This window comes from Pseudorca crassidens, chromosome 17, assembly GCF_039906515.1.
Source record: "Pseudorca crassidens isolate mPseCra1 chromosome 17, mPseCra1.hap1, whole genome shotgun sequence".
Lineage (NCBI taxonomy): Eukaryota > Metazoa > Chordata > Mammalia > Artiodactyla > Delphinidae > Pseudorca > Pseudorca crassidens.
This window is the reverse complement of record NC_090312.1, coordinates 3,069,020-3,206,538: the sequence shown is the minus strand read 5'-3', so window position 1 is coordinate 3,206,538 and position 137,519 is coordinate 3,069,020. Positions and strand designations below refer to the sequence as shown.

The window sequence follows — 137,519 nt, the reverse complement described above, 5'->3', positions numbered from 1 at the left end:
CCGCTTTCTACACCACCATCTCTTCCCCTTTGCTCTCTGCTGAGTCTGGCTGTCTCTGTCTGTATGATAAGACCCCCGCCACCCCAACCTGCTTATGCCGGCCCCAGCACACCCTCACCTCTCACGGTGATAACACACTGACCTGATTGTCACTGGCCGCTCTCTGGGGGCATCTACTCACGATCCCTTTTGTTTCGCAAGATGAGGAGCTCAAACCGTGAGACCCTGGGCCCTGTGGAGGTGGGCTTGCTGATGGCCTCGGGGATCCACAGTCCAGGGCGCTCGGCTCTCTGGGGCCGGGGAGGCACTGGGCTGGGAGTGTCTGGACTGAGCTGCCTCCACCCCACATGGCCTCAGGGCAGACACTCCTTCACTGGGCCTCGGTTTCCCCCGTGGTCTCCACCGCCTCAGCTCTTGGTCCTCCTTGAGGCTCCACGGGATGGACCGCTCCACCCCCTGAATCTGCTTTGGTCAAGCGCGAGGGCTGCCGCGGGCCCCCCCGAGCCCTGAGCAGAGCGCCCCCCTTCCATGCTCTCAGCACTAGCCCTGCCCTCCGTGGTCCCGCCGGTCCTCCGGTCTGGGGCTGACTCGCCCTCGCGTCCACCATGTCCGCTTCTCCCTCTGTCCACACCCAGGACCCCATACCCCCATCTGCCGGCCCGGGCTGGGCCTGTCCACACTCCCGTGGGAAGATGGGGCTCAGTGTGGTGTGGGATGTCACAGCTGGTGATGGCTGGGGGTGGTGGGCATTGCGGGGAGCACTTGACCAGTAAGAGTAACCAGTGGAGGTGCGCGCTGGGGGCTGGCCCCCGCTCATGAGGGGTCACCCAGGTGTTGACTAACCTCTCTGAGCCTCAGCGTCCCTGCCTGCAAAGTGACGTAACAACAGCACCTTCTTTCTGCAGTTTCTGAGCGGGTTCATGGCATCGGTTCCCTTGCAGATCCAGGCACTGGTGATGGTAACTCCTTACCCACCTGGCTCCTGGCCTCCTCCACTCACTCAGAGGAAACTGAGGCTCTGGAAGGGACAGGCCAGGGCTCAAACCTGGGTCTGCCTAGTGCGAGCCCACAGCTGGGTCCTTGGGCCTGAGGGAGGGCGGGCACCCAGGCAACGGTCCCCTCCTCTAGCAGGTGCACGGTGGGCACCCACTGCCCACCTGCCTTCCACCCTGCTCCACTCTAAATGTAGCCTGGAATGAGGGGAAAGGAGAGAAGCCTCTGCTCTTCTGTGGGGATAGCCTGACGCTGGCCCTCACACCCAGGCTGAGTGGGGAGGCACAGACCTGGCCCTTGGATGGGCCCCAGGTGGTGAGCAAGCAGAAGCGTCCCAGACATCTGGGCTCGAGCCCAGCCCTGCCGCTCCCTCGACCCTGGACCTTGGCCAGTCAGTGAGCCTTCTTCTCCTCATCTGCTAGATGGGGTCACTAGTGCTTTCCACAGCCTGAGGAAGCCAGTCTGAGGGTGGAGGCATGGCCCTGTCCCCTCCTCGTTCCTGGCAGGTGCCCTAGTCCTGGCTGAGGTGCAGCGAAGCCTGCAGCTGGGGTCAGCTGGCTGGATCCCAGTGGGCAGGGGCCACGTCCTCGTAGTGCCTAGCACCGTGCCGGGCTCAAGGTCTGGAAACTGCCTCAGGGCAACTGACCCAGGCTGGGAGCCTTCACACATCTACCAGCCACTACCCTGGCCTGCTCCGCCCACCCATGCTCAGGCCCTTCCCTGGGCAAGGCGGAGGGCACGCGGACCTGCTCTCTGGGGGCTCAGGGTCAGAGGAAGAGACACACAGTGGGTTGGGGGGACTGGAGCATAGCCACTAAGAGTCTCGACTCTGGCCTGGATGCCCCACCCAAAGCCTGGCTCCATCTCAGAACCGGCTTGTGACCTTAAAGTCTCTGAGCCTCAGTTTCCTCAACTGTAAAGTGGGCAGAATTGGGATCCCTCTCTGAGGCTGTACCGACACATTGTCAACACGTGGCCCTGGAAGGGTCCTGAGAGGATTTCAGCTGGTGAGGGGATGGGAGATGGGCCGAGTATAAACTAAGGTGAGGGTTAGGGAAGGGAGGTGCCCTGTGGAGAACGGCAGCAGGAGGACGGCAGGGCGGGCAGGCAGGCCTTGCAGAGTGGACGCTGCACAGCCCCAGGCCCCAAGGGCGAGTGCTGGTCCTGGGTGGACTGAACAGCTGGAGTGCAGCTGTGCGGGTGGGGCCCAGGGCTTCAGGCCCCTGGGGGCCTCCCTCCTCCTGCACCTCTCTTCCTTCCTTTTTCCCCTCCCGCCCATCTCAGAGGAAACTAGGGTCTTGGGAGGAAGGGTCAGGAATTCCTCCACTGCCCAGGCTGCCCAGGTCTCAGTCTCCCCATCTACGCAATGGGCAGGTGGCTCTGAGGGTACTTCCAGCTCGGAAGCACTTCAAGGCTTGAACATGCCTGCACCTTTGGGAACGTCTTGGCTGCAAGACTGCTCTGGAGGGCTCTTTCAGGGAGCAGGGCAGAGGGATGGTCGTGGGATCCCGGCGGCTTGGGGACTGGGGCGAGATGCAGGCCCAGTGCTTCCCAGGTTAGGAGGAGCCCTTGGGACCCGTGGGCAGGAGGTCTCAGCCTCCCTCCACCATGTGTGGGATAAAGTCCTTCAGTGGCTTGGCGCTGCTCAGCTCCTAGCCTTAGACATGGGCTCCTGTAACACGGAACCCCAGGCTACAGTGCTTGGTCACAGGTGGCCTCATGACCCCAGCCCAGCCAGTCGCTACCGGCCCTGGGACTTTTGCTGGCAGCTCTCTTCCCTGGGGTTGCCACTCTAGCTGGTTATGAGACTCAAGCTGCTGATGGCCGTATTCCTCTAGAGGAAACCCACCAGGAGGAGAGACTAAGTCCTGACAGGATGGTTCAAGCGCCTGGATCCAGCCCTTCCTGAAGCCAGTCGTCTGGGACTTGGTTATCTCCCCCTTCGGCTTAAGTTACTTTGGAGTTTCTGTCACTTGTGACTAAAATAATTCTGACGATACCCTCTTATTCACCTGTCAGCTTTCTTCAGTTCGGATGCCGCTTCCTTCAGAGAGCCCCCCTGATTGCTTCCGGTAGATCTGCTGCCCCTTCTGGGCCCTCACTGTACCCGAGGCTCTGTCGTTGCCTGGCCACGTGTCCAGTTTCCCCACCAGCCTGTGAATTTTTGGAGGAGTGGCCTGCGCATTCACATTCCGTATATGTCAAGTGGGTGAGTGAATGAACGTGCAAAAGCTCAGCTTGTGGGGCATCCCCGGCGGCGCAGCGGTTAAGAGTCCGCCTGCCAGTGCAGGGGACACGGGTTCGAGCCCTGGCCCGGGAAGATCCCACATGCTGTGGAGCAAATAAACCCGTGTGCCACAACTACTGAGCCTGCGCTCTAGAGCCTGCGAGCCACAAATACTGAGCCCACGTGCCACAACTACTGAAGCCCGTGTGCCTAGAGCCCGTGCTCCACAACAAGAGAAGCCACCCCAGTGGGAAGCCTGTGCACCGCAACGAAGAGTAGCCCCCGCTCGCCACAACTAGAGAAAGCCTGCGCACAGCAACAAAGACCCAACACAGCGGAAAAAAAAAAAAAGCTCAGCTTGCACTCCTCCGAGGACGGGGAACTCACTACCTACCAGGTTAGCCCACTGTAATGCAAAACTCTCTGAAAATAAGAAAGGTCTTTCTATATTGTAGCATAAATTAACTTTCTCTGACCCAAGCCTACAGCCTCTGGCCTCCCTAGAAATACGTCTGCTTTCTCTGCCCCCTACCCATGGGGCCCTGGCGAGAGACATCTGGATTCCTCCTATCATCGTGGAGGGGGCACAATCCATGTTTTATCAACGAGGATGCAGGATGCAGAGACAGGGAGCTTCAGCAACTAGCCTGGGGTCCCCCAGCTGGGCCCTGGGGCTTCTGGCCATAGGTAACCTTGTGGGCCTCCCTCCCATTGCCCCACCTGACCTTGGAGTGAGGGTTCTGACCCTGCAGGGGTTCTCGCTGAGCCTCAGTCTCCACTTGTGTGGAGTGGGGCTGGCACAGCTGTATTATACTGCTCCTCCGGGATGCTGCGGGCCTCAGCTGATTCAGAGCACCTGGTGCAGGTGTGGAGAGGTGCCGGAGAGTGCGGTGGGAGTGCACTGCTGCCACCTGGTGCCTGGTAAGGGGGGCACGTCTCCCCTTGCCCCCCCAGATCTGCAGACCTGGAGCTCCAAGACCCTCTAGGGGAGGCATGTGGGGGGTGAAGGATGTCTTCCCCCCCCAATATGCTCTCCTCACAGGCATCTGGTCACAACCAGGCTTCGGAGCTGGGATTGCTGGGCAGGGGTCCTCCCCGGGAAAAGCCTCAGGTTCTGAGCAAGGCTAGGGGAGCCCCCTCCCCAGTCTCCTCGCGCCCCAACTGAATGACGACGCCCCAGGCACCCTCCAACCTCCGTGCCTTTGCCCAAGCTGCTTCTCGTCCCGCACTGCAGTATTCCTGCCCGCTTTCAGGGCTTCCTCTTGACCTCAGCTCCTCAGGAAGCCTTGTCTTTCCACCATGGTTGGCCCAGTACCTCTCCCGGATGCTCCTGCCCCAGCACCGTCCAGCCCAGCACCGTCCCACGGTGCCTCCCCGTTGGACCGTGAGCACCTCGGGGTGGGCCTGGCGGCTTCGGGGCTGGGGCAGTGCTCCTGTCTGCTCCTCCAGCACACCCAGAACAGCCGGGCGCAGAGCAGCACCCATCTTTCTCTTTGGCTGAGTGAACCGCTGAGCGAGCCCAGCAGGGCCTGCAGGGCGAGGCCCGTTTCTCACCCAGGCATCCGGTGCCCTCCCCGCCTGGCCCAGCCCCTCTACAGCCCACCCAGTGTCCCAGGGCCCCCGCCCTCGGCTCCACCCTCACTACCCACCGGTCTTTCCAGCTGAGCAGGTTTAACACCTCCTCCAGGAAACCCACCCGGTCACCCTGACCATCGTCGGGGGTCCCTCGGTCCCCATTGTCCTCCCCCTCCCCCTCCCCTTGGTGCTCAGCAGAGGTGTTTGGTTCAAGTCTCAGAGCCTCAGTTCCTTCACCTGTGATGCTGCGATTGCTATTTGTTGAATGGACAAGTGAGCAAACCAACAAGTGAAATCGGCAGGACAGTTGGGGGTATTGGGTGGCCAAACGGCCGCAGGTGCCCCCCCAAAGAAGGTGTATAATGACAACAGCAGCAGTGCTAGAGACCCCTGTTTTCCCACCTGAACGGAGGCCTGCCTGGGCCCGCCTGCCCATTTTGGGGAGAGGCCCGGGTCACACCGGGTGCTCAGTGCAGGACTTCTCAGAGCCTTTGTGAAGCTCTCAAACCCGGGGAATGAGCATCTTTCCCCAAGTCACTTGACCCTGTCCCCTCCTGGGCTCCCTCTCCATCCAGCCTGAGGGCCGCACCAGCTCCCCACTGAACACCGATGGGGGATCATGCCCCGCTGCCTCCACCTACAGCTTTCGGGTCCTTGTGTGCCCAGAGACACAGGCCAGGACCCAGAGGCTCAGGGTGCCAGCACCTGCCCACAGGCTGCGAGGGGGACCCGGGCCACACTGACCTCCCCTCCTCGGCAGGTGGGGGGTGCATCCTGACCTCTCCTTGGCTTCTCTTGAAACCACCTTGCTATCCCTGTGTGTCCTCTGTGTCCGCCCAGCTGCCTAGCAGACCCCAAGCCCGCAGCCTGGCTGCCTCCTGTCCTGCCGTGTACAGGACCGGGGCAGCCAGGGGGCCTGGCCTCAGCCCCGGGCAACAGGTACCTGCCTGGAAGTGTGGCCCGAGATCCCATGTTCTGCTTGCATCGGGAGCCGGGAGGGACAGGCATGGAGGACAGGCCCAGCCTTTTTCCTGACCAAGGTGCCTGGAGCGTCTGCTGTGAACCAGCCGCCATGCCAGACACTCTGCGTCCACACGGCAGTCGTGGGTTTTATAGACAAGGAAGTGGAGGTCCAGAAGGGGGAGTGGCAGGCCCTAGGACACACAGCGTGAAATTGACGGAGCCGGGACTCAAACCTAGGTCCACTGGCTCCTGGCCCAGGCAGGGGTGGGACCAGGGAGGGGTGAGCATCTCTGGCCCTGGGGTTTGTGGGCAATCAGATTCTGGGTACACAGCGTACCTGCATGTGCCTGTGCCCCTGTTGGGGTGACCCTCACAGCCTTCCAAGGCCAAAATAGCCATTATCGGGGGACCATCTGCCTGATTATTTTCCTGATTATTCGTGGTTCCATGGCATCTGCTTTAGAACATTGCCTGCTGTTTTTGGCTAGTCTGAGTCTCTGCTTGTTCCATCCAGGGACAGCTGGGCCCTTACTGAGGCCCCCAAGGGGGCCGGTCTGGCCCGTGGTCACCCAGCAGGTCCCAGGTGGCACCAGCTGGCATCAAGCTCCCCATCCTGGCCAGGGCGCCCTCCACCCAGCTCAGGGAGAGGGGTCACTCGTGGGTGTGGGTGGAGTGCCGGGCACCTGGGCTCCCCTTCCACCGTCTGAGAGCCCTTGCTGAGATCTGGGCTCTGATGGAAATGCAGGCTCCTCTGGGAGGGGCCGCCTCAGGCGTCGCCGCACCTGGGGGTCCTGCCGGGGGTCAGACAGCCCTCCCTGCCACCCTGGCTCATCCCTCACCTCGTCCTGATGGTTGCAGCTGCTGCAGCACCTGACCGTTTCCCTGACCCAGCCTCCCCAGGGGCACAGGTCATGGATCTGCGGCTGCCCCTGCCAGGTCTCTGCCCGTTCCCTCGGCCCGGCATGTCACTTCTGCCTGCGTCACCTGCTGAAGGCCCCCAGCACCAACAGTGCCCACGCCCACAGTCCTCCCTGGGCGCCTGGACACCCCTCCACTGGGGCAGAGCCCTAATCCCACACTTCATAGCTTGCATCCGAGATGACCCCTCCCAGGGTCTCATGACCCCTCCCAAGATGCCCCACATTGGTGCTGCCTGTGAGGAAACTGAGGTACAGAGAGGTTAAGTGGCCTGTCTGGGGTCACCCAGCTGGGGGCGGAGGAGCTGGGATTTGAACCCTGCTCTGTGGACCCTCCTGCCTGTACCATGCCAGTGAAAGTTTACCACGTCCCACCGTACAGGGGAGGACTCAGAGGTCCAGGGCACGCAGCCCAGTGGCAAGGTCAGAGGAACAATGAGGACCCCATATGCTTTGGCGGCAGCAGACCTGGCCTTGAGGCCGGTGCTGGGGGCACAGAGGGTCTCAGGCAGATCTGGCTCTAGCTTGTGGAGCTCGCAGTCAGGGGCAGGGTGGGGGGAGAGGGCTAGAAAGTGGCTGGGGGGACCACTTTGGCCGCTCAGGAGCAGGAGGGGCCTCAGGAGGACCTGGGGGAACAGTGCTCCAGGCAGTGGGACGAGCACAGCAAGTGCAAAGGTCCTGAGGTGGGAACTGGCTTCTGTGTTCAGAGCACCGTGAGGGGTCTGAGGGGCAGCCTGGGTGTGGTGATAGCCAGCAGGGCAGAGCAGGGTTGGGGTCCACCAGTGCTCTTCAGGCCCGAGGGCTGCCTCCTCTGGGAGGCCCTCCCGGATCACCCAGCTCCCCGCACACCTTCACCTCCACCTGCTTTTTTTGCCTTGCAGCCCTCCCACCACCTGACAGCTTCGTATTTATTTGTTTCTTGTTTTTCCCCTACTGGACTGGCAGTGCCGTGAGGGCCAAGGCCTGGGCTGTGGCTAAATGAACAAATGAATGATTTGGAGAGCCCCCTCTGGCCTCTTCAAGCCTTAGTTTCCTCACCTATAAAGTGGGTGTGCTGAGACCCACCTCATCACATCAGGTTACCGCAGGACAAAAGGAGACCAGCCCGCAGGCTCCCAGGAGGTGCCCAGGAAACGTCCAATCCCCTCCCCCACACGCCAGGGCTGTAGAAGCAGCAGACTTTGCTTTTTCTGAGGCTCAGAGACACGCAGCAACTTGTCCATGGCCACACAGCCATGAGGGGAGGTGGTGCCCTGGTAACCCTCTGGCTGGGAGCGACCATAGGTTGGCAGAAGAATATGGGGGCCACTGGTAGGGCCAGCCGCCTGTCCGAGGGCTGTGAGCTGCTGCCACCATGCCTCCAGTCCCTTCCGTTCCCAGTCCTGCCCCAGGACGCACAGCTGCTCCTCGTCTGCCCTGCCCAGCACCCTGGCCACAGGCCAGTTCCCAACTGGCCGTCCCCCCCTCGGGACCCTGTTCCTGCTGCCTTCTCAGGGCCGGCACCACCAGAGAGCCAGGCGGGGGCAGTGCCAGCCGCGAGGTCTACGTAGGGGGCTGGGTGGGCCCTGGGCCTCAGTTTCTCCAACCCTACAAGGGTGGGGAAGGGCCGGGCTGGGGCCTAGGACCTGAGCTGTGGGATGTCAGGAGGCGTGCCCTGGTCGGAGCCTGTCCCCACAAATCCCTCACCCCCTGGCCCTGCCCCAGCCTGGGGGATGGTGGTGGCCAAGGTCCCAGAGCTCAAGTGCCTCTCGGGTACCGCAACCCTTTCCCTGACCTCTGGGGCCGCCCAGACGGGGAAATCGAGGCACCCAGCAGATGACCAGTGAGAGTGCTGAATGAATGAAGGAAGGAAGGAAGTCCAGAGGAGGGGGCTTGGGAGCCCTGCAGCACAGGTGGGGCTGGGCACAGCAGGGATGTCCCCGCGAGCCCTGGGGAGCTCTCCCTCCCCTATCCCTCACTTGGCCTGGTCAGCTGTAGCTGCCCTCATCCTCGCCCTCAGTTTTCCCATCTGTACAATGGCTCCCTGCAGGGTGGGACCGCAAAGCCACATTTGGGCTCTGAGTTCTCTCCAGCCCGGGTCTTTCTCTGCCCCTGCCCCCTGCCTGCCTGCCTGCCTGCCTGCACGGGGCGTGAGGACCCCGGCACCCACCATCTCATCTCAGAGAGGGGAGGCCCGGCCGGCCCGAGGGGGACTCACCTCACCTTCGCCCGCGTGGAGAGGAGACGGCCGCGGCTGTGGCTCTGTGGGCCACTTACTGCAGCTTCCCTACGGACCTCGCCTTCCTGGGGGCTGACGTCAGGCCCGCGCTCGGGGCTCCTTTTGGGCAAAGGCAGCGGGGGCGGGGTGGGGCGGGGCGGGCGTCTTCCCCGCCCCCGCCGGCCCCCTGAGGAGCGTGGTTCAGGGCCCTGGGGGAGGGAGCCTGGGGCAGCGGAGTCCACAGGCCCGGCCAGGCAGAGGAGGAAACTGAGGCACGGAGGGCAGAGCCGAAGCTGCACCACCCAGGAAGGGGAAGGGGTACAGCGGCTCCAGCCTGGCTCTCTGTCCCCCACAGTGTCCTCTCTGGGAAGGCTCCCTGGGCCTGGAGAGCTCAGCTGGCACTCACGTGTGCTCTAGGAGCTGGGGACACACGCAGATCGGTTTTCTGCCTGGGAGGGGACAAAGGCATCCCGGGCTGCCTCTGGCCATCCTGGCTGCCCCATGCAGGTCTGGGTTGCCGCGCTGCTCTCCAGTTCCGTTTGCCTGTTCTGGCCCTGGGGTGTCTGTGCCCGTGACCAAGGTCTCGAACGTGTGTTGTCTGGGTCTCTGCGTCCACTCGTGTGTGTCCCTGGGGCAGATGTGGCCTCACAGGGGCACACGCATGCCTGACGCCGTGCACCGGCCTGGCGCCACGTGTGACCCAGCATAACCTCTGTGAGTGCTGGTGGCTCTGTGGGAACACGTAGCGGCTGAGAGGGACATCCCTCCCCAGACAGACACCCTGACCAGGGTGGTGGCTTGTGGCCAGGCTGGGGGGTCAGGGTTTTGGGGTCGAGGTCAGGCAGGGCTCAGGGCCAAGTCTGTGACATGCCGCTTCCTGCGCCTGAGTGCCACCTCTGCTCTCCTGTCTCTGTGCTCCTGCCCACTCATGCGGTTGAACCACGCTAGACCCCTCGACGAAGCACCTACTGGCCTGGGGCTGGGCACTGAGGACACAGGCCAGAGACAGGCCCCTGGCCGCCACGCTCTGAGTCTGGTGGGGGACACGGCTTCAGTGCACCAGCGAGAGGGAGCGGGGTGCCGCAGGGCACTGGCCAGGAGGGCAGCACAGCCGGGCAGAGGCAGGGGTGACAGGAGGTAGGCAGCCTTGGTGGGCTGAGGGAGGGGAGGTCCTCGGGCAGCGGGAACTGCATGCCAGGGTCCCCGTGAGTGGAAGGCAGGAATGAGCAGGGCACTTCCACACGGAGTTATAGCTGCCCCTGTGGGGACCAGAATGGGACACTTGACCCGAGGGCAGTGGGGAGCCATTGAAGATTCTGGGGGAGGGTGGTCCTTGCAGCAACCTCGCTGCCCCCCTCAACGGGCTCCCTACTAATGCAGGGCTGAGCCCACAGGCTGCCGTTGTCTCCTTAGAACGCTGTCGTATCTGTCCCAGAAGGGGAAACTGAGGCCCAGAGTGGTGCAGGAGCCCCTGGCCCATCCAGGTCCCTGACCCGGGCTGGCACTGGCTCCTGTCTGGCAAGGCAGGGGCAGCCAGGGTCTTGCTGGGGGAGTGTGGATCCAGCGTTGTTTGTGTGCGGGGCAGGGGTAGGGGCAGACTGGAGGCAGCCAAGACGTGGGAGGTGCCGGAGGGCTGAGCCGTCTGAGGGTCAGGTTTTATGAGCTGGAGGCAGCCCGCGGCCGCTGAGTCACTGGCAGGGCCTGCCAGGCCTCGTACTCTCTCTGAGGGCCGCGGGGCTCTGGGCTGGCACAGGAAGGCTGGTTCCCAAAGAAACCTCGGGGAGGTTCTCTGGAACGCAGCAGATGCCGTGTACTGCCGGGGAGCACCTCTCACTCTAGGGCGCTCTTCTCTGTAGGACCGAGGGGGTCTGGGGTGGGTGCCGGAGCCCACAAGGCTCGGGGTGACCAACCCCAACAGCGGAGACAGGGGCACCGGGACAGTCTCAGCCTTGTCACGTCCACAGGCTGGGTCGGGCCGGGCTGTCTGTGTCTGGGGTCAGGGGTCAGATGTTGGCTGGCTCAGGGGTCAGACCCCTTCTGGTGGGTCTGACGCGAGCAGTTTGGGGTGGGGCTGCCCCTCCTGGAGCCAGCCTGGCAGAGAGCCCGCTGAGCTGCAGAAGCCCCCCACGCTCACGGCGGGGCTGTGAGGCTCCACAGTCGTGTCTCGGGACGCCCCTCCCCTGCGGCCCGCCACCCTGAGGGACTAAGCCACAGAAGCCACAGAGCAGCCCGGGGGGCCGAGGGCAGGCGGGGGACACGCGGCAACAGCCAGGCCGCTGCTCTCACCACCCTGGTGCCTGCAGCGCCAGACCTCATCCATCCTCCCTCATCCCGGTGCTACCGGGGGATGTAAACAGCGCTGGGACCCAGGCCACACAGTCTGCCCCGGGTGAGGTGGGGCGAGGGGCGCTGCGGGGGAGGGGACGCAGGCCAGCTGGGTGGTGGGGGAAGACTCGCCCCCAGAAGGGGTGATCCCGGCAAGACAGGTGGTAGCGGGGCTGGGTGGGTGGCTCAATGGCCATGCACCCCCTCCTGTGCTCTGGACTCCCTGGAAGGGCCCGGCAGCCACAGGGGAGGCCCGGGTAGGCTGTCGGGGTACCATGTGAGTGTGTTGTGTGTCTGGGTTGGGGGGCCCTTGGGCAGCCCTGTGTTCGAGACCGGTTGGACCCCTCGCTCGTGTGCTCTGACCCTCAGCGTCTCCCCATAAAGTGGGGACAGCGTGGCCGGTGAAAGGCCCCAGGCCAAGTCCCTCTCCTCTCAGGAAGCACCGAGTCCTGCCACTGCACGTGGGACGTTTCACAGGAACGCTCATCCCCAGCAGATGTGGGGAAACGGGCCGCAGGTGGGGACTCACCCTAGGTGCACAGCCGCCGGTGGGAGAGCTGGAGAAACTGGGCCGGCTCTCTGGAGGGTGAATGAGGCTGAGGTGGGGCACAGATGCCCACCCTTCCCCCACCCCTGTGTCCTTAAATGCACGGAGCTCGTTTGGGCGGGCCAGCTAGAGCTGAAACGTGCATTGTGGGGAAATGCCCAGGGCACTGAGGATGGGCCTGGAGCACAGTTATGGTGGGAGCTTGCTCTGAAGCTCGCGGGACCACCACCCCTGGGCTTTGTCTCCTCAGTTCCCTGAGCCACTCTTCCAGGTCTCATTTGTTACCCAGAAGCCCCTCAGAGCTCATCTTGTGCCACCTTCAACTTTTACAGGCGGAGAATTTGAGGCCCAGAGACGGACAGAGACCTGCTTAAAGCCACACAGCAAATGGATCGCTGCAGAGGCTGGCGGGAACCAGGCCTGGGCTTCCTAACTTTTGGGCTGCCTGAGTGACCGGAGCAGGGTTGTTTAATCATTCGTTCAACGCAGCGTCTGGGACTGTGAGAGCAGCCGTCCTCATGGGTCTGCTGAGACTGTGGACCTGACCCTGGGTGAGCCCAGGGTGAGATGGAGGGGGGCTTTTGGTGCTGCTGAAGGGGGGCCTGGGGACTTGGCAGAGGTCCCGAGGCCCCACGGAGTGAGGGGAGGGGCCCCTGTGGGAATGGCAGGGAGGTACGGGGGCGGGGCTGGGCTCATCCCTGAGGAAGTCGAGGGAAGCCCTAGGTCTTTGAAGGGTGGGTCCAACCCAGGAGGGCTTGCAGGAGGAGGAGGCCTTGTCAGCAGCCTTTGCAGGCCTGGAGGAGCCATGGTTCCAGGCAGCAGGTCTCAGGGAAAGAAAGTCAGAGAATCATTCACAGAGGGAACTGTGGCCCCAGCAGGGTCTCACCCTGAGCTCTTGCTCTACCCCCCGCCAGGGGCTGTTTCAGGGCTTCCATGTGCATCACCTCATTTTCACAACAGCCCTGAAAGGCAGGTGCAGTTATGATCCCACTTTACAGATGTGGGGATTGCCGCCCAGAGCTAGGCCACTGACCAAGTCCCCAGCCGGAGAGGAGCTGGCTGACCTCTCAACCCCACAGCACATTTTCTGCACATCCCAGCCCTGAAATACAAGTGTCCACTTTCATCCCATCCCTACGGCACACACAGACCCTGAGGCCAGCCCTGCTCCGGCCCTTACATGCTTTTATATGCACTTGTGTGTATGCACACGTATGCATGCATGACACACACAGATGCATGCACACAGACCAACACACACACCCCTACACACTGCGATGCACACACACACATACCTGCATGTATACACACGGGCACAAGATGCACACTCACGTACACTCCCGCACACACACGGACGTGCACGCACACGCATGACACACGCCTCTCCCCAGCTTCCTGGTTAGCGTCAAGTCCTCTTGGGAGGCGTGTGTGCAACCCCCTCGCATGTATCCCGGCTGGGCTGTGGCGGCCGGAGGAGGAATTTCCAAACAGGAAGAGCTCGCTTGGTGGCACCGTCTTCCCTGTGTCAGACATCCCAGCCTGGCCTGGCTGAGGGACAGGAGCCTGTCACCGCTCCCACCGGCCCTCCCGGGATTCGCACCGGCTCTGCCCAGCTTGGCTGTGGAGCCCACCTGCCCAGGTGGCCCGATCTCTTACAGGTAAGCGAACTGAGGCCAGGAGTGGGGCTCGGCTCTCCAAACTCAGCTGCTGCTCAGCCCCCTCTGACCTCCCCAAGGTCTGGGCAGGTGCTCCCCCGACGGCTCACCTGTGACTGGCCAGGTCGGGCAGGGGTGCACTTCGGTGTTCTCCACACGGCCCTCTATGGGGGCACCCTTGTAACCATCGTGGTCTGATGGAGGGGAAGCAAGGCCAGAGGTCACGCAGCTGGGAAGGGGTGGAGTTGGGGGTTGAACCCAGGCAGCAGCGCGGGGCCTGCAGAGCACTGAAACTGCCCTGCTGAGCGGGTCTGCTTCCTCTGAGGAAATTTCAGGAACCCATCCGCCAGGCACGGTGGAGAGCTCCCCACATCCTGGAAGCCCCGCACCCGGGGCGGGGAGTGCTGGTTCCAGGCCTCTCCCAGGTCGAGGGCCCTGTCCGCAGGCAGCCTTGTGCCCAAGCCCTGGAGGCCCAGGCCGGCCGCCAAGAGCTGCCCCAGCCTGGCCTGGGCTGTGACTCCCTTGGCAGTGCCAGACTGGCCCACTCAGGTCACGGGCTGCCGCATCCCCTGCAGGGCCTTCCTGGGGACCTGCTTTCTATTTTAGCCTTTCCTGGCCTCTGCAAGGCACCATGGGACCGGAATAGCTCTGTCTGTCTCTGTCTGCTCAGCAGGACTTGGCGGGTGGCTCCGGACGCCTGGGCTCTATTTGCTGACCCTGGAGTGAGAGTGGGACCGGCAAGGGGGCAGCGGCCACGCAGGGACACTGTCACAGCAGCCGCTGTTCTCTACACAGCCCTGTCTACCTTCCCTCCCAGAAGACGGTGAGCTCCCCGTCACTGTAAGTGGCCAAAATAGAGCCCGGATGGGCACATTCCAGAGCTGCTGAGTGGGTATCAGCATTGGGCGGCCAGGAAGACTGATGACCTCTGAGGAGTGGGACGCAGAGACCCCAGACTCTAAACATCACTGATTCTGGGATTCTGCGATTCCAAACCGCTAAGATGTTGTCACTTCTAAGAGTCTGGGGTTAAAGCTTCCGGGACAGGCTCTCCCCAGGCTCCAAGCCCCACCCCCCCCGCCGGAGACAGAGATGCCACCCTGAGGCCTCTCCCCACCGTCTCTGGGGGAGGCTGAGTTCCTTGCCATAACCACACCTTTGCCCCCACTGTTCTCGCCACTTCTCTCCAGATCCAAATCCACCCTAGCTTTGAGGCCACCTCTTCCATGAGGCCTGCCTTGATTGACTTCTCTAAGCCCCGGATTCTGAGGGCAGTTTGGGCCCTGGTCGCTCGTCTGGATCTCCCAGGCCAACGCTGTCTCTAACTGGATGTTTAGGCCCCCCAGACAGGGCCAGAATTTTACTTGTCTCTCCCTGGTGCTCAGTGTGTGAGGGTGTGCGGTAGGAGCTCAAGGAGTGCAAGCGCCGTCTCATATTTTTTGGCCGCGCTGCACGGCTTGCGGGATCTCAGTTCCCCGACCAGGCGTCGGACCCGGGCCACGGCCGTGAGAGCGCGAGTCCTCGCCGCTAGGCCACTAGGGAATGCCCAAACCCATCATTAAAAAAAATTATTTGTTCTGGCTGCGCCAGGTCTTCATGGTGGCATGCGGGGTCTTCTAGTTGCGGCATGTGGACTCTTAGTTGAGGCATGCATGCAGGATCTAGTTCCCTGACCAGGGAGCGAACCGGGCCCCTGCATTGGGAGCGCGGAGTCTTCGCCCCTGGACCACCAGGGAAGTCCTTGCCCAGTCATTTTTAAAGTGGGCAGGCAGCCTGGCATGGCCCCGTCGCAGGCACTCGGACCCCTTTCCTGCCTTTCCAGGTTTCCCCAGCGTGCTTCCTACCCCTCTCACAAACAGGTCGCTCTTCCTGGTGGCCGACCTCCTCTGCTCCTGCTGCAGCTTCCTCTCATGCTTGCTGAGTTGTAGGGCCGCTCACCCTGCCCTCTCCTCCGGGGGCCAGGCAGCCACCTCTTGTTGGTGAAGGGGACGGGGTGGGTGGCATGCACCATCAGTACTATCCCTCCCTCTTACAGGCAAGGAAACAGACTCAGAGAGGGCAGGGGCCCGAGGCCACCCAGCTAACGGGCAGTGGAGGGAGGATTTGAAACAGGCACTTGGGGATGTGATCCCCACGTTTCTCCAGCTGATGGGGTGCGGTGGGTGGTGGGAGCCTGGGTTGGCCCCTGCCTCCCGAGGGTGCCCTGGACACGTCCCAGCCTGTCTCCTCCCTGACTTGGTCTGTCCATCTGGGCAGCAGGGGCAAAGCCCAGATCAGGGTGCTGGGAGGATGTCCGGGTCCCTGTCCATGGAGCCCCACCCCCTGCCCACTGCCCTGAGGAGCGGGCAGCTGGTGGGAACGGGAGGAAGGCTGCTGTTTCTTTTGGCTAGGACAGTGGCTTTCTGGAAAGCTGGTGCCAGTTCTCTGGGTTGGTGGGTAGGGAGGGCACTGGGGTGGGGCACCAGGGAGTGGGCAGGCACCGGCCAACGGAAAGCCACACAGAGGTGCAGGCTGCATAGTCCCCAGAGTCCCCACTCAAAGTCCTGAAGACCAAACTGCTCTGAGATGGGAAAGCAGCAGGTGAGGTACAGCTGAAGGGGCTCAAACCCCCTCGGCCGTAACCAGCCAGAGGGTATTGGGATCTTATGGGTTCCGCTCAGAGTGAACTTGATACTTCCCGCTGCAGAACGATCGGTGTTTGGTGGAAGGGGCAGCCCCGGACCCCACTGGGGCGACGTGTAATAGACAGTGTATACGTTTAGTGTCTTTCTCAAGTTGGAACCAGAAACGCATGCAGCCCCGGAAGGTTCACAGGGACAGCTGTGTGTCTGCCAGCCTCCTCCATTTTACAGAGAGCTGACCCCGGGTGGGTGGGGTCTACGCTGGGGCTGGGACGTCTGCTCCCTGCCAGAGCTGACCCCTGGCTTTGCTGATGGGGTGCGGTGTGAGGTCATCTCCCACTAAGGAAGCACCTTCCCCCCAGATCGGACTCTTCTGTCCTGTGCTGTCTTCTCAGAGGCCTCCGGGGGAGCTTGGCCCCCAGCCCCACCGGGTCTTGCCCTCTGTCAGCGCTGGGCTGGGCACAGACCTGCTCTGCCCCTGGCCTCAGGGCACTTGCCCAGGAGAAGTGCATGTGACCCTCCCAGGGACCTGGTCATGTCCTCAGGAGCTTTATTTGGTGGGAGGTGACAGTGCTAGACTCAGAGTCCAAGGCCCGGGCTCGGGTCCAGCTGCGGGAGCCAAGGCTGGGGCTTCACGGCTCGAGCCTCAGCGTGCTCACCTGCAGCAAGGACCAGTGAGCCCTCCGCCTCCCAGCTCACAGCCGAGGGGTCGGGGCTCAGCGTGGGACCAGGGGCGGGGCTCAGTGTGGGAGCAGGGCTCATCTGCTGGCTGGGGTCAGTAGTAGGGCACCCAGCCTGGGTACATGCCATCCCACCATCTGACCCTGGCATCTCTAAAGAAAGGTCTTCACGCATTACAAATGACCCTGTGGCCTCTGTGCCCTGCCCTGTCCCTGCCCCAGGGAGGTCTCTCTTTCGATGGGGAATCGGGGCGCTTGCTGGGTCCTATGGGAGGCCCTTCCCAAGCCTTCCTCTTTCTCCCGATGGAGCTGGTGGTGTCTGGGATCCGCCTGGGAGGGCCTGCTGGCTACTTCCTGCTTACAAGTCATGTCAGGAGGACAGAGGCCAGACCTAGAAGGTGTTTAGATGGGTGGGAGGGGTTGGGCGTGGGTTAAATTTGGGGTAGGAGTGAGGGAGCCAGGGCGGGGGCCAAGGCCTGTTTTCAGGCTGTCAGGATGGCTGCCCATGGTCAAGGGCGTTTTCTGGTGGCTGAGAATCTGGTTCCCATCTCCAGCTGGGTGACCTTGGGCAAGTCAGTGGAGGGAATGAGGGTGGGGCTGAATGTTTGGGCCCCAGCCTGCTTTCCCTCCAACGAGGGGGACTCTGGGCTCGGGCCCCTCCCTCACCTGCTCTCAGGCCATGAGCCCAGTGTCCATACTGGGCACTTGTCCCAGGCCCTGCACCTCAGGCTCTCCTCTGTGGGGAGGTGGGAGAGCACTGGGTCTGGCAGGGACACTGGTCATCAGAGCCACAGACACAGATGGACACGATGGTGATGGTGATGATGGCAACGGCATTAAGATGACCGTTAAGGTGGTGACCGAGCGGCAGCAGCTGGAGTTTGTTGGGCACGGGTTGGAGCCGGGGTGTGGTCCGGCCCCTCTCTGCAGTGGGGGAGGCGGCCCCCGCGGTCACACTGAGAGTTGGAGGGTCAGAGCCAGGACAGGCTGGGGGAGCTGCTGGGGAGGGGCCTCTGCCCCGACGCTCTGGACCCCGTTCTGGGGCTCATTTCTCTCCCCAGGAGGTTGGAGAGACTGGGATGTGTCCTCAGCTGAGGTGATGGGGACATATTGTGATGACAGGTTTAGGCTGTCATCCTAGCCCTGCTGCCTCCTACCTGAGTCACTGAGCCTGCCCGTGCCTCAGTTTCCCCATCTGCACGAGGAGGACAGCAGCGTTTGGCACTAGAGTGAGAGCAGCAGATGAGATAACAGATGTGCTTTGGGGTCCGTCTCATGGTCGTGCAGGGTTGAGTGTGTGGGCTGAGAGTCGCCTGGGGGTTTGGATCCGATACAGAGGCCCAGGCCAGGCCCTGGGGAGGCTGGCCTCAGTGGTCTGGGTGGGAGCCTGGGCATCAGTATTTGAAAAGGCTCCCCCAGTGATTCTGGTGTGCAGCCAGGGGTGACTATCACTGGGCCAAGCTTGGCTCCTGCCAGCACACTGAGATGTTGGTCAGAGTGGACGCTGGGCTGCCGGCCCTCTCAGCTCCCAGTTTTCAGCCTAGACCCTGCCTGATGGTTACTACCTGAGGTTAGTCTCAGGTAGGTATGATCTCTTTCCATCCATCCATCCACCCGCCCACCCTCCCCTCCATCCCTGCATCCGTCCATCCATTCAGGAACAGACTGTGTCTGAGGCCTTGTGGATAATTATTTTTTCCTTTTTATAAATCAGATCCTGTTATAAATCAAGGCCCCGCTGCCGGCTGGCCTGCTCCTCGTCTCCGGTCTGCCGAGCAGGTTTGTTTAAGGCCGGCTGACACTTCTTCTCCCGGGCCTCCCTGTGTTTACGCTGGGGCTGTCAGCGGAAACTCCAGGTGCAGGAGGGAGGCCGCAAGCTTATTCTGGTCGGAGACAGGGCGGGGGCCGCAGGGGGCTTCAGGGCACCCTCCACTCAGTGACCTAGCTCTGTCACCATCCCCACTTCACAGGTGAGTCCTCAGAGACTCACCCAGCAGGCCCGAGTCACACCTGAGTCCTGGCCCCAGGCTACCAGGTCCCTACTCTCTCAGAAGTAGAGCCCAGGAAGGCTTTCGGAGGAGGTGACATCTGAATTGGTTGTCTGGGAAAACTGAGGAGGGGCACACTGGTAGGCGGTGGAGGGGAAGGCATCAGTAGCAGAGACAGGAGGCTGGGCTGTGGCCGTCCAAGGGAGGCGTGGCCAGAAAGCAGGCAGTGTGGGAAGGGTGGGAAGCTCTGGGCCAGCTGCCTGGGTGTGAATCCTGCCTCCACCAGTTACTTACCTGCTCTGTGGCCTTGGGCACATTACCTAACCTCTCTGTGCCTCAGTTTCTTCACCTCTAGAGGGAAGGGAATAGTTGTATGGACTTTGCAGAGTCATTGTAGGGAAGCAATAATCTAGGAACACGGGTGGGAGCCACGCTCATGAGCTTGGGCTCTGCCCTGCAGGCGATGGGGAGCCGTGGCAGGTGGCTGGGCAGTACCAGAGCTGCATGGATTCTCGAGGCTCTGGCCAGGCTTCCAGACAGTGCGTGGATCTGAGCTCCCAGGGCTTTTCTGTGTGGCTGGGTTGAGGGTTTTACAGTGCAACCCTCTGACCAATCACAGATCATCTGCCCTCCCTCCTAGCCAGGGATTGGTTCTGGGGTGGGCAAGTCTAGGCTGATTTAGGCCAGTGAAAGGTGACCAGGAGCGGCCTCGTGGGTTCTGTGCTTTCTTCTGTCCCTGGATAAACAGGCAGCCTTTTTGTGACCGTGAACGGAGCCCACCCGAGAATGAAGGTGGGGAAGAATCTCAGAGCAGCACAGCCAGAGCCTGACGGATCTGTGTCTAGAGCCCACATTCCCTTTGTGGTTCCTGTTATGTGAGATAACTTTCCTTCCTGGGGAAGGCCATGTAGTCCTGGTTTCCATTACTTGTTGCTCAAAGTGCCCATTTCCACAGGGCCCAGAGCATCTTCCTAGAGCTTAAATCCAACCTTGTAATTCCCTGCTTAAAATGGCTTGGGGGCTCCCGTCCCTTTACAGTGACAGCCTATGCTTCCTGGAGGCCCCAAAGGCCCCACGCCCCACGGGCTCTGGCCTCCCACTGTGGCCTCTGGGCTCCACCCATGACTGTCCTTGACCACACTGGGCACCCATCTGCCTCAGGGCCTTTGCTATGGTTGTTCCCTCAGGTTCCCCGCACTGTCTCACCCCTATAGCCTCATTGAGGGCCCTGCTCAGATGTCACCTGTCCAGAGTGGGTGAGAGGTCAGTATAGCAACACACAGCCCTGACTCCCAGGGGCCCAGACAGTGAAGATATGTTTCTCACTCACACCACGTGTCCATTGCAGGTCAGGGGAGTGGGGGTGGGGCTCCTGCTCCCTGGTGGCCTGGGGACCCTAGTGACAGAGACTCCACCATCACACAAAGCCTCTGCGGTCCCAGCATGAGGCTTCAGGACCCACCGCCATTGGAGGCTCTTAGATGCTTTGGCCTGGAAGTGCCCCTGTGGCTTTGCTCCTGTTCCCAAGGGCTGACGTCGGTGGCATGGCCACGCCTCACATCAGGGGGTGGGACAGTGACCCCCCGAGCGTGGGAGGGAGGAGACGCACAGCAGTGACCTCTGCCTCGGGGCTCCCAGGCCACTTGGTCTCCCCAAGAGACCCTGTCACTCTGCGTTTATTCAGGAAAAATTCACATAACATAAAATTAACCCTGTTAAAGTGTACAATTCCGTTCAGTGGTATTTGGTACACTCACAGTGTCGTGCAACCATCACCTTTATCTAGTTCCAGAACGTTTCCACCACCAAAAGGTTTACACATGGAAGGCCTGAACCTGTTAAACAGTCACTCCCCTTCCTCCCCCCAGCCCCTGGCAACCACTCATGTTCCCCTTCCTCTGCCCCAGCCCCTGGCAACCACTCATGTACTGTCTGTCTCTGTGGCTTTGAGTGTTCTGGAGACGGTAGGTAAAAGGACTCGCAGAGCACGTAGTCCTTCGTATCCGACTTCTCTCACTGAGCGTGATGTTTTCAAGGTTCATGCCCATTGTAGCCTGTGTCAGGTCTCACTCCTTCCTATGGCTGGAGAATACTCCACTGCAGGGTGGACCGAGCTGTGCTCATCCTGTGACCAGATGATGAACATCTGGGCGGCTTCCACCTTTGGCTTCCTGAGCGGACTCGCAGCACAGTCTCGAGCAGGTTTGGTCTGAGCCCCTGCGCTCGGTCTTTGGGGCACGTACCTGGGCGTCACTCCAGAGTTCCTTCATCACACTGATTCTTCTCTGTGGTCACTTCCTGTCTGAGACCTTGGGATGGTCACAATCCCCACCTCCCCAGGGCGTGTCCGAGCCGAGACGCGTTTTGCTTTTTGCGTGGGGGGACCGCCCTCGCTCGTGCCCACCGAGCTGCCTGGCATTCTCCTGTCGCTGTCTCCTCCTGGCACAGGCCTGGCACGCAGCAGGTGTCCTACTGAAGCTCGTTGAATCACGAATAAATTCAGAACGATAACTTGGGCTTCCTGGGGAGTTTTGTTTGCAAAAAGAAATCCGCTGCTGAAGAAGTGATGAGCCCCACACTGTACTGGTCTGTTTCCTCTGCCATCGCCGCCCAGACGCCCCCAGCACCCGGGCTGGGGGTGGGGTCCATCTACTGGCGGGCAGCCCCGCCTCCTGGGCCAAGAGCCAAGTGAGGGCGCCCACTGCCAAACGCCGTGTTTGGGCACAGGCGAGGTGGGGCTGGGTGGTGCCTGGTCCCTCCTGTGCCTCATAAATTGCTCTGAAGAAAATTCCCCAAAAGGAGTTTCAGATGCTGCTGTGCCCGGGACAGCAGGCTGGTCTCCCCCCCAACTGGGGGCGTCTCCTCCCCCATCTGCTGCCGGAGGAGCCTCCAGTGGGTCACCTCAGTGCCTCGCCAAGCGTGGGGTCCACTTTTGACTGTTCTTGTCTAAGTCCTAGAGGAACGTGTGAGTCTCCCCAGCCCAGCATCCTGTTATGAACCCATTCTGTTCCTCACTGCCTTGGGCCATTGCCCTAGCTCTCTCCCCCATCTCTCACAGGGTGCCCCCCCCCAGTTTGTCTTCAACACCCAAGTGTGTCTTCAGCAGGTGGGTGGCTGAGAGCATCGGCAGTGGGGGTCTGGGTTGCCTTGCCTCCTCCACTGCTGCACGCACTCCTGCTGTTCTCTGAGGCTTGGTTTTCTCCTCTGTTAAATGGGGAGAAGCAGATGCAGCAGGAAACGTGCTTGGCCAGGGCCTGGCACATGAAGAGTACTCGCTAGATGCCAGCTGCAGCCCTAACCATGCCTACTGAGCCCCGGCCGAGCCCAGGAAGGACGTCCTGCTCCGCAGAGCAAAGCCCAGGCATGTCGCGTGGCATCTGAGACCCTCTGCCGTCTGGGCGCACCTGACCGTGTGCCCCAGTCCTGGTGCTGCCAGCTGCCTTCGTGCTGCCAACCTGCCACGTGCTTCTGCACCTCTGCGCCTTTGCGTGTGCCATTCCTCTGCCTGTGCTGCCCCGCCCACCCCGGGGGCCTGCAGCATCCTCCTAATGTCACCCAGACCGTGAACGTCTGTCTGCTGCCCCTGGAGGGCAGGGCCTATGGCATCACCCGCAGAACCTGCAGATGGTGGGGTGGGGGTACAGACTGGGGCCCCAGCCGAGGGCGGCCACTCCTTCAGCCCAGGGATCCGTAGCCAGTACCCTGGTAAGTGATGGTACCGGGTGCAAACTCTTTTTCTTTTTTAAATTAATTAGTTAATTAATTTTTGGCTGCGTTGGGTCTTCATTGCTGCGCGTGGGCTTTCTCTAGTTGCGTCGAGCGGGGGCTACTCTTCATTGCGATGCGTGGGCTTCTTATTGCGGTGGCTTCTCTTGTTGTGGAGCACGGGGTCTAGGTGCGCGGGCTCGGCAGTTGTGGCACACGGGCTTAGCTGCTCCGCAGAATGTGGGGTCTTCCTGGACCAGGGCTCAAACCCGTGTCCCCTGCATTGGCAGGCGGATTCTTAACCACTGTGCCACCAGGGAAGTCCCTTTTTAAAAATTTTTTATTGGAGTATCGTTGCTTTACAGTGTTGTTAGTTTCAGGTGTACAGCAAAGTACATTAGTTATACATATACATAAACCACTCTTTTCTAGATTCTTTTTGCATATAGCCCATTACAGAGTGTTGAGTAGAGTTCCCTGGGCTATACGGTAGGTTCTTGTTAGTTATCTATTTTATATATAGTAGTGTGTATATGTCAATCCCAATCTCCTAATTTATCCCTCCCCCTTTCCCTCCTGGTAACTATAAATTTGTTTTCTACATCCGTGACTCTATTTGTGTTTTGTAAATAAGTTCATTTGTATGCTTTTTTAAAGATTCCACATATAAGAGATATTGTATGATATTTGTTTTTCTGTGGGGTGCAGACTCTTGAGCCATGGGCAGCTCCAATGTACTCTGCAGTTTGCACCCTCTAGCTCAGAGCATTGTAGAGGTTCAGCACGTGGTCTATATTCGGACACTCCTGTGATAGGGAGCTCACTACATTGTTAGGCCATATTTTCAGCACTGGCAGCTTCCTGGGAACGAGGGCTCAGTCTCCCCACAAAGTCTCCCGTGCGGCGGTCAGCAGCCCGAGATGGTGTGTGTGATGAGTCGTGGGGTCTCTCTCCCACCACCTCCTGGGGCTCTCCGGCAGGGAGCTCAGGCTACAGAGAGTTGTGCTGCCCCCTGGTGGCTGCGGTTCACAGGGGCCGAAGCTCTCCTGTCCACAGGGCTCCTGTCCTTGAGTGCCCGCCACTAAGGAGGCAGGGGACAAGGCAGCAAGTGGATCACAGACCCCTGGAGAAGACAGACACATACATAAATGTGGAGGACGTGGCATCTTCAGGCTCGGGGAGGCCTGACGGTAGCCTCCCACCGTCCCTGGATCCATGTGGGCCTTGTCCTGCGGATGGGAGGGTTAGGGACGCTCAGACCCATTAGGTTTGCTTGGCCTGGACCCGCTATCTCCTGGGAAGTGTCACTGTTGGGGGCCCCATGACCTTGGCATGGGTCACCTGTTCCGAGGCTGCCCTCTGTCCCCTACAGGCTCCCCAAGAGGGGACTCACTATGCAGGGTCAGAACATGCCAGACTTGGGGAGACCTGGCTGGACAGCCCGCACTGCCCTGGGGCCACCACACAGCTCTTACCCAATCCTGGATGCCTGGATGGCCAGCCAGCTGCCCCTGCCGTCTGCTGGGTCTACTGGGGTCTCCTTGGACCCTCTCTGTACCATCCCACCCTCCCCAGCAGTCAGCCCTGCTGTTCCGCAGACCGTCAGCAGCTCCCACCTTTGAGCCCCGTGCTGAGGGCAGGGGACTGGGGGGGACCTACACTGGGGGTGAGCTTGCTGAGACACGGCTGGTGGTCCTGCTGCAGGACCCTCACCTGTCACTCCCGTCTTGCTGGTGTCCTGCTGTCCCTCCTTCCCCTGGGCCTTTGAATCCCCCATCCCGATTGGGACAAACCCTAACCCCGCTCCCACTGCAGGGCCCAGTGGCGATGTTTCCTTCCCCAGGAAGCCTCCTGGCCTAGTCCCAGGAGAGACTGCCCTCCGGCCTTCCGCAAGTACCGTACCCCCGTCTCCTGGGTGCAAACTTCGGTGAGGGGTGCAATGACCCTTTCGGTGCCCGCCGAGGCCCCCTGACCGTGGACTGCACCCGGGAGGGCTCCCAGCTTTATCTGCTCTGGGCCTCGGTTGCTGAGGGGGGCAATGCACTGAAACAAGCTCTCCTCGTGGTGTCGGGGTGAAAGGACAGACCCTCTTCTGGGGCTTTGTGGGGCAGGGGTTCTGACACTCAGAGGCCTCGTGCAGGACCACAGTCTCGGTGGGTGGAAGTACCAGGGTGGCTGCAGGTGGTTCCGTGAGAACCTGAGCCTCCTGCTGCCCCTTTTGGGCAACCCCGGCCCTGGAGCACCAAGACCCTGCTCCTGGGGCACAGTTTTGGCCCCTGTCCCCAGTGCCTATACCGAGGAGACCGAGCAGGAGGGACCCTGTCCTCCATGGGCCCAGGAGGTGGGGACAGACTCAGATATACTGGGGACCCCAGAGGGCTGAGATAAGAGACCTACGCCAGGGCTGTGCAGAAGCGCAGTGGGGCTGCCAGCGGGCTCTGGCGGCGGTGGCACGCCCTGCTCTTCCCGTCGCAGTCCCTTCCTTTCTCCCTTCCCCGGGGGGTCCCTGGAGGGGTTACGGGCCATCCCCTGGATGTGTGGCTCGCCCCCCTGCGCCTTATTCTGAACTGAGTGTTGGGGCTCCAACTCCCACACTTCCCTGTTGCCATCTCCCTGGCAACCCAGGTCACTGGGGCTGGGTGGAGGGCCAGGCAGGACCGGCTACGTAATTCCTGGGCCCAGTGTGAAGCCAAACTGTGGGCCGCTTGTTTCATAAGCGCTGCCCGATGGGGACACTAGAGCATCGCGCCCGTGGCTGACCTCAGGCCTGTGACCGCCCAGGTCTCACTCCCGAGCAGCTGGCCCTTCTCACAGTCACCACGAGGCGGCGCTCGCGAAGCGTGCCCGATGCCTGTTCCGGGCTGGCGCCTGGAGGTGTCCACCTCAAGCCTTCTGGTCCTAACCATCCCAGGAGGTGTCGGGAATGCAGGCTGCGTCGGTGTCCAGGCCTCCTCACTGGTGGGTCCTCTGGCTGCTAGTTCTCTGCTGCAGCATTCCGGGTGGACGGCACCGCTTGTGCAAAGGCCGGGAGGTGGGCTTGATCTGACGCCCTGGGGGCTCCAGGGATGGAGCTGGAGCTCGCCAAGAGCAGCACTGGGTGTAGATGGACCCAGGGGTCAGCAGGGCTGGGTGGGAGACACAGCCGGCCATGGCTGTCCTCAGGGAGGCCTTGGCACACACTGGAGCACTCTTCCTGAGCTGCTTGTCTAATGGCTGCCTGGCCTGCAGGCCCGCCGCATGTGCTGATGCCTGGAACGCACCCTCTCAATTCCCAGGCCCAGCAGCCTCCCCACGTGCTCCTGACCACTGTAACTGGGGAGCTGCCTGGGTGGGCTCTCCCACGCCAGTCTGCAGCATCCCCAGGACAGCCTGGCACAGCACTCAACACGTGGTTGTCAGAGCCAGCAATCGGTGAAAGGGCTGGAACTTCCAGGCTTAGCTGGGGACCCTCCGCTCCACTGGTTCTCCAGCTCCAATGGCCCCCAGGGCTCCCACACCCACCCCATTGGCAGTCTCAGAAGTCTGGGCTTAAGAACTGCCCCTCCGGACTTCCCTGGCGGTGCAGTGGTTAAGAATCTGCCTGCCGATGCAGAGGACACGGGTTCAAGCCCTGGTCCAGAAAGATCCCACATGCCACAGAGCAACTAAGCCCGTGTGCCACAACTACTGAAGGCCGAGAGAAGCCAATGCAATGAGAAGCCTGCTCACCGCAACGAAGAGTAGCCCCTGCTTGCCGCAACTAGAGAAAGCCTGCGCGCAGCAATGAAGACCCAATGCAGCCAAATATATAAATAAAATAAGTAAGTAAGTAAATAAAAAAAGAAAACCGCCCCTCCTCCATGCTGGCACTGGGAGGGAGGACCCCCGCCTCCCCTGCGGGGACCAGAGCTCATTCTGTTGCTGCCTTTGCCTCCTGAACAGATTGCAGGCCCATGAACGGGCCCTGTCCTTCCCACACTGACTGCACGGCTGGCCTGTGGTGGATGGACAATGGTGGGGAGGGGCACGAGCGACCCCTGAGGCTGGGTTACAAATGCATGGCAGCTTCTCTCTGCGGTCGCTGACTTGGGGGACGCCAGTCGCTGTCTGGTGAGGACGCCCCCCCGGGAGACCTGCTCTCAAGAGCAGGGATGGGCCTCGGCCAACAGCCTGCACAACTGACCAGCTGGGGCGGTGAGCCAGCTTGGAGCGGGTCCTCCCGCCCCAGGTGGGCCTTCAGATGATGCAGCCAGGCCACCACTGCAGCTGCCACGAGAGCCTGAGCCAGAACTGCCCAGCTAAGCGTCGGAACTCCTGCCCCACAGGTGCCCGGAGAGGACAGATGGTCATTGCTGTTTCAAGGTACTAAGTTTGAGGTGACTGTTTCGCAGCATAGCGAGCGCACATAAAATCATCGTTTAAGCAACTTGACTGTGTTATTGGAAATTTGGGAATGAGAGTGATGAACCCCCAAGGCCTTGTTCTCCAAGTCCAGTTTCCTCTTCATATTTGGAACACAGTTGTGTGTTCGGCTCCCCGATAGCAGAGCCTGAGATCGGGACTTGGGTGCAGGGGGTTTACTCAGGTGATCCCAGGTGAGGGTGGGAAAGCCAACACACGGGGGCATTGTGGAGATCTCTCGATGCTTCCAGGGCCTCTGGAGGTGTTCCAGACACCCTCTGTCTGCAGGAGGGAGGCTGGGTGGGTACACAGGTGAGGGCTGTCCTGGTTCACACATTCGGGGCCCGGTGCACCCTGGGGGTGGGGCACTGTCGGGGGGAGGAGGGTCCCACCGGGCTCAGGACGGACCTTTGCTTCTGCAGCTGAGATGGGTGTGACGTGGCCACCAGGAGTCAGTCCCCGAGGTTCCTCTTCTCGTCCTATACCTCGCACCCAGCTTTTGCGTTTACCTGACTTAACGTTCAACCAGAAGCTCTTTGGGAATTCACTGGTGGTCCAGTGGTTGGGACTCTGAACTTCCACTGCAGGGGGCATGGGTTTGACCCCTGGTCAGGGAACTAAGATCCCACATGCCGCGCGACACAGCCAAAAAAAACCCCAAAAGACAACCAGAAGTTCTTTTTCCCTTTGCTCATGTATGACGCTGGGACCTGAGGATGATTCTGGAAGGAAAGTCCTAAGAACGTCTACTGGGCACCTGTTCAGCGACAGGTGGAACAAAGCCGGTGTCAAGTCTCATCTCCCAAGGCTGGAGCTGTCACCCTGACCCCGTTATGGATGACGAGACTGAGGCAGGGAGAGGTGAAGGCGTGCAGCTGCCCGCTGGCCGCGGCCGGCTCTGGCCCCCACCTGTGGTCCTGCCGCCGCTGGCCCAGGCCGCTTTCTGGAAATCCACTTAGCACTGACCTCGCCTTTGTCCTCCTTGGAGCTAATCTGCTAATCCTGTCACACCGGCGGGCGCTCCCCAGTCCGGTCCTCCTAACCCACCTCCCCCTGCAGGCCCTCTTCCCCAGCTGGGGGCCTCCTCTCAGCCATGGTGGGGGGTGGTGGGCAGGTCCAGTGACTGGGGGTAGATTGGGTGGGGCCCTCAACCCCAGGGAGGATCTGGGCATCTGGAATTCAGGTCTGGATCCTGACTGTCCTTCCCTTACTCAGCCATCAGCTCTGTGGCCCCGTTTCCCGGGTAAAGGAGATAAGTTCTGAGCCAACCCTTCCTGCTATGAGATCACCACTCAGCTCACCCCTTCTTGCCCCGCCCATTCCACTCACAGCAGGGGTGCCAGCTCTGGCCTCCCCAGACCTCGGTTCGAATCCCAGCTCTGCCTTAACTGAGCCTCAGCTTCCTTATCTGCAAAATGGGGGTGGTGGCCCCTCCTCTGCAGGGCACAGTGCAGACTTGGTGGGACAGTGGGTGTAAGTGTCTGGTACGAGGCTGGAGTTCAGTGAATGTTTAGGGAGTGGAACTCTTGGACCCTCCTCCTCGGGTCCCCATACTGATGCCAAGAATGTGGAGGTGAAAGGGACCGCAGCCCATGAGGAAGGCCACATCCATGGGGGAAACCTCTCCAAGATTTGGGGCAGGCGAGGAGGAAGAGTATGAAAATTAGGGAGGCAGGTGCTGTTCTTCGAGGTCAAGCTCAACATTGAAAAAATAAAGATCGGTAATTAAAATGGACCCGGGACTTCCCTGGTGGTACGGTGGTTAAGAATCCACCTGCCAGTGCAGGGAACACTGGTTCGAGCCCTGGTCCAGGAAGACTGCACATGCTGCAGAACAACTAAGCCCGTGAGCCACAACTACCGAGCCTGCGCTCTAGAGCCCACGAGCCACAACTATTGAAGCCCGCGCACCTACAGCCCATGCTGCGCAACAAGAGAAGCCACTGCAAAGAGAAGCCCGCGCACCGCAACTAGAGAAAGCCTGCACGCAGTAACAAAGACCCAACATGGCGAAAAATAAATACATGTATATATATAAAAAAAAAGTTAAAAAAAAAAAGGACCTGGAAATGGGCTGCCTCAGTGGGTGCCCAGCTCCCATTTCAGTGGAGGCGTCCTAGGCCCTCAAAGCTGGAATGCATGCCAGATGTTGCCTCTTCCAACAGCACAGCCTTCCCACTCTTCCCTGCTTGAAGGCACGGAGGACAGGGAAGCCCAGCTTTGTGGTTCAGCGAGGGAGGCCTGGACCAGCTCTACTCCCGACTTGAAGTGTGATCTTTGGAAGTTGCTTAATCTCTCTGTGTCTTCATCTACAAGATAGAGAGAACAATTGTCCTTACCTCATGGGGCTGTGCAGGCATTAAATGAGCTGGCGAACTGAGATTTGAACCCAGATCGGCAAGGCTCTGCCCTCTGAGCCCCTGATGCCTCTTAGGGAGGAATCGGGGGTCTCTGGGGACCATCCGACCACCCCCACCCCCCCATCCATGACTGAGTGTACTTTTGGTGTGCCAGATGTAGGTCTGTGCGCTGGAGACACAGATGGGGATACGGGTGAGGTCCTCACCCAGACCACGATCAGTGTTATGTGTCACTGCCTGTGACTTTCTGGCAGAACTTGGTGCACAGCTCTGGGGCTGAGTGAGGAGATGGTTAGCGGAGATTGAGTTCTCAGAGGAGACAACAACTGAGAGGGACCACACGTGAAGGACGGCACCACAGGGATAGTCTGGGGCAAGACTTTCTAGGCAGAAGGAACAGTAAGTGCAAAGGCCCTTAGGTGGGATGGACCCTGACTATTGGAGGAACTGCACGCAGGTGCATGAGACAGTGGCAGTGAGGTGGCAGGTGGAGGGCACCTGGAGGAGTGAGCCTGGGCCTGCTCAGGTGGCCTGGGGACAGTGAGGTGGGGCCCTGCAGGATTCCGCACAGAGGAGGATGGGCTCACTCTTGCCTTCCAGGGGTCCAGGTGGGTGGGTGGTCGGAGGGCATCCTCTCCGAGAAATGGAGGCAGGTCCAGAGTCTGGAAGGAGAGGCTGGGCACTTGGCTGGGCTGGGGGTCCACGGACTGGTGTGGGGGACAGGGTAGGGTGAGTGAGGCGCCCGGGACACCCTGGCCAGGCTCCATGCGCCCTCTGTCCTGGGTTTCCTCCATATGTCACCACTGGCCGAGCCATGAGCTCCCTAGGATGGGCTGATCCATAAGGGGCCCTCCTCACCAGTCCCCAAGGGGGCACCTTAAGATCTCCCAGGGCCCCAGCATCCGCTCCCCGAAAGCCACCTTCCGCCCCATGTATCATGGGCGGCCTGGGGGCCTCGAGGCCCGGTCTGACCCCAAGCACCGGGACAGGTGTCTGCTTTCCGTAACCCATCCTCACGGCAACGCGCCGTGCGCGTGGGGCTCAGCCCCAGTCGACACAAGATGAAGTCCAGGACTCCAAAAGTTTCCTGAAATCCCTGGACCCCGGACACCATCCCTCAGCCTCGGCGCACCCTGCCCTCTTCACCCGCATTCGGGGTCAAGCCGCCCCCCAACCGCCCCGGCTTCCCGCAGCAGCCGCCTTGCTAGGGATACTGGACCACAGTCCGAGCCCACGGACACGCCCCTTCCCACCTGGGCGGGGCTCCGGTGCGCGCGCGCGCGCCCGCGTCTCTCCGGTGTGGAGAGCGCTCCCATTGGGCCGCGCCGTCCACGTGACGCGGCGGGCCCTGCCCGCGCGCCCGGAGCGGGGCCGCGCACGCGCCCCGGGCCCGCGTGCACGCGCACGCGCCCCGAGCCCTCCGCCTGTGGAGCCGGCGTCCGGACCGCCAGGTCAGTTTCCTCGTGCCCGCTCGGGCGGGGGCGCGCGCGTGGTGCGGGCGCGTGGCGGGGCGCGCGCGGGCCGAGGGCGGGCCGACTACCCAAGTCCAGGGACCCTGCTCCCGGCGGCCGCTGCGGCGCGAGCGCGGGCCTGGAGGCTGCCACGTGCAACTCTCAGCCCGGGGGGCCGGCTCGGGACTCCGCCCGCCGCTTCCCCCTGCGGCGACGGGACGCCCGGGCTGGGAGGCGTGACCCCCTCCCCCCGCCCCCGAATACCTCTTCCCCAAGGGCCGGTAGGGTGTCGGGTGCTGCCTCCCATCCCCTGGCTCAGTTTCCTCCTCCGCACAGTTTGGGGGGAGTTGGTCCCTAGCGCTCCTGCCCGCCACAACCCCACCGGATTCCCTGCGTCGTGATGGCGGGGGGTGCCGGCGAACGTCAACGAGGTTGAGCTCCAAGTCCCGGTACAGGTCCGCGCCCCGGCTTTCAGACCACTCTGGGGCTGGTAGCCCGGCGGTGCCTCATTTGTCCAAGCAGTCCCCCAGCTTAGAGCAGGTCCCAGCCTTGTCCCAGGCGGCTCGTGATGCGCTCCTGTGTTCTCCCGGGCAGCTAGCTGGTGGCCGGTTGAGTTGGGGTGGGTGGCGTGTCAGCTCCAGGCCAGTAGAGCAGCTGTCGCCCTGGTCTGGCCTTCCTGGGTGGAGCATGGTGACCCCACAGGCCGGACCCTGACAGTGGGTCTGAGGATGGGTAGAGTCCAGGCCAGCTGGTCACAGTGTGCCGGGCACTCCGGCCCTGGCAGGTGGGCATGCGGTGTGCCTCCTCTCCTGGCTGGCCAGCCCTGCATGTGATGGTGGGTGCCTGGGAGCTGGGCACCAGAGGTGTGTGGACTCCGGGGGGCCAGCTCCTAGGCCGGAGCAGTGTGGGGCTGTGGACCAGAGAGGGTCGGCGGACACAGGGTGCCTATGGCCTTGCCCAAATGGAGACCCCTTTGCAGCTCTGTGCAGGCGCCTTGCCTCACTGACCTCAAATCCTCCCATGAAGTTCTTAACCCCACTTCTCAGATGAGGAGACTGAGGCCCAGAGAGGTGGAGTCATGTCCAGCCCCTCAGCCTGCAGACCTCACCAGAGCCTTGGTTTTCCCACCTGTGAAGTGGGTGCTGGTTGACCTTCCTGGCAGGCTGCTGTGAGGAGTAAATGGGCCCTGAGGCAGGCATGGGGGGGTCTCCCCACGGCCACCCAGGCCTCCCTTGCTGCAGGTATTCAGGAGAAGAGGCTGCCCCCCAGACGTCCCCCTGGGGAGCTGGCCACCCCACAACACCCCCATAGTGCTTGCCACGCACTGTGTGCCAGGCCCGGTGCTGGACTGAGGGGTGGACGATGGCAGGTCCCGCCTCAGGCCGTGGCGCTATGCCTCCTCGAGTCTTTGTCGTCCGGGTGGCGGTCCTCCCTGAGCAGTCTGGCTCTGAGCAGCCCGTCAGGCATTCCTTTCTCACTGAGTCACCAAAACTTGAGCACCTACTGTGTGCCAGGCCCTGATAAGCTGTTATCGAGGCTGACCTGGGCCCTGGCCCTGGGAGATGGCAGTCAGGTGGAGGCGTCCACACACACAGGTGGCTGTGCCGTCTTGGGCGTGTCCCCGCCGAACCTCACAACACCCTTCTCTCACTTGGGACGGTGACGCCGCGTGACGGGTGGGGCTGTGTGTGCCCACTGATGCATGTGGCCAGGGTCCACTCTGCCAGGTGGGGCTCCGGGCACTGAGGACCAGGGAACAGAACAGGTGTGACCCTGCTCTCCTGGACCCTGCCTTCAGTGCTGGGGGTTCTGGCGGGTGGGGAGGTGGGCTGCCGGGCTGGCCGGAGGGCCCAGGGCTTGGCCAATGCACCCTGCCGTTTTCCTGGCCAGGAAGCCGGGCCTGGAGGGACTCTGCAGGCTGGAGGGAACGAGGGCAGGTCCGTTCGTGTGGAGCAGGGCTCTGTCCACGTCCCCAGGGTCACAGCGTCTCCTGCCGCTGGGGCTCTGGGAGAGGGGTGGTGGCTTCCCTTCCAGGTGGGGAAGCAGAGGCTCAGAGAAGGTAGCCACCAGGTGTGCTGGGTGCCTGCTGAGTGCCGGGCCCCTCCCCCATCCTGGTCTGTCCCCCAGTAACTGGGGTCATTGTCTACCTGTCCTGCAGCGAGAGGCCAAAGTTCAGTGAGGCTCCTCACTTCCCGAGGTCACGGGGGCTCTGGGCAGTGACGGCTCAGGGAGGAGGCCCCTCTGTCCCACCCCGCCTCTGGCCCAGTGCCCCGAGTCCCCCGGGCGGGCTGGGAATTGTTCCTGTTGGGACTCTGGAAGGCCGCCCAGGTCAGGGGTGTGTGGAAGCCCCAGCCAGGCCCAGTTCCCGCCACAGTGACCGTTCTGCTGCCTGGGGTCTGTCCCCTCCTCCGCCCAGGCCTCAGTTGGGAGTGTGTGTCCTCTGCGAGCCGTCGCAAGGCAGGTGGTTTTTTGTTTTTTGTTTTTTTTTAATATTTGTTTATTTATTTGGCTGTGCTGGGTCTTAGCTGTGGCATGCAGGATCTTCGTTGCTGCGTCCAGGATCTTTTAGTTGCGGCATGCAGACTCTTAGTTGCGGCATGCGGGATCTAGTTCCCCCACCAGCGATTGAACCCGGACCCCCTGCATTGGGAGCGTGGAGTCTTAACTGCTGGACCACCCGTGAAGTCCCTGGTGTGTACATTTGGATGTGAGGACCTAAGCCTCAGTGCCCGAGGGTCTCAGAGGGCAAGGTGGTGGCTTGAGCCTTGTGGAGACCAGTGTTCTCATCTCTAGAAGGTGACGATCCCCCAGGATGGCTGGAGTGGGGTTCCGCTGTCCTCGGCCATCACTGCCAGAAGGGAGTTGAGGAGAAACTGGTCCGGCAATGAGACCTGAGCCCCGCGCGGCTCCTCCCGCTGCCCCAGCTTCTCAGGCCTCTGTGCCACGAATGCCCTCTATCCTGGATATTCCCGGCCGCCACCTTTATTGTGCACCTACTGTGTGCCTGGCCAGAGCCTGGCTGAGTCCTGGATGGGTCCAGGGGTGGGTGTCACCACCCTGGGTCTCCACTCTGTACCAGCAAATGAGGGGCTGGATCAGACCCAAGGTTGTCAATGGGGGAGGTGCTCCCAGATGCTTGGTGCTTTCTGAGGTGCGCCCACACGTCCCCCAGGAGATTCTGATGACCCCGGGAAGGAAGCACCCATGGCTGATGTGGGCAGATGGAAGGTTGGGAGCCGCAGACTGTCGTGCCGCGGTTCTGTTTCCTGACTCAGATTCTGAGGGAAGGGGCGGCAGGAGCCATGGAGTGTTCTAGAGCAGGGTGGAGGGGTGGTCTCTGGTGCGTGGCTGGGGGCTGATGTGCTGGAAGAGGACTCAGCCAGGACGTCCGTGGGTGCTGCTGTGGGTCTCCCCAGATCCCGGCCTGGCTGCCCAGAGCCCCCTTAGGCAATGAAAGGCCATTAGCCGTCTGCCTTTGGGCCAGCTTTTCTCCTCTGGGGTCTCAGTTTCCCCTTCTGCAGAAGGGGGGCTCTGACCTGCTGTCACCAGCTCCTCCTTCCCCCCAGTCCCTCCTGGGAGCTGCAGGAGCCTGTTCCCATGGCCTCACTCGCCACAAAGACCCCGAAGCAAGGGCTGGCCCAGCTGGAGGAGGCGGGCGGGCAGGCAGCCCTGCCCTGTCCCCTTCCCATGGGAGTGGTGCTCCCGGCCCCTCTCCTGGCCCCGGGGCCCCCCTTGTGACTCAGGCTTCCTGGAAGAGGCGCGGGAGAGCTACGGGGATTCCCCGCCACCCCACCCAGAGTTCCCGCAGCGACCGCCTGTGTGTCCCGTCACCGCCCCACCGCTACCTATGGTGGGCTCCACGTGCTGTCTGCTCTGTGCCCCAGCGGGCACCCCTTCCTGCTACTTCCGCTGGCACCCTCCGGGCATCGTCTGTTGGTGCTGGGACAGGCCCCTCCTCCTCCTTTGCCTGGACCAGGCCCTGCCAAGCCAAACATTTCCTCCCCTTTCATCTCCCCATGGACTCAGCGCTGGGCCCTCTCCTGGCCTTCACTCCTCTCTGGCTGGCTGCCCAGCGGCCCATCTGCTGGGAATTGCCATGCGGAGCTCAGGGGGTGCCCGGGGGTGCCCGGGGCTCCCCATGGTGACCTCGCAGTCCCCTCCGCATAGCCCTAGGGAGCCCAGAGCCGTGGCCCCAGCTCTGCCAGGCCTCTCTGGGTGACCCTGGGCTGGCCCCTGCTCTTACTGGGCCTCAGTTTTCTCGTCTAGAGAATGGAGAGCTTGGAGCAGACCTTGGGCCCCACAGCAGACTGGGTGGGGGGTCAGGACAAAGCTGGTAGTCTTGGCGGTTAAGCCCAAGCCACCTGGGCCAGGCGACCTGCTTGCAGCCCTGCGTCTGCCCATTGTGACCGGCCCGGCAGACTTGCCGTTTACAGTCTCTGAAGCCTGCAACCTCGGGAAGGGCCGTCCGTGGGTGTCTCAGTTCCCCTGTCTGTCAAGTTGTGCTCTTGGGCCAGACCCTGTGCAGGGAGTGGGCAGAGAGGGCCTGGGGCCCTGCTGTGACGGTACCTCCTGGGCGCAGGAACTCACGTTGGGGCCGGGGACCATCCAAACAGTGCTCCGTGTTGCTCAGTACAGATTCAGTGATGACAGTCAGACAGCCCCGGAAATTCACAGCTGCTCTGGGCTCTGGGCTGCGGGGCACATGCTGGATCTCACGGGGACAGGCTGCCCACGTGCAGCGTGATGTATCTCACTTGAAATTTCCCTCACCGCTGACTGTGGGCCTCTCTCCTAATGGCGCTTGGGGGCCCGGGGCCCGGGTCTGGATGGACCCTGTTAATGAATCAGTACCCTCGTGACAGCCGCTCCTAAACAGGGCCCTGCCTCCCTCTCGCCCCCATCACCACCAGCTTGGCCGCTGTGTAGCGGGGCTGGGGAGGCAGCCTACTGGCTTGGTCTGGCTCCTGCCTTCCTGTGCCTCTTGAGGGGCCACCAGGCCTGCACTGGCCCCTGCGGGGGATGGGAGAGGGCGGAGGAAGGTGGTCCTGACCCCGGGAGGGATCGTGGGTGAACAGGACCTGCAGGAGACGACTGTCACCTTCCTGGAGCGTGTGTCCCCAAGATTTTGCGGTCGTGTTGGAGCAGGAAGTCAAGGTAGCCTTCTGAGAGGAGGTGGTGTCTGGCTGGGGCTTGAAGGATGTGGGCATCACAGGAGCTGGCGGGAGGGGCTCCAGGAAGGGAGAGCTGGGCGGAGGCAGCTCCGGGGAGCTCGGGGCCTGAGTTCAGAGCACCCCTCAGGGGCGCTGGCGTGGTCTCACTCTAGGCCGGAGTGGAGCTGGTCCAGGGCACGGCATTCGTCCTCACGGCCAGCTGTGCGGCAGTGGCTGTCACTGCCCCGTCTCCCAGGCCACGTACCCTGCCCAGGGTGGCAGGCGTGTCTGGCTGGTGCCCCTTGAGTCGGGGCTGTGCGGTCCTTGTAGAACGGCCTGGAGCCAGACTGTCGTCCCCTCGTTTACAGATGAGGGGCCTTCAGGTGTGTGTGGGACCGGGGTGGAGTGGATCTCACCCCAGTACAGCCACCGGCTCATCTGGCCCGGGAGACCCTCCCCTCTCTAGCCTCAGCTTTCCCTGTTTCTCACACGGGGCTGGGAGGACCTGCCTGCACGGTGGGTGGCAGTCTGATAAGGAGGGGGCACCTGGTGAGCGGGAGGCCCTGCTTCTGGCCTGGCGTTAACGTGCCGGTCCGTGCCTCGGTTTCCCCCTCTGTAAATGGAGGTGTGCACCCCTTTCGTGGGCATGTTGGGAGGTGTAAAAGGGGGCACCGCGCGGTGAGCAGAAGGTGGTCTGCTGAGGGTGCAGCCCTTCCCTGCTCCTGTTCCATCCTCCGTGGCCTCGAGGGCTGGGCCGTTCCCACGGTCGCCGGGCAGCCGCAGGAAGCCATCTGGAGGCCTTGTTTACCCCTCCTCCCAGCTTCCCTGGCAGGAAGTCACCGGAAGGGCCGTCCCGAGGGGCCCCCAGGCCTGTGAGGACAGCCAGAGGCTGGGGGTCCCGGGGTGGAGCGTAGGGGGCAGGGAACGTGGAGGACAGGGCCAGGCAGAGCCCGCTGGGCGTGTGGGCTGGAGTGTAGATTGAACCATTCATCAAGGGTGTCCGTCTGTCCGTCCACCTCGTCAGCTGCCCCTGCCCCCCACAGGCCCCCGATGAGGCCCAGCATGGCCACAGCCCACGAAGTCACGGTCTGCAGACAGAAGTGAGGCCACCGCAGCCTCGGCCCTGGGTGGACTGTGTGACATCAGGGGAGGTGTGGGGTCCAGGGAGCCGGGGGAGGAGCCCCAGCCCCCGGGGAGGGGTCAGAGGAAGCTGAGGGTCAAGGAGGAGGCGTCTAGGGGAAGGGCTGGGGGGAGAGCGCTGCAGGTGGAAGGGGGCAGCCTCTGGGGCGTTGGAGGTGGGCGGGGTCTGGGGGCGTGGATGGTGACGGTAGGGGTCATCATGCCCCACAGACCTCTTTCTCTCCTCCCCTCCCCCAGCCCTCCCGCCCCTCCCCCAGGACCCCCACGAGACCCCCAGATCAGCCTGCAGGTCTCGGCGTGGTTGGAGCAGGGTCAGGGCCTGGGCCTCCGCCCCTCGGGACGTGCCCAGCTGCCCCGGCATTTGCTGTAGCCCCGATGCCCACTGACTGGCCTGAGTGTGGCCGGCCAGGCCTGGGGACTGTTCCCACAGACACTGCCAGCTGGGCCTGCCCAGCGCTAGGAGGGACGCTGACCCCTCAGGGCCTCACGTCCTGTCTACTTGGCTGCCTTGTGCCTGCCTGGGCCTCCTGTCTTCAGAAGGAGCCTGGTGGGCTCAGGGGTCAGACAGCCCTGCCCAGCCAGCCCTGGGGAGGCCAAGGAGCGCCCCACCTTGGTTTCCTCCCCTCCGTCCCCCTCCCCCTCCTCCCCTCCCTCCCCCTCCTCCCCTCCCTCCCCCTCCCCCCCTCCCCTCCCCCCTCCTCCTCCCTCCCCTTCCCCCTCCTCCTCCTCTCCTCCCCCTGCCCCTCCCCTCCCCTCCCCCTCCTCCCCTCCCCTCCTCCCCTCCCCCTCATCTCCTCCCCCTCCCCCTCCCCTCCCCCTCCCTCCCCTCCCCCTCCCCCCTCCCCTCCCTCCCCTCCCCCCCCCCCCCCCCCCCCCCCGCTTTGGAAGGCTCTGGCACAGGTTCTTATGGGCAAAGCCTCCCAGAGAGTGAGCTGGGGTTTTGGGGCCAGGGTGAGTTTACGGTACCCCACCCCGGGGAAGTGAGTGTGAGAACCAGGGCTTCGGGCGGATCCGGGATTCAGGAGCATGCTGCCGGGAGGCGTGTCCACCGGCCAGTCCTGGGTGAGACTGGATGGTCCAGGGGCATCCGTGGGCCGAGGACAGACACCCGTGAGCCTGTCCCAGGAGGGTCAGTGACCCTTCCCAAGCCTGCTGCTTGTGCTGCTTGCACTGACCCAGCCTCACCCACCGTGGGTTGTGGGTTCCCCACTTGTGGAGGATTGGCTACCTCCTGGTGGTAGAGGGCAGCTGACCCCAGGTCTGAGAAGTGTCGGCCTCGCTCTGCTGCCTTGTAATGAAATGCTAAGTCCAGCGAAACGTGGAAGCAGAGGGAAGGGTGCTCTCTTAGGAGACGCTGGCTGTGTGCGTGAGCGGGAGTGGGGGAGGCAGCAGGAGGCTGAGGCTGGGCTCCCTGGTGCTTGCTGGGATGCTGCTGAAATGGGAGAAGCCTTGGGGGGTGTTAGGGGAGCCCTGCGCCAAGAGCCCAGAATCTGGGGAGGCTGGGGAGGAGACTGGCCGAGGGATGGTGGCTAGCCTCAGCCCTCAGACCATTTCTTCCTGGGCGCTGCGTGCTCCGTTGATGGTACGTGACAAGACAGTGCTCTCCACGCCCCTCCCCTTCTGCCAGGGCGTCTGGGTGGAAAGTCGGTTGAGATGGGAGCTTCTCAGTGCGTCGGGAGTCCAGCCGGGGCAGGGGCTCCTCGGCAGCCCAGGGCCTCTCTTCTTCTCTTGCTGCTGCTGGGGCCGTGGTCTGGGGGCACCTGGCCCTCAGGGTCACCACCTGGCTGCCATGGCCAGATTGGCCGTCTTGCTAGGAACTGAGCTTTTCTTCCGGAGAGCTCCTTTGGACCTAGAGCATAGCCAGGGCATTCAGGAGGTGCTCAGTAAGTGTTTGTGGTCTGGCGAGCCGGCCTCCAAGGAGGTGGGGTCTGGACAGGCACAGGAGAGCCAGGAGGGAGTCCTGGGTAGGTGGTGCCCATAGGCAAAGGCCTGGTGGCTGTGTGGGATGGTGCAGGGCAGAGAGCTGGCGGAGGGCACAGTACGTGCAAAGGGCCGGAGGCAGGATCCCAGAGGCAAGTTTCAGGAACAGCAGGACGGCAGGTGAGGCTGGAGCCGAGGAAGGGAGTGGGGGGAGGAGGTCAGGGGGGCAGGGCCTTCTTTCAGGCCTAAGGACAAGCACAGGCTTTCCTTCTTTGCCATGTGGGTGCCATGGGAGGGTTTCAGCCGAGGAGGACAGGATGGACTCAGCTGTCACCACGTAGGGAGTGGGGGGCAGGGTTGGGGGGACCTGCGATGCCAGCGGGGGCCTGGTTCTGGGCCGATGCTCCTCAGGTTCCTGGTCACCCCAGGTGGCTCCAGGCTCCTGGGCCCAGGTGTTGCTGTCTCACCACCCATGGCAGCCGTCTTGCCCCCCGCTGAGGATTGTGGGAAGTTCCCACTTCCCTACCTTGAGCTTGATTCTGTGACACGCCTGGATTTGGGACTCTGAGGACCGGTGCCCCGCAAGCCCGCCTGCCCTGGGGACCAGCTCCCTGTGGTTCCCCTGAAGGCTGGGTCACCTTTCTGCTCCCTGCCCTTTCCTGCCTTGTGGCCTTTGCTCAGGCCGTGCCCTCCACCCAGACACCTACCCCATTCACCCAGTTGGATCTTTTAAGGCAAAAGGGGGGCGGCGTGTCCTTCTGTGACTACTGGGTGCCGTCCAGCAGGCCGCCTGGGCAACGCAGCTCTCGAGGGGATGTCCGTACCTGCTTCTGATTGAGTGGGGCCTGGATTCGGGGGGGTCGCATGAATGTGCGGTTTCGTCTGGTGGAGGAGGTTGCCTCCCTGGGGCCCCATCGAACACCGCTGGTCTCTTCTCCCCTCTCGCATTTTAGTGCTCAGAATCCGCGGGCTGAAAGCACTCAGTGCCGTGAATTCTCTGAGCCAGCGTTGCCCCCCGCCAGCTCCATCACAGATGATTGACTAGACCTCAGACTCGTGCTCACTTTACGTGTGATAGTTGTGTTTTTAACTTCTAAAAAGGCTTTGACAAACCTTTCCCATCCTTGAAGGCCAGCAGTGTCCCGCCTGGAACCCTGGAGGGCCCCTCCCCCTCCGTCTGGCTGCTGGGGCCTCTGTCCCTTCCAGACATGCCCAGTGCCCTCGGCAGCCTGGTGCAGCCCTGACGGGCTGGGAAGGGGCTGACCAGGTGCCCCCAGGTGTGGACCTGGATCCTCTCTGCCCACCCCACCCTGTGTCACCTGGATCCCCCTGTCCAGCATCGCTCCCCTGGTACGTGCTGCAGCTCAGTCCCTGTGGGTGAAATAAAAACAGACCTGGAAACGACCCAAACGTCCGTCCGCTGAAGAGCAGGTAACGCAAGTGCGGTCTCTCCACACAGCGGACTCGTGGTCAGCGCCCTGATCTACCCTACAGCACAGGTGACGCTGGGAAGGATTATCCTGCATGAAGGGCGCCGGACGCAAAGACCACACAGTGGTGACTCCATTTGTGGAAAGTGTCCAGGACAGGCAAATCCACAGAGACAGAGAGCAGGTTCCCGGTGGCCAGGGGCTGGGCTGGGGGTTGGGGAGTGACTGCTAACAGTTGTGGGTTTCTTTAGGGGGCGATGGAAGTGTTCTGGAATTGGTGGTGGTGACGATTACACGACACTGTGAATGTACTAAAAAAACACCGAAGTGCACACTTTGAAATAGCAAAATGGCGAACGTCACGTTAGGTGAATTTTATCTCCAGTAAAAAAAAATGTCAACGGCCCCCCTGCCCCACACAGCCTGGCTTGAGCAGGCTCACAGTCAGTCTGCAAAATAGGGTGTAACCCAGCTCTGTCCCAGGGTTCGAGCAGGCAGGGGCCTGGTTCGCTTGCAAGAGAAAGTGAAGCAGCCCCTGTTCGCTGCTTGGGACGTGGGGTGCTCCGCGGGTGTGGGAGGACAGGTGGGCCATCCTTCCTCCCTGGCCTGAGTTTTGCTGAGTGAATGGAGGAGTGAGGCTTAGGGGCAGGTAGACGTCTGTGTGCAAAGTCCCCGCCCTCCCCTGCCCCGTGACCCTCATCACCCTTATGCGTGGGGCCTGTGTTCTTCTTTGTCTGGGATCTGTCTCCGGTCTCTCCCCTGCTTCAATCCCCTGAGCCCGGGCAGCAGGGTGCACCTGGGGGTGCGGGCACAGAGCAGCCCCTGCCCTGCCCTGCACCCCAGGTCTGTGCCCCGCGCGGAGCTCACAGAATCACCGAGGGGTCAGATGAAGCCAAGAGGGCGCCCGCTTGGTCGCCTCTGAAGTGTGCCCCGCAACCCGTTCTGTCCCTGCATACGTTTCTTTTTATGTTGGCCTTGCTGGGCCTGGCGAGTAGGGCTGCCGGGCCTGTGCACCCACCTGGCTATGGGCATTTTTTTTTTTTTTCAATTGAAGTATAATTGATTTACGGTGTTAATTTCTGCTGTGCAGCAAAGTGATTCATGTATGTATACGTGCGTGTGTATATACACGCAGACATTGCTTTTCATGTTCTTTTCCATTACGGCTTATCACAGGATGTTGACAGCAGTTCCCTGTGCTCTGCAGCAGGACCTTGTTGTTCGGCTCTGGGCGTTTCTGCCCAGTCTGAAGGTGCAGCCAGGGGCCTCCTGGTCCCCGAGGGGCTGACCCGCGCCTGCCCCCCAGAGTCCTGGCCCAGCTCTGCTGGAGGAGGCCTGCGAGCTGCTGTGTCCTGACCGTGGGAATGGCCCGCGTGATGCTGCCAGGTGGAGCCTTTCCTGTGCCCTGGGGGCCACCCTCAGGCCAGCTCATCCAGCCCTCAGCCCGCAGCCCCTCCCGGGAGGCTGTCGTGCTGTGCTGTGCAGCCCAGGGAGAGGCGCTGAAGTTGGCCCCCGGGCAGGGAGGGGTGGAGGGGCTGGCGCAGGTCTGCCCTCTGGCCCGCAGCAATGCCCAGAGCCTCCCAGGGAGCCAGGGCCAGTGCAGACCCCAGGCTGGAAGGCGCCTCAGCCCCTCACAAAGCTCAGGCCCGGGAGAGGAGGGGTTTCCCTCGGCTCATCCAGTCTGATGGTTCCCTGCTTCCTCCCCTGGGAGCTGGGCAGGTGCTTAAGGCGGGTGGTGTAGGCAGCCCGGGTCCTGATGCCCAGCTCCCCAGGATGCGCTGTGCCCGGCCCTCTGCTGCCTTCTGTCTGGGAAGGCAGCTCTGCTGGCATTGGCGGGGCTGCTGAGGGGGCGGCAGGGGCCGTGGGGAGGGTGGCATGGCTGGGCGCTTGGCGGGCACTGGGCTCCCTGTGGCTGGGCCCTTCCCACTGCCTGCTTGGGCTGGGCATCCAGCCTCGGCCGTTCTCAGGGCAGGGGATGCCTGCATCCAGGAGCTAATCCTGCCACCCTTAGGTCATTGTCGCCACGGCATGGCCAAGGTGGGGACACAGGGGAAGCAGGGAGGGGTGTGGTCTGCCCCCACCCCTGCTGTGACGTTCACACAGTGACCACCAGCATGGCCCGCCTGCAACACTCCTCACAGCCGGGAGCCTTCATGGTCCTTCTTCACAGATGGCGCCCAGGTTCAGAGAGATGGTCCCAGACACACAGGCGAGCAGGAGTCGGGGGGCCAGGCCAGGAGGCTCTCCGACCCTCACAGCTGGGAGGCTGGGGCCCAGGGTGCCCTAGCCTGGCGTTGCCCAAGTAGGGTTCTGTGAGGTGCCTCATTGCTAGGGCCTGGCTTCAAAAACATTCTGGAGGGACTTCCCTGGCGGTCCAGTGGTTAGGGCTCCGCGCTTCCACTGCAGAGGGCACGGGTTCGATCCCTGGTCAGGGAACTAAGATCCCAAATGCTGTGTGGTGCAGCCCAAAAAACCCCCCGCATTCTGGAAACGTGCCGCCGGCTGCCCTTCAGATCTTCAGGTCCCCGTGTCTGTAGGGACAGCCTGCGGGCAAGAGGTCCCCTTGAGTGTCCCAAGGAACCCACTGGGACAATCATGAACCTGAACGTGGACCCTCCTGGGGGTCCCAGAGTCCTGTCAGAGCCCCCGTGGGTGTCCGGCACGGTGGGAACATTCGGGGGACGCAGGCAAGGCCGCTTGGGAGGGGAGGGTCCTTCTAGACCCGGGAGAAGAGCCAACGGCAGCTCCGCGAAGGATGAGCTTCCAGCGAACCTGTTTTACCGATGAGCAAACTGAGGCACAGGGAAGTTGAGGGGTGTGCCCGGCGTCACATGGCTGGCAGGGGGGAGCCAGGATGGGAGCCAGGCCAGGCTCCCGAGCTCGTGATCTGCTGGGAAGGGCAGACTGTGGGCAGGGACAGCTTGAACGAGGCTGTGGGGCAGAAGCCTGGGCCTGGGGTGACAAGAGGGGACTGTCCCCTCCCCCTCGGCCCCCAGAGAACCTGCCTGGCCCGGCGGTGTGAGTGGGGCTGCACCTCAGGGTCTTCTGCTGTCTCTGGGCCTCATTGGCCCAGAGGCCAGAGGTTCCCATGGGCCACATGGTCATTGGTGCCCACAAAGTTATGGGGGTGGTGGTGACCCACATGGGGCAGGAGGAGCCCCAGGCTGGAGGCTGTGTGTAGTAGGGTGCAGTGCTGGCATCTCCGGGGGTGTGGCCCGGCAGGGCAGGGGGTGCCCGTGTGGGCACGGGGGGTCCCTGCCACGGTCAAAGCCTCCTGCGGCCCTGTGCGCTTAGGGTCGGAGCCAGTGGAGAGCGGAGAGCAGAGCCCCTGCTTGTTTCAGGGGTCGGATGTGGTTCTCTGTCCGGCCAAGGGCCCAGCATAGAGCTTGGTGGCCGAGAAGGCCCTTAACTGCCAGTGGGACCCACGTGACCCTGACACACTAATGGTGCCGATGGGCTTTTTTTTTTTTTTTTTTCGGTACGCGGGCCTCTCACTGCTGTGGCCTCTCCCGTTGCGGAGCACAGGCTCCGGACGCGCAGGCTCAGCGGCCATGACTCACGGGCCCAGCCGCTCCGCGGCATGTGGGATCTTCCCGGACCGGAGCACGAACCCGCGTCCCCTGCACTGGCAGGCGGACTCCCAAACACTGCGCCACCAGGGAAGCCCCCAATGGGGTTTTTGGAAGGGAGCCAGCTCAGAGAGAACAGGCAGCAGCGTGGGGTCCCCCAGCAGACCCTCGGCCACAGGTAGAGACCCCGCGTCCTGGGGCTGGGGCCTGCCTCGACCGCCCCTCTTGCGCCGGCTCTTTGGGGCGCTGGGGGGCTGCGTCTTGCTGCCAGGCTGGCCCAGAAATAGCTGTGACCTTCCGCGCCCAGCTTGGCAGCGTCTGGGGCCGAGAGGCCTACGTGCGCCCGGCTGAGTCCTTGCAGGGCGGTGGGGCTGGTTATTTTGGACGTGGCCTGCCGAGGCCAGGTCAGAGCTCTTTCCCGCGGCTCCTGCAGGCCCCTCTGACGTGCATCCACCAGGGCCTTGGCCAGCGGCCCCGGCCACCTCTGTGATCTCGTGCCCCCTTCCTGCCCGCCTGACCATCAGTGGCCCTGTGCTCTGGGCGCAGCAGGGGAGGGGGGCCCCGGGGACTGGGGCAGGCGCCGGGTGATAGGGCCGCCTCCTGGAGCCCTGACATCTGTGGGAGGCTGGGCCTCAGTTTCCCTCCAGGGGCTGTTTGAAGGAGAATGTACACAGAAAGTGCCCCCCCTGGGCTGGCTGGGAATCCTGGCTTGGGGCCTCAGGCAAGTCACTGATTGCGTGGTCTGAGCCTTGGTTTCCTCATCCGTAGAATGGGGCGGTGGGTGTCTTCCAGTGCGGCTTTGGGGATGGATGTGGGGAGCGGCCTGTGACGAGGGCACGGCACGGAGCCATTGCACGGAGGGGTCCTTGGGCCTTCTCCCACTTCAGGGGGCTGGACGCTGGGCCCAGGGACGGGACCTACATGGGAGGTAAGAGGAGGGCTGAGCTGGGCGGTGGCTGCGTGTGTCCTGAGGCTGCTGGGTGGCCCGTGGGCCTGGCTTCAGCTGGGCTGCAGCCTCCTCTCTTGTGACCTGGGCAGACTGTGCTTCTCTCCCGCTCTGGCCAGGCTCCTGGGCATGGTGGTGAGCAGAAGTGGCCACCACATCCTGATGCCGCAAGGTCCACTCGCTCCTGGGGCCCACAAGCTCCCCGGGCACTGTGCTAACAGGGTCCAGCCGTGGAGGACAGGCCAGTTCTGCTTCCCACCTCCCTGGTGGGTGCAGAGTGTTTGGGTGGGCACAGGGGACTGGCTGCCCTGTCTGGGGGCAGAACCTCCCCGCCGAGGGTGCTGGGGTGGGAGCCGACCCTGCTCCCCGTTGGGATTGGGGTGCCCAGGAGCGGCGGGCAGGGGCCGCATCACTTGCGGGGTGCTGGCTGCGGCTCACAGCCCTTCTCCTCCTCTGTCCCTCCCCGCCCTCGGGGAGCCGTCCCCGCACCGGCCAGGGGTCCCAAGGAGTTAGCCATAGCCACTCCTCCGTGAAGAGGGCTTTGGGGCCGTGGCCCAGTTTGATCAGGCTTCATTCTGCAAGGTGGGCTTCACTGGAACCTGCGTGTGCACCCCACCTGCTGCCCTGCAGGCCATGTGAAAACTCCGTGGGCCCCTACGGGGTACAGTTCTGTTTTCTTATCTTTCAACGGGCCTGTTACTCCTGCTTTGTGCTGGTGACTCAGAAGGCCCAGAGAGGTGAGGCGATGGGCCCAGGGCACAAAGCAGCCGGGGAGGACTTTCTCAGCCGCCGTGGGCATCCCAGTGCTCCTTGCGGGCCTTGTCCCCTTGCCAGCTGAGCATCCTCTGGGGTCTCCAGCTGATCCTGGTGGGTGAGGATTTGGTGGGCAGCCTCCTCCCGGCCAGTGAGAAGGCCTGTTAGGCCACACGGACCCTCTGTGAGGGCCCCGGCACCCACCGCCCCCTGTTCTCTGAGGCCCCAGCCCGGGAGCCCAGTTTAAGCCCGGGGTTCCCTCTGCCTGTTGAGGGTCCCGTGTATGCGCTCATGGAACAAGAGGGGTTGGGGCTCTGCCTGGGGAGCACTTAGCTCTCGGGGAGGCCAGGATCGGGGGCCTCCTGGGGGCCTTCACTTGAGCAGGGGGGCCTGGGGGGTGCGAGCGCCTCACAGGGGCCATTAGCTTCAAGTGGATCCGTGAAACTCCATGCCCTGCTGGGACGCCACGCCCGTTCTGGACACCGGCCTTTAGGGGCCTCGGAGACGGGGCGGCATGGGGCCAGGAGTTGGTACCAGCCCCACGGGGCCCAGGAGGAACGCGCCGGGGACTGTGGGCGCCGGTCCAAGTCCGAGGGCGGGGCAGGTCAGAGCTCTGCTCCCCCTGGCTAGAATCCCAACCCAGCGCCCCACACTGCAGAGTGATGGGCTCTGCCTCTCAGACAACCAGACCCCTGGGACTGGGGGCTCTACAAGCAGGGAGCCGGGGGCGCGGCAGGGCCTACAGAACACTGCTCCCAACTGCCCGGGTCAGCCCAGCTGCGCGTGTGAATACAGATGCCGGGGCCCCGAAGGGGGTGGTGAGGCCTGGGCCTCAGAAAGGTGGGCAACCCGTCTCTGTGTTGAGGTCCCTGGTATTGTGAGGCTGGAGGGCTGGGTGGCTGGGGAGGGCTTTGGGGACTGGCCGAGGCACCGGGTGCCATGACGGGCTGAGCCTGGGTGATGGGCCCTTAGGAGGGGCCTCCGTCTGGGGGTGGCAGCCGGTGGGAACCAGTGGGGACCTGTGGATGTGGCAGGATGTGGGGAGGTTATGGGGTAGCCGTCTGGGTGGCATGGGGTAGAGGCCCCTCCTACAGCTAGGAAATGCCCCCATTGCTCACCTGGCAGGGAGCAGGCATAGCGTGGACTTCTTGGTGGCCTCCCTCTGCCCCCTAGAAGTACAGCCCTGGGGGCTGGGTGGGCCTGAGATACCCCCCCCATGGGCTCCACCCCTCCTGATGTCACCGTGACTGGGGCAGCATCCTGGTGGGGGAGGGGCAAGTGACCCTGATCTGGGAAGCAGGAACAGCCCCTCCCCCATGGTGGGGTTCCCACTTCCTCAGTGCTTTTGTAGGGCCGAGGATCCCAGGCCTGGGCCGGGTGGGCTAACTCGCTTCTTCGCTGGCTTCCTTGCGGAGGAAACAGGAGGAATTGAGCGCCGGGCTCAGTGGGGCTCTGGGCAAACCTGGCTGCCCCCCTGAGCAGGCTGGGGAGGGCACCAGGGGGCTGCTTAGGTTGAGGGCGGGCTGCAGAGGGCTGGGCTGTTTCTCTGGGGGTGGATGGGGGTGCGGTGGGCTCCCCATCCCCGCGAGGGAAGGGCCCTGGACCCCCTTTCCAGCCCACAGCAGGCAGTGCGGAGACGCGCCAGAGACCCGGGAAGCCTCCAGGCTGTCGCTCCGGTCCCCCACCCTCCCAGCTGCAGGGCCTGGGCTCTGGTGCCTCTGACCCCTCCCCGCTATCTCTGAGCTGGCCCCGCCTGCCCCTGCTGCCCCCGTCAGCTCTGGCTGCCAGCAGTTACAGGGCCCTGGGGACTGTCCTGCCCCTGCGGGCCCCAGAGCCCGGCCCAGCAGGGGAGGGGGGCTCTCCTGCCCTCTTCCCGGGACCAGGATGCCCGCCGTGACCACAGACTTGTGCCCCAGCCCCCCTGCTCAGCTGCCGGGGCTGCCCTGGGAGACGGGATCCTTCCGGGGCTGCCCCTGCCTGAGCCCCCGCCTCCCGGGCAGGCGGGTGGTTCCAGGGCCTTTGACGTGGGGAGGGCGGGAGGCCCGGAGGCTGGGAGGGAGGCCAGGCCGGGGATAAAGCTGGGCTGGGGGCCGGCCTCTGCGGACTCCAGGACTGAGGACGGAGGGTGAGTGTCCGCGGGCTCGTGGCAGGCTCGGGTGGGGTGGGGACCGGGAAGTGGGCAGACCCCAAGAGAGGGCGGGGCCCGGGGGTCCCCAGGCCTTCCTGTTCATGCTCGCAGCTCAGCTGGGAGCCTCAGTGGTTTCCTCCGTCAAATGGGGCGAGGGGTCCTTTTCCTTCCAGAGCCCAGACTGGCCCACGTGGGAATGTACACCCTCCTCCCAGGCTCTGTGACGTTGTGCAGCCCGGGCCTCCGGGTTCTGGTGCCCTGTGCCTCGGGGTACAGGGGGAGGGTGACCAGCGGTCCTGGTCACACGGTCAGAGGTGGGACGGGGTCACAGTGCAGAGAAGGGACTCAGGCCCCGCCGGGGTCCAGCCTGGTTCTTCTGCCCCTTGGGTAGTGACCAAGCCTCCTCTGCACCCGTGTCCTGGTGTTAAACGAGGGTCATGATGCAGTGACCACACGGGTGATCACGTATCATCACGTTGGGGAGTGAAAGGAGGAGGTGCTGTGAATAACCACTCCTCGCCAGCTGGCGTGAAGGGAGCCAGGGCCACCTGGCCAGCAGGTGCCCTTGGAGGTGCTGCGGGGGCTGGAGAGGGCCCAGCCCCCAGGCAGTCTGTGGTTCGTGTGGCCATCAAAGCAGATTCGGAGTTTGAGCCTCACAGCAACCTGTCGTACAAAATGAATCCGTGGAGCTTCCAGGGACGCAGAAGCCCGGCCGATGAACAGAGGACTCACCATCTGTTTGACCCTAACAGTCTTTAGGCTGTGTCAGAAAGCAGGTTCTCGCAGGTGGTAACTGCCGCCATTAATATTTATTGTTAGTAAGTGGTAGCTTAGATTGTCATCCATTGTTGTCTTGGGTTTTAATAACCCCCTGAGGGGGTTGGAAGTATCCCGCTTTCTAGGTCGAAGCAAGAGGCGCTGGGCTCTGAGCTGAGGGCCGGGAGCCTGGTGGCGGATGCTTGTGGCTGGGCCTCCTGGCATCCGTTCCCGCTGCTCTGAAGGCCTGGTCTGTATTAACACTCCCCCGGGCCCGGGCTCTGAATGGATGACGTTTGCATTGATTCATTGGGGGGAAGAGAAGGAACCCTGGGCTTCGAACCGGAAAACCGGGTTTCGGTGGCTCTGCTCCGCCTCTCTGTCTGGCTTCCGTGTGGAACGGGGCTCATAAGTCTTTGGCCTCTGATGGGGGTGTGTGTAGCAGTGAGGGTGACGGAGACAGCGGGGGTGGAAGGGGTCCTGCGCTGGCGAGCAGTGCTGGACGGGGCACGCTGTTCTCGCGGAGCGCACGGGGAGTCTGATGTGTCCCTGCTCGGGGGCCCCTGCCGTGGGTGTGGGTCCTGAGTCTCTGCCCAGAAGCCCCCTCCTCAGAGAGGCCTCCACGTCTACCCCCTTACCCCCCAGTCAATGTCCTTTCTGTCGACCTCAATCCACCGCCTGGTTGTGTGTCCCCCCACCGACCCCCACCCTGCCCTGAGGGTAGGGTCGTGAGGGTTCACTTACCCCTGACCCCCAGTGCCCACACGGATGCTGGGTAGGTACACATAGGAATGAAAACCCAGGCCTGGAGGGCACCGAGGGCTTCCTGGAGGAGGAGGGCACCTTCACCCCGTCTTGTGGGTGAGGAGTGTCTGGGGGCATTTTGGGTCCCAGAAAGAAAAGGGAGATTGGAGGCATGAATCCTATAGCCCCCTCCTTCCCTCCGCCTACTGAGGGTAGAGGGGCAGGGCTGAAAATTCAGAACTTAGTTTCCTAGGCTATAGGGAGCCGTGGATGCTGTGTGGGCAGCAGCAGGGTGGCGCCACCATACCATCTCCAGCCCCAGGCCAGGCTTCGCTGTGGCGACCACTCACTGGGGGTGGGGGTGGGGGTGGGGGAATGACATGGGGCCTTGATCCCGGGTCTAGTCTGGGGCTGGAGACCTCATCAAACCTGTGTTGAGCCTCCCTCTGAGATAAGAACACACGTGTCTCTGGCTACCCACCCTGGTGGGGAGGGTGGGCCAGCTGGTTGGATGGAGGTGGAAGAGAGAGAAGGGAGGGGTGGGGGGCTGGAGGTCCCTGCGATTCCCCTCCCCTGATGGGGGGCAGGGTGGGCGGGCCTCCTTTGAGGACAGCTCTGTGTCCCGAGTTTGGGTCTCAGGTGGGGTCCTGAGCTGCCTGGGGGTGCTGGGGTGGAAGGGGCATAGCAGCACGGGGGAGGGACCCGGGGAGGCAAGGCCCTGACATGGGGGATGGGGTCAAGGGCTCTGCGTCCAGCCTTGGAGGAGGCGGAGGCGGGTGGCCATGCTGAGACTGGAGGAGGGGGCGGTGTCTGCGCTCCGGGGTGAGGGTACCACAGGCAGTGCTGACGGCCGGGCTGTGGTGGTGCTCCGTGCCAGCCCCTGTCAGGCAGTTGCGGTCGTTTCCCTCTTTGCAGATGAGGAAACTGAGAAACAGAGAGTAACCACGGAGGTCACCTGGTCAGTAAAGATTCTTGGAGGAGATGGTGTTTGATCTGGAGCTGGGGGAGGGGTGCTGCAGGGGAACCCGGCGTGGTCCCAGGGAAAGAGGCTTGCGGTCAAGTGCCTGGAATTCCATGGGGGCGATGCTCCCCCTGCAGGAGCCAGGGGAGGGGAGGCTGGGCCGCTGGCAGGTGTGGCCCAGGTGGGACCTGGGTAGCCCAGCGACAGGTGGCGCTGCGAAAATGCTCCGTTCTAACCCTGTGAGTGACAGCGCGGGAAGCTGAGGCACAGGGTGGAGGGAGGTCTCTGCGAGGAACCCAAGGGGCTTGGCTCCAGGGGCGAGGTGACCCCTGGCTCAGTAATGCTGCCTGCATGGGGGGCACCTCCACCCCCTCCTGGGGCAGCCGCAGTGTTGTAATTAGCCGGCCCGCGCATGCCCGTGGGAGGTGGCTTCTCAGGGTGGGGGTGGGTGGAGGGCGGTCAGCAGTCCCGTTTGGGGGTGGGCCGGCGTTATGCCTGTTCCGGTGACTTCTTCCCCTGTGTCCCCCAAGCTTAGCCCAGCACCCGGCACTGGAAGATGCTCAATGAACATTCGTAAGTTGGATGAATGAATGAATGAACGAACGGACGCTGGCTCCTCTGTCCCCCTTGGAGGGAGTCCTGAGCTCTGGGCGGGGAGCAGGGGAGGCCGCAGGGAGGACCCCGGTGGCAGAATGGGCTCAGAGCCAGTGCTGAGGCCTGGGTAGGGGGGAGTGTGGGAGTGGGGCGTCTTGGGCAGTGATGGGTGGACAGTGGAGCTTCAAGCAGAGGCAGGCAGCCCCAGGGGTGCAGTCCCCCACGTACCTGGACACCTGCGTGAGCTGCGGCCAGTGTGTCCCTGTGTGATGTCACAGGCGGCCTGGCCAGCAGTAGCCACACCTTCCAAGCCATCTGTGCCCCCAGCTGTAAGCCCCCGGCAGGAAGCTGGGTCTGGGAGGGAGGGGTGCTGTCTCTGACACCCAGGCGGGGGACCTCCCCCCAGCGGGGTGGAGGAAGGGGCACCTGCAGGGCACCTGGCAGTCCTGCTTTCCCTGTTGCACCTCAGTTTCCTCGTCTGAGCGGCTGCATGGTGGCCACAGAGGCCCCGTTTTCCAGCCGTCAGTGCCTGTCCCTTTGTCCCCTCGACACCCCAGCAAGGCAAGGCTTGTCATACCTTTTGGTGAGGAGCCGGGGCTCCGAGGGGCAGGTGGTCACAGACAGCTTTGGGTTCAACCCCAGACCCACGAGCCCAGAGCCACGAGCCCAGAGCTCTGCAGGCAGATCGGCCCTTGCCCTCCTGTCACTCCTCTGCTCAGTCCCCCTCCTCTGGCCCTACTCCTTTCCTCTCGTGCCAGGTCCCTTCAGGGGAGTGTCCAGGCCCAGCAGGGTGTGGCCAGGCCAGCTGAGGCCAAGGCGGGGAGGCCCAAGCCCTCGCCAGGACTGGGGCAAGGGCAGCCTGCAGAGTGGTAGCAGGCAGCCTTCACCACGTGGGTGCTGGCCAGGTGGGTACCATCGAGGCCAGGGATGCTTAGCGTGGGCCTGGCGGGCTTGGCGTGCCCATGGGGTTCAGGAGACCCAGGGTGCCTGATGGCAGCCAGGGTGGAGCACAGCGGCCTTGGCCACACTCACGACTGACCACGGAGGTGGCAGTTCTGGCTCCTGGGTCTGCAATGGAGCTGCGGCCGGCCCGGTCAGTGCTGGCGGCTGATGGCACGTGCGGGGGGGCCACTTGGGTTGGCAAGTGGGTACCACGCCCCACGAGGCACCATCAAAGCCACGGTGTGGTGAGGGCGGCCCATGCAGCGCCCGGGGGCAGTGGTGGAGCTCCAGGGAGTGTGTTCGCAGCCCTCTTCCCCATCTCCAGATCCCGGAGGGTAGAACAGGTGCCTTCCCTGGGTGGAAACTCAAGCCTGCTCCCAACAGCTCTGCTTCCAGGTCACAGCCTGGGCGCCCCATGACCGGCTTGGAGCGGGCCCCATCGGAAGGTGTCTTCGCTTCCTGGCAGTGTCACCATTTATACAGGAGGCCTCAAGCCCCAGAGAGAGCAAGCATTGGCCCCGGGTTACATAGGGAGTCAGGGCAGCTGGTCAAGCCCTGATGATGAGGTTCCAGACACGAGGAGCATGCCTGTTCCCCTCGCCGGCCAGCTCCTCCAGGAAGCCTTCCCTGACCACCTGATCCTCCAGTTCTGCCCTTCACAGTGCCTGCTGTGCTGGCTTATTCGGCCCCAAAACTTTCCTGCCGCTGGTCCCCATCCCAGCAGGGGGCACTGAGGAGGCCCTGGAGGGAGGGATTCATAACTCGGGGAGCTGCCCGAGGGTGGAAGGTGCTGCCCAGGAGCAGTGAGCACCCTGTCACCGGAGGTGTGCAGGCTGGCGATCAGATGGCGTAGTGACCTTTGAGTTTCCTCTGGACTTCAGGGGCTCGGATCCTGTGATGGGTTCTGGATGGCTTCCGGATCTGGACCTCTGCCCAGAACGTTGGGTCACTTGTTCCTTCCACAACAAGTACGGAGCCCTCCTGGTGCCAGGCCTTGTGCTGGAGGTGGGTGGAGTGGACAGCCTCTGAACCCCTCCTCCTTCAGGACACACCTACCCTGGGGCCAGGACTCTCTGCTCCGAAGGGTGTGTGGCTGCAGGGAGGTGGGGTGGGTGGGAGAGGAGGCGGTGGAGCTTGGTCAGCGATAGGGCTGGACCCTTGGTGCCACGGGTCCAGAGGCAGGAGGGTTCTGGGAAGGTTTCTTGGGGGATCAGCATGGACTCGGCCTGTGGGGTCTCCCCTCCCGGCCCCCGAGCAGCGTGTGGACTTGGGCTCATCTGGGAGGGTTCCAGGAACGGCTCCTGCCTTGATAAAAATAGATTTCTCTGAAGGGCTTGGGACTGTGCCAGCTGCAGCAGGTGCCCCAGGCGAGGGTGGACAGGTTTGCAGCCTCGGCAGCACGGTGGGCTCTGGGTCCTGGGTGCAGTGGCACAGAGCTTGGTGGGACCTCTCACCTTGCACGGACGAGGATGCAGTGTGGGGCGGCAGAAGCAGCTTGCCCAGGGCTCCTCTCTCCCAGAGGGCCAGGGTCAGGATGAGCAGGGTCTCTGGGGCCCAGCAAAACGGTCCAGCTTTGGTTCTTCTGTTTCCTTGGGCAAAGCCCCTCGAACCCTCTGAGCTGCTGTTGTATTAATACAGTGTGGCCAGTGTGTCTTGTTCATGGGATGCAGTGTCCAGCATGGTGTCTGAGGGGACAGACTCTCAGAAAGTGGTCCAGGTGGGAGAGTGGTGGGGCCCTGAGCTCCCACAGCTGGCCTTTAGGAAGAGGCTGCTGGAAGTGGGGACCTAAGAGCACTGGACTGGGAGTTCTGGCCCGAGCCCACCTTGGTTCCGGGTGGAGGAGCCCTTGCTGTGAGCCGGTGGGCAGGCCACCTGGCTAGGCTGGGAGGGGCTCCGGCGGGCCTTCCTGCCCCGTACACAGCTGTCCTATCCTCACCTCCTCTGCCTGCTTGCCCGGCTGAGGGTGGGAAGAGTGCGGGTCCCGGCATGGCTGACACTCTCTGGGTATGTGTGTGGGGAGAGCCTGGGAGGGGGCCGTGCTCTGGGCTGGGCCCCTGGCCAGTTCCTCCCACCCCGCCCCTGCGGTGCTGACCGATGATTGCAGGGGCCAGGCTGGCTGTCTGGGAGCTGGGCTCAGAGCCGGGTTCCCAGCGAGGCAAGGCCTCTGGGGACCCTGTGTGCTGGGGGCTCTCCCCACCCTGCTCCACCCCCTTCCGAGGGCCTCCGCCGGGGCCGGGGCAGGTACAGGGTTGACTGCGGCGCCAGGCTGCACTCTCGGGGCTCACAGGCTGGGGAGCATTCGTGTTCCTGACATGGTGCTTCCAGGAGGTGAAGCCAGGACCCTGCTGGGCGGGGCAGGCCCAGACCCAGGGAGGGCTTCCCATCACAGAGGGCCTTCTGGGGAGGGGGCGTCTGCACTGAGCATTGGAGGATGAGCCGGGATGTGGAGACCGCTCCCTGTGTGTCCGGGTGCTTCGGTTTCCTCACCTGCCTACGCGGGGGGGGGGGGGGGGCGGGGGGGGCGGGGTGCCAGCGCCCGCCCAGGGGTGTGGTGAGGATTCAGTGAGGGACAGCAGCGTCTGGCAGGAGCTGCCAGGGCCACGAAGGGGGCACACAGTGGAGGGGCCCCCGGGTCTGAGGCTGGAGCAGGAGGGCTTCAGGGCCAGACCAGGTGGTGGGCCACCATCCTGTGGGTGTCACCCTCGGGAACCCACCTGGTCCACAGGCACCCTCCTTCCCATTTGCAACGTAGGGAGCTCGCCCTCTGGGCCTTGGCCTGTGCTGCGGTCCCGCCAGGAGCCTGGCTCCATGCTGAGCTCCTCACGACCTGGCGCCGCCCCCTCTCCGCAGAGCGAATCCTTCCTTGGAGAAGGAAGGCCATGGGGAGCCCCAGAGGGTTCAGGAGGGCAACGAGCCCGGCGGGAGGAAGGCGGGGTGCGCGAGCAGCGCCCCCGCCCTTGCGTTTCCCTTTCCTCCGCGGCGTTTCCTCTCCCGGCTCGGCCCTCCGCCGCCCCTTTGTTTGCCCCTGCGCGGGGCCGGGTCGTGGTTATATTTAGGCGGCAGGTGTGGGAGCCACTACAAGCCGGGTCGCTCGCCGGTCACCGGCCACGCCGCCCACGTGATGCCTGGGCGCTATAAATAGCCCCCCGGCAGCCTGGCCGCGGAGCATCCGTGGGGAGGCCGGCGCGCCCCGCGCACTGGGTCTCACCCACCGCGTCCTGGCCCTGCCCGGCCTCGCGCGAATGGAGGCGGTGGAGGCGGGACGCCTGCGCGCCGGTGAGCCGGGGCGCGCTAGGGCGGGGGCCCTGCCGGGAGGACCCCAGCCCCGCCCCGGGGAGGGGGCCGTATCCCTCGGAACCAGCCTCCCCCGCCCGTCTTCCCCCCCCCCCCCCCCCCGCCCGTCTCCCCCCGCCCCCTCGCCCTGCTGCTCGAACACCGCGGGACAGGATGCCTGCGCCCACGGCGCCAGCCCACTGGTCCCAGCCCCGCCCACGGTGCTCCCATAACCCCCCCTCTCCTTAGCTCTCCTGGGACCCCACTGAGCCGTGGTCCTCCAGCCTCCCCCCAATATCATACAGGGTCCGGGGTGCAGAGAGGCTGGCGCTCTCTGAAGCCCTCTGCAAACTCCAGCTTCTCAACCAGCTGTGCCACCGGGAGTGAGCCTCCTGGACTTGAGATTGAGAACGCCCGCGGGGAGCACTTCCCGGGGCCTGGCTTGGTCAGGGCCCAGAGAAGGCCCTCCAGCTCTCCCTGGCTGGTTTATTCATCTGCAAACAGGGGCCAGGATGGGGCCTCCTCTAACGGGCCTGGAAATAGCAGAGGGCTCAGAGCCGGCCCGGGTGGAGGCCGCTGGGGTCCCAGCCCAGCAGTGACGTGGGGCCGGTGGTAGGAAGGCCAGAGGGAGGGGCCTTGGGCTCCCAGAAGGGCTCCCGCATCATGGGGGGTGGCGGCCAGGAGCAGTGGCTGGTGGACTTGGGTCAGCCCTGCCTGGGGGCCTGCTCAGTGACCTCACCGAGGGGGTGTGGTTAGGAGGGAGGGCCCCTCCCTGGGGGGAGGCCACAGGCCTGGTTGAGCCGCAGGCCTGGCTGCCTGGGGCAGGAAAGGGGGCTTTCACTGCTTTGCTCTCACCTGGGGGTGTGGGCCCTAGACATGGAGGAGACAAGTGGGGTGTGTGGCTAGAGCCCGACCCGGCCTGGGCAGTGATCTTGGTTCAACCTTGGCCCAGACCCTGACCCCATTCTAGCTAGGGCCGGGCCCCCTGACCCCTGCCGACGGGTGACCCTTGAGGCTCACGTGGGCAGCAGTGTGGTGTGGCTCTGGGCCCTCAGCTCTGAGGGCCGTCCAGGGACACTGGCAGAAGAGCCAGGCCATGTGCCCTTGCCCCCGGGGTCTCCCCAGGTGTCCAGCAGCTATGCGCGGTGAGGTGGCGGGTCAGGCCCTTGGAGAGGCCTGTAGTCCTGTGGCTTCCTGGTAAACACGCACGCACACAGGAACAGCCCGCAGCCCAGGAGGGGCAGGTGTTTGTGTGCTGCTCAGGGCGCCCGCGGCTGGCTCCTTCCTTGCCTGTACTGGGAGCGAAGCTTGCTCTGGGGGGGTGCGGGATCCCTTCTCCCTGTCTTTTGCCCCCTCCCCGGGGATGCCCGCATAACCCTCCTAGACAAGGCACGGAGCAGAGTGTGAGCCTGGGAGCGGCGCTGGAGGCCCTCCACCGCGTCTGGGTCCCAGCTGTGGGCCCTGTCTGCACCCAGGTTGAGGTTCCAGGGGCCCAGCCGGCCTGGTGGGCAGCTGGGGAACGGGGTGCTGGGCGGGGCAGAGGTAAGAGTTGTCTGCCGCGGGGGATGGAGGACCTGCCGGGTGAGCAGGTGGGATTGGGCCAAGCCCCGTGGCCAGGGGCGTCTGCTGACCACTGGGTTGTGCCGGAGGGACCTTGACAGCATCTCGTTTGGCCCCTCACTGTACAGATGGGGAAACTGAGGCCAGTGATGTGCCCAAGTCCTCCCAGCCCGTCTGTGCGGGTGGGAGTGAGGCTGGCTGGGTGCTCCTGCTGAGGCCCCTGGCCCTGGCCCTTTGGGGCCTAGAGAGTGAGAGACAGGCATGAGGTGCTTGATGGCCATCTCTGTGGCCCAGCAGCATCCCTCCTTGAGGCCCTGTCACAGCGGGACCCCACTCCTGGCCACCTGCACTGTTACCATCTTGGCAAGCACGGTGGCCGATCCTGGCCATTTGGCCCCTGTGGTCTGTCCCTGCTTCTCCGAGCTGCTGGAGGGCAGAGCCGCTTGTTTACCTCTGGTGCGTGGCCAGCCCTGTGGGCGAGTGGTGGACGGTGGCCCAGGGCAGAGGCTGACCAGAGCCGGAGGTTTCCCTGGGGAGCCCTTGAGAGATGCGTAAGGTGGTGCATGGCTGTGAGTGAGGCTGCCACACCCTCAGCCCACTGTGCTCTGGCGCCTTGGCCTCTGCACCTGAGCCCCTTTCCCGGAGGACTGGCTGGCCCAGAGCAGTGTGGGCTTGGAAATGCCACAGAGGCCGGCGTTCTGCAGAGGAGAGGGTGACTGTCCCGGGGTGGGGGTGGACATCCTGGGGTGCCCGGGCTCAGGGGATGGGGGCTGGGCCTCTGTTACCACAGACTGCCCTGAAATCCGTGTGTCGGGGTTCAGCACGCTCCCGGGGGAGGGGTGTGTCCCTCCCTCCGTCCCTCTCTGCCCTGTCCTGGTGGCTGTCCTGTCACCTCAGGGCCCTGGGTCAGCCCTAGCAGGAGCCGTCCTTCCTTGTGCTCCCAGATGGGGAAACCAAGGCCCAGGGAGGGTGGCTCGCTCGGCACGGCCTTGTAGCAGGGCCCGGGAGAAGCACTGGCCGGGACCCCTCCTGGGAGGTGGGGCGCCCGGGGACCCCTTCCCTTTTCATTTCTTCTTCTCCCCTCCTCCCCAGACGCTGCCTGCCGCTGACCAGCCCGGGATTTATGGAGAGAGCCTCAGAGGGCCACTCTGAGCGCCGCTGCGGCCAGCATTGCTGCCGCGCCTGCTGCTGAGACCCCACGCCTCCGGCCCTCACCATTGCCCTCGCCCGCCCATGGCCCCCGCCGCCCGGCCCGGGGCCGGCTCTGCCGCCTGAGCCCCCTGCCCCCTTCCAGGACTCGCCGTACCCCGATGGGGTAACGTGACGGAGGCCCCGTGTCACAGCCGCCTGCTCCCACCCCAAGGCCGCCCCGTTGGTTCAGTTCGAGTTCATTCTTCCTTTGGTCCTTGGGGGTTTGGGGCCTTTGAGTGAAGGCGGCCGTCGACCTGTCCATGGATGCAGACGGGGCGTCCCCAGCGACAGGACAGCGCTGGCCACGGCCGCAGCGGCCGGACTCACTTTGGGCTTTTTAAAGATTTCTTTGCTGACTGTTTTTGGTTGTCGTTATTTTTGCTTTTGCCCCCTTGTAATTATCCAGCTCCGAGAGACAGGAGCTTGGACTGGTCCGTTTTACTTCCGGGGGGCTCTTTCGTTCCTTTCGTTTTTTAAAGATTTGGGTTTTCTTTTTTAATTATCCACCCGTTAATCCGGGCAGCATCCTCCCCCCTCCCAAGTATTTGCACAATATTTGTGCGCGGTGTTGGGGGGCAGGTTTTTAAAGAAGCATTTTCTCTCTCTTGGACAAGCACAGGGATCTCGTTCTCCTTGGGTTCTGGGGGGCTGCTGGGGCCTTCTCCCACCCGCGTCCCCGACCCTGCCTGCAGCCCCGTCCCGGGCGCCGCCCCGCCTTCGGGGTGCAGCCATGGCGCGGATGAACCGGCCGGCCCCCGTGGAGGTCAGCTACAAGAACATGCGCTTCCTCATCACGCACAACCCCACCAACGCCACCCTCAGCAGCTTCATCGCGGTGAGTGTCCAGCACGCCCGGCCGCGCAGCCGGGGGCCTCCCGAGGGCCGCAGGGTGAGACGCAAAGCTGTCGGCCCAGGGACTGCGCTTGGGAGCGGAGCTGCCAGCCTGGTTACAGGGTCCCCGGGGGGCACCCGAGGGTGTCCTTCCCGCAGAGCTGGTGTGAGGACTGCGGGGGTATCCGCTGGGCCCAGTGGGGCCTGCAGGGTGGGCAGCGGGAGTGCACGCTGCACGAACAGAGGCAGGTTCTGAGGCAGGAGGAGAAACGGGCCTCGCCTCCTTGGGACGTCACCTGTGGCCGGCGCAGTCCCGAGCCTTTGCTGGCTGTTTGGCCTCTGTGCGGAGGCTGAGCGAAGGAGGAGGGAAGGTCCCCCACGTGAGGACTGGCTGCTTCAACAGCCTGGACACAGGTGGTCGCAGGGCACGAAGGCCAGCTGCACGGCCAGCCCAGGCCACAGGAAGCCCACCTGTGGGGGAGTGGTGGGTGGGGAGTGGCGGTGGGGGAGTCCTTGGGTTGGAACAGGCCGGCTGCGGGCTTCAGGCCACAGATATCTGTGTGAGGAGGGGCTGGGCGGGAGTCTGAGGTGGCCCCGGGAGAGAGTGACCGCCGGACCCTGGGAGCCAGCAGGTTGAGGTGTGCGCTGCTCGTGGCCGCAGCAGATGGGGCCAGGTGTGTCTGCAGAGCCTGCGGCTCTCCACCTGGCCCCTGCGGGAGACTGGCCTCTGTAGTGCCCCTTCCTGTTTGCAGAGCCTGTGGCTGTGTGCAGGGCCTTTGTGGCCTCAGACCTCCAGCCATCCCCTCTGCAACATGAGATAAGCTCCCTTGAGCTCTTGTCATGGTTGAACAGGGGCCTGGGCACGAGGGGACTTCAGCAACTCTGTAGAGAGAGGCAGTGGGCACCCTGCCACTGGGGGACCTGGACCCTGGATGTTGAGGTGGGACCCTGTAGGGGAGGGCTGCCCCCCGTATAGCCTGTGATTAGGGTCAGGGCTGGGTGTGACCAGGATTAGGGCTCAGTGTGTGTTGGAGGGTCAGGACTCAGTGTGGGAGCAGGGTCAGAGCTCAGTCTGTCACTAGAGGCAGGGCTCAGTGTGTGACCGGGGGCAGCGCTCAGTCTGTGATGAGGGTCAGGGCCCAGCCCTGGGCTGGGTGGAAGCACCCTTGGCTGCAGGCACAGAGGGATCTGAGGTACCCCTTTGGCCTCAGAGCCCTGCACCACCGCCCCCTGCTCCCCGCATTCTCAGAATAGCTCTGTGCTGTCCTCACTGGGTCCAGTGTCCCCGTCGCATGATGAGCAAGGTCCAGCAGCTGGTTCCTCACTGCTCCTAAAATAGCTGCTGGGAGCAGGTCGGGGTGGGTGCAGCCCCGGCACGTGGACCCCGTGGAGTGGAGCCCTCCGCCCCAGCGTATAAATATCCCTACGCCTGGCTGTGACCTTCTCCCTGGCAGCCCGGGGCTTTCCCGCTGGTGTGCAGGGCCTGGCTCCCTCCTGGCTGCCATCTGGGCAGGCGCCTGCCCTCCCCGCCCCGAGGCCTGCCCCGCCGAGACTCTGAAAGCCCCGGTTCGGGGTCTGGCTGTGCCCCTTGACTGGACTTGTCCCTGCAACCCTGGCTGGGAGGGCTGCCCAGCGCAGGGACCGTGCAGGGGCTCATGTGTGGGCTGGTGGTGTCCTGTCCCTGCCTGGGGACCCAGGATCTTTGCCTGGAAATTGCTGATGTGATCTGGGGCCCTGAGCACCCGAGAGGAGGGAGGTAGTGCTAGGAAGCTGGCTCCTGGCTGGGTAGCCACGATGGCAAGGAGGGTCGGTGGGGACACCCTCCCTGCTGCTGGGTGGGCCCAGGGACAGTTGCCCCAGGAGCATCAGGAAAGACTGTCCCACCCTCGGCAAGTCACTGAGCCTGAAAGTCAGTGAGCCACTGGTGATTCACGCTGGGTGTCACCTTTCTGCCCAGTCAGGGGGTCCCCAGCCCTGAGCCCCGCAGTCCCGGCTCAGCCCTGCCTTCCTTCCCCTGCCAGGACCTGAAGAAGTACGGGGCCACCACCGTGGTGCGTGTGTGCGAAGTGACCTACGACAAGGCCCCGCTGGAGAAGGACGGCATCACCGTCGTGGTGAGGCTGCCGCGTGGGGCGGGGCTGCAGGGGGCTGGGGTGCCGCACCAGGAAGCAGGCACACGTGGCCTCTCTGCGTGCACCCTGCTGCGCCCCCCTCGCCGTGTTCGTGCCCGGGCCTCACCTCTAAGGGTCTGGGCTGCCTCAGGGGCGCACCTCTGTCTCCCTGCCTGGCGTTCGGGGCCCTGTCGCCAGGCAGTGGGTGCCTCCGGGAGGGTGGGCTGGGGGCACCTAGCGGGCCCCTGGGGAGGCTCTACCGAGGCGGTGGGGAGGGACCCTGGGGGCTGTTTCCTTGGTCCCCGGTGCTGGGGACCTGCGTCTAGGCGGCAGGCCCTGTGGGATGGGCCACGGGTTTCCCGGTGCCTCGACCAGAGCCCTGGGGCCAGCCCTCTGGGGAGGACGCCGAGCCAGGCGACCGTGGTGAGAGTGGTGGCAGGGTCGGAGCCTCAGGGTCCGACGGGCGTGCCTGAGTCCCGCCTCTGCCCCTTCCCCGCTGAGTGACCCCAGATTCCTCACCTGTAGAGCGTGGGTGCTTGAAAGGCACCAGGTGGACGTGGTAAAGCGACCCGTGGCACAGGGAGCCCGCAGCCTTTCACATCCCTCTCACTGCAGCAGGAAGGATCTGAGTTAGACTTACAGCCTCCAGGCAGACCGGTTTCCTCCAGGGGTTGCTGAATCTGGAGTCTGGCAACAGGATTAGGTGACCCGGGGCCTAGCCTTGGTGGGCACATGTGGATGCACTCAACGGCACTAAGTCTGCTCCACTGGGACTTAAGTGCTTCCATTCTCACTGGGCCCGGCCTGCTCTGTACAGCTGTGCTGGGGGCTGGGGACACAGACAGGCACATGTCACCATGTTTGTGGGCCAGACCCCTTGGGCCTCCTGACCCAGAACCTCTCAGGCTGGGTGAGGGTCAGGCTTTGACCCCAGAATCGCAGTGTGGGCTGATGGGGAGGGGGGTAGGGCTCCCGGGGCTCCTTGAAGAAAAGAGCAGGGTGTTCCGGGGAGGCTTCCTGGAGGAGAGGGCAGCTGAGGGAGCGGAGAGGATGAAGAGGAGCCTCGCAGTGGGGAGCTCCCTGGCCCTGTGCCCTGGCCCTCACCTCGTGGGCTCCCGACATCCTCTGTGCTTCCCGAGAGCCCGTGGGCAGGCCAGCCTGTGCCCCTCAGCCCACCTTCAGGTGTGGAGGGCCCTCACGGGCTGCTTCCTTCCGCAGGACTGGCCGTTTGACGACGGGGCGCCTCCGCCCGGCAGAGTGGTGGAGGACTGGCTGAGCCTGCTGAAGACCAAGTTCTGTGACGACCCCGGCAGCTGCGTGGCTGTGCACTGCGTGGCCGGCCTGGGACGGTGAGCTGGCGGGGCGGGGCAGCCGGCTTGAACCTGGGGACCCTGTGGCCTGGCTCCCTCTCGGATGTGGGTGCTGACCTCCTTTCTTGGAAGTTCCCAGACCTGGGCGGGGAGGAAGTCCTTCCCAGAGTCTGACCCTGCTCCCTCCTGCTGTGGTTGGCACTGTGCACTTGAGCAGGAAGGAGCTGCCAGCCCCGCCCCTCTCCAGGCACAAAGGCCCGGCCCCCAGCAGATAGCCTGGGTTTCACTGACGGACCCAGGCGGTGGAATCCCCGTTTGCAGAGGGACTGGCTGAGTGGGGTTGATAGCCAAGAGTCAATCTCTTATCCACAACCAGACCTAAGCCCAGCGCTTTACTCTCCCTCCTTCAACCCTCCCGCCAACATATTTACACACAAGGAGCCTGAGGCACAGAGAGGTTGCCTGGCTCACCTGAGGTCACACAGCAGGGTCGGGAGGAGCCTGTGCCCTCCACAGGGGAGGGCAGGGCACTGGGGGAGTCTGGGCAGCCCTCAGGCCCCAAGGGGGAAGGCATTGCTCTGTGTCTTCAGTAGGTGGCCTGTCAGGGGAGGGCTTGGGAGTAGAGGCTCGGATGTGATTTCGTTCTGCCGTCCGCTCTAGGGCTCCGGTCCTCGTGGCTCTGGCCCTCATCGAGAGTGGGATGAAGTACGAGGACGCCATCCAGTTCATCCGACAGTGAGTGGCCGGTGGGGGAGGGCGGTGGTGAGCGCTCAGGGGTCCGGGTTGAGGGGGCCCTTATCCTGTGCTCCCCGCCCCGCAGGGCCCAGTGCCCTGCCAGTGGGCACTCCTGACCCCTGGCCCCGGGGTGTCCTCTGAGGCATCCCCCGGTCCAGTGCAGTCTCCTTTTGTGGTACCAACGTACCGCTCAGGCCGCCTGGCCCTGACTGAGGACTGGTGTCTGAGTGTGGCCTTCTCCCCTGGCTGGGAGGTATGAGTGAGGAGAAGCTCCAGTGAGGGCCTGGCTGGTCCCACCTCCGTGGCCTGCGGCTCCCTCAGCCTGGGGCGCGGGGCAGTCCAGACAGGCTGGGCTGCGCTGAGTAACGAGCAGGCCCGCGTAGGGAGTTGTGGCAAACAGCTCTTTAAGCCTCCAGCACTCCTGATGAGGGGTGTCATTCTCCTTACCTGGGAGAGGAAGGACCCCCAGAAGCCATCCAGCCCAGCCCCTCTGTGAAAGGAACCTCCTGTGGCACCTGCCCACCTTCCCCAACACCCCAGGGACGACTGACGCACGGCGGTCTTTCAGAGCTGCCCTTCTGAAGCCCTGGCCCCTGGGGCCTCTGCCCCAGCTTCTCAGCCCCCATGGGGGTCTCCCCCCTCCCCCTCCTCGGGTGGGGGGCTCCTGGTGGTGGAAAAGAGCCCTGGTGGTGCAGGGTCTTGGGGTGTCAGCAGGGACAGTGGGGCGGATGGCAGAGGACCTGGGCCTGCACTGGGCCTGCCCCCGCCCCTAGCCCAGCCGCCGTGTGCGTGTGTGCGTGCATGTGTGTGTGTGAGAGACACGCACGCTCTGTGCCTGTGTGTGTTCTTGTGCTGCTCCCCCAGTGGCAGCTCCCAGGGCACAGCCACCTTTCTCCCAGAGGCAGGCTTGTTTACCAGCCAGACAGCCAGGCCTGCGTGCACCCGTGGGAGCTCAGGCCTCCTCGGGAGCCCGGCACTCCTTCACACACGCGCGCACACACAGGCACACGCTGTTTCTCTCCGTGAGCCTGTGTGCAGCTCTGCAGATCCAAGGGGCACCAGGGCGAGGGCCGGGCCTTCACCGGAGCCCTTCCTGCACCCACCTCGTTGGTGGTTCCCCAGCTTGAGGCCCGAGGCCCGTGATTGGGGGCTGGGCCCAGCCCGGTGACTCAGAGAAGCACAGGCTTCAACCTCCCCCGCTCACGTTTCCTTGGCCAGAGCAAGTCTGTGGCCACGTCTGAGGTCATGGGTGGGTGGGGACAGATGGCCTCCAGAAGCGTCCGGTGGGCAGCCCTAGGTGCCCTCACACCTGGGCACCTGAGGTCCACCTCCCCCCTCCTGTACTCCCCCCCCCCCCCCCCCCCCCCCGGCCAGCCGGGACGCTCAGGCTCCACCCCTGCGGCCTCTGGGGTCCCAGGGCCTGGGGGTGAGGTGGTACCCAGGTAGACACGGGACCTCGTGGGTGGGGTCAGGGAGCCAGCCTGGAGGAGGTGATAGCCAGGTGAGTCGAAGGCCCGCAGCGGTGACTGCAGGTGATGGGGGAAGGGTGACTCTGGCCGCAGGAGCAGCCCGGGGAAAGGCCTAGAGGTGGGATGGGCTCTGCTGGCTACGAGGACCCGCTCCAGCCCCCCTGGACTCTGGTGCCTTGAGGCCCTGGGGCAGGGCAGGTGGCCGAGCCCGGGTCCCGCCTGATCCCCCCCGTTCCGTCTGCCCAGGAAGCGGCGTGGAGCGATCAACAGCAAACAGCTCACCTACCTGGAAAAATACCGGCCCAAGCAGAGACTGCGGTTCAAGGACCCGCACGCGCACAAGACCAAGTGCTGTGTCATGTAGCTCAGGACCCTGGCGCCCTGGCCTCGGGCTCAGCGGGGCTCCGTCTCCCTCCTCTCCAGATGCCTCAGCACACCCGCCACCAACGGTCCGGCCCGCCCCACGCGCCCTTTGCTGTCTCCTGTCACCGTCCCCCTGCGCCTCTGTCCACACGCGCGTGCAGGTGTGTGTGTGTGCTTGCACCACTGTCTGGTCCATCCTTCCTTTTGTCTACATGCCCGCGTCTGTCTCTTCCTCTGTGCCCCGTGTGTCTCTGTCTGCGCCCTCGGCTCCTTCTGTCCCTCTGAGGCTTAATTCCCCCTAATCTCCCCCTCACCCTGTGTCCCTGGCTCTCCTGCCAGTGCCCTGCCCCTGCCCCTGGGCGGCTCTCCTCTTTGGCCCGTTGGTTTGGGGGCTGGTGTATTTTTTACCCACTGGGCCCGGCTCCTTCTCTGCAGCCCCTCACCCTGAGGTGAGGCACCTTAAATTATTTGGTCTGGGGCAGTCAGATGTTCTGGACACTCGAAGGCAATAAAACCGGACCCTGTGGCTGTGTGTGTTTGGTGGGGGCCAGGTGGCCTCGAGTGGGCAGGCGGGGCCCCGGGAAGGCCCCTGAACAGGATGGGGCCGGCAGCCCCTCCGGCCGGCTGTGCTGGGGCGCCCCCTGGCGTCCACGCCGGGTCCTTGCGCTCCCTGGCTTAGGGGCAGGGGCCATCCCAGATAGACCAGAGCAAGGGCTGTGGCCTGAGCGGGCTCTGCCCAGTTGCCATGGTGCTGTTTCAAGGCCGGGTCACCGGCATTGCTCCTGTGCAGGACAGGGTGGGTCATTTGGTAATTCCTCAGGGCTTGTGTCCAGTGGGATGGCTGCGCTGCCCCCACCAGGTGTCCTTAGAGGCCCAGAGCAGGGAGCGGGTGATGGTGGCCGACTGGGCCTGCCGTGATAGGTCAGAGTGTGTGTGGGAGGGGCAGGGTCTGCCTGGGGGCATGGGTTGCCCTGCTCCCAGCCTCCCCATGTGCAGCTCTCAGCTCTCGCAGAGCTGGGGGCCGGCCCCTCCCTGGGTCGGGTGGGCTGCACCTTCCCCAGGTGGGAGGGTGGCCCACCCACCAGGTCACAGGCCCTGTCTCCCCGCCCCTGGTCTGCCTTGGCCGGCCTGGCGGTGAACTGTTGCTGCTGGTACGGTTAATGGGGCACCTCCCGTGAGCCCGGGTCTAGAGCCCCCCGCCCTGCTGGCCAGGACTGGGCTCCCACCACTTCAGACTTCTCCTGTCTCAGTTCCCCTGGGGGCTTGCCCGGTCACCATTGGCTCCAGGAACCTGTTGGGTCCAGGCCCACCCAGCTCTAAGCTTTTACTAAACCAGATTTCCCAGGGGGAGGGTGAACTGTGGCCGGGTGGAGGGATGTGCGGGAGGCCTGCCTGCCCACTGCCCGGAGGTGGCCAGGGGGCAAGTGCTGGGTGAAACCAGGGAAGTCCCCCCGTTTCAGGAGAGATGGCACTCCTACCCACCAGCTGGACCGAGGGGACCCTCCCCCTCAGGCCTCTTGGTCCTGAAGGAGTGCACCCCTCCCCCCCAGGCAGGGGGTTGCAGCGGAGGAGAGATGGGGGGGCACCCGCGGAGGTCCGTGGACAAGATGGAGAGTCGTGAAAAGGCAAACCCACCCAGAGCTCCTCCTCAGGTGCCCTGTTCAGAGATGCACAGACGGGGAGACGGGGCTTCCAGGTGGAGAGGGGCCGCCAGCTCTACCAAGAGTTATTTCCTCCTTTCCCCAAACGCACCCAAGAACACAAGTGAATCTGGGGCGTGTCCATGAAGTTGCTGTATTTTTTCAACCCACCATCCAGGTTTTGGGGTCTCCTGGGTGCCAGCTGTGTGCAGCCCCATCCCTGCCCCGAGGGGCTCACAGTCTAAGGGGGGTGGTGAGCCGGCTAGGGGGGTGCCCGGCCTCAGGAGGGGCTGACAAGGGGCAGGGGGCCTTGTTTGGCAGGCCCTCGAGGGATGGGGCTTGTGGAGGTGTCGAGGCTGGGGATGTGGCCAAGGTGCTCCAGGTGGAAGCTCTGTCTGGGCGGAGTGGGGAGGGTCAGGAAGGGCATGGGGGGCGGTGGGGGGGGGAAAGCAGGGGGCAGGCTGGGCTGGGCTGGACCTCCTGTTGGAGGGCGGCCGGCTGGGGTCCCGAGAGAGACACCCTGGGGGGAGGCCCTAGGGAGGGCTCCGGCAAGGGAGGGTCTCACAGGCAGGGAAAGGGCCCACCTGCCCATTGCACAAGTGGAAAGACCAAGACTGGGAGGGGAAGGACAGGTGGGTCTCCAGGGGCTCCCTGGGAGTCGGGGGACCCTTTCTAGACTCGGCCCTCCAAGGGGTCTTGGAGGAAGGTCTTACTACCCATTTTACAGATGGGACAGCTGAGACTCAGAGAGCTGAGACCCTCGCCTAAGGCCACACAGCTCATCCAGGATGGGCCAGGCTCACCAGGAAGGTCTGCCTCTGGGCCAGGCTGGTTCCGCTGCCAACCCCGGGTGCCAGCCCTGACTGGATTCAGGAGGCTAGAGATGGGGGTGGAGGGAGACCTTGAGTCACAGGAGCTGAGGGAGACCAGCCACGGGGCCTCTTGCCCACCGTCAGCACCGCCCGTGACTACGGAGCTCTAAACCAGAGACAAGCTGAATGCCGTAGGAGTGCCTCGGTGAATGGCTGCACTCAGCAGTGAGCCCCGACGGCCAAGGCCGCCCTGGGAGTGCCCTCCCAGCGCCCAGGACGCTGGCAGGCCATGGCTTGGGCTCTGGCCAAGGGGAGCCCACCTGATCTCCATGAGGGGAGGGGTTGTCATTTGCAGGGCGCTGCACAGACTTCCCAGTTTGTCTCTGGGGGACACGGTCTCCCCGGCCTCACCCAGGCCTGCCAGTGTCCCCTGGGGCTTGCCTGGTTCCCCTGGGGACCCACGGAATGGTGGGCAGGCAGCGTACAGGTGTGACACATCTTTGTTGAATCTAGATCTTTCTTTCAAATGGAAAAATGTTATGCAGCCAAGTGCTGTGTGGACAGAGCAGGGCTGCCTGACACGGTGGGCCCGGGGCTGGGGGTGGGTGAGCAGGAGGGTGAGGGAGGACGGCTGGACGTCAGCGCGGTCCGGCTGCCACCTGCTGAAGGAAGGAGGACTGCCTGGTGGCAGGTTCTTGGGTCATTCTTAAGATCCTCAAAAGCTCCAGGAGAGGAGGGAGAAGTCAGAAGTGCCCCCTGCGGTCCGTCTGCCCACAGCCCCGCCCTGACAGGGCAGCGCCCTCGTTCCCACCTGGGGTGCGGGGGGCAGGTTGGCACCCAGACCCCACCTCCTGGGCCTTCCGGGCCTGGGTGCTCCCCTTCCCCACCCCCTCTCAGCCCCGCGTGTTTGGGGGTCCACCCTCCCTGTGACACGGGTGTGGGTGTGGACGGGTTGGGGCCACTTACTGCAGAACAGCAGCTTCGTGTCCATGTCCTTGACCATCTGGGACACGGCCTGGGGGTGGTGGCAGATGGTATAACCTGTGTGACAGCCAGGAGCACGCTGGCCGGTGGAAGGGGGCTCGGACCCGCTCCTGACCCTCTGAGGCCTCGCCCCTCGCCGCCTTCCCTCTTGCCAGTGGCCCTCGAGCTCCAGCTGCAGTGGTGAGGCAGGCGCCGGGCGGGCGGGTGAGCTCAGGGCGCTCAGGCGGGGCAGGCCCGGGGGTCCCCGAGCCCGGCCCCGCTCACCCACGAAGAGCGCTGCCCAGGTCTCGATGTGCCGACGGCGGCTGTGCAGGCAGCCGAGGGCCTGTGCCAAGGGGACGCTGAGCCCCTCCTGGCTGCGGCTCACCTGGGGAGCACGCCTGTCACTCGCTGGGGCCAGAGGGCTGGGCCCGCAGAGCATGGACCGGAGCCCCAGCCCCGGGGAGCCCGGCTCCTGGCCCCTCTCCCCTCCCATCCCCCGCTGCGGCCCCAAACCAGGCAGCTCCAGAGGATGTGGCTGGCACCGAGGCTCGCCCCCCAGGCCAGCATGCAGGAGAGGGTGTGCCGCAGCCGCACCGCGGTGGAAGGCGAGCTGGCCTGCTGGGGGGACAGCAGGGGAGGGCCCGGGCTGGGGTAGGGTCTGAGGAAGCCGCAGCGTGGGCGCGGCCCCTCCTGGGCTCCTTCCCACTGCCTGTGAGGCTGCGCTCAGCCCGCCCACCTCCCTGGCCGTGGCACCAGGCCCCGCTCAGCCCCTATTGGCTTGGACACTGGCCGCTATTGTCCATCTCTCTGGCCTCGGGGAGCTCCAGGAAGGCCAAGCTGCGTCTTAGTGGCCTGGCGTGGGGCACGGGCTGGCACACAGTAGGGCTTAGCCCATATCTCAGCAAGTTCAACGAACACCCTGAGCCCCGACTGCAGGCCAGGCGCTGGGGACACAGCAGTGAGCAGGACAGTGTCCTGACCACAGATGGCATGGCCACGTGTTTGCACGTGTGTGTGAGTGCACGTGTGTGCACATGGGGAGGGGCAGGGAAACCAAGGAGGGGGCCAAACCTGCTGCCCCAGGGAGCAGCCCCTGCCATCTACAGACCCCCAGCCCCCTGCCACCCGTGGGTCCCCAGCCCCGCCAAGGCGAAGGCCCATTGGGAGGCACTGACCGTGACGACGGCCCGGCAGCTGTCCTTCAGGTGCAGGAGCAGGGCCACCATGCTCTGGTGCACCTGGGTTCTCAGGCCACTTAGCTTTCTGCCTGTCATTGATGCCACCAGCTCCCCGAACAGTGCCATGGCCGCTGCCTGGACTCCATCCTGCTCCTGCAAGGCAGAGGCTCAGGGCCAGAGCCAGACCTGCCTGGGGCTCCTGACCCTCCGCTCCGTGGTGGGGACGGGGCTCAGTCCCCTCAGCGGGACCCTTTCACCTGGGCTCAGGGCTCTCAGGGACAGGGCTCCTGGGGAGGGTCACAGGCCATCCTCAGGGACCTGAAATCGTTTCTCTCTCATGCTCACAATCACATCCTGACAACCCGAGTGTCATGAATGCAGCTGGGGGGGGCGGGGCTTATCCCTCTAATTTCCCAGTGAAGGAAAATCTGCCATTGCAAACGTGCTGACAGGTCGGGAAGATGAGGACAGGTGGGGTTGGAGAGACTGGATGTCGGCACTAGTTCAGCCCCATGGAGAGGGGCGAGCGCCACCTGGTGGCTTCCTGGCTGGTCCACCTGCGCCGGTGCACACCCAGGGAGCTGCCCTGGACCTCCACCTCCCTGCCCCAGCTGGACCGTGGCCTGGGGTCCTCCCCGCCTTCGAGGAAGGGAGCGGGGGAGGCACAGGAAGGGCATGAGATGGGGGCACTCGCCCCTCCCTGGGCGCACTCACGTCGTCGGAGAAGGAGTGGGCGTTGATGTCGATGCCAAGGCTCTGGGCCTTTGTGCTGTGTGCGCCCAGGCGGTGCAGCACGTCCGTCACGGTGCCCATGACGCGCACCACCACCGACTCGCTGCTGTGGAAGAAGCCCGTCGAGGAAGGGCGGCAGCAGTCCACGGAGCAGGCGTCCCTCGGGGAAGTGGGGCCGGTGGGCAGTGGGACCCCTGCCTCTGCACACACCCCGCACCCCAGCCCTGCCGGGTAGACCCAGAGCCAACACAGACTCTGCCCTTTCCAGACCCCCATCCAGGCCTGGGCACCTGCACTGTTCCCTGCACCCTGCTGGATCCCGCCCTGGCTCTGCCCATGAGGGAAATGAGCTCCGAGCCCTGGTCTGTCCTCTGGGAACTGTGGATAGCCTGCGGACAGGCTTCTCGTCTCTGAGCCACTGGGGGTCCTCCTGGGGTTAGGGGAGCATTAGCCCCGGGCTAGTTGGCTCCCAGGTCCTTCCTGTCCGGCCCCGTGCTGGCCAGAGGGCCCCCACCAAGTCCTGGAGACCACCCTTCCCTTCCTCCGCCCCACCCTGCCTTTACCCCCGTTCCTGGCCTCCCCATGGGTCAGAGAGGGCCTAGGGGGCTGGAGGAGACAAATTTGGTCAGGTGGGCACACACTGAGGTCGCTGGCGACTCACATCCTGGGGAGCTGGGTGTACCAGTGGTGCCTTCTGTGTTGCAATGACCATTTCCCATGTTTACATTACTTTAAAAGAAAAAGCTAAGTTCATTTTCAGCCAATTCTTTCTGCTCCTCTTGTGTGCAGGGTGCTCATGAATTGTCTGGATGGACATGTCAGAAAGGGACATGTCAGCAAATGGATGTTTCCCGCCATCAAGCCCCTTATCAATGACTTGTGCAAACTAGGCTGATTTTACAACTTTTAAGCAAGTTTTAGGCAACTTCATTGGCTTCCTAAGCTGTGTTTAGTTTTACAGTATTAAATTCATTTCAGTGACAAACACTTTCTGAGCACCAACTGGGTGCAGCCAGGGTGCTGGGACCCAGGTCTGGCAGTGGACTGGACGGCCAGAATGGATTCTAACGGGAAGGACCCAAAGTTAAACACACAACATGGCGTGTGTCAGTCAGTGACGAGTGGTATGATACAGCAGGGCAGGGGTGGGACCGACTGGGGTGGAGGTACCAGCAGAGGTGGTGGTTATGAAGGTTTTAAAAAAATTATTTAATTAATTATGTATTTGTTTGTTTGTTTATTTATTTTTTGGCTGTGCTGCACAGCGTGTGGGATCTAAGATCCCCGACCGGAGATCGTATTGAAAAGCGGATTCTTAACCCATGGACCACCAGGGAAGTCCCTAAAGTTTTAATTTTAAGTAGGATCAGAGCATTTGTTACTGAGAAGGTGACAGCTGAGCAAATTCTTACAAAGCGGTGCTGGAAGAGCTTTCCAGCAGAAGGAGTGGCAAGTGCAAAGGCCCTGAGGCAGGAGCACGCCTGGGTGTTTGTGGGGTTTGTTGATTGGCTGAACGACCTTACTGTTTGGGGCTGGAGCAACTGGACGGGTGGAGCCCCCATCACCTGAGATGGGGGCTGCAGGAGGAGCCTGTTTGGGGTGAGGGGTCCGTTGTGCACAGGTTGAGTTTGAGATGCTGCTAGAATCCAGGCAGTTTGAGGGTCGAGGCTGGAGTTCAGGTCCGCGTTTGGGATACAGGTTTGGGAGCAATTGGCCTATAGGCGGTACATAAAGATTGGAGGATACCACCAAGGGAGCAAGTGTAGACCAAGGAGAACGGCGGGAAGGGGTCCAAGAACAGGAGGAAGAACCGGTGAAGATGACAGGGCACCACCTTCGACGTGGGAGGAAAACCAAGTGAGGGAGGGGTCCTGGGGCCAAGCGGACGGAAAGGTCACCCAGTCACGTGTGCTGACGGGTCCACTGTGGGAAGGTCACAGGTGACCTGAACGGGGATGGTTTCAGGTCAGCTGTGGGTGGGAGGCATGCTAACTGGAGCGTGTCTGCCTTCCTTCGATGGCTACATTTGCAGCGTTTTCAGTTGAATTATTTCATTAATATGTAGGCATGACATTGGTAGCATCTTCTAAAAGCAAAATAGAATTTCTAACAAGGACGAACATGGCTGGGTGCCGGTCCTGAAAGCAGCACGCAGATTTTCCATGTGATTGTCCCGTGACTGTCGAGTAGCTTTTAGCCTAGTTGTCTGGATTCCCTCCCCCGAGGTGAGCAGTGGGATTGGTGGAGGGGGCCCTCCTTCCGCCTGCCGAGCTGGCCCCTTGTTCCCTGGTAAGAGGACCCCTTTGTGGCAGGGGTGGACTTCCCTGGCCTCCTCGCGTGACCACTGGAGCAGGAGTGAGTGATCAACTTGCAGGTCGTGCCTCAAGGGGCAGGGTGTGCCTGCTGGCTGGAGTGGGCATGGTGGTGGCCGCCCAGGCCCTGCAGAGGAGGGCAGCACCCAGAATGGAGCACAGCAAACGAGGAGCCTGCTCCCCTGGAGAGTGCAGAGCAGGACAGCCACAGCGGCGGGAGAGAAATGCACTTCTACCGTGTGTAAGCGGTCGGTTTGGGTCTTCTGCGTGTAGCTACTCTCCGGTCCCCCAGTGCACACACCAGCACCCAGTTAGTGCGATTTGTGTTTGACGGTAGACAGAAGTGGACAGTCCTGCGGTGCCATTTGTTCTCATGGGTCCCAGCGGAGGGGGCCTCTCTGGCATCTAGGGCAGCGACCGCGGCCCCTCCCTCAGCCCTGGGGCCCGCTCCATCCCTGCCCCGTTCAACGTGTCCCCACAGAAGCAGGTCTCCTTGGCTGTTTCCCCCAGCCCTGCTGTGGCTGCACCCCCGCTCTGGAACCATCCACCTTCCCTAGCCCTGGCCGTCCTTGTCTGGTAGCCCCCTCTGCTCTGTCTTCTCTGTTCCTGCAGGTCCACACTCAGTGCGGGGTAGAGAGGAAGCACATGGACACTTCCTACTGATTGCCTGTCTGGGAGAACACCTGGGGACAGGTGTCTGGATGGCTGACCACTGACAGAATGAATGAATGAGTGACAAAGCAAATGTGAATAACTGATTGAGTGAAGTGAATGAATGAAAGAAATAATAAAAGAATGACTCATAAACGAAGGACCCAAGGAACAAGTGGGTGGGTGGATGGATGGATGGACGGATGGATGGAGGGATGAATGGCTGACTTTATGAATGGATGAGTGGGTGGATGGATAGATGGAGGGATGGAGGGATGAATGGCTGACTTTATGAATGGATGAGTGGGCAGGTAGGTGGATGAGCTGGGGGGCTGTAGGTGGAACGGCCAGACCCCCTAAGGCAGCATTGCGGGCCTTCCCTTCCGCCTCTTCGGCGATGTTCCAGCTGTTCATTCATTATGGGATGTGGGTTGCACGGTGATGGGGCAATAGGGAGGGAGTGAGGCTGAGTCTGCAATGACCGGGGGTACCCGCCCATACGATTCTCAGGGGAGGCTCCTGTCTGCGGGCCAGCCTTGGGGTGCCACCTGGGGGGCTCCTCTCAGGTGCTTGGAGGTCTGCAGGAGCGTCCGCCTATTCCCGGGTGTGGTGGGGACAGCGTCCTTCGGGAGTAGACGCTGCACCCCTCCCGCGGCCCCGCCAAGAGGCCGTCACCAGCGCCATTCTGCAGGTGAGGAAACCGAGCCCCAGAAAGGTGATTTTGTGTCCCTAGAGCCGGGATTCCAACCCAGGGGGCCTTGTCTGCACCCCGCACACCTGGCCGCTCTGGGGGTTGCTCCAGCCACGGCTCCCTCACCCTCTTACCTTCTCTGGGTGGAAGAGGATGTTTCCCAGGGCCTACAGGCTCAGCACACAGTAGGGCTGGGGTCCCTGAGGCTTTGGGCCAGCATGGTCAGGGCGGCCTGTTTGGGGAGCACCTCCAGCAGGGCAGGGCTGTAGAGGAACTGAGTGGCCCCCGGGGCAGGCGGGTTAGTCCTGGCATCCTCTCCTAGGGGCCTTCATCTGTGTCTGGGAGCAGGGCTGTAGGACCAGGGCCTGGCAGGCGGTTTGGAGAGGGGGGCTGACCTGCTCCCTCCGGGTATCTTGCTTAATGGGTATTTGAAACCCACCTCCAAGCTGGTTCGATCCTTCAATGTATAGCTGGGGAGACTGAGGCCCAGAGGGGGAAAGGTCCTTGTCTGAGGTCACACAGTGAGGCTGGGAGCAGCGTACATCAGCAGCCTGGCTCGTGGGGCCCTTGGGGACAAAGCCCCGTGGAGGGAGGCCTGGACGTTCCTCGCGCGGGGTGGGGTGGGAGAAGCACAGGCTTTGACTGGGGTCTCCTTCTACTCTTTCACTGCCCTTTTGGCTTCACGGTCCCAGGGGTGGGACCTCGAGTCATCAGGGAGCAGGGTGCGTGGAAAGACAGTCCCCCCAGGCTGCAGGCTGAGGGGGCGCTGGGAGGTGCGGACCCAGCCGGAAGCCCCCGACCGCGGGCGCCAAGGAGCTGGAAGCGGAAAGGAGGGGTGAGGAGTTTGTCGGGCAGGTGAGGTCCTGGTGTGGTTCTGGCGGCGGCTGAGGCAGCTGGACGAGGGGCTCAGGCTGTCTCTGAGGGGCTCCCCTAGCCGCACGCAGGTCCCTGTGAGGATGATGATGGCTGCCTTCCTCCCCCGCTGCTCCCGGCTCTGCAGCCTGGGTAGCAGCTGGGTGATCAGCGCTGCGACTTGCTTGCAGCGGCTCTGCACCATGGCCCTGGGCACAGGCGAAGGGCAGGGGCAGGGCTTGGGCTTGCGGACACAGCCCCGTGTCCCCCTCCCCCCACACCCCAACCCAGGGACCAGGCGGCCAGAGGTGTTGCTGAGCGTGGGTGGGCACATCTCTCTTCGACCGTTTCCTGCTCCCTTTGCACCCACTGGCCGCCCACTGGCTGCCAGGCCCGGGCTGAGCATGGGATGGACGGGGGAGCAGATTTGGCCCTTGTCCCCTAGGAGGCCTCAGGCCGCGGAAGGGGCCGGGGGAAGACGCCTGCATCCTAGGCTTCCAGCGTGTGCGCGTGAGACGGGGGCGGGGCGCCCGTGCTTTCCGTGCCCTGCGTGCACACGCGTGAGTCCGTGGGGCTGTGCTCGCAGGCAGGCCCTGGAGGTACGGAAGTCCACAGCCTAGCCTTCTGGGCAGGGGTGACCCGGGCACTCCCCTTCCCCTGGCCCCACCCCGCCCCTACCTGGCGAGGAGACCCATGCCCTGCGGGTCGGTGTGGGTGGTGGCGAAGAGGCCCCAGGCTCCCTGCAGCTCCAGGTGGGCGAAGTCCTGCCAGTGCCTGGTGGCGGGCAGCAGGCTCTTCAGCGCCTCCAGCGATGTGCTGCGGCAGCGCAGAGGGGTCCCCAGCCAGCCTCGCCCTTGGGGAGGGTGCCCAGCCGTCGCAGGTGGAAAGGTGCCTTGTGGTTCCCGTCTGCACTCAGGGCCCGGCAGCACTGGGGCCTCCCGGGGGCAGCTCGTTCCCGGCCTCCTTCAACAGAGATGGCGTGGCGTGGGATGGGTGTGCTCCTGGTGGCGGAGCAGGAGACTGGAGGGGGCCTCCTGGGAGGGGCAGGTCCAGGGGGAAGCTCGAGACAGGTTTGGCACATGGTCAGTGTGAGGTGCCCACAGCTGGCTTTCCAGGGCTGGGGCTGAGGGGACAGGGCTGGAGAGAGAGAGCTAGGGGACACCGGGGACAGGGGGTTTCCCCAGTTGCAGGGTGGAGGGGGCCCCAGCAGAGCCTTGATGGACACTGCCGTTTAAAAGTGGAGCTGAGAATGCAGAGGGGTCCCGGCAGGGGAGGAGGACCGTGGGGGTGTGTTTCACGGGGGCCTGGAGGAGGGTCCACCTGCAGCTCCTGAGGATGCGGGGAAACCAGGTCCACCGGCCGCATGCTTGCGTGGACTCAAGAAAGAGCTGGACCCGGAGCACGGCGGGACGGGGTGCGGGTCGGGGACCGTGCTGCCCGTGCCCCGTCCGGGTCGCACAGCCTGGCCAGGGGCCGTGGGCTCCAGACCCGCACAGTGGTGTCGAGCCACGGGCTCTGGGCTGCCCCAGGCCCTGCAGGCTGTGCACGGGCGGAGGGCCTGGGAATAGCTTGGTGGCCCGTCTCCCTGCCTAGCCACCCCGCGCCTGGTGGTGTCACCTGGACGTGTAAGCGCCCCCAGAGTGAGGCTGTCAGCTTGGACCAGGCACAGCTCTGATCAGATTTGCAAATCCAGATGTGAAGGGATGAAATGCCCTCCGTGAAAGTCCCCAGTGGGGCCGACTCAAATGTCAGCTGGCCTGTCATCTTGCCCCCAAGCAGTGCCGCTAAAAAGAGGCTGCGTTTTCCGGGTCACTGGCCTCATCCAGAGTGATGCCGGTTGCAGGAGAAGGCGACTCTGGGCACACTGGCATTTCGTCTGCTCTGTGATGACTCTCGGAAGCTTCTGGTCCTGGGGCACATTGGGCATCTCCTCTCACGGTCACTGTGTCCCTGCACCACAGCAGGGCTTCTGGAAAGATGGCGTTTGGCTGATTTGGGCATTCTTGGGACTCCCTTGCTGACTCTCGGGGTGAACAGCATCACTTGTGGGGCCCTAAAGCCTAAGACCATCCCCAGCCCAGGACCCCGGGCAATGCACAGGGACTCTTGTTGCCTGAAATCCATGCAGCTCCTTGACCGACAGAAGACGGAGGCGCTCGGGTCCGAGCCCGGCCATGCAGGACGCCCCTCCCTTCCTCCTGGGGTGAAGTCGTGCTCTCTCTCCTTCAGCCTCGCCCCAGGGATGCCTGGCGCAGAGCGACTCTGAAGGTGAGGGAGGGCGGGAGGGCGGGCTGCAGGGGTGCAGGGAGCCTGCGGGGTTCACACAGGGCTAGGGCTTCTTGTGCACCAGTGCCACGGGACGCGGACCGCTGTTGTCCCGGGGGGATGAGGAGATGGAGCGTGGCCCTTTCCTTCCCTCCTGGTGTCCCCCCATCTGACGTGAGCTGCAGGAGGCGGCTCTGTCTTCTCATCTTTGTATGTCGCCCCAGTGCCGACCGGATACTGTCATTTCCGCCGCACGGAGCCCCCTGTGGCTCCCCACTGCTCTGGGGCTGAGCCGTGGGATCACCTCCTTCCTGGCCCTTCCTCTTTGGGGTACCCCTGCCTGGAAGGCTCTCTGCCCTCCTTTCCCCACCCAGTGAGCTCCAACCATCATTCAGGTCTGTCCTCAGAGGCCGGGTCCTCAGGGAACCACATGCAGGGGGCGCCCCCCAAGGTCATCCTTTGCAGAGGCTGTGCCTCTCCTTCAGGGCACTCTCCAGGGTGTGTCATGCATCACGGGGCTGTCACTTGACCCCACCTGCATTTCCATGGGGCTGAGCTCCTGAGTGCAGGCATGGCTCTCTGGTGACTGAGCACGGTCTGTGACATGGCAAACGCCATCCGTATTCATTAAATAACGAGAGCAGGACACACAGGACGCTTAGCAAGTGTGGGCCAAATAATACATAAGCCGTTAGTCCTTTCTCTCCTCTTTTCGACCAAGAGCTGTGGGGAGCACAGAGTGGGAGGGGGACCGAGGCTGAGGCCAGGGGCCAGGGAAGGAGGCAGGTCCGAGCAGGGCCGTGGGGACTCCAGACCGGGGCAGAGCACCAACCTTCCCGTCTGTCCCTTCCTGCTCAGGAATCCCTGCTCAACCCCTGGGAAGTCACAACCCCCATGGGTCCGAGGAATCAGGAGGTCCTTGGGCCTGAGACCACGGCACCCCAACTGGGCAAATCGAACAGAAGACGTTTGGGCTGGGGTCATGATCTAACCCTTAACTGAGGCCCCAAGTGTTGGTCACTTGCATAGGGTCACCCTAGCATAGAGGCTACCCAGTCCTCTGCGGCGCCTGCCCCGCACAACACCTGGGGAGGGACCAACCCCATCGCACAGAAGAAGAAACCAAGACCATGAGATGGAGAGACCAACTCAGAGTGCTCACAGTGGGGTTAGGAGGAGATCTTAGATCTCAGATCCAGGCCCCAAACAGCATATCATTATTAACTGCTTATTTGTTCCTTGTCGACTGCCAAAACCCAGGACTACGAACAGTGTTTTAAATAAAAGAGCTTTAAATTAAACTTAAAGCTTTAAGTCGAAAAGAGGACTAATCAGGAAGTGAGAAACAAAAGGAAGTACCCCCGTGCCACAGCGAGAGATGACTGAACATTAATTTTATGTGAGCTTCCTGGCAGCCAGGGCAAGAAGGAAAATATGTTGGATTATACTTATAAGTGGATGAAGGGAGTGTCTTTGAAATGAAGAGAAATGAGATGTCCCATTAGAGTTAAAGAGATTCAGCCCATAATGGATGAAACGAGAGGAATGGGAAGTCCTTTGTGGGGCAGGGTGGACATTGCCTGGAGGAGGACCTTGCTGAGAACCAACCAAAGCAGGAAACGTCTCTAAAAGAAGGGGTTTTGTTCATCAGAGATGCAAAGGAAAGGGAGAGTCCCAAGGCAGGGCCGTCCACGCTTGCTCCTTCCCTGGCAGGAAGGCCTGCCAGACCCTCACCTGTTGCTTCCAGGGCCCGGCACAGCTCAGCAGGACGTCATGAACCTCAGAGGCCCAGGACTGATCTGACTCTGCCTTGAGACTTGCGTGGCTGCCACAGGTGTCCCGTGCCACCCTCACGCTGCCGGGGGCACCCACAAGACAGTGGGCCTCTCTGTAGTGAGTGCCCAGATCCCTCTTCGGCCCCCGTCCCCCTTGTTGGTACCACCACATCCACCTAGTGTCAGACCTGGGGCCACAGTGATGCGCCTGGGTGGTGCTGCCCTCTGAGGCCCGGGAGCGGCTGCTGACCTCGTCGCTGTCCTTGATGGCTGGCGGACATCACTGCCGATTGGCCTGCTGTGCTCTCGGGCCCCTTGGGGTGGTATCCGCATTGCCGTTGTCCTCTAGGCAAGGGGCCCAGGTCCCATCCCAGCTCCAGGGAAGTTTGGGGAGACAGACCTGGTCAGTCAGAGCCCCACATGCCCCTGGCCAAGGCAGTTGTTTCAGGGGTGGGCCTGTGAACTAAGCTGGGCCAATTAGAGCCAATAGACATGCCCAGGATGGGAGTCTGTCCTGTGGTTGCTGGGGCCTCGCCCTTCTCTTCCGGGAGGACCCGCCCAGAGAAAAGCCAGGACCTGCGAGGTGGGAGTGGGGAGGACTGAGGCTGCTGGCGCATCTTGACACAGCTGAGCCTGAGCAGAAGGCCCCCTGGTGCTCCCCGTGAGGTGACAGCCATCCTGTTCTCTGGGGGAGCCCTGTGTGAGACAGACATATGTCCCTGCTCCCCGGAGCCCCCATTATATGGGGCACAGATGACAGCTGTAGCTGGGATGGGCTGGAGGAGAACACAGCAGGGAGGGAGGAGGGCTGCTGTTTTAGAGAAGATGGTTGAGAGACCACAGGAGGTGAGGCTACTGGGGGAAGAGCACCCCAGGAAGAGGGCGCAGCAGCTGCAAAGGTCCTGAGGCAGGAGTGTGCTGGGTTTGAGAAATGGCAGGAAGATGCTGAGGCTGGAGCAGAGGGTGTGCATGGATGGTGGGGGCTTGTGGCAGGAACTGAGGTCCCGGAGGAGACAGGCACCCAGATGAGGAAGGACCAGTGGGCCACTGGAAGGGTTGGGCCCTTCTCAGACTTAAAGGGGGAGGAAGCAGGGAGGGTTCTGAGCACAGGCGAGGTCTGACCTGACTTAGGGGTGGAGGGCAGTGGGGGGGTGGTAAGGGGGAGAAGGGGAGGCTGGACCTCATGGGGCGGGGGAGGGAAGCTGATGGACCAGGCAGTTCATCATAGCTTTCTCCTAACCCTCCTGTTTCTGGAAGGAGAACTCTTTAACAGCTTATTAGGGAAGATTCATGCATTTTGCATGGTTGATTTGAATAAAAAAGGAACTTGGTGCACATTCGAATTCAGAAGCAATATGAGAGAAGTGACAGTTTTTTTCAGTGAGTGTCTTGGGGAGAGCTGTTAAAGCTGACAGCTTGTGTGAAGCTCATCATGACACCAACAAATGAAAAGAGGTCGCCCTGCGGCCTTTAAAGGCTCGCTTAATGGATTTCTCCAGATACGCCGCAGTGCAGAGGAAGGCAAGCCCGCCGGCCCGGGCCATGACCCTCCCACAGGGGCCAGTCCACACCGGTCAGGAGGGGGGTGGGGGAGGCTGACAACGGTCCAGCGCATCAGAACGAAAATGTGCCGGGGTCCGGCGCCCTGTGCAAGGGAACCCGGAGGGCGTCTGCCTGCGGGGCCGAGTGGTGGCTGGGCAGGCATCCCTGCCGTTCTGTGGGCTCTAGCTCAGCAACGCACAGACATTCTGTGTGGCTCAGAGGAAGCCTCCTCTCCGGCCTCTGGCCTCCTCACCTGGCCTATTCCCGCTCAGCCTTTAGGGCTCGCCCTACAGTCACTTCCTCCTGGAAGCCTGCCGTGGCTGCTTCCTCCTAAGCCTGGGTTTCCTGGGGTCCAGCTCCCCTGGCACCAACCTGGGTCAACTTAGGGGCCATCACTGGTGTGTGCAGAGCTTTTCAGTGTCCTTGTGCCCATTTTGCACATGAGGAAACTGAGGACTGGAGACAGGATGTGCTCTGATCAGGGTCCTGCCTCGTAACGGGGAGATGGTGCAGGTCAGGCCTGCCTAGTCCCATGGCCTTTCTGCCTGGTCGAGGGGAAGCATGGCCCTGCAAGACTGGGGGAGGCAGGGGGCACCGGGGCTCTCCAGTGTCAGTGACCATGACGGCCCTCTTGTTTTCTTTGCTAGGTGTCTTTGGGCCTGAGTGCTGGGTGGAAGGGGCTGGAGGGGCAGGAGGGACCCTGGAATGATGGGGTGTGGGCGGGGAGGGCATAGTTGGGGGGTTTGATGAGCTGCAACCCCCAGCTTTCAGAGACACCCCAGGGGGGCTGCCCTTGAGCATTGGGGAGGCCACACCAGTCCCATCTGACCCTGGCTGAGTGGGCTCAGAGGACTCTGGGAGATTCCAGAGTGAGGTCACCACCCACCTAGAAGTGGCATCTTTGCAGTGAGAAGGGCCTGGACTCAAATCCCTGCTCTGCCCCGTGCTGGCTGGGTGACCTTGGCCAAGTCACTTCACCTCTCGAGGGCAAAGCTGCCTCGAGGGGCTTAGGTGAGACGGCTCCCCAGGAGCGAGGGTGCACAGAGGGCCAAGGCTTCTATTCTACTCCCTGTGGGTGTCTGTCACTCAGTTGGCACCTCTGTACTGGGCACCGTCACGGTCAGGCAACGTCCCAGGGTACTGGGCAGAGACAGAACCAGTAAGAATCCTGGGCGTGACCCCCCTAGGGTTTGACTTGGGCAGCAAACAATGGTGCGTGAGACACTACCCCACGTGCGTAAAGCAGGGCGGGAGGGGGCACGGCAGGAGGGGGAACGGCAGGAGGATGTATCTGGGAGTCCTCGACTGTAAGCAGGGCAGTCGGGAGGCCTCCGCTAAGAAGGGGGGTGCCTGCGGAGACCTGAGAGCAATGGGAGAGGCTGCAGCTCTGAGATGGTGGCCTGCGTGGTGTGTTCAGGGCCAGTGTGGGCGGCGTGGCCTGAGCAGCGGAGGGCACGAGGACAGTGAGGTCGTGGGGCAGCGTCACGACTTGTTGGGTGCCGTAAAGGTTTTGACATGGGGGCCACTGGAATGTTTGGAGTGGAGAAGAGACGTGATCCGACCTAGTTTTAAAGGGCCACTCTGGCTGCTGGGACGGAGGGGCTGGAAACGGGCCAGGACGCACAGTGAGAGCTCGTTATGTCCTAACTAGGGTGGTGGTGTCGGCGGCTGGGGGAGATGGAGGCAGGTGGACCGCAGGACTTCCCAGGGGATGGGCTGAGGGGTGGAGAAGAGAGCCAAGGCGACACCGAGAGCTTTGGCCTGAAGCTGGAGGATGAATCGCCACGTCTGACACAGGAGCTGGCAAGACGAACAGGTGCAGGGCAGGGTCAGGGGGTGGCCTGGACGTGGCAAGTGGACGCCCATTAGACATCCCCGTGCATCCGGCCAGGGCGAACATTCGGGAGGCGCCTGGGCTTAGGTGATATTTAAACCAGGGGGCTGGAAGTGGCCACCAGGGCAGGGAGTGTAAGTGAAGATGGGGCCTGAGGCTCAGCCCTGTGGCCCCTGCGTTAAGAAGCCAGGGGCACAGGAGGAAGCAGTCAGGAGGCTGTGCAGGAGCGGCTGGGCTTGTGGGGGAGGAGCCAGGTGAGGGTGGGCTCCGGGAGCCAAGTCAGGAAAGTGTTCCCAGCCCAGGAATAAGCCCACGCAGACCTGGTCAATTGATTTACAACAAAGGAGCCAAGAACATGCAATGGGGAAAGGACAGTCTCTTCAACAAATGGTGCTGGGAAAACTGGGCAGCCACGTACGAAAGAATGCAACTGGACCTCTATCTTACAGCACACACAAAAATTAACTCGAAATGGATTAAAGACTTGAATATAAGACCTGAAACCATAAAACTCCTAGAAGAAAACCTAGGCGGTAGCTCCTTGACGTCAGTCTTGGCAATCATTCTTTTGGATCTGACGCCGAAAGCAAAGGCAGCAAAAGCAAAAATCAACAAAGCGAGACAACATCAAACTAAAACGCTTCTGCACAGCAAAGGAAACCATCTACAAAATGAAAAGGCGACCGAGTGAATGGGAGAGAAGATTTGCACATCATATTTATGAAAACGGGTTAATATTCAAAATACTTGAAGCACACACAACTCAATAGCAAAAACAAACAAACAAAAACTCCCCACACAATCCGATTAAGAAATGGGCAGAGGATCTGAATAGACATTTTTCTGAGGAAGACACACAGGTACGTGAAAAGATGCTCAACATCACTCACCATGAGGAAAATGCAAGTCAAAACCACAATGAGGCATCATCTCACACCTATTGTCAAAACGACAAGAACTAACAAGTGTTGAGAAGGATGTGGAGAAAAGGGAACCCTTGTACACTGTTGGCGGGAATGTAAATTGGTGCAGCCAGTATGGAGAACGGTATGAAGATTCATCAAAATACTAAAAAGTGAACCACCACGTGATCCAGCAATCCCTCTTCTGGGAATGTAAATTGTACACTGTTGGCGGGAATGTAAATTGGTGCAGCCAGTATGGAGAACGGTATGAAGATTCATCAAAATACTAAAAAGTGAACCACCACGTGATCCAGCAATCCCTCTTCTGGGAATTTATCTGAAAAATGCGAAAACACTAACTTGAAGAGATGTATGCACCCCCACATTCATAGCAGCATTATTTACAATTGCCAAGATATGGAAACAACCTCATTGCCCATCAGCACATGAGTGCATAAAGAAGACGTAGCATATATATATAATGAAATATTATCCAGCCATAAGAAAGAAGGAAATCGTGCCATTTGAGACAACATCGATGGACCTTGAGGGCATTAGGTTTAGTGGAATAGGTCAGACAGAGGAAGATAAATACCACATGATCTTGCTTACATGTGGAATCCAAAATGAAAACAAAACCCAAAGCAAACAAACAAAGACTCAGCTCATATCTACGGAGAACATGCTGGTGGTTGCTAGAGGTGAGCAGGCAGAGGTAAGCGAAATGGTGAAGAGGGCCAAAAGGCACAGACTTCCAGGTATAAAATAAGTTAAGTCCCGGGGACGCCACGTACGCACCGCGACCGTAGCTGTTAACGCTGTGTGGTGTATTTGCAACTTGCTAAGAGAATAGCTCACCACAAGGACAAAATATCTGTAACTACGCATGATGATGACTGTTAACTAAACTTACTGTGGTGATCATTTCACCCCACCACCCCTCCCCCCAAAAAAAGAAATAAGACAGAGAAAGAGTTCCTAGGAGTGAGAGTGGTTGCCATGAAGACACAGAGGAACCTGAAAGCATGTCAGAAAGTGACAGAAGCCAACCTGAAAAGGCTACGTATGGTGTGATTCCAGCTCTGTGACATTCTGACAAAGGGAAAACCATGTAGACAGTCAAAAGATCAGTGGTTGCCAGGGGTTTAGTGGGAGGGAGGGATGAATAGGCAGCGCACAGGGGGTTGGGGGGCAGTGAAACTAGCCTGTGTGATGCTGTAATAGTGAGTGCTTGTCACTCACTGTACATGTGTCCAAATCCTTAGCATGTACACCCCCAGAGCAAACTGTAACGTAAACTATAGACTTTAGTTAATAATAATATATCAATATTGGCTCATCAATTGTAGCACACATACCACACTAAGGCAAGATGTTACCAAGAAAGGAGCCTGGCAGGGGAGGGAAGTATGTGGAACTTTGCACTTTCTGCTCAATTTTTCTGCAAACCTAAAACAGCTCCAAAAAAAGAAAAGTCTATTTAAAAAAATGGAAAGAGACATACAATGCAATACTAAAGGAAGGAAAACGGGTGTTACTAGATTTAGATTAGAATAGACAATCAAGATGGAAAAATCTACATTAATATCAGGGTGGTGGAAAAAGGTCTCCAAAGACTACAGGCAGCATGATACTCTTTATATAAAATTATTGAAACTACAAATAAAATGTTTTTAAGAATATGTTTAGATGCAATCTCACTATATAAAAAGAAAGCAAAAAAATGAGAGTGGATGAGCCGGGGGGATGGAAGCAGTGACGGTGGGCAGCGCTGTCCTTAGATGTAGTTCATAACTAGGGCCCTGGCTTTTGTACGGGTGACAGCTTCACAAGTGTGCATTCAATTACTGAGGAGAATCCTTGCTCTAAGTAAAGAACTAAATTAAAGCAGGCCATGCATAGAGCCGTGATGGACGAGTGTGACAAAGCCAGGATTATTCCTAGTCCAGCTTTGAGGGCCAGGGCAGTAAAAGCAGTTGCCCAAGGGTGAAAGAGGAAAAAGAGAAAACGAGGAAGCTGGGCAATGATTCTAAAAGTTATGTAGAAATGCAAAGGGCCAAGAATGGCCAAGACAGTCTTGCGGAAGGAGGAGGGGGAGGCCTTTCTGGATCAGGGGAGGTGAATTAATATAAAGTTGTAGGAATGAGAACCTTGGGTGTTGGCCTAGGCACAGACAAGCAGAGCAGTGCCGAGCAGGGAGAGCCCAAAGGCAGCTCCCTAGCACACAGCTCTTTTTTTAAAAAAAATGTATTTATCATTTTATATTTATCTCTGGTTGCATTGGGTCTTTGTTGCTGCGTGCGGGCTTTCTCTAGTTGTGGCTCGTGGGCTCAGTAGTTGTGGCATGTGGGCTTAGTTGCTCTGCAGCATGTGGGATCTTCCTGGACCAGGGCTCGAACCCATGTCTCCTGCATTGGCAGGCGACTTCTTAACCACTGTGCCACCAGGGAAGTCCCTCAGCACACAACACTTGACTGCAGGGAGCAAGCACCCAGAGCTGCAGGAACAGGGTGGGGAACTCGAGAAAGGATGCTGGACGTTTAGAAGAAACTGGAGCCCAATTAGCACCTCCATGATGTGGGTGGTTGGAGGGCTGAATGAGATAGGCAAACTCTAGGATTTTCATAAGGTAATGTCTGAGAATGAATGATGGAACTTGGAACTCCTTTTCATCAAAGGACCTAGTAAGGGAGCGAAAGGAAAGCTGCAAAGTGGAAGAAGATATTTAACATAGAATCAGCTGAGACCTTGTATCCAGATTACTGTACATAAAGAATTCCTAGAAATCGATAAGAAAAAGAGGGACGACCCAACAGAAAAATGTGCAGGATACCTGAACAGGCATCACCAAAGACGCCGTTCCAATGGCCAAAAAGGGCATGGAAAGATGTACAACCTCCTTATTTAATCAGCAAAGTGAAAATTAACATGGAAATATGATTAATACTACCCACAAGATTGGCTAAAATTTTGATGGTTGACTAGAAAGTTGATGTTAAGTGTTCGTGAAGAGGTAGAGCAACAGGAACTCTTCAGGTGGTTTAAGTACTTTAGAAACATTTTGCATCATATGTTAGTGTTGGTGCCACGCCTACACTATGGAAATTGAATGCAGATGTGCCTCAGAGCACATGTATGACCAAACTCACAGCAGCGTTAACCACAGACCTAAACCCAAATGTCCATCCATAGTAAGAAGGGTACCTGGTGTTCATAGGATGGGATCCTACACAGCCACCCAAATGAATGAACTCCAGCTATATGGAACATATCGGGAGGAGACTTAAGCACAAGATGTCGAGGGAAAAAGCCAGATACCGAAAGAATACTGGAAGGGCTCATATCACACAATTCTGTTTATATTTTAGGACACGCCACCATTATTTCACACACTACTAAGAAGGAAAAGGTATCCAAGATGGGAGTCTAATAGGGGCCCCACCAAAAAGGTTGGACCCCAAGGGCTGTGTGTACAGTGTAAGTGTGATAAAGCAAAACAAAAGGAAATAAAACCCCTGGCTTGCAGAAAGAACAGCGAGAAAACCGGTGTCACTGAGCACACTGTGGGGGAGGAGGATGGCGCTCCTGAGAATACAAACCACAAAACCCACTTTGGGGTCTGAATCGCACCACCCTTGTGCCCCCCACCAAACACCCTCCAGCAGAGACTTTTAAACTTGAAGCGGTCTCAGGATAAGAGTGCCCCCTGGGGGACTGAGAACCCTACATCATTCCAGGTGTGAGGCACCATCAATATAAAATGTGCTCCCACTTCATAGATGCTGATGTGTGAAAAATGTGCTTCTTAGAACTGAGGAAATAAGGTATAAATTCCAATACAGATAAAACTGAACTATAGACCTGGGCAGCTGAGGACAACGGTGGCTGCCTGGGTCCCCCCCCCCCCCCTCTCAAAATTTCCTTGAAAAACAACACAGCAGGAAGAAGAGAAAATTAAACCACACAATGTGACCTCAGAGAACACCCAGACTTCAACACAGTATAAGCAGAAGAGAGCTCTGCCAGCCCCGGCCTGCAGTCTCTCACACTCCCACCCCACCCCTGTTCCACCATGAGGCTCTGTGGCAGATAAAAGGAGGATGAGAGAAACTATGGAGAGGGGAGGAGACAGGACCTGGCAACAGGGCTCAGAATTGATCTAAATCACCTTCAGGAAGACAAAGTCCATCTTAAGTCTGAAAATATGAAACAATAAAGAAGAAAGACACCAACGAAACCAGAGCACTGACCACAAGAAAGGGACTGAAAAGAATGTTCATTTGAAGGGCGGCATTCAACACACACAGCTTTGGGGAGAAAAAAAGGGCAAAAAAGAAAGAAGTACCCTTTGAAATTGGTTGGTGAAAGGTAATGGCACAAAAAGGAAAAATTTAAGGTCCTACAAGAGAGAAAGGACACCCCATACTGGAGGATACATAATCCTTTCACCTACCACCAAAACTAAAAATCTGCTAAGTTACCTGGACTTTGGTATACTGACAGAAGAGGGTGCCATTGAACTTGAAATTCTACAAAACAGTCTAAGTGTTGCATATAAACAGGAGAAAAATTAATAGACCCATAGAGTTACTGCAAAAACCCCTGGAAAACAAAAGCACACATCCAGGGCTTCCCTGGTGGCTCAGTGGTTGAGAGTCCGCCTGCCGATGCAGTGGACACGGGTTCGTGCCCCAGTCTGGGAAGATCCCACATGCCGTGGAGCTGCTGGGCCCGTGAGCCATGGCCGCTGAGCCTGCGCGTCTGGAGCCTGTGCTCCACAACGGGAGAGGCCACGGCAGTGAGAGGGCCGCGAACCACAAAAAAAGGCACACATCCAATGAGAAAATTCCTCCCCTGAAAAACAACCATGATTCAGATAAAAGTGTAAGACAACACCCCACATGCAGGCCAATATACTCAAGCAAGCCTTTAAAGATGTGAAAAACCACCTTGAATTATAAATTCAAAAAGGACCAAAAAAAAAAAGCCTCTAATAAGAAAGGAAAAGAGTTGACTGAATTCAGAAGTGAAAAAAAGAATTCAAGGTGCTCAAGAGAGAGAAGGCTCAAATGAAAATTAGAAAGGGGCATTGAGGAAAAGTAGAAAGACCACCAAGAGAATAAAGATGAATTTAAGAGAAGTAAAAAGGGTCACAGAGAAAGTAGGAGAAATGGAAGACAGGCAAGGAAAGACTAGCATTTGAATTACTGGAGTCTCTGAAGAAGAAAAACAACAATGGAACAGAACTACTATTTAAAACTATAACCAAGAGAGAAATAGGTGAGGGAGATAAAGAGGTACAAACATCCAGTTACAAAATAAATAAATCACAGGGATGAAACTTGCAGCGTTGGGAATATAGTCAATAATAATGTAATATTTTTGTGTGGTGACAGATGGTAACTAGACTTATCATGGTGATCATTTTGAAATGTATAGAAATATAGAATCACTATGTTGTGCACCAGGAACTAACACAGTGTTGCAGGTCAATTATACTTCAAAACAAACAAACAAACAAACTTATAGAAAGAGAGACCAGATTTGTGGCTACCAGAGGTAGGGGTTGGGGGAGGGGGAATTAGATGGAGGTGGTCAAAAGGTATAAACTTTCAGTCATAAGATAAAGAAGTACTAGGGATGTAATGTACACCATGATTAATAGAATGAACACTGCTGCGTGTTATATATGAAACTTGTTAAGAGAGTGAATCCTGAGTTCTCATCACAAGGAAAACAATTTCTTTTTCTTTTCTTTTGTATCTCTATGCCATGGTGAATGCTCACTGAACTTACTGTGGTCATCATTTCATGATCTATGTAAGTCAAATCTTTATGCTGTACACCTTAGACTTATCCAGTGTTGTATGTCCAATTATGTCTCAATAAAACTGGAAGAAAAAAATTACAACCTAGAGAACTTTCCAGAAACAATAACAACAAAAGACTTAAATCTACATATTCAAAAGACTCACTGGGTACCTGGGAAAATTAACACAGAATGATCAAGTCTGAGACATTTCTTAGTAAAATTGTTATATTTCAAAGATAAAGAAAAAAGTTCCAAGGTCTCCAGACAAAAAGATCAAATAACTTACAAAGGCAAAAAAAAAAATTTTTTTTTTTTATCAGATTTTCAAAAACAAAGCAAGGCAACAATTGAGCAGCATTAAAAAAATACTTAGAGACTTCCCTGGCAGTCCAGTGGTTAACACTCTGTGCTCCCAATGCAGGGGACACGGGTTTAATCCCTGGTCTGGGAAGTAGGATCCCACACGGAGCATGGCATGGCCAAAAACAAAACAAAAGACAAACAATAAAAAAACTTAATAAAAGAAAGTGTGAACCAAGGACTTTATATCCAGCCTAGCTGCCCTTCATAAAAGAACCTAGGGTGTTCTGAATCCATGGACCTTCTTGAGGAATCTCAGAGGACGAGCTTTGTCAAGCTAAGAGATGACTAGAAATCTTTGGCAAAGGGACCTAGGGTGAGTGTGTGTACTCACTAAAAACAAATGGAAGGAGGAAGGTGGATGACTACACTGCAAATTTTGAAGTGTGCAAATGAAAACAGAAGGAGAAGGGACGAATAATCTCACAGGTTGTTATATGGGCAGTGGATGGGAGTTTAAGGATGTCAATAAAAATGGGTAAACCAGATATTAAAAGGTTAAATAAGAAAACAAGGGACTAAGGGCATTAAAATAGGTTAGGAGTACAAACATAGCAACTAGAACAAAAATACAACCCTTCCTAAATTAAAAAGACTACTAAAGCTCAAAGAATACACATCTCATAGAAAAAAAAAACAGCAAATAAAACACGTGCAATTACAAAATACGATGACAGAGTTGAGATTCAGCATAGCCGTCATATCAATAAATGTGAATGGACTTAACTCACCTATTAAAATAAAAAGAGTTTCAATTTGGATTACAGATCAAGACCAAACTTTATGCTATATATAGGATGATACCTAAAGCAAATGGATTCTGAAAGGTTAAAATAAAAGCATGGGCAAATCCATACTGGGCAAATGGGAAAAAATAGGAGAGCAGAGGCAGTGATGCTGCTAAGAAAATTCAAGCCCTCAAAGCATTAACTGTGACAAGGCAGGGCACTTTTTAACGCTGAAAGTCACAATTCATAAAGAAGATATAACACTTATGAATATGGGCACCAAATAACATTATGAACCTTATGAAGTAAAAACCTTGTGAAGTAAAAACTACAGGAGATGGAAGGATACATAGATAGAAACACATTAACAATAGGAGACTTTAACACACCATTCTCAGGACAAGGCAGATCAAATGGACACAAATTAAGCGAGGAGGTAGAAGAGCTAAACACCACAATCAGTAAAGTAAACCTTACAGGTACATAGCAAGTCCCACACCTGATAACAGGAAAAAACACCTTTTCAAGTGCCCATAGAATCTGGGGTCTCACCATGAATGACTGCTCTGACCTTGAGTGTCTGGGTGGGTCCGCTCACTCTGGGGAGTGGCTGTGCCCCAGTGGCTCTGGCCTCCATAAGCTGCCCACCTCCCACCTCCTGTGGCCTGCACTGGCTCAGGTCCCTAGCCCTGCCCAGTAGGGTGTTGCTGTCTGATCTCTCCCCGCTCACTGTCCTGCTGGTACCAAGCCTGAGCTGTGAGGCTGCTGTTTGATGCTGAGCAAGGTCCCGTGTGGGGTTGGGGAGCCTACCAGAGGCTGGAGGTGATGTGGATGGCCTGGTGGCGAGTCGACGCGCACAGCGTGTCCTGGGGCTCCTTCTCCATCAGAAGCTGGATATCCCAGGTGAAGGCTGAGTCACTCACACCTGGGCCTATGTCACTTCCGCCACCAAGTCTCAACCCTGCCTAAAGACCTTGGTGCCCAGCACCCCTGTAACCCACAGGATTATGCTCTAGACCCTCGCCTACCCAGACGGGTCTCTGTGGCCTGGCCCCCGCTTAGACAACTAGAGCATAGACTTCAGAATAGACAAGTCATGTCTGAATCCTGGCTACCCCCATACGAGTTGCATGACCTTGGGCAAGTCTCCAAACTGCTCTGAGCTTCTTTTATTCACAGAAAACATGATGTTGTTGCCCTTGTGTTACATATGAGGCAAGGAATGAGAAGCAGAGTGTCTGAGTCCCAGCAGGGGCTCAGTAAATGAGAACCGTTATTATTTTTATTATCACTATATAATCGTCCATCACTTGTGTGTTTCCTCCACTACCCCAGGGGTTCTGTGAGGCCAGAATCTCTAGTAACTAGTGGTGTGAGCTAGGTCAGTATTAGCAGAATGGACGGCGCTGGCCTTTCTGGGTCTCAGCCACATCAGCTGTGCAGCAGATGTAACTGGCCAGCTCAGGGTCCCTGTAGGAACCAAGTCATGTGGGGGCCATGGATGTGCTTCCAGGTGTGAAAGCCTGAGGGGCTTGTACACGCTCTAGAAATCCAATCAGCGCAACCTTTTCCAGTGGGTGCCTCTCATGAATGTTGCTGCTCTGAGGGAGGTGCCCCCTCTGTCCCGGGAAGCCCTTCCTCTGCCCCAGGACCTTGCACTCACCATCAGACACTCGAAGAGCTCAGAGACCTGGGAGAGCGCGTAGCTTTGGGCGCCCTCGTTGCGGCTGACAGCCCCCACCAGCATGAGGATGGCCATGAGGAAGCTCTGCTTCAGGGTTTCGTCCTGGCAAGGGCTCAGGTGGTGGGGCAAGGGGGCGGGGTCAGGGAGTGGGAACACCAGAGGGGCAGGAGAGCCGCAGTCACATGTGGCAGCGGGGCCTCCGCTCAAGGGGGCTCAGCAGAGGCCTCCAGCTCTGGGGCCACGTAGCTGGGTGTTTTTTTGACGCGGGAACCGGTGATTTTGTTTAGCAATGCGAATACGTCGATGATGCTTAAGCATCAGGAGGTGCCTGTAGGAAGCTCAGTGTTCAGCTTCTCGTGATGTGTGGCCACCCCAGGCCCAAAGGCCTCAAGTGTGCGGTGGTCTCACAGGCTGCATAGCCCCTCAGTTACCAGGGTGGAAGCCCCTGGTGCGGGGTGTAGAGTCAGGGGACCGTCATCACAGGCTGTGATGGGCAGTCACCCGGACTTCCAATTCCCCCGAGTGAGAGCCCAGGGTTTTCTTTAAGGGGGGCGGTGGAGGGAGGGAGTCCTCACGGAAGCCCATGAAGCCTTAGGTGGGAACGATGGAGTAGGAGCCCAGGGTGGTGGGGGAGTGGGGAGGTGGGCTTCAAGGCCCTGGAAGTTCTGGAATTCTCAGACCCCGGTTCTGGCGGGCTCCAGGGGCTGCGGGGGGTCACACCCAGGAGTTGTAGTGGAAGAAGAAAACCATCCGTGACAAGACGTTGTCCACCCACGGGAGGATGCGGGTCTTGGCCTTGTCCGCCCTCTGGCCACAGGCCAGGAGGTGATGCTCGCCCACCTCCACCGCATGTCCTCCGAGTTCTGGGCACAGAACAGCAGGCGGATTCTTAACCACTGTGCCGCCAGGGAAGCCCTCGTCCACATTTTTGCATGCATTCTCAAGTTCACTTCTCTATTTCTGCTCTGAATTTTATTATTTCATTTCTGCTGCTTGGTTTCAGTTTTTTTAAAAATTTAATTTAATTAATTTATTTTTTATACAGCAGGTGCTTATTAGTTAGCTATTTCATACATATGTGTATATATGTCAATCCCAATCTCCCAGTTCAGTTTAACTCACTCTTGGTTTCGGTTTAACTCGCTCTTCTTTCTCTAGTTTCCTCAGGTGGATCTTTGGGAGGGAATGAGTCTGCCTAGTACAGGTTGTTTCCAGTTTGAGGCTCTTATGAGTAAGGCTGCCGGGAACATGCCTGTATGTGTAATTTTGTGTATGAATGTTTCATGCCTCTGGGGTTAATACCTAAAAGTGGAACTGGTGAGTCATAACTGTGTAAGACAATGTCGATTTTCCAAGGAGGTTTCACCATCCCACCAGCAGTGTGAGTTTCCCCGCCAGCATTTGGTCGAGTCTTTCTCTTTCCTTTGAGCTCTGTCCTGGGTGGGTAGTGGCAGCTCCCCGGGTTTTAATTGACATTTCACTGAGGATTCAAGATATTGACTGTTGTTTCTTTGGCTTTTGGTCATTCATATGCCTTCCTTTGTGACATACCTATTTAAATCTTTGATTCACTTTTGCAATTGGTCTGTTTGTCTTTTTCTCCCTGATTTTGTAAGAGTTCTTCATTTATTCTGAATACAGTCCCTTGTCAGATATATGTCTTGTGAATATTTTCTCCATGTCTGTGGTTTCCCTTTTTTCACTTTCCTCATAGTATTGTTTGATGAGCAGAAGCTTTAATTTAGATGAAATCTAATTAATCTATTTTTTTTTCTTTTTATGATAAGTGCTTTCTGGGTCCTAAGAAATATTTACCTACCCCAAGGTTGGCGAGATTGTCTCCTGTGTTTTCTTCTAGAAGTGTTTTCGTTAAGTTCTTTTTTCCCCCTAGATACGCAATTGTTGTAGAACCACTTGTTCAAAAGACTCCCCATTGAATTGCTTTGGTACCATTGTAAAAGAAATTAATCGACCATATGAGTGTGGTTTTATATTGGCGTTTCTATTCTGTTCCATCGATTTATTTGTTTAATCTCTGTCAGTTCTCACTGTCTTGTGGACTATAGCTATATAGGAAATCTTGAAATCAGGTAGTGTAATTCTTCTAACTTTGTTCTTTTTCAAGATTGTTTTGGCTATTCTAGGTCCTTTGAAATTTCCATATAAACTTTTAACTTATAGATTATGTTTAATTCTATAATAAAGTTAGTTGGGATTTTGATTGGCATTGCACTGAATCTATAAATCAATTTTGGGAGATCTGACATCTAAACATTATTGACTCCTGTTATCCATGATCATATAGCTCCATTTATTTAGGTTTTCTTTAATTTCTCTTTGCAATGTTGGTAAAGATCTTGAACATATTTTGTTAAATTTATCTGAGTCTTTTATGTTTTTCATGTGGCTGTGTCATTGTGTTTTTAAACCTTACTTTCCAATTGTTTGTTGTTAGTATATAGAAATTCAATTGACATTTGCATGTTGATTTTGTATCCTGAGATCTAGCTAAATTCAATTATTAGTAATTAATAGTTCTAGCATTAAAAAACAAACTTTTGTGAGATTTTCTGTGTATGCAATTATGTTGTCTGCAAAGAAAGCTGGCTTTACATTTTCCATTGCAATCTGTGTCTGAGTTCCCGTTCCTCTTACCTTACTGCGCTGGTTAGGACTTCAGTGCAACGTTGACCAGAAGTGGAGAGGGTGGACATCTTTGCCTTATTCTGATCTTAGCGGGAAGGTGTTCATTTATTTGTGACTAGGTATGTTAGTTGTAGGGTTTTCACAGATGTCAATTTCCTCCTATTCCTACTTTGTTGAGAGCCTTTCTCTTTGTGATGTTGTGATTTATAATAAAAATATATATTTGGTCTTCATCTCTATTTTCATCTGGCACAGAACTTCTAAAACCCTTTCCTAAGTGATTGGAGCAGTAAAGGTGTCTTTTGTTGTTCATAACAAGCCCGGTTCCGCTTTTGGAAAGCCCTTAGGTAACCACAGGATGGGGGCAAGTTGTCAGGGAAACCAGTCATGGTTAGAGGGTTGGAACTTTCATTCACTCCTCAACTTTCAGAGAGGGGAGAGGGGCTAGAGATTGACTTTAATCACCAGTGGCCAGTGATTTCATTAATCGTGTCTATTAACAAAGCCTCCGTTAAAAGCCCCAAAGGACTGGGATCTGAGAAATTCCATGCTGCTGAACCGTGTGTGGACTTTTTTGTATATTGCCGGATTTATTTTGCTAATATTTTGTTAAAGACTTTTGAGTCCATCTTCATGAAGGATATTGGTCTGTAGTTTTGTTGTAATGTCTTTGTCTGGCTTTGGTGTCAGAGTTGTGCTGGTCTTATGAAAACGTTTTGGAAGTGTTTCTTCTTCCTCTATTTTCTGAGAGAATTTGGATAGAATTGGTATTACTTCTGCCTTAACTTGTGATAGAAAATTAACCAGCAAAGTATCTGGGCCTGGAGTTTTCTTTGTGGGAAGGTTTATAAAATATGACTCCAGTTTCTTTAATACAGGACTTCTCAGACTTTCTGTTTCTTCTCGCGTCAGTTTGGTAGTTTGTGTTTTCTAAGGAGTTAGTCTATTCAATCGAAATTGCCTAATTTATTGGAATCATATTTTATTACCATTCCATATTAAAGGATGTGCAGTAATATTCTTTCTTTGCTGTTACTGAATATTTTTTATTTTCTTGATCAGCCTATCAAGGAGCTTATCATTGTATCAATCTTTTTGAATAACCTGCTTTTGGTTTTATTCACTCTCTACTGCTTGTCCGTTTAAAAAATTTCTTTGATTTTTACTCTACTTTTTATTATTTTCTTCCCTCTACTTACTTTGGACTTAATTTGCACTTTCGGGGATAGTTTCTTAAAATGGAGGTTTAGGAAATAGATTTTATACACTTTTTTCTTTTCTAATATAGGCATTAAAAATATAAATTTCTTCTAAGCATTGTTTTTTGTTGAACCCCACAGATTTTCAAAATTTCATATTGTGTTTTACTTATCATTCAGTTCAAAGTATTTTCTAATTTCCTTTGTGATTTCTTCTTTGACCTATGGAGTATTTAAAAGAGTGTTGTCTAACTTCCAAATATTTGGAATTTTTCCAGATGTATGTTTGCTATCGTTCTGTAATTGATGTTCTGGGCAGAGAATGTACTCTGTTTGATTTCAGTCCTTTTAAATTTATTGGAACTTGATATATGGCCCAGCAAATGATCTATCTTGGTGAATGTTCTATTTACATTTGAAAGGAACGTCAATTAGATCAATTTGGTTAATTACGTTGTTCAAGTCTTCTGTGTCCTTGTGATTTTCTGTCTCATTTTTCTATTAATTACTTGTATTGCTGCTGCTGCTGGTGTTATTTCCACTAAATGCCATTTAATTACTACTATTCTGCTGCTACTATATGATAATAATAACTAATGTAGGGAGTGAGGGCTTCCTGTCTGTCAGGCACAGTGCCAAACACTACGTGGATTATTTCCTGTCATCTCACAACGAACATTTGAGGTTGGTACTTTTACCCCCATTTGACAGACGAGGAAACTAAGGTACGGAGAGGCAAAGTAGGTCATCCGACACGCAGCTGTGATTGGTTGAATCTGGACTTAAACCCAGGTCTGCCAGGGCGCCATGTCCCTTTTCCCGACCACACAAAACCTTCACGTGGTGTGTGGCCGGAGATGGACCAGCACGACACCATCCTCGGCTGTGGCAACTTCAGTCCACGCCGACCTCTTCTTTCCTCCCTTGGTCTCAGATCTGGCCTCTGCATCCTCTCTGGGCCCCTCAGTCACAGATCCAGCCCCCAGGGTGGGTGGGAAGGACACTTACCCTGTGCCAGGTGCCTAGAGACCAAGGTTCAAATCCCAACTCCACAGAGACCAGTCCCATGACTATGGTCAAGTCCCCTCCCCTCCAAACCTGTTACTCATCTGTAACAGCCTCGCCCTGCCTCCCCCTCTGTCCCCTCCCTCCCCTCCCTCCCTGATCTCCTCCCTCCTCCCAGGGCTGAGCGGGTGCCTCCCATCCCCCATCATCCCGGCAGAAGGGCTTGTGGCAGAGCTCCCTCCCTACTTGGGCCAGCTGCTCTTCCCAGCAAGCCTTCTCTCTCTCCTTGAAGATCTCCTCTGTGGGGCGGAGGACGGGTCCCTGGAGGCCAGACCTGATGTCCATGGCCAGGACCGGGTCTTGGGCTCCATCTCCCCCATCCCTTGGAGACGACTGATGTCCTGCCTCTGCCTATTCTGGCTCCATTGGGGAGGTGAGCTCAGAGGATGGCGAGCCAGAATTGGGCTCAGGGTCCAGAAAGCTGGTCTGGAGTTGTGGCCCTGCCACACTTGCTGTGTGACCTCGCCACACTTGCTGTGTGACCTCAGGTAGGTCACGTTCCCTCTCTGGACCTCAGGCTCACCAATGGTAAATGGAGGGTTCCCTCTGGGCATGGTTGCTTGGGATGTACTTGGGTCCCCTCAAGGGTGGGGAAACAAGGCTCAGAGAGGGGCACACTGGGAGGCTGCAAGCTTTTACGGAACTTTGGAAACCCAACCTCAGGGGGAGCGGCTGCTTCAGGGATGGCCCTGGGGGTTTCGGAGGTCACCCAAGGCAAAGAGGGACCTCCACCCAGCCTGCCAGCCCCAGGCACGGGGTGCAAAGCTGAGCTAAGAGTCCACACTCCCAAGCACGGCCTCTGAGGCCTCCCCGCCAGGCTTCCTTGTAGAGAGCAGGGCCTGCCACGCCCCTTTCCTCCCCCTGACCTCAGCCCCTCGCCGAGGCTGCTGACCAGCTCCTCCCCAAGGCCCTGAGGTGTACTCACACCATTCCCTCCTCAAACTCCTACTCATCCCTCAAGGCATGGCTCAGACTTGGCTGCCTGCTCCGGGAAGCCCTCCCTTGTGGCCACCAGGGCCGCCCGGTACCTCCCCCGCTGGGCAGAAGGGAGCTCAGCTCATGCTTGTGAACGGATGAATGAGCGAGGGATGAGAGCTGGCGCGTGCCTGCCTGGGAGGCTGTGAGCTCCTGAGGGCAGAGCCGGGCACGTGACAGGCGCTCAGTGTTTGCTGTCTTGCATTAGCTGAGCCTCATGCTGGCAAGACCCTTCCCTGTAAGTCCTCTCTGGGGGTTCTCAGAGACCCCCACTATCCAGGCGGTCCTTCCAGTGGCTCAGAGGCAGCGGCTGCTGAGGAAACACAGAGACCTGGACCCCACAGGCCCAGGACGTGAGGCTGGGTGACCTAGGCCCGTCGCACAGCCTCTGTGAGCTTGGCCTCCCCGCCTGCCAGTGATCCGGGGAGAGGCCTGCCTCCTGGGCTTCCTCGCTCCGTCCCGATTCTGTCCAGGCCTGTTGTCGAAATGCTGACAGCGGGAGCACGGGCTAGTGGGGATGGGCAGCTCGGCTAGCCGCTGGTGCCCTACCCTGGGAGTCCCGAAGTGGCCCAGGCTGGCCGAGGGGAGATGGGCTGCGGGAGTGCTCGGGCCATAGCCCATGGCCCTCTGGCACGGGGATGCTTCACTGTTGCACAGCCTGTGTGTGTCCCGCGGATCAGCAGCCCTGCACGCCCCCTCCTGCTCTCTCCTCATGACCTCCCCCTCCCCCTGCTGGCCTGGGGACAGAGGGTGGCCCAGCCCAGGCCCTGAGCACGGGACATACCGTTAGAGGTCAGGACGCCCATCACGTAGAGGAGGCTGCGGTGCGGGAGGACGCCCGACAGGACCTCGGTCTCCAGGTGCTGGGCCACCAGCCGCCAGCAGTGCCTGCAGGTGGCCACCAGCACGTTGCTGGCCGCGTCCCGGTAGCCCTCCTCCAGCTCCCGGGTGCGGGCAGAAAGGAAGAGTGGTCTGGTTTGGTGGGCAGGACGGCTACCATCCACCCGGTTTTTCGATAGAAAACTGAGACCGAGGAAGGCCGACATGCATAGCTGGCAGGTGAAGATCGGGTCCAATCTCAGGCTCAGAGCTGCACGTGCCTGTCAGCATCCCCGGTCCGCTGACTGGCCCAAGCCCCGTCATCATTCTTCTTGCTTCTGAGCCTTTGCTCGTGCTGTGCCTCCTGCCTGCCTTACGGTTCCCACTTGCCGTCTATGCAAACCCTAGCCCCGCATTTGGTGGCATCTGAAAGTGAGGGGGTCTCTGGCCTCTCCCCACGTGATGCTGGTCCCTGTGATGCTGTTTGATCATCCCATGAAATTGTTATATCATTTATAAATTTTTTAAAATTTATTTATTTGTTTTATTTATTTATTTTTGTCTGCGTTGGGTGTTGCTGCGCGCGGGCTTTCTCTAGTTGAGGTGAGCGGGGGCTACTCTTCGTTGTGGTGCGCAGGCTTCTCATTGCAGTGACTCCTCTTGTTGTGGAGCACGGGCTCTAGGGTACGCGGGCTTCAGTAGTTGTGCCACGTGGGCGCAGTAGTTGTGGCTCGCGGGCTCTAGAGCGCAGGCTCAGTACTTGTGGAGCAAGGGCTTAGTTGCTCCACGGCAATATCTTCCCGGACCAGGGCTCAAACCTGTGTCCCCTGCATTGGCAGGTGGATTCTTTTTTTTTTGCGGTACGCGGGCTTCTCACTGTTGTGGCCTCTCCCGTTGCAGAGCACAGGCTCTGGACGCGCAGGCTCAGCGGCCATGGCTCACGGGCTTAGTTGCTCCGCGGCATGTGGGATCTTCCCGGACCAGGGCTTGAACCCGTGTCTCCTGCATGGCAGGCGGATTCTTAACCACTGAGCCACCAGGGAAGCCCCTCCATTCATTCTTTTATTCACTCATTCATTAAAAAGCCAGACAGAGCTTTCCCCCAATCATCTACCCAAACATCCATCCCCTGTGACTTTAGGCAAATTATTTCCCTTCCCTAAGCCTCAGTTTCCTCATCTCTGGGGATCATAATAATCTTATCGAGAGACTGTTCAGAGGATGGTGCACACGTGTCCGTCCACTTTCCTCCCTTCCCCCTTGGCTCATTGGACACATGAGATTGACTTGCCCCAAATCATGGCGCTGCTGTCTGGAGGAACCAAGGTTTGATCCCCCTTTGGGGTCCAGGCCTTTCCTCTGCTCCCCACGCCTGCCCTGAGTGGCCTGAGCAGTTCCCACATCCAGGTTGTCTACAAAGTAGTCATGATGGTTTCCAGAACCAGATTGGGGTCCCCGCGAGCCACGTTCTTGATTTTTCGATGACGTACTTCAGGTGGAGGGGGTCTGAACTATTCAGGTCCCGGAGCGCCTTGAAGCAGATGGTTAAAGCAGATGGCAAGAAAGTGTGAGGATCGGTGTGCTGTAGGAATGTCACGTTGTGCTAACAGGGCTGGGTGGGCAGCGAAGGGGTAGGGCTGGGAATGGGAAACAGTGATCTGAAAGGGAGGGCTGGGAACTGAACACACTGGGAAATCCTGGGCCTCCTGACTGTTCTGTCAGTCCTTCCGGGGTTCAAGGTAAGATGAGAAGCAAGAAAGCAAGCAGGGAATGCATCCTTGTTCACCCATGCGTATTTCCATCCATTCACTGATTCATCCTCCTTTTCATGCATCCATTTACCCATTCATCTATCACCCACCTATCCATCAATCCATCCATTAATAAACGTATCCATCTACCTACCCATCCACTCATAAATTCATCTATTCATCCATCTACCCACTCTTCATCCATTTAAAAATTCATCTACCCATCCATCCATTTATCCATCCATCCACCCATCCCTCTGTCCCTCCATCTATTCATTCCTTCATCCTTTCATCCTCCATCCAGTCACCCAACATTCAATGATGTTCATTCACTGTGTGGTCATAGGGCTGTGTGTGCGGCTTAAAGGGGAGTCAAGGCCCAGCTCTGTTCTGAAGGAGCCTCCAGTCCAAGGGAGCCCTACCCAGTATTGGTGGACTTTAGGGAGTTATTACTGGGGAGTTGTATAAAAGGCCCTGGGCACACAGAGGGGGAGGGGTGATAAATCCTGACTAAGGTGGAGAGTCGGGACTGTCTTCTCAGAGGAGGAGGCACTTTAAGTTGGCCTAGAAGGATGAGGGCAAGTCATCCTTTGAATGAGGGGAAAAGCATTCCAGTGAGAGGGCCAGGGGTAAGCTGATGTTCTAAGGTGTGAAAGGTGCTGAAGGAGAGTGGAGGGTGGTGGGTGAGAGAAGGCATTTTGGATGGTGCCTCAGGAGACATGAAAAGGCCAAGGAGGATGGGCAGGAGGCTCTGCTGAAAGCTGAGTGGACTTCCTCTGGCCCTCGTCCCCAGGACTTCTTTGGGTGGAGGGACTGAGGGGGTCTGCTGGAACCTGACTGCCCTGCCTGAGCCCCGGGGCCAGTGGTCACCTGCGCTGTAGGCTTCCTCCATGAATGTCTTGTGTTCCTTGGGCACCAGGGCGGCCTGGCTGCTCTGTGACTTGCAGAGCAGGATGGTGGTGGGGGGCATCCATCTGTCCCTGGGGGCAGAATCCTGAGGCACATTTACGTAAGACTGGTTCTTCGTGGATTCAGAGATGTGGGAGGAGATTCTGAAATGGAAAAGGGGCTCCTGGGTGTGTGCGCCTGGGTGCCCTTGTGTGTGTTCTTGGATGCAGGTGCAGTAGATGCTGAGAGCCACCTTGGTCTGGATCAGGCTTGGCAACAGTTTTCTATGCACCCACCCTTCTGTTTAATAGACTGACTGAATCCTGGGAGGAGGGCAGGGGTCTGGAGGCCCAAGGGACACGGTTGAGTGGGCCTGGGGGGGCCTTGTTTCCCAGCAAGTGTTGGTGGGACAGACATGGCTGGCAGGAATTAGAGGACTCAGGATATGGCAACCCCTCTTAATACTAATATTAAGAGGGCCAAGCCCTCTTAATATTGAACTATGAAATGTGTGTCAGATAAAGTCACTCAGAATCCTCCCATGGTTTCCCACTGCACTCAGAGAAAAACCCAAAGTCCTAAAAATGATGAAGATGACACTGGTGCTTCCATCCAAATGGAGTCACAAGGACAAAATTCACCCTCCTGCCTTACATAACTGGAAAACTGGAAAAAATATACAAAACCATGAATAACAGATATTAGGCAGAAAGCAGGGCAGGACAATGATTCCTGATGGATGGAAAACCAGCGAGGCTGGCTCCAAACTGCTGCAGCTTTTGCTGCCTGAAAAACTTCTAATTTGCAGTGCAGGGGGCGGAGCCCAAGAAAACCTAGTGGTCTACTTGAGTTGAGGAAATAGAGGTGGAAGTTTGGGGAGGCCAAAGTGGCCAGAGTTTGCAGGGAAGAATAATAGCAGAGAGCTGCCTAGGGAGGGACTGTGAGCTCTGGACATTTTCAGAGCACCCCCTGCCCCCCAAGTCTTTCTCTGCATGCTGATCAGTACACGTGTGAAAAGAAAGCACCCGAAGGAGCAGAGGAAACAATTCTTGGAGTTTACATAGTCTGAGAGTAGTTCCTGTTTTCATCAGCCAGAGTGGAAAACCTTGTAATTCATAGGGCATTGGTCAGAGTACTATGAATGGTATTATCTCAATAGTGGGGAAAAATTTCAGCCCTAGACAAGAATGCTTTGGCCTGCCCTTATAAAGCTTAAAGGAATGCCTCAAAAGGACCAAATTGTTTTTCAATAATTTAGTTATATGCCAGAACAAAGCTCAAGAATATTTATAAAGTACAGGAATATCCAGTACCCAAAAAGGTAAAATTCACAATGCCTAGCATTGAATGGAACATTACCAGGCATGCAGAAGCAGCAAGAAAATATGACCCATTATGAGGAGAAAAATCAGCAGATCAAAAACAACACATAAATGACACAAATGAGAGAATTAGTAGGCAAGGACTTGAAATATTATTATAATTATATTCCATATTTTCAACATGGTAGATTAAAACATAAGCACACTAAGGAAAGACATGGAAAATATAAAAAAGCTGAAAAACACAATGCTTAAGATTAAGAATACACAGAATGAGTTTAACAGCAGATTAGACACCATAGATGCAAAAATTAGTGAACTTGAAGACACAACAGAAACTATACAAAAATGTAACACTAATAGAAAAAAGATTGGAAAAAAAAAAAGAAGGAACAGAGCATCAGTGAGTTGTGGGACAACTACAAAGGGCCTATATGAGTCCTCACAGGGGAAGAAAAGAGGACAGAGAAATATTTGAAGAAATAATATCTGAAGTTTTCAAGTTAATGAAAACCATAAACCCACAGATCCAGGAAACTCAATGAACCACAAGGAAAAGAAACATGAAGAAAACTACACTAAGTTACATTGAAATAAAGAGGAAATCTTAAAAACAGCCAGAGGAAAAAAAGATACATTTTATACAAAGGTATAAAGAATGAGAGCCATAAGATTAAGAATTAGTTCTTGTCAGAAACAGCGCAAACCAAGTGACAGTGGAGCAATATTTTAAAATAGAAAAGAAAAATAGAACAAAGAAGAGATGGGACAAAGAGAAAACAAATTGCAAGTTGGTAAAATAGAAACCAATAATAGAAAGAGAGGTGGGAAATCCCCAAGCATTTGGAAACTAAATAACATATTTTAAAATAAGGCACAGGCCAAGAAGAAATCAAAAGAGAAAGTAAAAAGGATTTTGAACTGAAGGAAAATAAAAACACAATATATCAAAATGCATGGGGTGCAGCTAAAGCAGTGCTTAGAGGGAAATTTATAACATTAAAATTTATAGTACTAGAAAGGAATAAAGGTTTGAAATCAATGACCTAAGCTTCCATCTTAAAAACTAGGAATAGAAGGGCATATTAAAGCTAACACAAGAAAATAAAAAGTAGAACAGATATTAATGGAATAGAAAACAGGAAAACAATAGAGAAAATCAACGAAACCAAAAGCTGATTCTTTGAAATGATGAAAACTTTTTTTTTTTCTGGTATGCAGGCCACACGTATTTTGATAAAGGCACAAAAGCAATTCTATTAAGAAAGGATAGTCTATACAACAAATGGTGTTGCAATAATTGGATATACACATGTAAAAAAAAATCCCAATTTATACTTCACTACGTACATAAATTAACTCAAAATGGATCATAGACCTTAAAGTAAAACCTACAATTCTAAAACTTCTAGAAGAAAATATAGGAGGAAAACTTTGTGACCTTGAGTTGGACAAAGATATGTTGTATATGACACCAAAAGCACTATCCATGAAATAAAAAATTGGTAAATAAATTCATCAAAATTAAGAATGTCTGCTTTTCAAAAGGCAGCTATAAAAAAATGAAATGACAAGCTTCAGACTTGGAGGAAGTATTTGCACGTCACATATCTGATAAAAGACTATATCTGATATATACAAATAACTCACAAAACAAAACAAAACAAAACACAAACAACCTAGAAAATACAGGCAAAAAATTCAAATAGACATTCCACTAAAGGAAAAAAGCAAATGGCAAATAAGCCCATAAAACAGCTCAACATCATTCCCCATGAGGGAAACCAATCAAAACCACAGTGGGATATCAATACACATCTACTAGAATGGATAAAATAAGAAAAATCAGAAAATACCAAGTGCTGGTGAGGATGCAGAGTGACTGGAGTCTCCATCATCGCCAGTGAAAATGCCAAATGGTACGGCCAGTGTGGAAAGCAGTTTGGTACTCTCTCAGAAAGTGATGCCTACATTTTCCATCCAAATCAGCTATTCCACTCCTAGGCGTTGACTCAAGTGAAATGACGACTTCACACAAAAATCTGTACACGAATGTTTAGAGTGGCTTTATAATAACCCCAAACAGAAAAAATCCCAGTGTCCTTCGACCGGTGAATGCATAAACAAACTGTGTTACATTCACAGAAATACTACTTAGCAATAGCAAGAAATGAATGTACGTAAATAAAAAAGAAATACTGTAAGTAAAAAAAAAAAAAACAAGAGCCAAAGAAATAAGAACAGAAAGGATCCCCTCCACCTCACTTCCTTCTGCTCTTTCTTGCTAACCCCGTCCACCCCAGGTACAGTGAGCTCCTGAGGCTCTGCAACCCACCAGGCACACTTCTGTCTCAGGACCTTTGCACTGGCTGTTCCTTTGGCCTGGGGAACGTCCTTCCTTCAGAGAGCTGCTCGGCTCAGTCTAACACCTCCTTCAAGGCTTTGCTCGATTGTTTCTTTCTTGATGAACTTCTTTAAAATCTGACCCTCACCCTGCACTCTCTACCCCCTAAACTTGTCAATTTCTTTCCATATCCCTTTTCACCTTGTAACATCATATAACTCACTGTACCATGTCTGGTTTATTGGCTGTCTCCCCCACTGGAATGTAAACCAGGGGCAGGGCTCTTCATGTCTTGTTTCCAGCTGTGTCCCCAATGCCTGGAATAGTGCCTGGTATGCTTAGCAGAGGCTCAGCAAATGTTTGTGGAACGCATGGTAGAGCGATGTGTCCAAAGCAGCCATCAGCCCTGCCTGGATCTTCTGGGGACAGCCCTGGGACAGCCCTCCCAGCTCGCTCGTTTCCTGGTGGTCTGTCCCCTGCAGCCTCCACACCAGGATTAGCTGCCCGAGCCCTCTCCAGCTGACCATGGGACTTTGCTCTCCCCTCTGCCCAGAGCATGTGTCCTTCCTCCTTGTCCCTTTGTGAGGCTGATGTGAAGTCAGCCTTCAGCCTTCCTGCCTCGGTAAGAGCATCCTAAGGTGTGTCTCCTGGCTCCCTGGCTGACTGATGGCCCTCCTTGGCTCTCCCTGAGCTCCTTGGAAACCTGGTGGCACCACTGACTAACCCCTGGTCCTTTGCCTTCCCAAGTTTCCCTGGGGATGTGCTGGCTGTCTCTGGGTCCCCAACGTGTCCCAGGGCAGGCCCTGAGTAAAGGCTGACTGAGCGAGTGAATGAGTGGATACTGCTGAGAGCGTGCTCCTGGGAGGACCTTCCTTGAACAGCGGGACTGTCCTCCTCCCGTCCACCTGGAGCTGCTATCAGCAGCCCTGCCTCCTTCAGCTCCCTTCCCACGTGGTGTCCCTGCTTGGAGTGGGGGCCCCTTCCCCATCCCTTGGCCATGCCCAGCCTGAGGACCCTCCCCCCCCGCCATCTGCCTCTTTGGGGACCAGTGACCCTGTGGCCAGGCAGGGGACACTCCCGGGGTTGCCTGAGATGTTGCTTTCCTGCATGTCTGAGCTGGTGACACAGAGGACTCAGCCCTGACCAGGGAACTTGCTGGGATGAAAGCGTTTATAAAGTGCAGGGAACAGAGACTGGGTCGGGGGGGCACTTGGCTTGGGGGTGGCTGACGGGCTCTGTAGTCCCCGAGCCTGCACAATGCCCTGAGTGGCATCCTTCCTGCCGCCTCCACTCACTCAGCGAGTATTTAGCAAATGCTGACAGTGTGCCGGGCACCACTCCAGGACCTGGGGGTTCTTCAGGGGACAGAAACACCCAGAAACTCCTTCCTTCGTGGCACTTATGTCCCGGGGACAGTGAGAAGGACGAAGGTCAAGCCGGCCAGGGAGTGGGTAAGCTGTGGAGGTTATTTTAAGCAGGTCAGGGAGGCTTGGCTGGTAAAGTAGGCACCCAGAGTGGGTGCTGGATGACTGGATAATTCAGTGGTGAATGAATGAAGGCATTCTGGGAACGGGGCAGCTCGCCCCTGCCCGGGAAGGATGGGCGCGTCCCTTCCCGTCACCTCTGCCCCGTCACCCACCTCACCAGCGCCTCCACCGGCACCAACGAGGATGGCCATGTGTTGGGGACTTGATCATGTCCACACTGTCCTCACACCAACCCTGCGGGGTGCTGAGACACAGAGAGGTTCAGTGACCCGTCCCAGGACACACAACCTCTGCAGGACAGTGCACGTTCAGATCTGCCCAGCTCTAAAGGCTGCATCCTGGGGACGTGGCCACCAGGGCTCAGTACACGAGCCCTGCTGGAAGGCCCTTCCTCCTACGGCCTCTCAGAAAAGCACTCACTCCCCTGCCGCTCCTGGTGGGCTCAGCCATTCACGCAGAGCCTGGTCTCCCTCTGCGCCCAGGAGGGGCCTCGGGCGGGTCAGTGATGGCCACAGCCACAAGCGAGACCCCTGTCTCACCACAAACACGCATCCCAGCCCCACGGCGACCAGGACTGGATGTATTTTTAAAGACAGAAAAACAGTAGGAACGCAGTTAGCAAACAGCTGCAGGGGGAGCGTTTTCTCGCCATAGATGTGATGCAGGATGTGCCGGGGTGAGGGGGGAGACAGGCCTGACAACGCAGGCAGAAGCAACAGTGCAGAACAGAGGAGCTGCGTTCAGAGGCGGGTACGGACTGCTGCCCTGGGGACAGCCACAGGGATGGGAACACAGGCGGGAATCCCGCCCTGGAATCCCCCACCCCCACCCCGAGGGACGGCCTGGAGAGCCATGCCTGAGTCCCCACAGAGCGCACCCTGGGCTGGGGGCCGAGGAGGCCGGGGAGGGAGCCTTCAGGCCAGACTCCGACCTGCGACTGGACACGGGAGGTGGAACTGCCCTCGTGCCTGCCTGGGGCGCTGGGGACACGAGACCAAAGTCTCCAGAGGAGCCTTCCTTGGTGTACGTTCCTTGAGTCTGTTAGGTCATGGGCTGCTGTATCCTCTCGATGAAGTCGAGGTTCAGGGAAGCAGTGGACAGTCTGTCTGTCGTCTATCCATCCGTCCACTCGTTCTCATACCTTTGGTTCCCACAAGCAGTCAGCAGCCACAGGTGGCGCGATGGCAAAGGCTGTGTTGGGATTCGAGTACCCCTTTCCACATCACCCCCCAGCCTCCTCTCCACCAAGTCAAGGGGACGTCAGCTGCCGGGCCCCTCTCTCGGCTCAAGGCCTGGGGGTCAGCTCCCTGCTGCCCTGCAGGGGGTGCTCTCCTGGAAGACCACATGGGGGTCCCCTCCTGGGCTCCCACGTGCCCCTGCCTGGCGCTGGGCTGACCTGGGGCTCTGGAACCTGGCTAAAGAGGTCCTGTCGGCCATGGTGTGGCTGTGTGGCTTTTCTGAACACGGCCCGTCCCTGTTGGGGTGCGGTTGGAGGTGCTGCCAGCTCTGTCCTCGTGCCCGGCGGAGCAGTCCTATCTCTGGGCACGCCCTCCGCCACCCCAGCCAGCTCTGACCTCACCCCTGAGGTCACAAATGTTCCAGCACCCAGCACACCTTTGCAGGAACAGTGCTGTGGAATCGAACACCGTGTTCTGGGCACAGCATGTGCGCGTGTGTGTGTGCATGTGTGTGTACACCTATGTCCCCAGTGTGGCCTCGGGCCCGGCCTCTCCACCTCTGGTTCTCAGTTATCTCCTTCTGGACACCCGTGGATCTGGCCCCAGCTGACACCTTGGTGCACCTTTGAGACGCCCCAAGGCAGAAGCCCGGCTGATCCCTGCCTGGATTCCCAGCCCAAGCAATTGTGAGGCAGTAGATGTGTGTGGTCTGAAGTCCCTAAGTTTGGGGTCATTTGTTCCATAGCGATACATAGTAATGCGTGCCCCGTGCCAGGGAAGAAGCGGCAGAGCTGGGACTCTGTGTGGCCTCCCAGCAGAAGCTGTCTCTGGGCGGTTCTGGAGCGGAGTTCCCGCTTGTGGCCCCTGGTCCAGTTCCATGGCTGCAGGGGAAGCTGGGTCCAGGAGGCAGACCGGGACTCCCAGCATGGACCCCTGTCGCCACACTTGGCTATTGGAGGCCCTACCATTGAGGAGGCCCCAGGGCCCGTGGGCTGCTGGTGCCTGGACCTGCTGCTGGGCCAGCTTGCTCTGGGGCCATGGGCATCTCCCTCTGCCCAGCCAACCCTGATCTCGAGGAGTCCTTGTAGCCACGCTGTGCCCGCAGCCCCTGCATCCTGGAGATAGTCATGAGGGGACCCGGGCCACCATGGGGGAAACCACAGAGAAAACGGGTGGCCACCGCCCACCGCCGAGGCCTTGGGGGCTCTGGAGCTGGCCCAGGGTTCAGACCCCAGTTGTGGTTCTGCTGGCCAGATGACCTTTCGGAGGCCATGACCCCTTTAGAAACAGGGGTTGGGGCTTCCCTGGTGGCGCAGTGGTTGAGAATCCGCCTGCCGCTGCAGGAGACACAGGTTTGAGCCCTGGTCTGGGAAGATCCCACATGCTGTGGAGCAACTAGGCCCGTGAGCCACACCGCTGAGCCTGCGTGTCTGGAGCCTGTGCTCCGCAAAAGAAAGGCCGTGACAGTGAGAGGCCCGCGCACCACGATGAAGAGTGGGGCCCGCTCGCTGCAACTAGAGAAAGCCCTTGCGCAGCAACGAAGACCGAACGCAGCCAAAAATAAATAAATAAATTTATTAAAAAAAAAAAAAAAGAAAGAAACAGGGCTGGCAATGCTCCCTCCGCAGCTTGTTCTGAGACTTAAATCACTTTTCCCTGAGAGGTGCTTGGCACAAGACAGACGCCCGGTGCAGCAGAGCTGCCGGAGTGGGCGGCCTCACCAGGTCTAAATGCGACTGAACTTCACAAGCTTCCATGAGATGCGCATCGTGGATTCGCACCGTGGTGGGGAGGAGACCGAGGCTGGGAGGGACGAGGGCAAAGTAAGCAGGAGGGCAGGTTTCTGGAGGCCTCGCCAAGGCCCCTGGAGTCTTCACCTCACCGCGCACCCGGGAGCTGGGAGCTGGGACTTTCTCCAAGCTGTTTGCTCAGGTCACTCTAACTGGGGGTGGGGTGGCCCCTGCACGTAGCCCCGTTTGCGCTCTCCCATCCATCCGGCGCCATGCAGGGGACTGTGGAAAACTGGGTCCACAAATCCACCCATGAAGGAGGGTCCCTGGGAGGCCCGATCCCTTGCAGGGCCCAGAACAGGCATTTGGTGGTGCCCCTTCTCTGAGAGCTGTGCCCTCACGCCTCCAGGGTGTGCCGCCCGCAGCCTCTCTGCCTGGTGGCCAACAGGCTTGCGTGACTGGGGCTTAAATTCTCAGCGATTTTGAGAGCTGGTTGTTAAATACTGCTGTAGAAGCTTACAATTCAATGGACTCTGTTAGAAACAGAGGTAGCAAGCACCCCAAACTCATCACTTCCTGCTTATTGGACTATATTTCACTGTCACCTATGTCCTAGAGATAACTTCTAGCTGTGTCTGTGCCTATATATGGTGAGGTTCCGTGCATCTCTGCCAGACTCCACGTGCTGTGCCATCACATTGGCAGAGGGAGATCAGCCGTGGTGGGAGCATTTACACCAGGGCCATGGGCAGCACTGCCAGTCAGGGCCTTTGATTTCTTTCTTTCTTTCTTTTTTCTTTTTGGCAAGTCATTATTGGACATCGACAAGGCTGACTGGGCAAGGTGGGCCAACCAGTTCCCCCCCTTAGGAATTTGGAATTGGGGCCAAGAGTGAGGCGTTGAGGTTGGGGTCCTCTATGGCTGCCCCCCCCTCCTCAGGGTTCCAGGCAGAAGGGAGGAGAAAGTGGAGTACAGAGAGAGGCTGGGCCCCGAGGGGGATGAGCTCGAGGGACGAGCTCAGGGGATTTCGTGGGTCCTGGCCCCAGACCTTCCCCTTGGGCCTTCTGGGCTCTCGGAATGTACCTGGATTACGGTGAGGCAGGTTTTCTGCAATCTCGTTTCCACAGGAGAACTTTCCAGCAAGCCCTGGATAGGTAATGAATGAGCTGCCTTAGAGGGAGTATACTCGTATCCCTGCAGGGTTCCAGGGACGCTGGATGTTGGGGGGTGGGGGGATTTGAGCATCACATAGGGGGTGCTGGTGGGAGTGGGAGTGGATAAGTCTCCTCTGTGGACAGACATCAGCCCCAGGGGACACAGGGAGGGACACCTGTTGAGACCTGGGATCTGACCCGTGTCCATCTCCCACTACCCCTCACCACGTTTGAAAATGGTAGTTGTCAGGGTTGCAGGTCCCTGGCTGGGTCATGCCGCATGCCTGCTTCCCCCACGAACTTCTCAGGAATTGGGGAGCACCTTCAGCACTGGGGGAACCACCTCTGCTGGGTGTGGGCTCCCAGCCTGGTGGCCACTTTTCACAGCAACCTGGGAGCCAGATTGCTCACTACCCTGGGATTGGGATGATGCTAAGAGAGGGTCGGGAACTGACTGGAGGTCACACAGCGGTCGGTGGTAGAGCCAGGTTCAAATTCAGGCCCTCAAACCTCAGTTCAGGGTGAGCATGGTGCCCACAGACCATGTCACACCCACCTCCCCAGGGTACCAGGCCCTCCCCAGAGCAGAGCTCACAGGGGCCTCGAGGCTGCTCTCGCCCGCGCCTCCCTGTTCCGCCGGCAGATGGCGCTGCGGGCCCAGGCAGGACCCGAGGCGGAGGGACACGAGGGGAGGCGGAAGAGACGTTCCTGCAGTGATGGGCTCTCCCCCTCCCCGCAGCCCTCCCGAGCCCAGACAGCAGGTCGTGGGGAGGGGGCCCTGGCATCCCACCGCCCAGGCACTTGGCACACCTGGGGGTGTGACCCCGCTACCCCCTGGGAGACGGCAGCTATGGGTAGAGTGTCGGCTCACTCCCACCTCCGAGCCTTTGCACAGGCCCCTCCCCCTCCTGGGCTCCCTCCAGCTCCGGCTCCTGCCGGGAACCTGACGGGAGGCTGCAGTTACTAACCCCAGAGAGGAGGGGGCCTGACCCAGGGTCCAGCAGACCAGACCCTGCCCGGCTACCCAGCCCCTGACTCTCTGCCCCCCTCCCCTCCACCGCAACTCAGTTCCCAGCTGCAGCCAGGTCGGCCCTCTGAGGCTTGTGCAGTGCCTTCCTCCTGGAATGCCCTTGACAAAGATTCTTGGGTTCCAGAACCTTCTCCTGGGCCCATCTGTGCACTTCCTCATAAAATACTGTTCCAGCAAGAACCCCCCGCCCCCCCCCGTCCCCTGCCCTCCCCCCTGCATCTGATCAGGTTCCTCATCCTCCACCCTCCCCCAGGTGAGGTGTGAGCACCTGGCCTGCCTTCAGGGAGAATCCTGGTGCATCGATTTAGCTAGAATCCCCCTTCTCCTGATATTTCCTCTTAGTAATTTTCCATCTATTGACCGCCCCACCTCCGCCCCGCCCACACCCCATCCTGCTCCTTGGCCGTAAATCCCCACTGCCCCTGCCGTATTGAGAGCTGAGCCCGGTCTCTCCCCCATACACCCCCATCACTGTGGTCCCTGCACCTGTAGTGATAACCACCCTTGAATAAGTCTGCCATACCATCTTCAACCAGTGTCAGCCCCGCCCCCCCACACCCCTGCTTTCCTAAAGAAACTCCTCGCCCTTTCCTATTCACCCTTGGAGAACCCCAGCTCAGGTCACCTCCTCTGTGACGCCACCCCTGATTTCTCTGGGCTCCCATAGCATTTACTGTCGCTGCGGAGGTTGGTTCAACGTGAACTCTGAGCTCTGGGACACAGGGTGGTGGAGGCTGGGGCACCTACAGGAGGGGCCAGGCAGACAGACTCTCCCTCCTGGATGGTTCCCGGGAGCACAAAGGCTCCATCAGACCACCTGGCATCCTCCTGCGATGTTTAAGGCCACGGAGCGCGCTCAGCCCAGCCTCAAGGAGCAGAGCTGGGATTCCAATCCTGGGCTCTAAGACTTCCCGGCTCAGGGAGGTCCTGCCCCGCTGCGTCTCCTGTGGGATGGTGGTCAGGGCCCCCGCCTCACAGGCCCACGTGGTCCCTGGGGCGCGGGGGCAGTCCGTGTCCTGCCAGTCCACCCAGGCCCACTTGGTTCTGCCCATGCATGCCGTCCTCACCTGCCAGAACCCTCCCTGACCCTGCCTGGCCCTGCTCTAGGCAGCCTTTGCCCCTCCCCCAGTCTCCCAGTCTTGGGGATCCCCCGTTGTCCCTTTCTCCCCACTAGACCCTGTGCCCCACGAAGGTGGAGACCCGGAGGCCCCTCCCTGCCGTGCTCTAGCATGTAGTAGGCACGCACAGAATGCCTGCTGGGTGAAAGCAGCAGACACGCCCCTTTGAAGAGGCTGCCCAGGGAGGGGTCCTGCCTCGTGTCTCTGGGGCCCGTGGAATGGGGGGACAGAGTCAGCAGGGCCCCTGGGCCCCAATGCAGGCGCACTGCTGGGGGGCGCCTGCTCAGCTTCCAGGCTCCCTCCTCCCTCCACGCCAAAGTAAGAGGGGGAAAAAGGCCAAAGTAAGAGGTTTTCTCCTCCACTTTCTGAAAATGAGATTTTAAAAATAACCAGGAGGCGGTGGCATTGCCAGGAGGGGATTATGTGGGGAGCGGGGATGGCGCGGGCCTGCCTGCCCCTCCTCCTGGGTGCGCCTCAGCCTGGACCTCCCACTCTGCCCCTCCCTCTCCTGATGGGGGAGGTGGGAGGGAAGACCGCAGCGGGGGAGCTGCTGAGAAGGGAGGTGACCGAGGTGGAGGAGGAAGGAATGCTTGGGCTGGGACCCCAGGTCCCCACTGGCCCCCCCACTCTCCCTTGGCGCACTGCTCAGCAGCCACCTGGCCTCCTGGGCTGTTTCTCGTTCCTTGGGGCACTGTGCTCCTTGCTTCCACAGGGCCATTGCACGTGCATGTCCTCAAACTCTCTTTCCCTCCCTTCATGCGACATCCCATCTTTACCCTCAGCTTCAATGTCATTTTCCTGAGAGGCTGACCTTGACTACAGGATGGTCTATGCGTGTTCCCCCGTCACTGCCGACCTCACGGTTCCCTGACAGTCTCCTCCCACATCCTCATCGTCATTGGGGTTTATTTATTGACTTGACTCTTACTTCTCTCTCCCGCTGTGAGCCCCTTGGGGTGGGGGCTGAGGAGCAAATGATATAGGTCTCTCCCACCCCCATCCCCTGGGCTCTTCCTATTTCTGTAGTTCAGGGCCAGCCCCTGTGTTTCTTTGTCTGAAGTGCTCTCTGGCTGCTGGGGGAAGATGCCAGGCAATCAACTCTCCTGGGAGCAGCACTTAACTCATGACTGATGGGGTGGGTGGGTGACAAGCCCCTCACCCCTCAGACAGGACGGCCCAATGAGACTGAGCCCCAGTGGCTCCCAGAGGTAACCACTTAGTTGATAACACCCTTGATCACTGGCCTCCTTCTGTCCCTACCACGTGCGCTGGGATCACTTCCCACATGACCTCCTGTCGTCAAATCATTCCTTAGGGCCTGGAGCTAGGCTGAATAATGACCTCCCAAAGAGATCTATGTTCCAATCCCTGGAACCTGTAATTGTTACCTTATATGGCAAAAAAGGGCTTTGTGGCTGTGATTAAGTTAAGAATCTTCAGATGGGGAGATTATCTGGATTATCTGGGTGGCCCCTTAAAGCAATCACATGCATCCTTAGGGAGGGAGGAAGGGGGAGTTTTGACACAGACGGAAGAGGAGGGGGCCGTGTGACCACAGAGGCGGGGATGCCGAGGGATGCTGGCAGCCACCAGAAGCCAGGAGAGGGAAGAGCAGATTCTCCTGGGAGCCTTGGGGGGAGCACGGCCCTTGCCTGCATCCCAGCGATACTGTTCTGAACCACCAGGGGCGCGGTGATTGTCACAGCAGCCCTGGGAAACAATACCATGGGCTTCAGGGGGAGCCCAGACTAACGCGCACTGGGTCTGTCTCAATTACGGTGACAGGCTGGCAGTTGTCCCTCCGTATGCTGAGCACCTGGCCGCCTAGGTGTGGACTACATCCCCCAGCCTCCCTACAGCCAAGAGCGACCATGTGACTTAATTCTCACCCTGGCATTTGATTTGAGAAGTGAAGGGCACAGTTTTTTTTTTTTTTTTTGCGGTACGCGGGCCTCTCACTGCTGTGGCCTCTCCCCTTGTGGAGCACAGGCGCTGGACGCGCAGGCTCAGCGGCCATGGCTCACGGGCCCAGCCGCTCCGCGGCATGTGGGATCCTCCCGGACCGGGGCACGAACCCGCGTCCCCTGCATCGGCAGGCGGACTCTCAACCACTGCGCTACCAGGGAAGCCCCCCCTCACATTCTTAAAGGAAACTGCTGGCCTGTGACTGCCCCCCACCGCCCCCCAACCCCACCCCGGTGAGAATGCAATGGGGGCATCAGTGGATAAGACCACACCCTTGAGGGGCGGAGCCACAGCTGGAAGGGGCCTGGGCCCTGGATGCCCTGGGGAGCAGGGCTGCCTCGGACTGGACGCCTGGACACCTGGGCGGCTGGACAGGGGCAGGAGGGAGACCAAGGCGCCACCTCATTGAAGCTGCTGTACTGGGGGCTGTTTGTTGGCACAGTTGAGCGATCACCCTGCTACACTGGGGTTGAGCGGCACTAACGGGCCTGCCCTGTCTACGGTGCTCAGTGACCACGTGTAGGATGAGAATGTCAGTATCGGGTTTTTCTCCTGCATCGGCCCCACCGAATGGATAGTGAGCCACCACCCGGGGCTCACCAGGCTGAGCTGAGCTGGTACGATGCTTGCCCCCAGGGCCGGTGCTTGGTGGCCCACGTCACTGGAGCACGGAACCGTGGACAGCACGGCCGGTGCTGTGAAACACAGGCATCACTGGCCCACGACTGCCTTTGAGGCCCGAGGGCTGGCTGTGCTCCCGCCCACCAGCGCCTTGAGGGCTGGGTCCTCAGCCTCCTGGGCCTGCTCTGAGTCCCAGCCTAGGGCCTGGCTGGGCAGGGGCTCCGGAGGTGCTGGTGGGTGGGCGGCAGCGAGTGCCGGGCAGGGTATCAGCCCTGTATGGGGGCTGATGGGGCTCCGGGTCGTTGCTTCTCAGGACCCCCAATGGCACTCAGGACCCGGGCCTCCCTGGTGGACGTGGGACCCAGAACCGGTCCTCGGGGCTCGTGCTCATGCCGGGGAGCACCCTGGCCATCGTGCCGCGGGCCCACACAGGAGGGTGAACGAGTGGGCACTGTGCCGTCCTCTCTTGCCAGCTTGGGGCATACAGGGGCATTCTCTTCATTCCCTGTGCTGCCTCTGTCGGTCTGTTAGTGAACGTAGAACGTACTCACAAGGGCTTTCGGAGGAGAGCTGGAGATCGTCCGGTCCCTCTGGGGCTCTGAGGTTCAGAACAAGCAGGGAGGGATTCCTGGGGCCGATTAACCTTGGCGGGTCGGTGGGTTGGGGCCGGAGGTCTCTGACTGCCGGGGTGGGGTCCCGACTCCTGAGCAGGGTCGGCTAAGCTGTGGGAGTGTGGGGGAGGGGGCCCTGTGCCTGCTGACCCTCCCCCTCCCAGACCCAGCCCACTTCCAGGTGGGGCTCCTTTAAATGCGGGGTTCTCTGCCTCCCCAGACGGCCCGCCCCCAGTCTCCCGGGCAGCCACGGGTAAACAAGCCCGACCCCAGGCTGCCGACATGGCTTCCCCCGGTGCCCAGGCTGCTGACATGGCTTCCCCCGGTTCCGGGGACCCCAGCCTGGCAGGTCTGCCCCCTCCTCCTGTAGCCACTCCAGGTGAGACGCGTGGTGGGGGGAGGGATGGAGGAGAAGGGGGTGCCAACGGCAGCCGGGGCTCTGAGAAGGTGGGAGAGGCGGCAGTGGCTCCGCCCCCTCTTCCTGGGGGGCGGCTCCTCCAGGGTCGCTGACCAGGGCAGGGCCAGGGTGGGGGCAGAGACCTCATCCCCTGATGGTTCTTCCTGCTGTCCTGCAGCCCTTGGACCCCGAGCCTGGAGGTGGGCCAGGGTCCTCCTCACTCCTCAGGGTCCCTTCCTGTTCATTCTCTGGCCCCCCTCCTCCACCCCCTCCCTAAAATCCCCGTGATGGTCCCAGGTGCTCAGAGGCGCACACCCACTACGCGCTGGGGAGGGCAGCCATCCACGCCCACCGAGGGTCATCCTCCTCCCCCCCTTGAAGCTTGGACTCTGGCCACTGACCCTCTCTCCATCTCTGCTGTCATCACATTGGTGGTCTCCTCCTTCTCCTGGCCCTTCAGTCCCCCCACCCAGCCACCTACACCCCAGTCATGTCCTTGGCCTTGTCAGCATCCAGACTGCAGCCGGGTCCTGACCCCGATCTCAGGACCAGGACCTCAGCGCTCTGTGGGCGGAACCGCAGTCCACTGTTTCTAGCCTGTTTCCCGCCTCCTCCCGCCTGTCCTGCTCCCCCCCCCCCCACCGCTCCCCCAGCTCTGCCGTGATCATCACACCCTCACACACACCCTCCTCCCCTGGGCCCTCTCTCGTTTGATGGTCCCAGCCCCACCCCCCGCCCCCCAGCTCTCCGCCTACTCCTCGCCTGCACCCGTACAGCTGAGCCGCCGAGCTGCGGATGAACTCAGCCACGCTAACGCTCGCTTTAAATTCCTGACTGCAAGCTGCAGGGGGACCTCCGTGAAGAGCTGCGGGTCCCACTGCTTCCCTCCTCCCGTCCATCCCTCCTCTCTCCTAGCAACCACCTTGCACCTCCCTCCACAGCCCCCATCCCTCTCTCCCTCCTCACGTTCAGTTGCTGGCCTTGCTCTCACTCTTTCACAGAGAAAGAAGATTCCCACAGGTTCCCGGCACCTCGGGCGCACCCAACCGCACCTGTGCCCTCGGCTGCTTCCTGCACCACCCACCCCTCTCCCAGCCAAGGCCAGCTTTCCGCCCGTCCCAGCCTTGCCTCCTGTCCACGGCCATGACCCCGGCAACTCTCCACCCTCCTCTTCTGCATCCTGACATTTTCTCTCTTCATGAGGTCTTTCCCATCGACATAAAATCATGCGGTTATATATCCTGTCTCCTGACCCCACTTCCCTTTTAGCTACCGCCCTATTTCCCTGCTCCCCATTTTTAGCAAAACTCCTGGAAAAGATTATTTATACTCGCTGTCTCCCAGTCTTTCCCTCCCATTTGCTCTGGAACCCACTGGACCCAGTCCCTCAGCTCCAGCACTTTGCTACAGCAGCTCTGGTTGGGGTCAGGGATGACCTCCACACTGCTGAACCCGAGGTCAGTTCTCTGGTTCCGCTGGACGTGACGCATGGGCGGCGCATGGCTTAGGACCTTCCCTCCTCCTCGCTTGGCTCCCAGAACCCCTCACGCTCCCAGCATCACTGCCGGCTCTACCTCTTCTCCCTGACCTGGTGAGGGTAGGGCCCAGGCTGACTTCTCAGGCCTCTTCTCTTTCTTCTCACGATCTCATCCAATTCTGTGGCTTTTTTTTTTTTTTGCGCGGCTTGTGTGATCTTAGTTCCCTGACCAGGGACTGAACCCGGGCCCTTGGCAGTGAGAGCGCAGAGTCCTAACCACTGGACCGCCAGGGAATTCCCTGTGCCTTTCAATACCATCTCCCCGGGGTCTGTCTATCTCCAGCCTGGAGCCCCACCCTGCCTCAGCTCCAGACTCTAGCTAACTGTCCTCTGCACCTCTTCCCCAGCCTGTCTGCAGGTATCACCTGTTGACCCCATCCCCAGGCTGCTCCCCTCTCAGTAAATGGGGCTTCCCTCCTCCAGTTGCTCAGGCCAGAAACCTCAGTGTCTTCCCTTTCCTCCACTCCCTGCCCAGCACCAGCCCCTCCATCAGCAGATCCTGTGGGTTCCACCTTCAAGACACGGTCAGAATCTGATCACTTCTCTCCACCACCCTGGCTGGGCCCCCAGCCCCTCTGCCCTGGATCACTGTCCTGGCTGCCTCATGGTCTCTGTGCTGCTGCCCTTACCCCTCACCTGTCTGCACCACAGCCACCAGACTCACCTGGCTAAGTGCAAGTCAGAGGGTGCCACTCCTCTCCTGTGGCCCGGGGCCCACTCCTCTCCTCTCCTGGAGGCCCACCCACAGTTCCCCTCTTCTTCACAGCTTTTCTCACCTCCAGCCCACAGCAGCACCCCAGAGCCCCTCCCGACAGTCCACCCACCTGCTGGTACTGAGTGTGCGGCCAGGCCAGCGCTTTGGGCACCAGGGCAGTGCTGTGCCTCCAGTTGCTCACCCTGGAGGTCTTCAGGGAGGAGGTGTCCTGGTGCACAGGGCAGGCTGCCTGGGATGGCGGCTCCGCCATTCTGCCCATCAGAATCTGAGGCTCCTGCAGGGCTGCCCTGGATCTGTCCAAGGTGCTGAGTGCTATGGGCCCCAAGCCGGCCCCTCTGGCCTCACACCCTGCTCAGAGCCAGTCCACCACCTCTCCCACCTGTGTCTGTGGCTCTGGGAGCAGCTGCTTTGGTGTTGCCTGTGGGACTGAGCCACGAAAGCACTTTCCAGTGACAAAGAGGTTCGTCATGGCCTCACCTGCGAGGGCGGCAGATCAGGCTTGTTTCCATTTTTCAGAAGGGGAAACTGAGGCTCAAGGAAGTTAAAAACCTAGTCCAGGCTCTCCCAGGTGGAAGGTAGGACCTCTGACCCAGGTCTGCCGGCTCCTGGCCCTGGCGCGGGAGAAGCTGAGTGTGTGTTGTTCGCAGCTACGGTGGCGCCTGGCACACAGTAGGTGTCCCAGGGTACTTGTGTGAAGGGAGGAGAATCGCTGTCCAGAGGCTGCTGAGCCAGGTGGGTGGTCACGTCACGCTCCGGGGCTGCGAGTCCGTTCAGTGTGTGTCTCCTCTGGGTCTGCATCCTCACCAGTAAAACGGCCTGAGTACTGTCACCCCCTCGCTGGGGTGCTGGGAGGAGGACCTGAGAATTCATGGCCAGAGGTTCTTTCATCGCCTCCTCCAAGGCCCCCCAGTCCTGCCTGTCCCTGGGGAGCTGCTCGGTCTGTCCTGTGTCCCCTGAGGCTTGTCTATACCCAGAGAGGGCCCATGGCTGCTTCGTTCAGTTCAGTACACCCAGAGCTAAGGCTTTGCTGACGGGAGGAAGGAAGGAAGGAAAGGTCTCCTGGACGAGGGGCCCAGAGCTGGCTCAGCAGCCCAGACAAGGTGTGGGTGTTGGACAGCAGCCTGGGCTGCTGCCTGGGGCCACGGATGGGCTTCAGGGGTGCAGGGACCCCAAACCAGGGCACAGTGCTGTGTCTATACACACGTGATTCTCTGAGAGCGGACCCCGAGATTTCACCAGACCCCCGCAGCCTGGGAATCTTTGTGTGAGTCACAGAGATCAGAGATGTCCCCATTTCTCTTGGGACGTGCTCCTGGGGTGGGGGTGGGTGCTGTCCAGCAGGCACAGACCAGCCCAGCTTCCAACCTGACCCCTCTCCCGGGTGAAGGTGCTCTGCCCGCTGCGTCCCAGGGTCGCTGCACCCAGGCAGGGCTCCTCCCCACCTCCATGCACAAGGCCCTGCATTGGCCCCGCAGTGTCCGCCCTGCTGAGTGCTCATCCTGTCCTTGTCCTAGTTCATCCTGGATCTGCCCCGACCTCCAGCTGGGCCGCCACGGTCCATCCTCTGCAGGGGCCCAGGATCGACTTTCAACCAAGAGCCACCAGGTCACCCCTGCCCCAGTCCACTGTCTGGGGATGAACCCATGTCCACAGCAGGCCCTGTGTGGTCCCGCCAAACTATCCGGACTCCTCTCCTTCTGGAACTTTCCACCCAAATAGTATTTAGTAGCCATACTCTACACCCTTACGGCCTTTCTGCCCCTCCTAGCTCCTTGGTGCTGTCCCTGGGGATGCGCCTCCCCTGCCCCTCTCAGCCTCCACGTGGCCTCTCTTGGTCTTCACGGTTCAGCCAGGTGGCGGGTTCAGCCAGGTGGCGGGTTCTCCCTTCTTCTCTTTCCTCGCCACCCTGACAGTTTTAGGTGGTCGCGTATCCCAGCCGCTCCGTGACCCCTTCCCGCAGGTCCCGCCGCGACCCCGGAGCCCCCGTTCCCGGACATCTACTGCGGGGATGCACAGCTCTGGGAGGCACACTTCCGCGGCATCGGGCGCGCCTACTGTGTGCTGGGCAAGGAGGACGACTTCGCCATCCGCGTGCTCACGGAGGACTTCACGCTGCCTTTTCCTTTCGCCTGGCCACCGGGGCCCGACCCGGCCCGCGGGCCGCTCTTCTACGACCCGCACGACCGCACGGGCTTTGACTTCCTGCTGGGGGGCCCCGACGCGCCGCCCCCGGCGCTGCTGCGGCCCCTGCACAACACGGCGCAGGCGGCGGTGCGCAAGCGGCGCCTGGAGCAGCTGGCGCTGAGCTATGCGCGCGCGGGTGGCGGCCCCCGGCCGGGCTTCGCGCCGCTCCTGCCCGCGCCCACCGCCGGCAGCGCCTTGCCGGGGCCCGTGGGGCCTAAGGCCGCCTCCCCCGGCGGGGGCGCCCCCAGGCTAGGTTAGCACGGTCCCCGAGAAAATGAATAAAGAGTGCCTCTGCTTCTCCCGCCCCGAGGCTCTTTGCCGGCCACACCTGGACGGGCATCTGGTGCCAGCTAGACCCCCGGGGCCGCCCGGGGGGGCCAGACGCGTCAGCGGTGGTGCGGGAGGTCCACTTTGTCCCAAGGGAATAATGAGTGAAGGGGGGTAAGTGGGAAAGGCCGCGGGGGCGGCCACCCGGATGTGGGAGGGAAAGGCGGCCACCTGGATGTGGTAGGGAAAGGACCCGGGATGGCGGGGGTGGTGGCCCTCTGGGGCCCGGCCACTACCCTGTGGTGGGCATTAGCGCTCCCATCCTGCAGGTCAGGACCCCAGGTCCCGGCTCCTCCGGGATGCAGCTGGGATTTCGTTCCCGTGTGTCTGATTCCAAGTTCAGCAGGCTTCCTGTTTTCCATGACAGAGGGGCATCGGGATCTGGGGTGGGGGATAGGTGGAGAGGCAGAGGGAAGGGCAACGGGTAGCAGAGCAGAGGGGAAGGGGCACCAGGAGTTGGCGCACAGGGTGGGTGGGGGAGGGGATGTGACAGGGAAAGGGATGCCGGGGTGGGAACACCACAGCCACAGTCCCCAGACTGCTGCTTTCCTGCTGGCCATCCATGCCGGCTCTGTGGAGAAGGGCGTGCCTCCTGCCCCGCCTCCCCTTGTGGGGCTGAGAGAATTGGCTGGGCCAGAACGGCCTTCAGTGACCTGGCTTCCCTCCTGGGTGCATCTCCCTCTGTAGGTGACAAGCCCTGGCAGGGTCCTGTCTGCTGCGGGAGGCCAGCGGCCAGGCAGAGCCGCCGCATGGGGGACCCCAGTGGCTTCCTCCTCTGACCTGTAGACCAAAGGCCCGGGCTTCCTCTTGTTGGGGGTTTGGATTCCAGGTGTGCAGGTGAGGTGGGGCGGGCTGGGAGGACGCATTCTCACTGGAGTGCGGGTGGAATCAGAGCTTTTCTTCCTTTCTTCTGGTCCAGGAGTTATTTATAGCTTGCTGGCGGTGGGCAGAGACGGTTTCTCCAAAGTCTTGCTTGGTTTGCAGGAGAACCGGTGGCAGGGGATGTGTAGCTCTGGAGGAGGGGGGCTCAGGCTGCCCGAGAGGGTCCCCAGCTTCCCTCTCCTCTGCCGGTGGCCCCATAAGAGCCCCAGCCCTGCTGCAGATTCCTTTCCTCCTGTGGACTCGTCTCTCCAATTTTATAGAGACGCGCGACGGTTACGCTGTAATCCTTACGCGTGCGAATCCTGATGGGGCAGCGGCAATAGCAACAGTAGGGATCATGTATCCTACGGTGTGTATTAATTGTTTGGGTTGCCCCAGAAGCAGTCCCGAAACGTAGATTTGAGTGCAGTGGTTTATCTGGGAGGTGACACCTGGAAACACAGGTAGGGGACGGAGGAAGTGAGACAGAGAAAGGAAAGAAGCCAATAAAGGGCGTGACGTACAGCTGGTTAGGCCTGTGGGCGACTGGAGGTCCCTCTGGAGACCCTGGGAGACGGCGTGGGGCATGCCTCACTGCCATCCCACCCCGGGGACAGGGAAGCTAGTGTTTTTTTTTTTTGTTTGTTTTTTTAATTTATTTTTGGCTGCGTTGGGTCTTCGTTGCTGTGCGTGGGCTTTTTCTAATTGTGACGAGTGGGGGCTACTCTTTGTTGTGGTGCGTGGGCTTCTCATTGCGGTGGCTTCTCGTTGCAGAGCATAGGCTCTAGGCGTGGGCTTCAGTAATTATGGTGCCCAGGCTCAGTAGTTGTGGCGCACGGGCTTAGTTGCTCCGCGGCATGTGGGATCTTCCTGGACCAGGGCTCGAACCCGTGTCCCCTGCATTGGCAGGCGGATTCGTAACCACGGTGCCACCAGGGAAGCCCCGGGAAGCCAGTGTTTAATCACTACCTCCCTTGTCCTGTGGGGACCAAGCACGCACCTCGCCTGAAAGCAGCAGAAATGGGGAGTAACCATTTAGAAACTTTTACAACAAGTTGTCAGAGTAGTTTTATGACTGTAAAGTGTAATAATAAGAATTTGCGGTTTATATTTAGTATATTCTTTTATTTTTTTGCGGTACGCGGGCCTCTCACTGTTGTGGCCTCTCCCGTTGCGGAGCACAGGCTCCGGACGCGCAGGCTCAGCGGCCGTGGCTCACGGGCGCAGCCGCTCCGCGGCACGTGGGATCTTCCCGGACCGGGGCACGAACCCGTGTCCCCTGCATCGGCAGGCGGACTCTCAGCCACTGCGCCGCCAGGGCAGCCCTTGTATATTCTCTAAGTAGAAGTTTTTCTAGAAATGTAGTTTATGAAAGTATTGGTCTGTGACAGATTGGACGGTCCTTTATCACCACTAGTTTGAGAAGCACTGACCTAGGGGAGAAAGACCCCACGTAAGTAACCTAGTAAAGGAACAAATGGGATTTTAAAACAAAAGCAAAACAGCCGTAAGTACTATGAAGAAAATGAATAAGGACACAACCCCATTTCAAACAGGCTGGTCATGAGGGCCTCTCGGAGGAGGTGGCGCTTGAGGTTGGAAGAGTGAGGAGCCAGTCATGTGAACTTTGGGGGAGGGCACTCCAGGCAGAGGGGACAGCCTGGGCAAAGGCTGGGCAATAAAAAAAGCTTCAGGGCGTCCCTGGTGGCGCAGTGGTTGAGAGTCCGCCTGCCGATGCAGGGGACACGGGTTCGTGCCCCGGTCCGGGAAGATCCCACGTGCCGCGGAGCGGCTGCGCCCGTGAGCCATGGCCGCTGAGCCTGCGCGTCCGGAGCCTGTGCTCCGCATCGGGAGAGGCCACAACAGTGAGAGGCCCGCGTACTGCAAAATAAATAAATAAATAAATAAAAAATTAAAAAAAGCTTCAAGGGTCACAGGACTGGACGGGGCTGTGAGGCCAGAGCTCGCTGAGCAAGAGGGAGGCTCACTATTCGGTGAACGGCCTCCCCCTTACGGGGGCACAAGGCTCTCGAATCCCAAAGCCCTTTCACATTCACTGCATCATTTCATCCTCCCTGTAGTGAGGATCAGTGGATGGAAGAGGACCCTGGGGCCTAGAGAGGGGAAGGGACGTGCCCAAGACTATAAACCAGCTGTTATTAGAACTCCACGTGATAGCCACAGAAGGCCTGGCTTCAACAGGCTTAGACCACGAAAAATTCAAAAATGGTTCATGTAACTGGAAGGTCCAGAAATAAATTGAGCTTCAGGTAAGGTTTGATCCAGGGGCTCAAGGTTTGATCTAGCCCTCAGAGTAGCTGCCTCAATGGTGGCAGCATGGCTGATGCACCTCCTGCCTTTTCAGTCTCCCTGGCCGCTGAGAAGGAGAGAGGCCACCGATTTCCCAGAGCTCTCATGGAAGAATGAACCTGCCTCAAGCCCCAAGAAGCCTCCCTGAATGGCCTGTTGGTCCAGTAAGGTCATGTGCCCACTTCTGAACCAGAGAGTACCCTGTATTGATTGGCCTAGGCATGTGCTTCCTGAACCAATCCCTGTGACCAGAGGGTGGGATTACCTTGAATGGATTCTAAGAACAAGGCCAGGAACACTACGGTGGACCAGCTTGAGGTGGACGGAAGGGATGGTGGGGAGGTGACCGCCGTGTCCATCATAGCCAGGAGATGTGAGCACTGGGATCTGGCCCCAGGCCTGACTTTTTCTGCCAAATCACACATTTCCTCTTCCAATTAAATATGCTGTTCCCAGGGAGAAGCTTGCTCACAAATGGCCACAGCAGTTCCTCTGCTGTTTCATGTGAACCAGCGTTGATCATATAATTTGTCTGCTGACCACCCACTCAGTGCCGGGTCCAGTGCTAGGGCAGAGCATTTGGAGAGGGAAGACTTCCTTGCATCAAGAAGCCCCTGGGCTGGGGGTTGGGAGACATCAGGACATCTGCTCGTTGCCCCTTAGACGCGTGTCTGGGCAGTCCCTTCTGGGACACAGGGTCTCTTGCTGCCCTCCACCACAGGGAGAGCCATGGAGCCCTCACCTTGCCCTTTTTGCTCTGGCTGCTGGGATGCTCAAAGCACATGTGTGCCCCGCTGCTCTAACCTTCCTCAGGCATGATCTCCCAGGCAGTGTGCCTCTCCCTCTGGCTTCACTGTCTTATCCTGGGCTGGCTTTCAAGTCTTAGGCTGAGGAGTTAGAATTTTAAGAATGATGCTTCCAATTATTTTTGGAAATTGGAGGGAAACACTTTCTTTTGAAAGTTGCAGACCCCGGATTTGGAGGGAAACACTTTCTTTTGAAAGTTGCAGACCCTGGATCTGGGTGGCAACCTTTCATCCACACCGTCCTCCCATTGACTTGCCAGACGGTTCTGCTGTCTTCTCGGAACCACGCCTGGTGGTCTGCACTGAGGATTGTGGCTGCTGTGTCAGGGGCCGACTGCTGTGATGTTGGGCCCTGCTACTCCCTGGGGTGGGCAGCGGCTGCAGTCCAGGCTCGGGGGGACGACGGACCTCTGCTAGGATACTGGGTCCTCCACCCACCAGCCTGGGGCTTCAGCAGTAGGTAGGAGCATACGGTGGCTCCGGGCGGGTTGCTGGGGGTGGAGGCGGGCGATCCCATTGGTCTGGCCCCTGGGTCGGCCTGGCACACGGTGAGAGCCCACAGAGAGGCAGATGGTTCCACCGGGATCGTCCACTCTGCCAGCGGCTAGCACTTGTTCCCTTGTCTTCACCCAGGGTGGCCGCCCCTCCTCTGTCCAGGGTCCTGTTTCTCCACCCTGGAGCCCAGAACACACCTCCTCTCCACCCCGCCTGCTCAGGGCACTGGCAGCCTCGCCAGGTCATTCGCATCACCGCTGGTGCAGCATCACGTGGGGCAGGGATGTGACCTGTAAGCATTCACTTGGGACCTCTGCTCCTAGAACCTGCTTGGCAGCAGTGGGAGCTCTGAGTGTGCGAATGTGACCCGGGGCTATAACCTTGCTGAGCAGAGGGGCTGGGCATCTTGGGGGTCCCCAGGAGGAGGGCAGGAGTCAGGGTAGAGGGTAGGTTCCCTCTACCTCCCAGCCACCGTGGTGTTCCCAGGGAGGCAGGAGGCTTCACGGCCTTCCTATCCAAAGGAGGCGGCTCCCTTTGATCCCTGGGCTGCTGGGAACAGGGGTCAGGCACCGCCGCCCCCCTGCCCCCCCCGCCTCGCCTCTGCTCCAGTTTCCTGGGAACAGACTCTGAGAAGCAGTGAGGATGTTTAATTAATTGCAATTACAATCTTCAAAGGAAGCCGGGAGTTGAAAGTTGTTCCTAATTTTACTGTGTTATGATGTCGGCCGGTTCCCCAAATTGATAGTGTTAGAATTTCCGATGGAGGATTAATTGAGTTGCTGCGAGGACCACTTCGTGTCCCTCCCCCTCGGCTCTGGCTCAGGAGTAGGGCTGTGGGGCCAGGGCCAGAGCGGCTCCCTGCGGCCACTAGTGCACTTCACCAAATGCCTCCTGTCCTGCCTCTGGCGCTTCCCCGGGTGGCGGCTGCTCTGCCAGGCCCCTGCGGTTGGGTGGGGTCGCTGACCAGTGTTGGCCAGCGAGTCGCGGTAACCATGCCATCTGTCCCTTCTGGGCCAGAGCGCTTCCTGCCAGGGCGAGACCCCCTGGAGTCCTTTTTCCCTCTGCCACGTGACCAGTGGCGCTGGGGACAGTGCCACCACCCTGAGTCCCGGAAGCACCTGCAGCGTGGGTGAGAAATAACCCATTGTTGCCCCAGCCCCTGAGATTTGGGGGGCTGTTTCCTCCGGCAGCGTAAGCTAGCCTCTCCCACTGACCCAGGCAGGAGTAGCTGCAGAGCGTGCAGGCTCAGTGCAAAATGAGACGGGGTCGGGGGCGGGGGTGCCCTTGTTCAAAATTGGTTAAATTGCAGGAGGGCGACAGCAGAGCGTTAAACCAGGCTCATCCTGCCCCGAGGCACCTTCTACCTCTTTCCATGGCGTCACCGAGCACTTGTTGGGCTCTCTGCTCCGGGACCTGGCAGGGAGTGAGGCCAGGAGCCCCTGCCCTGCGGGGTGGGCGGCGCAGGCCCACGGGAATGCTGCCGTCCAGGGGTGCTGAGAGGCTCGAGGGGCATCGACGGGCAGGCGGGGGTGGAGGCCATCAGAGAAGGGAGATTTGATCAGAGCCCCCAGGGAAGGCGAGGGGGGAGGCAGACTGGGGGAGGGGAGCCCAGGTGGGCGGAAGTGGAGGGTGCTGGCTTCTCCTGTGGGGTCAGGAGCTGATTAACGGGACTTTGGCTTGTCCCATGGGTGGGTTTGGAGCAGAGAAATGACACAATCTCATTAATACTTTAAAACATGCGCTCATAAGGGGGGTTGGTGATTTTGCCCCCAAGGGGAAAACCTGGTTCTTGATGGGGTGGAGGGGGTAGTGAAGAAATTTTACTCTTTATGCTTGAAGCACACATATGCATACAGTACCTGCAGAGGTGCACAGCTCATCTGTGGCATGAAAATTTCATGGGGGGCAAATCAGGAAAACGTCTAAAAAGACTCCTTAGGTGTTGGGGGGAGATAACAAAAGAAAGGCTGAGAAACACCAGTCTAGAAGGATCGCTTTGCTGCCAGGGGTTGAAATAGGTTCGGGGGCAGGCTCCCTGGAGGAGGGGAGAGCTAGGGTCTGTTGCAATACTCCAGCTGAGCCAGGCATCTCCCGAGCGGAATGGGGGTAGCGCCAGTGGGGTTTCCTGAAGGTTAATGTGAACAGAGAGAGGGAGAGAAGTCAGGTAGGCCCAAGGTTTGGGCTGGAGCAGGAGGAAGGTTGGAGTTTCCGTCCCCTGGGATGGGGAGGCTGCGGAGGAGGCCATCTGGGGAGCCTGGGGGACCCCGAGGAGGCGACAGGCTCAGCACGGTGGAGGCCTGCAGGCAGATAGGCGCGTGGGACACAGGCTCAGCACGGAAGGAGGACCTGTCCGGCGCTGGCAGAGATGCTCTAACAGCCTGGGAACGGTGCGCTTGGAGCCCCTCGTCTTGGCAGGCCCTCAGGCTTCTCATCTGTGAAATGGGAGCGCTGACACTCGCCCCCGAGGCTGGTTGTTTTCTGTGGGGTGGGGACTGTCACCAGCAGGAGCTGCTGAGGCCCATTTGAGGCCCCAGTTCTGGGCTGTTGCCGGGGCGATGAGTGTTCCCATGGCCTTTAATTACTGAATGCTAACGAGCTCTGAAATTAAATTAAGAAGAGGAGCTGACGCCCCGGCATCCCTTCTCTCCCACCACCACAGGGTTATTGGGAATCCTGGGGACGGGGGTGGGGGGGGTCTGGGGGGCAGAGAGGGGGTGTGGTACGGCAGGTTTCACCCAGGAGGGTGCGGGCTGGAGGTTTACAGGGTATCCTGACATTCAAGGATCTGCTGGGCTCCTGTGGGCCCCAGAGAATCCCAGCCCCAGACCAGGCTGGTCCCATCGTTCCCCACTTTCCCAGTGGGGGAGATTAAGGTATGCAACCATGGCCGGGCAGGGTGACCAGCAGGTTTCTGCTTCCAAAGTCCATGCTTCCTGTGATGGCCCTGAGCCCTGGCCAAGCTCCCTGACCTCTCCGATCCCTGACCTCCTCATCTGCCGGACAGAGCGAGGGGTGCACGTTGCGGGGTTAACTGTCGTGCTAATTGGAGGAGAGGAGGGAGGTGTCCGCGCTCAGCCTGGCCCCAGCTGCAGGACTGCCGGCATCTCCCCTAGCCATCGAGGTCTTGGGCCTGGAGCCTCAGGCACCTGTGTCTGTGACGGGCGAGTGTCCCTGGGGTAGGCCTTAGTCCTCTGACCCCCACCTTGCCATCAGTCACCGGCCACACTGGCCTCAGCCGGTTCCCAGACCGAGAGTGCTGGGAAAATTCCCCAGGAGCTCCCTCCCTCTTGTTCAATTCGTGTCTGTTCCAAATGCGTGAATACGCCATCTTCGCCCCCCCCCACCCCAGGCAAACTTCTCGCCCTTCTGCAGCCCGGTTCTACATTAATCACAGCTGATTGCTAGCGGGAGTCGTTTATGTCAAGAGCCATTATTCCTGGGAGTAAAGAGAAAAGAGGCTGCCTTTCAGGAAGCCTGGCGTTGCCTGTTGCCAGGGGAGGAACCATGCCAGACCCTGAAGGGGTCCCCAGCCTGGCCTGCCCGGCCCACTCCCCATGGCTCCAAACTGCGTGTGACAAACGTGGGGCCTCTGGCCTCTGCTGAATATTCAGGGAAATGAACACCTCCATCATGCTCACGCGGTTCTCTGAAGTTGTTGTGGGTTTCCTTGAAACCGAGGAGAGTTTTTTCTCTTTTTCCTTTTTTGGCAACAACAGCTGGGAATAAGTTGACACTTTCTAAAAACTGCCGCTCCTTGCTTGGGAAGGGAGCAAGGGGGGCCCCCGCTCGCCGAGCCCCCAGGCCAGCCCCAACCTTGCACACCAGGACGGGTCTGTCCCAGGTTCGCTGCTGGGAGGTCAAGCTGGGCGGGATGTCGGAGGGAAGGGGTGGGCTCACCTCCCAGGACCCAGAGGCCGCTCAGAGGGCTTTCTGCACGTTTCAAGTGTTGAACGTTGTTTCTGTGTTTTCCTTTTTATCGGGTCTGAAATCAGTTTATTAACTGGAATATGTCTGATGTGTTCATCCTGCCTGAGGCCACACCTGTGAAGACTGGGGCGTGAGAACAGGTGTGCAGAGCCCCGAGCGCGAGTGTGCATGAGGGTCTGTGCACGTGGGTGGGTGTGCAGATGTGAGCCCGTGTGCATGCTTGTGTGTATGCATGTGCACATGCATCTGTGTATGTGTGCAGGCGTGTGCATGTGTGTGTGTGTCTGTGCTCACAGATAACACAGAGGCCTTCACAGTTCCTGAAGCCCCGCCCCCCTCGCCCCGCTCCGTCCCCCCAACTCTCTGAGCTCTGTGATTTTAGGCCCATTTTACTGATGAGGACACTGAGTCTGAGAGGGCTTAGGGACTCTCCTGAGGCCCCCAAGCTGAGAACCAGCCCAGCTGGGACATGTGTCCACAAGGCCCCCTCAAAGGCGCAGAAGTCGCTGCTCGGAGGGGCTGGAGGGTGGGGGGGCAGGACAGCGTTCTGCAGCCCCTCCTGCCTCCTTCCGCCTCTCCCTTCCCCCCTGGCTGGTCTCTGCCCTCTCACCAGCCCCACCCTGCCCAGTGGGGCCCGGCCTTGTCCTCCCTTTAAGCCTTCTCGTGGCTACTGCACCACTCCCGCACCTCCGCCCCCTGTGCCAGCACCGCGTCGGTCTTCCCACCTCCGGGTCTGTGCTCCCGGGCGAGCACCTCTAAGCCCACAAAAGCTCAAAGGTGAGGTGCAGGTGCTGTCCCCTGGGCCCCGTGTGCCCGTGGCCCCAGGGAGTCAGTGACTCTTCCCTCACCCCCATGCCACCACCGGGCCCCCGGGTACCTCCCCGCTCTCCGCTGTCCACCTCTCTGGCACAGGTAGTCTCCTGGTCGCGCCCACCTACTTTGCACACCTCCTCCAGGAAGCCTTCGTGGATGCTTCCACACCCCGGGTTGGGATCCCCCGGGGTTCTCCCCCGGGACTGTTGTCACTCTGAGTGGTCCTCTCTGCTGTGTGCCATCTTCTCCTGGCAGGGCTGAGTCTCACGTGTCTGCGTGCATGGGGCCAAAGCAAACGCTCTGTGGTCTCCTACGTTGGTGCGGTGACCCGTGGACTAGAGCCTTGGCTAGAGTTGGAGCCCCACCTCCAGCCCTCAATGCTGATTCCTGCCGCGTGTCACTGGGGGGATGGCAGGCAAGTCCTGCGCTGTGGCTGATGCCGCACCGTGGGTCCGGGCTTCCTCTGATTCGGTGTTGAGAAGATCCTGAAGCGAGTTCTCAGCCCAGCCAGACATGCGCCCTGATTGATTGGTGATGTCTGCCGCGGGTGTGGGCGGGGAGGTGGCTGCCTGCGTCCTGCCGAGGCCAGCCAGCTCTTGACCTTCCCTCCTACTGCAAACCACCTGAGGGCAGGGTCCTGAGGCCAGGGTTTGGGCTCTCTTGTGTCTGTAAGTCTGTCCTGGCACAGGGATCTTGCCCAGTGGCTGAAGGAGGCCAGAGGAGTGGGGTGGGAGAGGACAGAGGAGGACCAGCTGAGGCTGAGCCCCAAGGGTGAGGAGGGCGGGAGAAGCGCACGCGATCCCGCCCGGGGCTGGGTTTAGCCTGGGTCCCCGCTCCTCACGCTGAGGCACTGGGGCAGGGGCAGCACTGCGTGGGCCCTGCACTCTCAGCTCTCCTGGCAACGGTGCCCCAGCCCCAGCCATTCTGAAGCCAGAGAGTCAGCCGATAGGGTGGCGGCACAAAACCTCCTGTCCCACGCGCGCAGCAGAGCCCCGCCAGGCTCGGCCCAGACCCCAGAGCCCAGACCCTGAGGGCCATTCGGGAGGCCCGACAGCCTCTCCCCATCCTGGGGCTCCTGGTGTGGGACAGCCCATGAGGGAGTGGACTCAGGCCCCAGACAATGGTGCCCCTTTCTGAATGCCCAGCAGCCCGACAACGACAGCCCAGCTTCTCCCACCTCCGTCCTCCCCACGCCCCCTTGTCCATGGACTGGTGAGGAGGCCCAGCTCCTTCCTCACCGCCTGCCTCCTGGAGACAGCCTGGGCCTCCGAGTCAGAAAGACTCAGGCTCACACTCAGGCGTGTCCCTTATTAGCTGTGCCATCTGGGTGACGGTCTCCCGGCCTCTGAGTCCCTGTAAGATGGGGGTGCTCTGGGACCAAGCGAGGCGAGGAGTGTGAGATTGCAGACTGGGACCCCAGAGCAGTCAGGGAGCTGGGTGGGAAAACAGATCCTGCCGCCCTGCTGGGAGTCTCCAGGTCTCCAGGCATGCGGGGCCACCTTCTTAGCACTTCAGAGTCTCAGTGAAGGACCAGATGGTGTTTTGAGCATTTTAATAAGAGCTATTTGCAGTGTTGTCGCCATAAAAAAAATTCCTGCTTAATGAGCAAATGCATGTCAGTAGCGAGTTAAAGGCGCTTGGATGTTTTAAATATTATGTACGTTGTGTTCATGTTAACAAACCTGATTTTTAATTACACCGTCCCCTGCTGCCTGGGTGGGCTGAGTGAAGGGGAAGGGAGAAAAAAATCAGGCAAAACAAGCATGGTTTGCCGTCAGAAGCGACAGCCAGGCTCCCTGGCTCTCCGCTTTGCAGACATGGCACTGACGGTACGGACACCGGAGTCTGCCAGGAGTTCCGGGACGGCTCTGCCCTTGCTGACCTTCACTTCTCAGGCTCAGGCTGAGCCCTGATCCTGGTCAGAGAGTGAATGCTGATCCCTGGCTAAACACTGAAGCTGAATCCTGGCCGTATACCGAGCCCTGATCCCTGACCACAGGCTGAGCCCTGATCGCAGTCAGACATTGAACTCTGACCATGACCTGAGCCCTGATCCTGGGCACTAATTGAGCCTCGATCCAGCCATGGACGGAACACTGAGCCTGTCCACAGACTGAGCCCTTAGACATGTACCAACGACCTCACTCCCTTTGCTGGTGGAAACAGGAAGTCCCTTAAGGCTTCAGGAAGTCCCCTCCTTCTCCTTCTCCCTCCCCCACTGTGTCGTCAGTGCTGCGAAACGGGGGTTCTCGTTCCCTTTTCAAAGATCTCGCCTCCTGGGGTCCATGAATCCCAACCTGAGCCCATCATCTCCTCACCTACGCCTGCCCCAAACCTCTCTCCTCCTGGGCCACCCCTCTGGCCGGGGTGGGAATCCAGGCCCTGGCTACGTGCTGCCTTCTGTCCTCACGGGTCCCCGAGCCCCTGAAGGAGGGGCAGCAGCTTACGTCTAGTTGTATCCCTGACGCTGGCACTGAGCCTGGGAGGCAGGAGACTTTTATCACAGGTTTGCTGAATGCACGAGCGAGCTGGCCTGGGATCTCAAGGGGCTGCAAAGGAGCATGGCTGGGTCCACGTCCAGGTCAGCCAGGCCCGTGAAGAACTGTGCCTGAGAGCACTGGGGAGGCTGGCCCAGGGTCAAGCTGAGGTTCGCGTCCAGGTGTGCCAGAGTCTAATCTAGTGCACGGTGGTGGACTCAGGCCTTCTGTGGGCATTCACGGAGCACCTGCTGTGAGCCGGCCCGTTCTAGATCCTGGCGACGTGCCGTGGATGAGATGCCGTCCCTGCCCTCCGGGAGCCTGGGTCCCAGTGTGGGGAGACACATGGGCAGGCGGTCCTGGATAGTGAGAAGTGGTGGTTGGGAGGTGGGATGGAGGCTGTTAGGGTCGGTGGGGCAGCTCACACTCTTTGAAGACCCAGTGATGTGACATTACAGCTGAGCCTGAATGGGGAAGAGAGGTGCTGGGGACGTGGCATTTGGGCACAGGGACAAGCAGGGTGAGTGCCCAAGGGAGCCAGGAGGCCTGTGTCCAGGCCAGTGTGTAGTGTTAGGCCCAGCACGTTGGTCTCCAGGCTTCGTTTCCACATGCGTATGGTGGGATGATTATTCACTCAGCAAACCCCATCTGCGTGCCGGGCACCGTTCCAGGAGGAGACCCAGCAAACAAGGATCCTGCCCTCCTGGAGCTTACACCTTAGTTCATCAGTTCTCAAAGGGGGGGTCCCACGATGCTCTCAGGGGACCCACAAGGTCACAGCCACTTTCACAATAACACTCAGATGTTTGCCTCTTTTGTGTTGGCATTTGCACAGATGGCGCAAAAGCAGTGACAGGTGAAGTGGCTGATGCTTGGGCACAGATCAGAGTGGAGGCATCCGGCCCTGTTCCCAGTCACGGGAGTCTTCAAGGCCGCACACGTGCAAAATGGGCCCCACAAACTCAGCTGAAGTCAGCTTCACTTAAGACTCTGCAGGGCGGGCTTCCCTGGTGGCGCAGTGGTTGAGAGTCTGCCTGCCGATGCAGGGGACACGGGTTCGTGCCCCGGTCCGGGAGGATCCCACATGCCGCGGAGCATGCTGGGCCCGTGAGCCATGGCCGCTGAGCCTGCGCGTCCGGAGCCTGTGCTCTGCAATGGGAGAGGCCGCAACAGTGAGAGGCCCGCGTACCGCAAAAAAAAAAAAAAAAGACTGCAAGGCAATCCTTTCACAGTTGTAAGTACCTGTCTGTGCAAACGTTCTGAGGGGTGGGAGGTGCCCGCCGAGCACCTCTGCTGTGTCCACCACCACTGTGTTGGAGAAGAGCCCCGGGGCCTCTGTTCTGAGTTACAAGCTCAACTAGCCACATTTTCCTGGGAGAATGCGGTCCTGGTGCTCGTCCCCAAGTGCGGCCTCAGTACCAGGATGTCAGCGCTGGCTCTGCAACCCTGCAAGGGCCCTCCTGGGCCTGGGTCCTGGGGGCCACAGAGGACAGGCCAGCGGAGAATGAGAGAGAGCCGCCCACACAACCCAGTGTCCCTGGGGGGGTCATCACCTCCTGGGACCTGTGCTCTCATTGGGAACACGGGGTAGTTACACCCCCCTTGAGGTCTTCTCTGGAACCCGGACTGTCTGTAAAGTGCTGGCGTTTGTAGAGGTTCTAAAAGTGGCCCAGTCATCGCAGGGAATAAGAACCTTCTCACAAACCTTATGAAATGGGCCCCAATAGTCTGTTTTCAAGAGGAGGGAACCGAGGCTCAGAGCGGGGAGCTGACCTGTCTGGGGTTCCAGAGCGAGCGGGCGGGGGTCGCTGCCCAGGCTCGCCACCCCCCTCCTTGGGGCCACACGGTGCCCCTTCCCTGCCTGCTCTCTCAGACCCCATGGGGTCCTCCCAGGCTGGTACCCCAGCCTGGTTTGTAGCTCAGGCCTTGCAGACCCATTTCTTAGGGTGGCTCTCCCATCCAGGGCTGGCTCCGCGGCCATTGTCGTGGGAACTGCCCTCTCATTACCACGTGCTGCTGACTGCGAGGCCAGGTCAGGTGGACAGAGGAAAGGCTGGCACTGAATGAGCAGGGGCGAGGGGCCGATGGGGTGTTGGCTTCCGGGTGGGCCTGGATGGCTGAGCACCTCCGTCCCATAGGTGGCTGTGCGTCTTTCCTGTGCCAGGCTAGAGTGGGGGAGCACGATGAGGGGCTGCAGAGCTGGCCTCGGGGGACTGGCAGGCATGAGGAATCAGCGTGGGGCTTAGGGGTTCTCGGGGCGCTCTTTGATTTCAGCCAGGGGCCCAGGAATGCCCAACGCTCCTGGCAATTACCGGTCCCCTCCCCAACCCCTGCACCTGGCATGGCATCAGGTAAGCTGGACACGAGGAGGAAAGCAGGGTGAGGAATGAAGGGCCACTTGTTGACAGCTGCCCGAGTACCCTGTGGCCTGGGCAGGGTTCTAGTCAAGGCCAGGTGGGGGCAGGAGGCTGGAACGTGAGCCCACGTTGTAAAGAGGCTGACCTGCGCGGGTCAGAGAGCCTGGGAGAATTGGGATGGAAGCTGTGGGATGGAGGGAGTGTGTGGGGCAGTGTTCCATCAGGGAGCAGCCTGTGCAAAGGTCCTGGGGTGGGAATGAGTTGACATGTTCAGGGGAGAGCAAGGGGTCTTGGGGCTGGAGCTGAGACGCTGAGGACCTGGGGGACGTTCCTCAGGGGTCTTGGCCACGGCTGGGGATTTGCGTTTTCCCGTGAGTGAGATGGGACCATGGAGGCTTTGGATAGATATTCTTAGAGGGTCTGGCTTCTCGTGGGTCACAGACCAGGGTGAGGGTAGGAGTGGGGACAAGGTGGCTCAAGCCTTGGACAGGACTCCACTGAGGGGGGGAGGTGGCCGGGCCTCCGTGGAAGGGCACGGGGGTTGCAGGGACAGATAGCAGCTGTTGGGGGCTCTTGAGGTAGGCATGGCGCAGTGCCATGCAAGGAGTTCTAGCCTCAAGCTGGGGCTCTCCAGGCATCTTTTTTCACGGAGGCCTCACCCCTCTCCCCGTAGCCCTGATGGTGGCCTGGGCCTAGGTGGGGGTCATTGGGATGGACGCACAAGAGGCAGGATGGATTCAGGACAGGGACCCAAGGTGTCAGGATCTGTGGACAGGCAGACAGTTGAATGGGGGGCCGTGCTGGGAGAAGAGGGGTGGGCCTCAGGGTGGACACCGCAACTGGCTCGGTGGGGCAGCAGGTGGGAAACACACCCGCACCCCTAGGGGAAGCCTTGGATCCCACATGCTGTCCCGTGGGCGGTCCTTCCCAACCCCTCAGGAGCCACCTGAGTCCCAGGCACCTTTCGCCAAACCAGGGGGCTTGGGGAGCCCACCTAACCCCAGACTCATTGGAAGGTGGGCTCCTCTTCCTGCCCCCCTGGGCCCAGCTCACCTGGGGTTCTGCATGCCTGTGGAGTTGAGGCCGCTGGCCAGGACATGGGCTCGAAGGCAGCCTGCATGTCGTGAGGTCACTGGGTTCCCAGCCCAGCCCTGTCCTTGACCTTTGAGTGAACTTGGACTCTCACTGCCCTCTCCGAGTGGCCACCTGCTAGTGAAGGACCAGAGGACCCTCCAGGCCTTCCGGCCACTGTCTCCTGGGATTCTAAGACTTTCATGGGGCCTGAAATGCAACTGCCCCTCCTTCTGGTGGTGACGGGACAGGGCTGGCTCATCAGAGCTGCTGGAATGTTCACTCTCGGAAGGAACGTGCTGCACAGAAATAGCAGCCCAGTGCCGATGAACACATGCTGCCTCCTGGGGGGCGGTGGGGAAGCGGGGAGGCCCCTGACGGGCTCAGGTCTGGAGGCCTCGCCGCTCCCGGGGGAGGGTGTCTGTGTCGCCGGCACCGATGTGGAGATGGCAGACGGGAGCTGCTGCTTACGAAGCACCTACTGTGTGCCAGACGCTTCTGCGTGTCGTCTGCTGCTTCTCAAGGACCTGCCAGGTGGGTGCTACTATCCCTTCCCCCAGGTAAGGAAAGCGAAGGGAGAGGGGCCAAGTGATGGCCGGGTCACACAGAGGAAGGGGCAGAGCCAAGCTGGTTGGCCTGTGACCATAAGGGAGGTGGTGCTGCTGTTGGCGTGGGTGGGACAGACTCACTCATCTATCCATCCATCCACCCATCCATTCATTCATCTCCCTCCCTCCCTCCCTCCCTCCCCCCTCCCTCCCTCCTTCCTTCCTTCCTTCCTTCCTCTCTCCCTCCCTCCCCCCTCCCTCCTTTCTTTCTTTCTTTCTCTCTCTTTCTTTCTTTAATTGAAGTCTAGTTGATTTACAATGTTGTGTTAGTTTCTGGTATATAGCAAAGTGATTCAGTTACATACATATTCTTTTTCATATACTTTTCCATTATGGTTTATTGGATATTGAATATAGTTCCCTGTGCAATATAGTAGGACCTTGTTGTTTATCTATTTTATTTTATTTATTTTTGTGAGATCATAGTTCCCTGACCAGGGATTGAACCTGGGGCCACGGCAGTGAAAGCACCAAGTCCTAACCACTGGACGGCCTGGGAATTCCCTATCTATTTTATATATAGTAGTTTGTATCTGCTAATCCCAAACTCCTAATTTATGCCTCCCCCACCCCCATTCCCCTTCGGTAAACATAAGTTTGTTTTCTACGTCTGTTAGTCTGTTTCTGGTTCGTAACTAAGTTCATTTGTGTCATATTTTAGATTCCACATATACGTGGTATTTGTCTTTCTCACTTACTTCACTTAGTGTGATAATCTTTAGGTCCATCCATGTTGCTCCAAATGTCATCATTTCATTCTTTTTCATGGCTGAATAGTATTCCACTATGTATATATACTCCATCTTCTTTATCCATTCATCTGTCCTTCCATCCATCTTCCCATCCCTCAGTTACTGGCCTCAAATTGGCCTGGCTCATTTTTACCCTAGGCCACACCAGGGAACTCTCTGGGCCTCAGTTTCCCCTTCTGTGAAACAGAAGGGCCCCATCTGGGGCCCACAACGTGCAGGCTGAGAGTGAAAGTCACCTCCTGATCTCTGCCCCCCGTTAGGAGACACCCAACTCCTTAGTATAAATCCAGACCCTACAGCCCAGCCAGCCTGCTTCTCCCCTCCTGTCTTGCCTGCATCTCCCTCCATCACGGTCCATTCAGACTCTTCCTCTGCGCTCCCACTCCTGGGGGCTGCCTGGAGGACTGACTGATGAGGTCTGTCTTCCTCTATCCCTCTCTCTGCTTCCCTAGCACAGGGGTGGATGGCGTGGACTCCATGCCAGGCTCTTGACCTGCCTCTGGCTCACTGATCACCCTGTGCCTCAGTTTCCCCATCTGTGAAATGGGGAGTCCCTACCTTAGCAGGTGGTTGGGAGGATTCAGTGAGACGATGAACCCAGAGCCCTAGAACAGGGCCTGGACCTATTGGCTGTTACTATCATCCAACATCTCCTGGGTGCCTACCGAGGGCTGGGCCCAGTTCTGGGGTACAGGGGCCCAGAGGTGAGTGATCCGCATCAGGCCCCACTTTCAGGGTCACAGGTCCAGCTGACGGTCTGACAAGCTGGGGGACGCCAGC

The 137,519-nt window shown here is 59.5% G+C and overlaps 4 protein-coding genes across 7 annotated transcripts in view; 2 read left to right on the top strand and 2 right to left on the bottom strand.

The window, feature by feature from the left end:
- The window catches only part of GPR20 (G protein-coupled receptor 20), a 15,387-nt gene extending 6,406 nt beyond the window's left edge, over positions 1–8,981 (bottom strand). The window contains exon 1 of one of the 2 annotated variants that reach the window (XM_067712769.1): positions 8,873–8,981. The gene's annotated coding sequence lies outside the window, so the exon portion shown is untranslated. The remainder of the gene's footprint in view (positions 1–8,872) is intronic. The other variant, XM_067712770.1, reaches the window with a different exon arrangement.
- Positions 8,982–30,478: 21,497 nt separating this feature from the next.
- PTP4A3 (protein tyrosine phosphatase 4A3) lies at positions 30,479–64,603 on the top strand. Of its 3 annotated transcripts, none has more exons than XM_067712766.1 (6): positions 30,479–30,584; positions 57,543–58,476; positions 60,494–60,586; positions 61,802–61,932; positions 62,554–62,628; positions 64,344–64,603. In XM_067712766.1, exons 2-6 carry the CDS (start codon positions 58,372–58,374, stop codon positions 64,459–64,461), a joined length of 522 nt encoding a protein of 173 aa, XP_067568867.1. In that variant the 5' UTR covers positions 30,479–30,584; positions 57,543–58,371; the 3' UTR covers positions 64,462–64,603. The 3 variants fall into 3 exon arrangements, with proteins under 3 accessions (XP_067568867.1, XP_067568868.1, XP_067568866.1); XM_067712767.1 differs by lacking the exon at positions 30,479–30,584 and adding an exon at positions 47,597–47,617; XM_067712765.1 differs by lacking the exon at positions 30,479–30,584 and adding an exon at positions 54,741–54,893.
- Positions 64,604–67,550: 2,947 nt separating this feature from the next.
- Positions 67,551–114,903, bottom strand: LOC137210705 (maestro heat-like repeat family member 5). The gene is given in 24 exon segments (XM_067712768.1): positions 67,551–67,607; positions 67,609–67,634; positions 67,879–67,953; positions 68,161–68,263; positions 68,392–68,496; positions 69,054–69,209; positions 69,771–69,908; positions 69,910–69,948; positions 73,577–73,626; positions 73,629–73,716; positions 74,383–74,503; positions 74,973–75,110; positions 90,326–90,405; positions 91,179–91,301; positions 91,920–92,023; positions 92,026–92,062; positions 96,296–96,348; positions 97,869–98,136; positions 99,305–99,333; positions 99,336–99,383; positions 99,386–99,448; positions 100,525–100,706; positions 114,586–114,721; positions 114,846–114,903. Coding segments are annotated over 24 exon segments (2,277 nt in total).
- A 444-nt stretch (positions 114,904–115,347) lies between these two features.
- Positions 115,348–120,212, top strand: C17H8orf90 (chromosome 17 C8orf90 homolog). The gene is made up of 2 exons (XM_067712401.1): positions 115,348–115,481; positions 119,712–120,212. The coding sequence occupies exons 1-2, from the start codon at positions 115,385–115,387 to the stop codon at positions 120,191–120,193; spliced, it is 579 nt and encodes a 192-aa protein (XP_067568502.1). The 5' UTR covers positions 115,348–115,384; the 3' UTR covers positions 120,194–120,212.
- Positions 120,213–137,519: the final 17,307 nt, after the last annotated feature.

Coding starts and splice junctions, on each gene's coding strand:
- PTP4A3 (XM_067712766.1), top strand. CDS start 58,372: ATGGCGCGGATGAACCGGCCGGCCCCCGTGGAGGTCAGCTACAAGAAC. Junction 60,587..61,801: donor AGGACGGCATCACCGTCGTG/GTGAGGCTGCCG, acceptor TTCCTTCCGCAG/GACTGGCCGTTTGACGACGG. Junction 62,629..64,343: donor GCCATCCAGTTCATCCGACA/GTGAGTGGCCGG, acceptor CCGTCTGCCCAG/GAAGCGGCGTGGAGCGATCA.
- C17H8orf90 (XM_067712401.1), top strand. CDS start 115,385: ATGGCTTCCCCCGGTGCCCAGGCTGCTGACATGGCTTCCCCCGGTTCC. Junction 115,482..119,711: donor TCCTCCTGTAGCCACTCCAG/GTGAGACGCGTG, acceptor CCCTTCCCGCAG/GTCCCGCCGCGACCCCGGAG.